The following is a 144179-nucleotide window of genomic DNA, read 5'->3' as shown; positions in this document are numbered from 1 at the left end:
TTCAGTGGTTTTCCATCTCCGGGCTTAGACGCTGTAGGGCATGATGGGCGGCCGTACACATCGGCCCTCCCCTTCTGCTCCTCAGCGCGTCATCACGCCCGCGCATGACGTTGGCGTCACCTCATGCCCCCGGCATTAAATGGCTGCCTCGGGCTAGGCATTCCATGGTCCCGCCACTCGTGTTTGGACATCTGGCTCGGCAAGGCACCAACCACACAGGTAACTTCTACACTATCTATCACTCAGACTCACCCACTACAGATATGATTTCTTTCTGTACACTCATCCTATCCCTCCTCTCACTTTCACGCCCGTTTTTTCCCCTGTTTTCCTTCACATACCCATGGCTATCCCACACCGCTTTCACCCATCCCACCACCATTTTTTTTTCACCATCCTACACCCTTCCTCACCATCATCCCCTTCTCTTTCCACAGCTAACTCTCACTCCTTGGCCCCGCCAGACGTCCCTGACTGCCGGCCTCCATGGGTGCCTTCGCCATTTCGGCTGCCTTGCCGGCAGTGTATTGGGGTGCACTCTCTGCCTCAACCCTGGGTGAGACTCTATGGACCCAGACCTACACCGTACTGTAACACACCATGATCATTTATCAATGCACAACTAGTGAGTACATGGAAAATCACACTTTTAGTGTATCTTCCTTACAAACATTTGTTCATACACTAATAGGTACTTCATTGTTTTTGATACAGTTACATGGCATCGGACTCCTGATGATTGGTTTCAAGCCAAGAAACGCGTTGAGTTTAGATCTATTGATGCACCCATTTATTGTACTATGTATATGTGTTGTTGCTATTGTATAATCAATTTATGAACTCTGCCTGTTTGTACATTGTTGTCAATACGGTTTTTACCATGGTCTCAAATGTGTTCTCCTTTGACTGTATTTGGCCCAAACCTCTATGCCATTAAAACTTTTATACCATGATTATGCTATATTTCCATTTATGCAACCTATACTGATCTTATTCTCCATATCACAACAGTTACCACTTAGCCCAACACACTCACCCACATGCCTCATACAAAGTCCCGCTTCTCTTCCCCCTATTTTTTCGCATATATTGGGATGGAGGCATGTTGGTGCTTGTTTGCTAAAATAATGTGGATTGGTCACAACCCCCCTTTACATAAATCAGCAATCATTCCGGTTCATACTAATAAAGTCTCAGATTTCTTAACCCATCTCAACTGGTAACTCTGTTGACCGATTTCTCAAACGGGAATTCATTCCATTAGATCTGGAGAAGATATAGAATCTATATATCACATATCGGATCATTACACTACCCTGCATCCACATCCTATAAAAATAGGTATAGATCATAGTCTCTATTCATACCCCCCCGGGTATAGAGACTGTAGTCTATTGAGCCACCAAACCTCACGTTTCCTCAATTTCAAAATCCTGCCCCCCCCTCTTTTGTCACGAGATATTTCCTCCAAAACCATGAATCGCAAATCGGTATCTCTGTGTCCCATCTCAGAGAAGTGACGTGACACAGGGAGGCCTGACTGTGGATGTCGGATCGTACTGCGATGTTGTGCAATACGATCCTTAATTTTCTGGGTAGTCTCACCTACATAGATGAGATTGCATGGGCATACGAGGATGTAAACCACATAGGATGTCTGACATGTATAGAAGCCATTAAGTATTACTTTGCTTTTAGTTATAGGATGAATGAAGTGATTTCCTTTCAGCATCAAATTGCATTGAATGCAATTAAGACACGGAAAACAACCCTTTCTTTTCCTGCCCAGAAATGTTGTTTTTATTTCATGGGTGTCGGATCTGAATTCAGATCGCACAAGGGAATCACGCAAAGTTTTATTGCGCCGTTAAGCTTTCATAGGAATTTGTTGAAATTCCTCTATCTGTGGATATGATCGCTTTAAAATTGGCCAATGTCTCCTCACTAGATTAAAGATCTTATCACTATAACTATGAAATTGGAAGGTGAATGGTATCCTAGACTTAGTAGATCTATACTTTTTATAATTGCAGATTTTAGTTGGCTTTAGGATCTTATTAAGCTCCTGTGTGATCAAACCATCTGGATAGCCCTGCTCTCTAAACTTACAGCACATCTCTTCTAATCTACTATCCCTCATTATAGTGTTTCTCACGATCCGTGTTACCCTAAGAAGCTGGCTTCTGATGATAGAGCCAAATACATGGGGGGATGATAGCTATCAAATCTCAGGAGTTGATTCCTATCGGTGGGCTTAGTATAAAGATCAGTCTCAATCCGTCCCTGTTCAATATATACTCGTATATCCAAAAACGGAACCGAACCATCACCCACTTGCATTTTGAATTGGATATTGGGAGAAAAACCATGAATCATTTCATCAAAGGCTTTCAGAGATTCAATGTTGCCCCGCCACACTGCAAAAATATCATCTATGTAGCGCCACCAGGTGGCGCAATACCTTTGAAAATTTTCATTGTTAAAGATGTATCTTTGCTCAAAATCATGCATGAATGAATATGCGTATGGCGGGGCAACATTGGAGCCCATCGCAACTCCAGTCAGCTGTACAAAATATTGATCTTTGAAAAGAAAATAATTATTATGTAGAATGACATTAAATAATTTTTCAAAAAGAGAAATCTGGGCTTCCGAGTATTCATGACAATCTCTGATTAAACTGATTGCTGCTTCAATGCCTGCCTTATGTGGAATCGATGTATAGAGACTTGTTACATCCCAAGTTACAAGGATCAAATCATCATGAATCTGTGGTAGCTCTCTGATTTTCAATAGAAAGTCACTAGAGGCCTTGATGTAAGATCTGGTGTTTTTCACTAGAGGTGACAATAACTTGTCCAGTAATTTAGCTGTGGGAACAAAAATTGACTCTCTTCCTGACACGATTGGGCGTCCTGGTGGGGAATGACTGTCTTTGTGGATCTTCGGTAATACATATAAGACAGGGATCCGTGTGTGTGATGGTAACAAAAATTCAAATAAATCCTGTGAGATTAACCCTTCTTTGACTGCTGGTTTCAAAATGCTCTCTAAGATCTTTCTAATGCTCCATGTGGGATCTGAATGTATGCGTTTGTACACAGTATGATCATCCAATTGACGCTTAATCTCATTCTCATATTCCTGGGGGTCCATAATCACAACTGAACCCCCTTTATCCGCCGGTTTACAAATAATGTCATCACGTTTAGTTAACTCACGCAGGGCTGATCTTTCTTGAGGGGATAGATTATTAGGTACATGATCTTTGTAATCAACTTGATGTATCACATTTTTCACATCACGGGTAACCTCCTGCACAAACATTTCAACCGGTACATAGGTGGTGGGGGGAACCGATTTAGATTTCATTATTAGCCCCAATGATTTACAGTTCAACCTCCCCTCAGTTGTTTCATCCTGGGTGAAAGGTTTGTGGAGAAAATGGACCTTCCATCTAATATTGCGGAACAAGCGATTTAGATCCTGATCCAATTGAAATGGATCTAGGTAACTTTTAGGACAAAATGATAAACCACGATTAAAAAGTCCTGCCTCCTCCGGTGACAAGACCCCTCTGGAAATGTTATGTACTAGATCTCCCTTAATCAACCACGATTGCCTCGTGTGCTGCGGTGTCTGTCTTGGCTTCCCATCTCGTCTCTGTTGTAGCGAGATCTGGTCTGCATCCGGGTGGTAGTCATCCCTCTCCGATCTGATTGTAAAAAATTAGATGAGGAATCAGTGTCGGTGTTAGCTGAGGAGTTGTCAGACATATCTCTCCTGTGGTTTCCATACTCCATACTACCGCGTTGGTTGTAAGGATGTGGCCACTTGACAATCTGGCCACAGGACGTGACTTTGACAATCTCATTCATACATAAAGAACTTGCTTCATTATCTGAGCAATTCCAATTCTAAAATGGAATTGGATTTGCGTACTGCAATGACTTCTGAAGATTTCATCAAATGTAAAGAGCTGGCCGATGAAAATATAAATAAATATCGATTGGATTTGGAGACCAGAAAGCGGAACAAGATTGATCGTGACATTGAGGACTATGAAAGGAATCAAGTGTACAGATGGCCATGTCCTTACAACCGATGCGGTCGTATGGAGTATGAAAACCACAGGTGAGATATGTCTGACAACTCCTCAGCTAACACCGATGGCGCTACATAGATGATATTTTTGCAGCGTGGCAGGGCAACATTGAATCTCTGAAAGCCTTTGATGAAATGATTAATGGTTTTTCTCCCAATATCCAATTCAAAATGCAAGTGGGTGATGGTTCGGTTCCGTTTTTGGATATACGAGTATATATTGAACAGGGACGGGGACGGATTGAGACTGATCTTTATACTAAGCCCACCGATCAGGAATCAACTCCTGAGATTTGATAGCTATCATCCCCCCATGTATTTGGCTCTATCATCAGAAGCCAGCTTCTTAGAGTAACACGGATCGTGAGCAACACTATAGTGAGGGATAGTAGATTAGAAGAGATGTGCTGTAAGTTTAGAGAGCAGGGCTATCCAGATGGTTTGATCACACAGGAGCTTAAAGCGGAGTTCCACACAAAAATGGAACTTCCGCTTTTCGGAACCCTCCCCCCCTCCGGTGTCACATTTGGCACCTTTCTGGGGGGAGGGGGGTGCAGATACCTGTCTAAGATAGGTATTTGCACCCACTTCCGGCATAGACTCCCATGGGAGTCTATGCCTCTTCCTGTCCCTTTGCGCTGTCTCCTGGGAAACACACAGCTCCCAGGAGATAGTGGGGACCAGTTACGATGCGCAGCGCGACTCGCGCATGCGCAGTAGGGAACCGGGAAGTGAAGCCGCAACGCTTCACTTCCTGATTCCCTCACCTAGGATGGCGGCGGCAGCTGCCGAGAACCGAGCGGGTTCTCGGCGTCGCCTGCCGACATCGCTGGACCCTGGGACAGGTAAGTGGCCATGTATTAAAAGTCAGCAGCTGCAGTATTTGTAGCTGCTGGCTTTTAATATTTTTTTTTTTTGGCGGTTTAGGTGGACCCCCTCTTTAATAAGATCCTAAAGCCAACTAAAATCTGCAATTATAAAAAGTATAGATCTACTAAGTCTAGGATACCATTCACCTTACAATTTCATAGTTATAGTGATAAGATCTTTAATCTAGTGAGGAGACATTGGCCAATCTTAAAGCGATCATATCCACAGATAGAGGAATTTCAACAAATTCCTATGAAAGCTTATCGGCGCAATAAATCTTTGTGTGATTCCCTTGTGCGAACTGAATTCAGATCCGACACCCATGAAATAAAAACAACATTTCTGGGCAGGAAAAGAAAGGGTTGTTTTCCGTGTCTTAATTGCATTCAATGCAATTTGATGCTGAAAGGAAATCACTTCATTCATCCTATAACTAAAAGCAAAGTAATACTTAATGGCTTCTATACATGTCAGACATCCTATGTGGTTTACATCCTCGTATGCCCGTGCAATCTCATCTATGTAGGTGAGACTACCCAGAAAATTAAGGATCGTATTGCACAACATCGCAGTACGATCCAACATCCACAGTCAGGCCTCCCTGTGTCACGTCACTTCTCTGAGATGGGAAGATGGGACACAGAGATACCGATTTGCAATTCATGGTTTTGGAGGAAATATCTTGTGACAAAAGAGGGGGGGGGCAGGATTTTGAAATTGAGGAAACGTGAGGTTTGGTGGATCAATAGACTACAGTCTCTATACCCGGGGGGGTATGAATAGAGACTATGATCTATACCTATTTTTATAGGATGTGGATGCAGGGTAGTGTAATGATCCGATATGTGATATATAGATTCTATATCTTCTCCAGATCTAATGGAATGAATTCCCGTTTGAGAAATTGGTCAACAGAGTTACCAGTTGAGATGGGTTAAGAAATCTGAGACTTTATTGGTATGAACCGGAATGATTGCTGATTTAGTAAGGCATAGAAAAAATATTTTGAGAATAAGAGATCTTGTCTTCTGGATAATGTTTGAAATTAAGATGATACTTTGTATGATACATGAATTTATCTTTTGTAAATATTTTTGGTTTAGGGAATTGTAATGTCATTTACTATCGTTCTTACACAGTGAGGGTTAAACTTTTAGGCTTTGTCAATCAGTAATGGTAATGGTTTGATTCGATACATGTGTGGTGATATGTTGGGTGGGGATAAGAGAGGAAGATGATGTCAGGTTCTCCACACACAGCCAGAGAAGCCTGATGAAGAGCGATTCACGCTCGATACTGTACAGTAGCTTGCAGGTCTGCACTTTCAAGTTTTGTATGATTGGAATTTTCAAGTAAAAGAAATATTTGCATCTAGCATCGGTCCATTTTTTCTTCTTGATATATATATATATATATATATATATATATATATATATATATATATATATATATATATATATATATATATATATGTATAATAGTGTAAATTTTTTGTCCCCTCAAAAAAACTCAACACACAGCCATTAATGTCTAAACTGCTGTCAACAAAAATGAGTACACTCCTAAGTAAAAATGTCCAAATTGGACCCAATTAGCCATTTTCCCTCCCCGGTGTCATATGACTGGTTAGTGTTACAAGGTCTCAGGTGTGAATGGGGAACAGGTGTGTAAAATTTGGTGTTATTGCTCTCACTTTCTCATATTGGTCACTGGAAGTTCAACATGGCACCTCATGGCAAAGAACTCTCTGAGGATCGGAAAAAAATAATTGTTGCTCTACATAAAGATGGCCTAGGCTATAAGAAGATTGCCAAGACCCTGAAAACTGAGCTGCAGCATGGTGGCTGAGACATACATCGATTTAACAGGACAGGTTCCACTCAGAACAGGCCTCACCATGGTCGAACCAAAGAAGTTGAGTGCACGTGCTCAGCATCATATCCAGAGGTTGTCTGTGGGAAATAGACGTATGAGTGCTGCCAGCATTGCTGCAGAGGTCGAAGAGGTGGGTGGTCAGCCTGTCAGTGCTCAGACCATACGCCGCACACTGCATCAAATTGGTCTGCATGGCTGTCTTCCTAGAAGGAAGCATCTTCTAAAGATGATGTACAAGAATTTGCAACAGTTTGCTTAAGATAAGCAGACTAAGGACATGGATTACTGGAACCATGTCATGTGGTCTGATGAGACCAAGATAAAATTATTTGGTTCAGATGGTGTCAAGCATGTGTGGTGGCAACCAGGTGAGGAGTACAAAGACAAGTGTGTCTTGCCTACAGTCAAGCATGGTGGTGGGAGTGTCACAATCTGGGGCTGCATGTGTGCTGCCAGCACTGGGGAGCTACAGTTCATTGAGGGAACCATGAATGCCAACATGTACTGTGACATACTGAAGCAGAGCATAACCCCCTCCCTTCAGAGACTGTGCAGTATTCCAACATAATATCGACCCCAAACACACCTCTAAGATGACCACTGCCTTGCTAAAGAAGCTGAGGGTAAAAGTGATGGACTGGCCAAGCATGTCTCCAGATCTAAACCCCATTGAGCATCTGTGGGGCATCCTCAAACAGAAGATGGAGGAGCGCAAGGTCTCTAACATCCACCAGCTCCATGATGTCATCATGGAGGAGTGGAAGAGGACTTCAGTGGCAACCTGTGAAGCTCTGGTGAACTCCATGCCCAAGAGGGTTAAGGCAGTGCTGGAAAATAATGCTGGCCACACAAAATATTGACACTTTGGGCCCAATTTGGACATTTTCACTTAGGGGTGTACTCGCTTTTGTTGCCAGTGGTTTAGACATTAATGGCTGTGTATTGAGTTTTTTTGAGGAAACAGCAAATTTACACTGTAAGAGCCCTTGCACACTGGGGCGGGGGCGGCGTTTTACCGTCGGTATTCGGCCACTAGCGGGGCGGTTTTACCCCCCGCTAGCGGCCGAGAAAGGGTTAAATACCACCTCAAAGCGCCTCTGTAGAGGCGCTTTGCCGGCGGTATAGCCGCGCCGTCCCATTGATTTCAATGGGCAGGAGCGGTATACACTCCGCTCCTTCACCGCTCCGAAGATGCTGCTGGCAGGACTTTTTTTATCGTCCTGCCAGCGCACTGCTCCAGTGTGAAAGCCCTCGGGACTTTCACACTGGATACACAGCAGCGGCACTTTCAGGTCGGTTTGCAGGCGCTATTATTAGCGCAATAGCACCTGCAAACCGCCCCAGTGTGCAAGGGCTCTTATACAAGCTGTACACTCACTACTTTACATTGCAGCAAAGTGTCATTTCTTCAGTGTTGTCACATGAAAATATATAAGATTTTGTGAGATACTGTGTATATATATATATATATATATATATATATATATATATATATATACATACACACACACAAGACTGTATATATATACAGTGGCGGCTAGTGCTCAAAATTTTGGGGGGGTGCAAACAAACTGAAAAATACTGAAACCCCCCCATCAATTGCAGCCTCACTGTGCCCATCAAATGCAGCCACTGTTTCCATCAAACACAGCCACTTGTGCCCATCAAATGCAGCCACCTGTCCCCAAATGCAGTCATTGTGACCATCAAACGCAGCCATTGTGCTCATCAAATGCAGCCACTTGTGCCCATCAAATGCAGCCACTTGTGCCCATCAAATGCAACCACCTGTGCCCATCAAATGCAGCCAACTGTGCCCATAAAATGCAACCACTTGTGCCCATAAAATGCAGCCAATTGTGCCCATAAAATGCAGCCAATTGTGCCCATCAAACGCAGCCATCTCTGCCCATCAAATAAAGCCACTTGTGCCCATCAAATGCAGCCACTTGCCCATCAAATGCAGCCACCTTTGCCCATCATATGCAGCCACCTGTGCCCATCAAATGCAGCCACTTGTGCCCATCAAACGCAGCCATTGTGCCCATCAATCGCAGCCACTCACTTGTGCCCATCAAATGCAGCCACCTATATTCACCAAACGCATCCATTGTGCCCATCAAATGCATCCATTGTGCCCATCAAATGCAGCCACTTGTGCCCATCAAACGCAACCACTTGTGCCCATAAAATGCAGCCACTTGCCCATCAAACGCAGCCATTGTGCCCATCAAATGCAGCCACTCACTTGTGCCTATCAAATGCAGCCACCTGTGCCCCTCAAACGCAGCCATTGTGCCCATCAAATGCATCCATTGTGCCCATCAAATGCAGCCACTTGTGCCCATGATATGCAGCCACTTGTGCCCATCAAATGCAGCCACTTGCCCATCAAATGCAGCCACTTGTGCCCATCAAATGCAGCCATTCTGCCCATCAAATGCAGCCACTTGCCCATCCAATGCAGCCACCTGTGCCCATCAAATGCAGCCACTTGCCCATCAAACGCAGCCATTGTGCCCATCAAACGCAGTCACCTATTTGTGCCCATCAAATGCAGCCACCCGTGCCCATCAAACGCAGCCATTGTGCCCATCAAACACATCCATTGTGCCACTTGTGCCCATCAAACGCAGCCACTTGTGCACATCATATGCAGCCACTTGTGCCCATCAAATGCAGCCACTTGCCCGTCAAACCCAGCCACTTGTGCCTATCATATGCAGTGACCTGTGCCCATCAAATGCAGCCACTTGTGCCCATCAAATGCAGCCACTTGCACATCAAACACAGCCATTGTGCCCATCAAACGCAGCCACTCACTTGTGGCCATCAAATGCAGCCACCTGTGCCCATCAAACGCATCCATTTTGCCCATCATATGCAGCCACCTGTGCTTATGAAATGCAGCCACTTGCCCATCAAACGCAGCCATTGTGCCCATCAAATGCAGCCACTGTGCCCACTGACCCCCCCACTGGCGGGTTTTGCGGCTCTGCACTCCCCCCGCACGCGGATCATGGCTCCAGCACCCTCCGCGGCTCTGACAGAGCCAAGGGGACTTACCGCAGCACTGTCAGCTGGAGATCCTCTCAGAGTGGCGGCTCCAGCGCGAGTCTCCTCCTCTGACGTCCTGCCTCCTGATTGGCGGGGAGGAGCAGCCATCTGTGCCCATCAAACACAACCACCTGTGCCCATCAAACAAAGCCACTTGTGCCCATCAAATGCAGCCACTTGCCCATCAAATGCAGCCACCTTTGCCCATCATATGCAGCCACTTGTGCCCATCAAACGCAGCCATTGTGCCCATCAATCGCAGCCACTCACTTGTGCCCATCAAATGCAGCCACCTATATTCACCAAACGCATCCATTGTGCCCATCAAATGCATCCATTGTGCCCATCAAATGCAGCCACTTGTGCCCATCAAACGCAACCACTTGTGTCCATAAAATGCAGCCACTTGCCATCAAACGCAGCCATTGTGCCCATCAAATGCAGCCACTCACTTGTGCCTATCAAATGCAGCCACCTGTGCCCCTCAAACGCAGCCATTGTGTCCATCAAATGCATCCATTGTGCCCATCAAATGCAGCCACTTGTGCCCATGATATGCAGCCACCTGTGCCCATCAAATGCAGCCACTTGCCCATCAAATGCAGCCACTTGTGCCCATCAAATGCAGCCATTCTGCCCATCAAATGCAGCCACTTGCCCATCCAATGCAGCCACCTGTGCCCATCAAATGCAGCCACTTGCCCATCAAACGCAGCCATTGTGCCCATCAAACGCAGTCACCTACTTGTGCCCATCAAATGCAGCCACCTGTGCCCATCAAACGCAGCCATTGTGCCCATCAAACACATCCATTGTGCCACTTGTGCCCATCAAACGCAGCCACTTGTGCCCATCATATGCAGCCACTTGTGCCCATCAAATGCAGCCACTTGCCCGTCAAACCCAGCCACTTGTGCCTATCATATGCAGCCACCTGTGCCCATCATATGCAGCCACTTGCACATCAAACACAGCCATTGTGCCCATCAAACGCAGCCACTCACTTGTGGCCATCAAATGCAGCCACCTGTGCCCATCAAACGCATCCATTTTGCCCATCAAACGCAGCCACTTGTGCCTATCATATGCAGCCACCTGTGCTTATGAAATGCAGCCACTTGCCCATCAAACGCAGCCATTGTGCCCATCAAATGCAGCCACTGTGCCCACTGACCCCCCCACTGGCGGGTTTTGGGGCTCTGCACTCCCCCCGCACGCAGATCGTGGCTCCAGCACCCTCCGCGGCTCTGACAGAGCCAAGGGGACTTACCGCAGCACTGTCAGCTGGAGATCCTCTCAGAGTGGCGGCTCCAGCGCGAGTCTCCTCCTCTGACATCCTGCCTCTTGATTGGCGGGGAGGAAGGTTAGTGTGAAAATATCGAAAATGAATTCGCTATTGTCACACAATTGGGTGGCATCAGGGCGCACGCTCTGCGCCCCGAGCCCACCTTATTTTGAAGCCTATTAGAGCCTCTGGCTCTAATCACGTGCTTCAAAAAAATACCAGGGCATCCTGAAAGGGGCCGGGCACATGGATGGGGGGCGGCACCCATGCGCCCTTAGTGAATGGACCGCCACTGTATATATATATTAATACACTGCCTGCACTGACTGAATATCGAGTAAACACTGAATATATAGTCTATGCTAAATGCAGAGTATATATGTATGTACACACTAGACTGACTGTATATATACAGTATCTCATAAAAGTGAGTACACCCCCCTGAGTACATTTTTGTAAATATTTTATTATATCTTTTCATGTGACAACACTTCTGAAATGACACTTTGCTACAATGTAAAGTAGTACGTGCACAGCTTGTATAACAGTGTAAATTTGATGCCCCCTCAAAATAACTCAACACACAGCCATTAATGTCTAAACTGCTGGCAACAAAAGTGAGTACACCCCTAAGTGAAAATGTCCAAATTGGGCCCTAAGTGTCAATGTTTTGTGTGGCCAGCATTATTATTTTGCAGCACTGCCTTAACCCTCTTGGGCACGGAGTTCACAAGAGCTTCACAGGTTGCCACTGAAGTTGCATGTTAGAGATCTTGCGCTCCTCCACCTTCCACTTGAGGATGCCCCACAGATGCTCAATAGGGTTTAAGTCTGGAGACATGCTTGGCCAGTCCATCACCTTTACCCTCAGCTTCTTTAGCAAGGCAGTGGTTGTCTTGGAGGTGTGTTTGGGGTCATTATCATGTTTGAATACAGCCCTGCGGCCCAGGCTCTGAAGGGAGGAGATCATGCTCTGCTTCAGTATGTCAAAGTTGCCATTCATGGTTCCCTCAATGAACTGCAGCTCCACAGTGCTGGCAGCACTCATGCAGCCCCAGACCATGACACTCCCACCACCATGCTTGACTGTAGGCAGGACACATTTGTCTTTGTACTCCTCACCTGTTTGTCCTTACACATGCTTGACACTATCTGAACCAAATAAGTTTAAAAGGTTCCAGTAATCCATGTCCGTTATCTGCTTGTCTTCAGAAAATTGTTTGCGGGCTTTCTTGTGCATGATCTTTAGAAGAGGCTTCCTTCTGGGACGACAGCCATGCAGACCAATTTGATGCAGTGTGCGGCGTATGGTCTGAGCACTGACAGGCTGACCCCCCACCCTTTCAACCTCTGCATCACTCATACGTCTATTTGACAAAGATGACCTCTGGATATGACGCTGAGCATGAGCAATCAACTTCTTTGGTCGACCATGGCGAGGCCTGTTCTAAGTGGAACCTGTCCTGTTTAACCGCTGTATGGTTTTCGCCACCGTGCTGCAGCTCAGTTTCAGGGTCTTGGTAATCTTCTTATAGCCTAGGCCATCTTTATGTAGAGACACACTTCTTTTTTTCAGATCCTCAGAGAGTTCTTTGCCATGAGGTGCCATGTTGAACTTCCAGTGACCAGTATGAGAGAGTGAGAGCGATAACGCCAAATCTAACACACCTGCTCCCCATTCACACCTGAGACCTTGTAACACTAACGAGTCACATGACACTGGGGAGGGAAAATGGCTAATTGGGCCCAATTTGGACATTTTCACTTAGGGGTGTACTCACGTTTCTTGCCAGCGGTTTAGACATTAATGGCTGTGTATTGAGTTTTTTTGAGGAGACAGCAAATTTACACTGTTATACAAGCTGTACACTCACTACTTTACATTGCAGCAAAGTGTCATTTCTTCAGTGTTGTCACATGAAAAGATATAGTCAGTATCTCACACTTTTGTGAGATACTGTATATCAAATACACTGCCACTAACTGAATAACCTTCCTGCTTAATCTAACTCAAGCTATCTCTCTGTCCACGCCAACAACACTACACACGGCCGCCGTGTAAGCAGCCTTATATAGTGTGGGGCGTGGACTTAGTCCCCCTGAGTCATGATTGGATAAAGGCATCCTGCCTTTGGCCAATTATGGCTCTCTTAGCAGAGCGCGCTGTGATTGGCCAAAGCATTCAGGTCAGATGCATGCTTTAGCCAGTCATCATACAGCAATGCACTGCGATCTCGCAATGCATTATGGGGCATTTCGCGGAGCTTGAATTTTCCGCAAACGCCCCATAATGTTCGCTGTTTGGCGAACAGACGAACACCCGATGTTCGAGTCGAACTTGTGTTCGACCCAAACATCAAGCTCTTCCCTATATATCACTATTATGTCTCCTCTCAAGCGTCTCTTCTCCAGGGAGTTTAATGCTTGTAGTCATTCCTCGGAACTGAGGTCCTCCAGTCCCCTTATTAGCTTTGTCACCCTTCTCTGGACACTCTCCAGTTCAAGGATATCTTTCCTGAACATTAAAAATAATAATAGGAATTATTTTGCGCTGTGGAGGGATCACTAGGGTAAAAGGCAGCTTTCACCTACAGTATGGGCAGTAGGGATGAGTTCGATGTTCGGGTCGAACATAAGTGTAACTTGAACATCAGGTGTTCGCCCGTTCGCTGAACAGTGGACATTATGGGACATTCGCAGAAAATTCAAGAGCTGCGGAATGCCCCATAGTGCACTGCGAGATCGCAGTGCATTGCTGTATGATGATTGGCCAAAGCATGCACCTGACCTGCATGCTTTGGCCAATCACAGCGCGCTCTGCTAAGAGAGCCATATTTGGCTAAAGGCAGGGTGCCGTTGGCCAATCATGGCTCAGTGGGACGCCCCACACTATATAAGGCTGCCGTGTGTAGTGTTATTGGCGTGGACAGAGAGATAGCTTGATTTAGATTAAACAAGCAGGTTTTTTCAGATAGTGGCAGTGTATATATATATATATATATATATATATATATACTACCGTTCAAAAGTTTGGGGTCACCCAAACAATTTTGTGTTTTCCATGAAAAGTCACACTTATTCACCACCATACGTTGTGAAATGAATAGAAAATAGGGTCAAGACATTGACAAGGTTAGAAATAATGATTTGTATTTGAAATAACATTGTTTTTACATCAAACTTTGCTTTCATCAAAGAATCCTCCTTTTGCAGCAATTACAGCATTGCACACCTTTGGCATCCGTCCACAACACTTTTTTCCAGTCTTCCTCTGTCCAATGTCTGTGTTCTTTTGCCCATCTTAATCTTTTTCTTTTATTGGCCAGTCTCAGATATGGCTTTTTCTTTGCCACTCTGCCCTGAAGCCCAAAATCCCGCAGCTGCCTCTTCACTGTAGATGTTGACACTGGTGTTTTGCGGGTACTATTTAATGAAGATGCCAGTTGGGGACCTGTGAGGCGTCTGTTTCTCAAACTAGAGACTCTAATGTGCTTATCTTCTTGCTTAGTTGTGCAACGCGGCCTCCCACTTCTTTTTCTACTCTGGTTAGAGCCTGTTTGTGCTGTCCTCTGAAGGGAGTAGTACACACCGTTGTAGGAAGTCTTCAATTTCTTTGCAATTTCTCGCATGGAATAGCCTTCATTTCTAAGAACAAGAATAGACTGTCGAGTTTCAGATGAAAGTTTTCTTTTTCTGGCCATTTTGAGCGTTTAATTGACCCCACAAATGTGATGCTCCAGAAACTCAATCTGCTCACAGGAAGGTCAGTTTTGTAGCTTCTGGAAGGAGCTAGACTGTTTTTAGATGTGTGAACATGATTGCACAAGGGTTTGCTAATCATCAATTAGCCTTCTGAGCCAATGAGCAAACACATTGTACCATTAGAACACTGGAGTGATAGTTGCTGGAAATGGGCCTCTATACACCTATGTAGATATTGCACCAAAAACTAGACATTTGCAGTTAGAATAGTCATTTACCACATTAGCAATGTATAGAGTATATTTGTTTAAAGTTAGGACTAGTTTAAAGTTAGCTTCATTTAAAAGTACAGTGCCTTTCCTTCAAAAATAAGGACATTTCAATGTGACCCCAAACTTTTGAACGGTAGTGTATATATATACAGTCAGTCTAATATATTTTATATATATATATATATATATATATATATATATATATATAAATATATATACTCTGCATCCAGTGTAGCCTTAGTTTAATACACTTCAGGAGGTGTACACAGTATCTAATACAGCGTGTGCAGTTTCTACTACACTTCTGGTAGTGTAGACAGTATAAAATACAGTACAACCATTGTACAGTTTCTAATACAGTGCAGGCAGTGTACACAGTATCTAATACAGTGTGTACAGTTTCTACTACTTTTCTGGTGGTGTACACAGTATCTAATACAGTGCGTACAGTTTCTACCACACTTCTGGTGGTGTACACAGTACACAATACAGTGCAGCCGTAGTACAGTTTCTAATACAGTGCAGATGGTGTACACAGTATCTAATACGGTGTGTACAGTTTCTACTACACTTCTGGTGTTGTACACAGTATCTAATACAATGTAGTGTGGTGTTGCAAAACAAAAAATACATCATGTCCGGAAGGACACCAAGGAGAGGCAGACTCTCACAGGCCACTAAAAGAAGGCAAGCAGCCTCTGTGTCTACAGTCAACAGTGGTGGTCATGGACATGGTGCATCCTCTGCAGGTGGCTGTGGGGCACGCTTGTCCTTTTTTTTCTGCTGCTAGCTGTGTTATTGAGCCACGACATGTAGAAGAGTTGGTGGAGTGGATAACAAAGTCGTCCTCATCCTCCATATCCTCTGTCACCCAAGCTCAGAGTAGTTTGCCTTCCAACGCAGCTGCCAAAGTGGCCTTTTCCACCGGCTCCTTGTCCACAGTCACTCCTTCCATAGCCCCACCATCATGCACGGAGGAGTCCCCAGAATTATTCGATCACAGTGTCAGGTACATGCTGCTGGAGGATGCGCAGCAATTTGAATGTTGGTTCCCAGGTTGAGGAAGGGAGTAACGTGAACCTATAGATAGGAGGTGCCACCGAAGGACAAGAAACTGGCAGTCATGTTCCCCCAGCTGCAGCCTGTAACGAGCCCCTTGCTCACTCAGTTCCACTCTCCCAACACTCCTCTGCTGCTATAGAATCAGACTGCAGATCACAACATCTGATTGTTCGGTCATCCGATGCTCCGGGACTAGAACTACAGCTCTGTGCCATTCTAGTCCAGTTGGCACCACATGCTTGACCAGACATATGAGGACCTGCCATGCAGTCCATTGGCAACAGCACTTGAAAGACCCACATCAAAGAAAAAGGCGGACTTCTCCTTGCTCCTCACCTGGGATCTCCAACCCTACTATACCTCCAGTCCTCTCAAAAACATGCACTGAGAGGAATGAAGGTGTAGCAACAGGTGTTCCAAGTACTTGCAGCCAATCTGCTAGCAGTACACCACCATCTGATTTTAGCAGGCAAATTTTCCTACCCCAGTTGCTGAACTGTAAAATGAAATTCGGTCTCAGCGTCTAAATGCTAACTTGGCCATATTGCTAGCACTGCAACTGCTGCATTTTCAGCTGGTAAACTCTGCCCCCTTTCGTGAATTTATGGAATGTGCTGACCTCAGTGGCAGGTTCCAAAATGCCATTTCTTTTTGCGGAAGGCCATTCCGGCTCTCTACCGGAATGTGGAAAGCAATGTTTTAGCCTCGTTGGACAGGGCGGTCGGCAGTAAGGTTCATATTACCACTGACTCATGGTCCAGCAGGCATGTGTTACCTTTCCTTCATGGCGCACTGGGTAACTCTGCTGGCAGCTGGGAAGGATGCAGGACAGGGTTCAGTGTTGTTGGAGCTTGTTCCACCACCACGCCTCCAAAATGCTAGTGGTGATTCTGCCACAGCTCTCTCCTCCACCCCCTCCTCTTCTTCTTCCTCTATGGCCTCTTCTGCAGTTTTGTCCTCTGAACCAGCGGTGCTTCGTAAGCGTTCAAGGGGTTATGCAAGCAGTCAGGATAAAAGATGCCATGCGATGCTTGAGCTGGTCTGCCTAGGGGACAGGAGCCACACTGGGGCAGAGATTCTGTCAGCTCTGCAGGTGTAGGCTCAGAGGTGGTTGATGCCACACCAGTTTCAGCTAGTAATGGTTGTATGCGACAATGGCACCAACCTTCTCTCCTCCCTCCAACAGAGACACTTGACCCATGTTTCATGTTTGGCACACATCCTGAATTTGGTGGTGCAGTGGTTCTTGAGCAGGTACCCAGGCTTACAGGATCTCATGAGGCAGACCAGAAAAGTCTGTGGTCATTGCTGCCAGTCGTACAATGCCAGTGCTCGACTGGCTGACATTCAAAGGGAATGCAACCTGCCCACCAACCGCCTCATTTGTGTCATGCCCACCAGGTGGAACTGAATGTTGGCAATGCTGTAGCAGCTGCACACACAGCAGAGGGCCATCAATGAGTACCCGTGCGACTATGGCAACAGGACAGGGTCAGGGGAGGTCACAAGGATGGTAAGCAGCGACAATGCATGCATCAGTGACACTGTCCCTCTAGTCTTCCTGTTGGAGCACAAGCTTCGTGGAATCATGGACAGGGCACTTGAGGCAGAACAGCGGGAGGAAGAGGAGGACTTCCTTACCTCTCAAGGCCCCCTTTATCCAGACAGCATTCCTGCAGGCCCACCAAATATACAGGAAGAGGAGGAGGATGAGGATTGTGTTAGCATGGATGTAGAGGATACCACTCAGCAGCAGTCTTCAAGGAATGGTTTTCAGTCCCTAGAAACCCAAGGAGTTGTACGTGGCTGGGAAGAGGTAGTTACGGATCATGTGATCCTTAGTGACCCAGAGGACTCAGAATCGAATGCCCCTGGAAACTTACGCTGCATGGCCTCCCTGATTCTGCAAAGCCTGCAAAAGGACCCTAGGATTCGTGGTATCAAAGAGAGGGTCATTACTGGCTAGCAACCCTTCTTGATCCACGTTATAAGGGTAAGGTTGCAGAACTCATCCTGCCTTCACAGAGGGAGCAGAGGATGAAACATCTTCAAGAGGCCTTGAAAAAAGGTTTGTGCAATGCATTTCCAGACTCTGGGAGGTTACAGTTTCCTGGTTCTGGACAACGTGTTGCTGAGGCTTCATTCAGTCAGAGGAAGAGCGGTGCAGAAGGTGGCCGGCTGACCGATGCCTTTAAACAATTTTTCAGTCCTCAGTGCCAGGTCTGATCAGTTCAAGCAACCATCTCCAGCGTCTGCATTACATGGTGCAGGAATATCTAGGGGCAAGAGCAGACTTGGAGACCTTTCCAACAGAGCATCCACTGGGTTACTGGATCTTGAGGATGGACCACATGCCAGAACTTGCTCAATATGAGCTACTGGCCTGTCCTGCATCCAGCGTGCTTTCTGAATGCACATTCAGTGCTGCTGGAGGGTTTGTAATGGATCAAGTGTGCACCTGTCCACAGACTCCGTTGATTCAAAATGAATCAGTCTTGGATCAGCAGCTATCAAGCACCTGATGCTGATGTAACTGATTGAATTTGCTATGGATGTGGGATCCCTTGAAGACTGCCTATGCTGACTATCCTATTCCTCCTCAATCTTGATGATGCTAGCTTCCAACAATATTTTTGTTTTAGGGCACCGCCACCCAAGGCCCAATTTTTCTTCCCCTGTTTAACAGGGGCATGTATTTACAATTTTTGATATAATATTTCACAGCAGGGCCTGTTCCTGTGCCCAACAAGAGTAAATGTGAGGGCTTACAGTGTTGTGGCACCATCACCCAAGGCCCAATTTTTCTGCCCCTGTTAAACAGGGGCATGCAATTACAATTCTTGATATAATATTTCACAACAGGGCCCGTTCCTGCACCCAACAAGAGTATCTGTGAGGGCTTACAGTGTTGTGGTACCACCACCACCACCCAAAGCCAAATTTTCTGCAGAGTATATAGGGCAGACTGTATAGTATATATACTGCTGTTCAGAGTATATAGTGCCTGGGGGCCTGCGGGACCCCCATGCCATTTTTTAAACAATTTGGGTGCGGGGTTCCCCTTAATATCCATACCAGACCTGAAGGGCCTGGTATGGATTTTGGGGGTGACATCCACGCCATTTTTTTTTGTTTTTTTTGGTATTTTTATCTATATTGCCAGGATCCGACAATACATTACAGTCGCGAGCAGTTTTAAATTACATTTTTTCCTTTAGAAATGTAATTTTGCAGTGGCAGTGTTATAAACATGGGAAATATGCGTCACTTTATAGGCTTACTAAGGACACCTCCCAGCCACGATATTTAAAGGAATATTTCATTTTTATTGTTTCACTTTAAGCATTATTAAAATCACTGCTCCCGAAAAACAGGTGCAGGGCGCTGCTGACTCCCCGCGGACTTTTAAAAGTTCCTTGGTGTGGGCCTTTTTTGACACGTCTGCAGCAGATCGGACCATTGCTGTTTTCAACCTATGTCTGAAGCGGATCAAGCGTTGCCAGAACAGCATCCACTTGGGCACCACATGCTTGACCAGACATATAACGACCTGCCATGCAGTCCATTGGCAACAGCACTTGAAAGACCCACATCAAAGAAAAAGGTGGACTTCTCCTTGCTTCTCATCTGGGATCTCCAACTCTACTATACCTCCTGTCATCTCAAAAACCTGCACTGAGAGGAATGAAGGTATCGCAACAGGTGTCCCAAGCTGGGCCGGCCCTACCATGGGACCCGATAGAGCAATGGCTCCAGACGGTACTTTCAGGGGGGCGGCAAATTGTAGCCCACCTGCCAGCTCCTCTGTGTCCAACTTTCTTCTCTCCCACCCTGTGCCTGCCGCCCCCCTCCTTCCCGCATTATCTACTTTGAAGTCATTGGCAGCTATGACCAGTGTCCTAGCAACCAACGACGCTTGCCGATACCCGGTATACCCCAGCTCTGCCCCCTAATTCTGGCTCCCTCAGCTCCTCTATCATGCAGAGCAAAGCAGCGTCTGCCCTGAGCCCCTCGCCCCTGTCAATGCAGCTCTTCTTGCAGGAGCCCAGAAGAAGGAGCAGCCAGTGTACAGGGAGCAAGTGTAACCCACAGCTTACAGAACGGAACAGCAGGAGAGAGCTATGTACAGTCCATAACTGAGCACCACTGTCCCCCTGTCCACCCTCTGTCCCTCTGTCTAGTGGTGATTCTGCCACAGCTCTCTCCTCCACCCCCTCCTCTTCTTCTTCCTCTATGGCCTCTTCTGCAGTTTTGTCCTCTGAACCAGCGGGGCTTCATAAGCGTTCAAGGGGCTATGCAAGCAGTCAGGCTAAAAGATGCCATGCGTTGCTTGAGTTGGTCTGCCTAGGGGACAGGAGCCACACTGGGGCAGAGATTCTGTCAGCTCTGTAGGGGTAGGCTCAGAGGTGGTTGATGCCACACCAGTTTCAGCTAGGAATGGTTGTATGCAACAATGGCACCAACCTTCTCTCTGCCCTTCAACAGGGACACTTGACCCATGTTTCATGTTTGGCACACATCCTGAATTTGGTGGTGCAGTGGTTCTTGAGCAGGTACCCAGGCTTACAGGATCTCAGGAGGCAGACCAGAAAAGTCTGTGGTCATTTCCGCCGGTCATACAATGCCAGTGCTCGGCTGGCTGACATTCAAAGGCAATGCAACCTGCCCACCAACCACCTCATTTGTGTCATGCCCACCAGGTGGAACTCAACATTGGCAATGCTGCACACACAGCAGAGGGCCATTAATGAGTACCCGTGCGAGTATGGCACCAGGACAGGGTCAGGGGAGGCCACAAGGATGGTAAGCAACGACAATGCATGCATCAGTGACACTGTCCCTCTAGTCTTCCTGCTGGAGTGCAAGCTTCATGGAATCATGGACAGGGCACTTGAGGCAGAACAGCGGGAGGAAGAGGAGGACTTCCTTACCTCTCAAGGCCCCCTTTATCCAGACAGCATTCCTGCAGGCCCCCCAAATATACAGGTAGAGGTGGAGGATGAGGATTGTGTCAGCATGGATGTAGAGGAGGATACCACTCAGCAGCAGTCTTCAAGGAATGGTTTTCAGTTCATAGAAACCCAAGGAGTTGTACGTGGCTGGGAGGAGGTAGTTACGGATCATGTGATCCTTAGTGACCCAGAGGACTCAGAATCGAATGCCTCTGGAAACTTATGCTGCATGGCCTCCCTGATTCTGCAAAGCCTGCAAAAGGACCCTAGGATTTGTGGTATCAAAGAGAGGTTCATTACTCGGTCAGAGGAAGAGCGGTGGAGAAGGTGGCCGGCCGATGCCTTTAAACAATTTTTCAGTCCTCAGTGCCAGGTCTGATCAGTCCAAGCAAGCATCTCCAGCGTCTGCATTACATGGTGCAGGAATATCTAGGGGCAAGAGCAGACTTGGAGACCTTTCCAACAGAGCATCCACTGGGTTACTGGGTCTTGAGGATGGACCACATGCCAGAACTTGCGCAATATGAGCTACTGGCCTGTCCTGCATTCAGCGTGCTTTCTGAACGCACATTCAGTGCTGCTGGAGGGTTTGTAATGGATCAAAGAGTGCGCCTGTCCACAGACTCCGTCGATAGGCTCACATTCATAAAAATGAATCAGTCTTGGATCAGCAGCTATCAAGCACCTGATGCTGATGTAACTGATTGAATTTGCTATGAATGTGGGATCCCTTGAAGATTGCCTATGCTGACTATCCTATTCCTCCTCAATCTTGATGATGCTAGCTTCCAACAATATTTTTGTTTTAGGGCACCACCACCCAAGGCCCAATTTTTCTTCCCCTGTTTAATAGCGGCATATAATTACAATTTTTGATATAATATTTCACAGCAGGGCCTGTTCCTGCACCCAACAAGAGTAACTGTGAGGGCTTACAGTGTTGTGGCACCACCACCCAAGGCCCAATTTTTCTGCCCCTGTTTAACAGGGGCATGCAATTACAATTCTTGATATAATATTTCACAGCAGGACCGTTCCTGCACCCAACAAGAGTATCTGTGAGGGCTTACAGTTTTGTGGTACCACCACCACCGCCCAAGGCCAAATTTTCTGCAGAGTATATAGGGCAGACTGTATAGTATATATACTGCTGTTCAGAGTATATAGTGCCTGGGGACCCCCATGCCATTTTTTAAACAATTTTGATGTAGGGTTCCCCTTAATAACCATACCAGACCTGAAGGGCCTGGTATGGATTTTGGGGATGACATCCACGCCATTTTTTTTTTGTATTTTTGGTATTTTTATCTATATTGCCAGGATCTGACAATACATTACAGCCGCGAGCAGTTTTAAATTACATTTTTTCCTTTCGAAATTTAATTTTGCTGTGGCAGTGTTATAAACATGGGAAAGATGCGCTACTTTACAGGCATACTAAGAACACCACCCAGGCACGATATTTAAAGGAATATTTCATTTTTATTGTTTCACTTGAAGCATTTTTAAAATTACTGCTCCCAAATAAATTTTTTGCATTGATACATGTCCACCGGGGCAGGACCTGGGTCCCCAAACTCTTTTTTCGCAATACCTTGCATGCATATAAGCCTTTAATATTAGCACTTTTGATTTTTCATGTTCGTGTCCCATAGACTTTAACGGTGTTTGCGTGTTCAAACAAATTTTGTGCCTGTTCGCATGTTCTGCTGTGAACTGAACTGGGGGGGGGGGGGGGGGGTTGTTCGGCTCATCCCTATTGAGCAGTATTGCTAACTCAAATAGTACATATATATAAAAGTGCAGTGCCACAACATTAGGTGAATAACCAGTGATATTTGAACAGTCATAAATGATAATAAAAAATGAAAAAAGTGTGATACAAAAATCCCATGTAAATGTTCTAACTTATGTTGCAAGTGTAATCATGCGAAATTTTCAGAATTCAAATCTGACATTTTGTGAGTAGACAATTGGGAAAGAGAGTCCAACACCTTCCTGGATGAACAAAAACAGTCCTTTGGAAAAGAGTTTTCAGCAGTCAGGCGCCACCGCCCCATGCAAACAGCACTCACAACCGCTGTTACAGCGGCATCTACGCCAAAAGATAACAGCCAAGCATCCACAGCAGATCTGGGAGCTTTTCCCAATGTTTGCCTCTAGGACTCCACTTAGTCTAGCCAAGCTGAAGCAAATAAATGGCACCAGGAGCCAAACAAGGTGCTCTGTGTAGTAGTTAATATAAACTATGGTATCATACATGCATATATGAAAACAGTCAAAATCTTGCATGAGAAGCCGCTGCCGACCCGGGATCAGATAGTGACGTGACATCAGCACTATTCTTTGGGGAGGAGTTACTAGTACTGGGTCGGCAATGACTTCTCATATAAGATTTTGACTGTTTTCATATATGCCTGTATGATACCATAGTTTATATCAAATACTACACTATCAGAGTACCTTGTTTGGCTCCTGGTGAGCTTTTTTGCTTCAGCTTGGCCAGACTAAGGAGAGTCAAGGCGAACATTGGGAGAAGCTCCCAGACCTGCTGTAGACACTTGTCTGTTATCTTTTGACGTAGATGCCGCTTTAATGGCGGTCATTCCTTCTTGTGAGTGTTGATTGCATGGGGAGGTGACGGCTAACCTCTGAACACTCTTTTTCAAAGAAGCTTGAATAAAAATCGATCGGCGCAATAATGTGAATGTACAAATATGTAATTGTAAGTAAGCTGCTGTCACTTTAAGTGATTCCACTTTCACCTCTAAAGCAATAATAATACAAAATACAGTGCTGTGCTACTAATCCTCAGAACAATATAATCAACAAATATTGTGTATATTCAAAATAAATGTGTATTATCCAAAAAACAGTATAAATATATGTCTCAAAGGTTCATGCATAAAGTGACTGAAGAAAATCCAGCTGTATTCCACCCCAAGTGCAGATAAAGGTAAGTGCTTTCCACCACCGGTATCACAAGCTGTTCACCTCATAGACAAGTAAAATCAGCAGTTGTCCCCTCTGGGGATAATCAAGACACCCGGCTCACTCTGGATACAAAGATCTTCCCAAGCAGAAAGACTCCTTAATGGGTTCCAAAGACCCCGATCATCTTACTCATCAGGGATATATATATGCAAAAAAAAGGCAACATATAGTGTTCTCTGTTTGATAAAACTAATTTAATGGTAAAAAGTAATGGATACACTCACAAGGAAAGCACAATAAGCTTTTGCAAGCTGCAAAGCATTGAAATCACAAGATGGCCACGGTGTGATGTCAGTCCGCAAGCTCCATCTTCTAGACGCGTGTCGTCAGGGCGTTGACTTCCTCAGTAAGGGGTGGAGCTAACACATCACTGCTAAAGCTTATATATGCCCCTTCATTAGTCAGCACGCGTGAGTAGCTAATTAGCTCATCTCACGCCGCCCATACGGACATATCGTGCACAGGAAGGGGTCATTCAGAATTCTGCTGGAGACACGACCAGATCAATTGACCTGATACATGTACCATAAATAATGTGCACAAATCGGAGCCTGCACACCACTCCCCCACACTGTAGTCATCTTAACCATGTTATACATTACTCCAACTATAATAAAACCAATATATTGAATGAATAAATCTCAAATTGTAAAAATAAAAAAAATAAAAATTTAAATAAAGAATTAATATTAAAAATAAAAATAAACAAAAGTAAAAATAAAATAAAATATAAAAAATAATTAAAATAAAACAAAAGTAAAAATAAAATAAAAATAACATTTAAAAATGTGAGAATTCCTTCCAACAATGTTATTTAAAATCAATTAATCTGCAATACCAGATATTTAACAGTACAAAAAATACATACATAAACAGACCACAAGGAGACATTATTAAATACATTTCATCTATCACTAATAAAAAAAATCAAATCAAATTCAACATTTAACCCCCTTGGAATAAGCACCTTGGCCTCAAATATCCATGCAAATTCTCTCCTACTATGTTGCCTAATATAATTATCTCCTCTCCAGTGTTTTTCTACTCTTTCAATCCCCCAAAATTTTAATGCACCAAGATTTTTATCATGAATGTGTTTAAAATGTTTAGGTACATTATGTGTGACCACTCCTTTTTTAATATTCCTCATATGTTCTTCCACTCTGATGTGTAATGCTCTAGATGTACAACCAAAGTACTAGAGCCCACATCCACACTCCAGCACATATATGACACCCATGGTCACACATGTAATGAAATCTCGGATAGGGTATTCCCTAGCCCTATTTAAACTCATTCATGATAAAAATCTTGGTTCATTAAAAATTTGGGGGATTGAAAGAGTAGAAAAACACTGGAGAGGAGGTAATTATATTAGGCAACTTAGTAGGAGAGAATCTGCATAAATATTTGAGGCCAAAGTACTTATTCAGAGGGGGTTAAATGTTGTTTTTGATTTGAATTGTTTTATTAGTGATGAAATGTATTTAATAATATCTCCTGTGGTCTGTTTATGTATTTTTTTTGTATAGTTAAATATCTGGTATTGCGGATTAATTGATTTTAAATAACATTGTTGGAAGGCATTTTCAATTTTTTTTAATTTAATATATTTTATTTTTTACTTTTGTTTTATTTTTATTTTTTATGTTTATTTTTTATTTGTATTATTAATTCTTTATTATATTTTATTTTTTAATTTTTTTAGATTATTTATTTATTCAATATATTGGTTTTATTATATTTGGAGTAATGTATAACATGGTTAAGATGGTTACAGTGTGGGGAAATGATGTGCAGGCTCCAATTTGTGCACATTATTTATGGTACATGAATCAGGTCAATTGATCTAGTTGTGTCCCCAGTAGTATTCTGAGCGACCCCTTCCTGTGCACGATATGTCCATATGAGTGGCGTGAGATTAGCTAATTAGCTACTCACACATGTTGAGTAATGAAGGGGTGTATATAAGCTTTAGCAGTGATGTGTTAGCTCCACCCTTTACTGAGAAAGTCAATGCCCTGATGACACGCGTCTAGGAGATGGAGCTTGCGGACTGACCTCACACTGTGGCCATCTTGTGATTTCAATGCTTATTGTGCTATCCTTATGAGTGTATCCATTACTTTTTACCATTAAATTTGTTTTATCAAACGGAGAGCACTATATGTTGCCTTTTTCTTGCATGTATATACCTGATAAGATGATCGGGGTCTTTGGAACCCATTAAGGAGTCTTTCTGCCTGAGGAGATCATTGTATCCAGAGTGTGCCGGGTGTTTTGATTATCCCCAGAGGGGACAACTGCTGATTTTACTTGTCTATGAGGTGAGCGGCTTGTGATATCAGTGGTGGTGAACACTTACCTTTATCTGCACTTGGGGTGGAATACGGCTGGATTTTCTTCAATCAGTCACTTTATGCATGAACTTTTGAGACATATATTTATACAGTTTTTTTGGATAATACACATTTATTTTGCATATACACAATATTTGTTGATTATATTGTTCTGAGGATTAGTAGCGCAGCACTGTATTTCGTATTATTACTCTTTTTCAAAGGACTGTTTTTGTTCATCCAGGAAGGTGTTGGGCTCTCTTTACACATTTTCTACTCACAAGATGTCAGATTTTGAATTCTGGACATTTTGCATGATTGTACGTGCAATATCAGTTTTATTATATGGGACATTTTCATTACACTTTTTTTCCCCTTTTTTTTCACTTTTGAATTTTTCAGCCAATATTATCATTTATGACTGTTCAAATATCACTGGTTATTGACTTAACTTTATTGGTGCTGCACTTTTATATATATTTCCTGAGGATTGGTAACCAGAACTGGACGGCATATGTGGCCTGACTAGAGTCTTGTAAAGTGGTAGAATTATAGTTTTCTCCCTTGAGTAAATCCACTTTTTAATGTATGCTAATATTCTGCATGCTGCTTGCATGTCCTTGCTGAGCCTGTGATCTACTAGGACCCCCAGATCTTTTTCCATCCTGGATTCCCCCAGAGGTTCTCTCCCTAGCGAGCAACTTGCATTCATGTTTTTGCACCCCAAATGCATTACTTTACATTTCTCAACATTAAACCGCATTTGCCATGTAGTTGCCCACCCCTTTATTGTATTGAGGTATTTTTGTAAGGTTTCTATATCTTGATGTGAAGTAATTGCCCCACATAGCTTTGTACACTGAGACTAAACTATACCAACCTCTACATCATGTATGAATAAATACAATTTTGATGCACCTGGATGTTTTTACCTGATATGAACTGACAGTTCAGTTGGGCTTCAACTGTTCCCACCAGCTGTATGCTGTATATGTGGTGGCTAGGGTTTACCTTGGAGCCATTGCACATATGAGTCTATGGCAAATGACTTTCTGTGCTGAGCGTATACTCACTGCACACTCTCAGCCCAATGACTAAACTATCACATACAACTCCGAATCATTGTATACTACAGGGAGCTTCAAACCATGTGACCACTATGACAACCAATCACAGCAGTCACATGATCGAGCCTCTGCCTCTCAGCATTCAGATCCTTTTAACCACTTCCTGTCCAGCAACGTACCGGTACTTCGCTGCACTTTCGGTGGTTATACCAAGATAAGGCCTGCATCATCCCCGTACCGTCTCTTAGAGCCAGCAGTTGGCTCAGCAGACGTGTCTGCCGATCTGATTTAATTGGCTGTTGGTTATAGTAAACCGGAAGCGATAACAAAACATCACTTCCGGTTTACTCTATTGGCACCAGTTTTTGAAAATCTAAAGCATTCAGAAACACCAAACTTGGTGTTTTGAATGCTTTTAAGTGCAGAGATGGGATTTGGGGTCAAAATTCTCCATAAAGAGGACCTATCACATGCCTATTGCTGTCACAAGAATGTTCACATTCCTTGTGACAGCAATAAAAGTGTTACAAATAAATACATTTAATGAAAGCAACAGTGTAACAATAAAATAAATTAAAAATGAAAAAAATTATTTTAAAGTGCCCCGTCCTCCGGCGCTTGTGCGCAAAGGCAAACGCACACTTTGGTCACGCACCCAAACAGCAATCGTCCCACACATGTGAGGTATCACCGCAAACATCAGATCATGGGCAGTAATTCTAGCCCCAGACCTCCTCTGTAAATCTAAAGTGGTAACCTGTAAAGGCTTTTAAAACGTCGATTATGAATAGTACAATTTACGTTGTTTGTCACCGTTGCACGGGCGTGCACAATTTTAAAATGTGACATGTTTGGTATCTATTTATTCTTACTAACTTCAACTTTTATATTTTACAAAAAAAATGGGTTATGTATTGTGTTTTTTTGCATTAAAATTCAAAAAAGTGTATTTTTTCCTAAACAAATTGTGTTTGAAAAACTGCTGCGCAAATACCGTGTGACATAAAAAATGGCAAAACCTACCAATTTATTCTTTAGGGCCTCTGCTTTAATGTTGAACAAAGGTTTTTATGAATCAAATGGTGCATACATGTTATGTTTGCTTTGCATATAACTCGGTAACTGTTAAATTGAATGTTATACATTTTGTAGGTAAGATAACAGGTACACTGTTTTTGCCATGTGGGTAGGTTTTATGAGTACACATATTACAAATAAAGACTACACAGTGAGATATGTGTCCGAGTATTCATTCCAAACTAATATGGCTTTGTTACACACATGTATCAGACTCTTGTAGCCAGCGGTCCCTTGCCTTATTATATTTGTTGGGACAACCTCTGTTAATATATATACATTTCTTGTATGGCAGGGTATTATTCACTTCTAGTTTCCATTCTACTATCTTGGGAGGTGTCTGTCTCATCCATTTTTTAGCTATAATTTTCCTGGCTGAAAACAGCGTCTCATGGAGAAATATTTTTGTATATTTATCAATTGTGTCTGGTAATATTCCAAGAAGGCATTGATTTGGGTCTAATGTTAGGGGTGAGCCCATTGTATCATGTAGAAACGCTACGATTTGCTTCCACAAGCCTTGTATCTTGGGGCATGTCCAGATCAGGTGGAAGAATGTGCCTGTCTCTTTTCCACACATCAGACATGTTGTAGATTGGGCGCGTTTGTATCTTGCCACTCTAAGGGGTGCGAGGTATGCCCTGTGTAGAATATAAAGTTGTGATAGTCGATCAGATAGTTTGGGGGATACAGTCTTACTGGACTCCAGTGCCTCCCCCCACTCCTCATCCTCAATTGGTCCCACCTCTCTCCCATCTGGGTTTCAGATCGTATGCTATTTTGGTAGAAATGGGGGTGGAGAACATATTGTAAAATACTGAGATTAGTTTATGGGGGTCCATGCTCTTAATTACTGCCATAATGACATTGGGTGTAGGGTGTGGGACGGAGTCAGGAAATTAAGGTTGTGTCACATGGCGGAGTTGTAAAAATCTAAAAAACATTTGGTTTTGAATTGTGAATTCTTCTCTAAGTGAATCGAAAGTTTTGAGGTGTCCGTCTTTTAGGAGGTGATGTAAATAAAATACTCCCTGTGTGGACCATATGCGTGTGTCATGTATTTTGGTGAATTCAGGGAGATTCTTGTTATGCCATATCGGTGTGTAGTTGTTGTATTGTGGAATTTCAAGTTTGGAAAAGGCCAAGTCCCTTATTCTCCTCCAATGATATAGTATGGTTTGTCTATTTTTCTCTGGCTCTGTTCCTCCTGAGCCCGATGCTATCGCGTATATTGGGTCCTTAGTGTGTTGTGCCCATTTTGGACATTGAGTGAGGAATCTTTCGGTATCTGTCTTATCTCAGTGGAATAGCTGTGACAACTGTGATGCAATGTAATATAGATTACAGTAAGGGAGAGCTGTGCCTCCAAGGTCAGTTGGGTTCTTGAGAGTTTGCCACGCTAGTTTGTGTCTGTTGGCTCCCCACACAAAGGGCCTAAGAAGGGCCTCCAGAGATTTGAAATATTTAGGGCCTCTGCTTTGAAAAAAATATATATAATGTTTGGGTTCTAGCAAAAATTGTTATATGTGAACTAAAAGTGCCAGAAAAGGCCTGGACAGGAAGTAATTAAAGAGTATCTAGTGGAATCTAGTGGTATCTAGTGGAAAGTGCTTAAGAGAACTCTGATGCAAGTGCTGAGGTGCCCAGAATGATGTTTACACTGAAAAGTAGGCAGGACATTTATGAATATGAAGGGGGGCTTTTATTAATTCTGTGACACAACAAGGCAATGCTAAACAGGAGCAGTGAGACAGATTTTGTAAAACATTGACTACAAGGTTACAGCTTGATTGATAATTTCCTCCCTCAGCTACCTTGAGATAGCACTGAAACTTTACAGGATATCAGAGTATAGTTAAGTTGTAGTTAAGTTGAGTTGTTAAGTTAAGTTGTTATAGTTGTGTGAATTATGGGCAAATCATTTTTGTTCTTACTGCTACTTTACTGCTACTTTAATGGCAATACCTCACATGTTTGGTGCAATCACCATTTACATATACATGCCAGACCTACCTGAATGCCTGCATTTGCGTTTTTGCATGGGGAGATGGGGTGCTTTTACCTTTTTTATCATCTTTATTTATTTTAAATTTTGCACTTTAAAAAAAAAAATTATAATAATTAATTTAACTTTGTTACTCTCACAAGGGGTTGAACAAGTCCCCATGTGATAGCTGTGGGCAGGTGACAGACACTCTTTATGGAAACATCAGGGGTCTGTTAGACCCCTGATATCTCCTCTGCCCTCCAAAGCAACTAATTAAACACTGATCATGCTTGGCTAGATTATTTTCTGGCTGCAACAGCCAGGAAATTATGTCTCAAAGCCAGAGATGATGAAATCCTCATTGCTTCCGGCATCATCCATTACAGAGGAGATGGGGGAACAGATCTTCCTCCATTTTCTCTGTGTGCAGCCGTCCTGACTGCTTACCAAGGTCCCTGAGAAATAGGAGAGCTAGGGAACCACTGTGGGCAGTGGCGGAAGGGGGGAACCTTCGGCGTAATGTAAAAGAGATCAGGCAGCTGTAAAGTTGCATGCATCATTTCTACAAGAAATCAGGTCGCTGGTTGAAAAAAAAATATACCAGAATCATGGCTGCAGATTCAGCCACGATCCTGGTATAACCACTTGCTGGCAGGACATTTTAATACATACGCCAGTAGGTTAAAGGACTTGGGATAGGACTGTTTGGTGCTTCAAGGGCACAACAGGTACACAATAAAAATGGTAAGGTAATAAGGTAAACATATGAGATCATCTCTCATCGCCGGCTCTCCCTCCTCACAGAGACAGCGTGTGAGGAGGGAGAGCGAACCGCTGCAGCGGTGAGTCAGAAAAAAAAAAAAAACTGAAAAAAAGTCAAGTCAGTGTCATCTGTCCCCACTGATTTACCCCGCTACTGTCATCTGTCCCCAGTGCCATCCCTCCCCACTGTCATCTGTCCCCAGTGCCATCCCTCCCCAGTGCCATCTGTCCCCAGTGCCATCTGTCCCCAGTGCCACATATTAGTGCCATCTGTCATCAGTGCCACATATTAGTGCCATCTGTCATCAGTGCCACCTGTCAGTGTCACGTGTCATCAGTGCCACGTATCAGTGGCATGTCATCAGTGTCATGTGTCATCAGTGCCACGTATCAGTGGCATGTCATCAGTATCATGTGTCATCAGTGTCACGTGTCATCAGTGCCACGTATTAGTGTCATCTGTCAGTGCCACGTATTAGTGCCATCTGTCATCAGTGCCATGTATTAGTGCCATCTGTCATCAGTGTCTCGTGTCATCAGTGCCACGTATTAGTGCCATCTGTCAGTGTCACGTATTAGTGCCAAATGTCATCAGTGCCATGTATTAGTGGCATGTGTCATCAGTGCCACATATTTGTGCCATCTGTCATCAGTGCCATGTCAGTGTCATCAGTGCCACGTATCAGTGCCATCTGAGTGTCATCAGTGCCACGTACCAGTGCCATCTGTCATCAGTGCCATGTCAGTGCCACGTGTCATTGTCCTGGTGCTCCAGGGCCTTCAAAAGTGTTATAGGTAGTCAACAAGTTAGATGTGTAATTTATGTCCCTAGAACGCCTGATGGTGCTCCCTGCATGTTGGGCCTCTGTATGTGGCCAGGTTGTGAAAAAGTCCCACACATGTGGTATCGTAATACTCAGGAGGAGTAGCAGAATGTATTTTGGGGCGTTATTTATGGTATACACATGCCATGTGAGAGAAATAACCTATTACAATGACAATTTTGTGGGGAAATAAAAATAAAAAATAAATCTTAATTTTGCAAAGAATTGTGGGAAAAAATGACAACATCAAAAACCTCACCATGCATCTTACTAAATACCTTGGAATGTCTACTTTCAAAAAAGGGGTCATTTGGGGGTATTTGTACTTTTCTGGCTTGTTCGGGTCGCAAGAAATGAGATAGGCCACCAGTGCATCAGGTGTGATCAATTTTTTATGATTTGCATCACAGCTTGTAGACTCTCTAACTTTCACAAAGACCAAATAATATCCACTAATTTGGGCTATTTTTACCAAAGATATGTAGCAGTATAAATTGTGGCCAAAATTTATGAAGAAAAATTAATAATTTGCAAAATTTTATCACAGAAACTAAGAAAAATGCTTTTTTTTTCAAAATTTTCAGTCTTTTTTCATTTATAGCGCAAAAAATAAAAAACCCAGGAGGTGATCAAATACCACCAAAAGAAAGCTCTATTTGTATGAAAAAAAGGACAAAAATTTCATTTGGGTACAGTATTACATGACTGAGTAATTGTCATTCAAAGTGTGAGAGGGCCGAAAGCTGAAAATTGGTCTGGGCAGGAGGAGGGTTTAAGTGCCCAGTAGGCAAGTGGTTAAGATACACATTATTTACTTAGGTGGAATAAATACATTGAAACTAAATTTTGGCAGTTAATTTACAGTATTAATAGTGCAACTGAGCCTTACATTAAATATCTAAAGCCAAAACGTGTTTAAGCTTGGGATAGAGTAGGATATGGTTAAACCTTTTTTTTATATCTGTGCTCCAATACCCTCACTTACTGTCCTCTAGATACATTAGAAAGTTCAAGGAAAACTCTCTAAAGTGAAATAAATCAGTGATTAAACAGTTGTCACAAGAACAAGAGTCCTCATTGGAAAACTCACCCTCTATTCCTGTTCCAGTGAAACCTCAAAATTTCAGATTCACCTTTAATTCCAGCTCTTGAGACAATGGTCACCAGGTCAAATATTGGGGTGAATCTTTCAAACGGGGAATAGACATCAAAGAAACAACCCGGGATTGTTCATAACTCTTCCTTATTCTTACTGAAAAAAATGGGTTTACTCTAATGGCTTACTCAAACAGATAAATCTTTACATTTTGTCAATTATTGAAATAATCACCATTTCTTGTATTACCTTTGTTATTTCCTTATTACAGCAATTGTCTATGTCTAGATTTTGGTAATAAATATATCATGTTCTGCATTGCAAAGACAAAAAGATAACACAAGCAAGAAAAAGTCAGAATCCGGTGATAGAGTTCACAAAGGTTACCTGATAACATAAATTATATATAGGTTACAAAAATACTTACTTGAGCAGTAGCTGTGAGTATCTGTTGGAGATGACACTCTGCAGGGTTTTATTTCTTCTTTTACTATCTCAGACGCTTTCCTTCGGAAGTGGCTCCATAGTAAAACTTACCAATGGAGGCTATGAAGATATAGTCTTTGCAATTAATCCTGGAATCCGTGAAGATGTAAAAATTATTGACAATATACAGGTAACCTATCTTTCAAAATAGAGTAACTTTGTAGTATGGGCATCTACCGTATATGTCTATCTATCTCTTATTCTGCTATGTATAACTTTTTTTTATTGGTTATTAACATATATTCAGTATTAGTGATTTGTTTTTCAATCTCTTTCCATCCACATCATTACTTAGATTTGATAATGGAAAATCACGTGCAAATATGGAAAACAATTTCAAACAATGCTTAACTATATCTCATATTATAAAAAAATATTAGTACCAACCGGTAGAGTTGGGTGGGCCAATAGTTTTTATGTCTGTTAACAGCTTGAAAATCAATTGAGCTTATAATCTTGGTTTAATGCATAAGTGGGTTTTGGGAGGAGACTTATTGGTGAGACTGTAAGGTGTAACAGGTTCAGATCTTTAAAAAAAATGAACTTAAATATTAAGACTTGCCTTTAAAGAAAGATGAAGATTTCATTATTTAATGAGCAAAGTAAAGTATAGGCAACTAAAGTATAAGGCTTTTGAGGGGACACCCTCATTTGTCTGTGTCCAAATATTGTATTTCTCTATGACTATATTTACCATTGGTGGAGAGGTTTTGAGAATTGACTTTATTTAGAATTTTTTTTTACATTCTGTATTAGGTAATACAGAAAACAAAGACTCATTTAGAAATGACCTAGTGTTTCTGGGGACATTCAGGCAAGAAAGGATTCAAGTTTAAATAGAGCTGTCTCACTTATAAATTAGGCTTTCTCTAGAAATAAATGTTGATTCTAATTTCTAACAAATGTTTTATGCATTTAAAAGAAATTGAAATAATCGACAGATTGTTACAAACACAATTCACATTTTCAACACACAAGCCTAGTGCTGGACAGTTATGCCCTGTACACACGGTCGGATTTTCCGATGGAAAAAGTGTGATTGGATTGTGTTGTCGGAAATTCCGATCGTGTGTGGGCTCCATCGGACTTTTTCCGTCGGAATTTCCGACACACAAAGTTTGAGAGCAGGCTATAAAATTTTACGCCAACAAAATCCGATCGGTTAAATTCCGATCATGTGTACACAAATCCGACGCACAAAGTGCCACGCATGCTCAGAATAAATTAAGAGACGAAAGCTATTGGCTACTGCCCCGTTTATAGTCCCGGCATACGTGTTTTACGTCACCGCGTTCAGAACAATCGGATTTTACGACAACTTTGCGTGACCGTGTGTATGCAAGACAAGTTTGAGCCAACATCCGTCGGAAAAAATCCATGGATTTTGTTGTTGGAATGTTCGATCAATGTCTAACCGTGTGTACAGGGCATTAGAGTTTGCCCCATGTTATGAAAAATGTAGTGTTTGTTACAAACCATTCATGTATTTGCCAGAATAAAATGCAAAATACAGTCTCTGAAATGTGGTAGACTGGAGAATTTACGAAGTATGGTGTTTTAACTGATGTCAAGACTCACTGCCAAGGTGCCAAGGGGGAGTTGGGAGTGATGAGGAGAATCTTTAACATGCACAGAATAATGGTTATGTATATGAGGTGGGAAACAGATTTGATATCACATGTTCTTCAACCAGATTTGGAAGTTTCTATCAATTAGTTAATGAACTGTTATGCCCCGTACATACGGTCGGATTTCCTGATGGAAAATGTCCGATCGGAGTGTGTTGTCGGAAATTCCGACCGTGTGTGGGCTCCATCGGACATTTTCCATTGGATTTTCCGACACACAAAGTTTGAGAGCAGGAGATAAAATTTTCCGACAACAAAATCCGATCGCGTCAATTCCGACCGTGTGTGGCCTGTTTCGACGCACGAAGTGCCATGCATGCTCAGAAGAAATTTCGACACGGAAAAGCTCGGTCTGGTAAAATTAGCGTTTGCAATGGATACAGCACTTTCGTCACGGTGCAATGTTAAAAATGGTTTAATACAGCGCACTCTCTTCTTCTTTATAATGTGACATTAAGTAGTTTTGCTGCTCATATTCACACACACTTCTCGCAAACTTATTTTTTTGTTTTTTTCTTGGGATTCCCTTAATATATTGTAATTTGTCACATCTGACAGAATTTTTTTTTTTTTTTTTGGCTTTAAAGCCATTTTTGGTTTAGATTTTATGTTTGTATTTTTTCCAAGGCTGATCTTTGTTTAATGTTATTTTTATTTTTACTCCAGACTATTTTTGTGTGTGTTTTGTGTGTCAAGTTACCACAACACCATTGATATCTTTTATTATTTAATCTCAAGGAGATTGTTTGTTGTTGGTGTTCCTTGTTAATTTCACATTGTATTTTTGATATGTACCTGAATCCTCACAAACCAACTGTCCTTTTTCAAGTCAAACACACATAGGCAAGTATAATTCCAAACAAAAATCCTTTATTAAGGGCTCAGAACCAAACAAAGAGGGAGGCAACACTGGATCAGCAGGAGAAATTAGCGAAGCCTGGGACCCCCAGGGCAGACAACAATTCTTGAACATCAAAATTGGTGGCCTGAGGAGTCCATATGTAAGGGAGGGCAGTCTGGTCCAGAAGTCGCAGAGATCCGGAAAGCAGCAGATGACATCTGTGTCCCCAGGCTGTGGTACCACAAGAGGCTGCATCTTTTGGCCGACCAGACTGGATCCAGGGTCTTCACTTTCTGGTCTTCCTTCCACGCTTCATTCCGGGCTGTGGCTGTGCTGTTGGAGATGTGGCAGGAGGAGGAGTAGGACCTGGAGGAGGAGGAGGACTGGGAGGACCTGGAGGAGGAGGAGGACCTGCAGGAGGAGGAGGAGGACCATCTGTGAGTTCGCAAAGGTGTGTCTGAGATGTAATTTGGCCCCTCATACCTTTATTAAGAGCCTCCAATATGAGCGACTCACACATGAGTTGTTGTCCCTCCTCCATCCTCTGCATTTTTGAGGCAATGATGGCAGCAATGTCCTCCTCCACGGTGTGTGGTGCTCCCAGGGCCTCTGTAGCCCTCCAAAAGAGGCCTATGGCAGCCTCCTCTAGGGCACTCCTCCTCCTGCCACTTTCTCTTTCCAGGTGTAGGGGAGGGACCGGCATATCAGGCAGCCGACTCGGCCCGGCCACCTCCTGGCTGCGACTTCCCTGTGTTTGAAAAAGGGACATGGTTTTAGTTTTTGCATCATCAATCACAATCATAAATTAGTACTCCAAACTAACATCTAGTTAACATCATTGATTGGACAACCTGAACTATTTAGAGGAATGCTATACCTGGCTCAAGCTGGGCTCCTCCACATGTTGTTGCCTGGAAGGCCCAGGTTGGGCGTCAGAAGCCTCAGCTGGGGGGGAAGGAAGCGTGGAAGGAAGACTGGAGAGGGATGACCTGGGTTCAGTCTGGCCTGCCAGAAAATGCAGCCTGTCATAGTACCACATCCTGGGGAGATAGATGTCATCTGCTGCTCCGGATCTCTGCGAATCCTGGACTTTCTGGGACTCCCTTACATAAGTGCTCCTCAGGCCACCAATTAAGATCTTCAAAAATGTGATGTCTGCCATGGGGATCACCTGCTTCACAATTTCCAACAATTTATCCAGTGCTGCCTTCCTCTTTGTTTGGTTCTTGTAATGTGGGTTGTTGATCTCCCACAGACATGGCAGCTCCCTTAACATATCAATAAATAGTGACATGAAGTCATTATCTTTTAATAAGATGTTCACTGCAAGACACAACACAAGACAAAGCCTAATGTCAGACAAAACTCTCCAAATCTTGTTACAATATAGGCCTCAATCTAGAAGCAGTATAGGCACAAGTTTGGCTCTTACCTTCGTTCTTACTATCGGCGCGTCCAGTGCTCCTTCGTCCGCTCACAGATCGTACGTACTACGCACGCGTGTTACGCTTTATACACACTGCGCATGCGTGTAACTCCGCCAACCCCTGACGTTCTTTCTAGTCTATTCCCCGCCCCTTTTCGTTCAGCGCAGTGGGTGAAGAGCACATGGCGGAGTCAGAGCAGGTGCGTGCTAATTATAGCAACGAGGAGGAGGAAAGCCCGGATCCGGACACGTCCCGATCCAGAAGGAGACGATTTAAGGCCACAAATATGTCCTTTGGGGAGATGTTGGAGATGGTGGACATCCTGAAGAAGGCCGACTATGACGGGAAGTATGGGCCTTACCCCAACCTCAATATCAGAAAGGCCAAGATCATGGCGAAAGTGGTCAAAAGTCTGCACAGGAATTTCGGGGTACGACGATCGAAAGATCAGCTCAGGAAGCGGTGGTCAGACCTCAAATTAAGAGAGCCCGAGCAGTACCGAAAGATCCGGAGAGTGCTGCAAAAAAGTAAGTAGTTGTGCTGTGTTCCTATTCTTTTTGTGTTTATTACGTTCGTGCTGCTCCATATGCTTTTCTTAATTGTACAGTTTAAAATGTCAATTTTAATGTTCATGGGCCCATTATTCGTTCGTATCAAACATTTTTTTTTCGCCCTCTAAAACACCATTGTTTAGGCCATATGCATTTGCCAACATTTTTTAGGGCCTACTTGGATGCAAAATATTTGGTTGTGTAGATGGGTTTGTTACTAGAATGAAATGCAAACTAGATTCTGTGTAAGGAGAGGACACTCAGCAGCTGTTTTCACATCCGGACACTGGAGCACTAGTGTGGGACACAAGAACACAATTTTTATTAGGGGGGGCACACAGGTGCTCCAGTGTATACTATAGGGGGGTCTCCATCTGTGAAGCTTGTACTAAACAGGTAAGTATTGCAGGTTGACAAAGGACAATAAAAAAGCGACATCTTGGAACTCTGCTAAAATTGACAATTGTACCCCACTTCCAAGCAATGTTTCCTATTTATAGTTCTGCCATCAAATCACTGTGTGCTAATTATACAATTTTTGTTTTACATAGGGGAGAAAAGACTCGGAGGACACCCCTCATCCGAGGAGACCAGAGACCCCCCACCTGTGGACGAAGGTGAAATACCCCCAACCCAAGTGGAGCAGGAGGAGGAAGAAGATGTGGTTGAAATTGGCACCACAACAGATGAGTGTCTGCGACCACAGACTCAGGTAAGAGATGGATGCTGGCAGATTTTTGATACCTGTTTTTTTTTTATTTCTCTCTTTTTAGGTGATCGTGATGTTAGGGATCGAGATCCTTTCACATCAGAAAGTGCCCAGATCCTGATCGGGGAGATCATGGGGTGTAATTTAGAATTGGAAAACATCAAGACAAAAATCAATGATGTGATTAAAAAAATAATAACATCATTGATGTTTTGGGGCGAATTTAATACCCCACAAAATCACTTTTGTTTTTGTGTGGTACAATGTTTAAAATTTTTTTGCAATGTTTCGAAAAGCCAAATTTGGAGGATGCACAAAGTGTGCCAACATGTGCTATCTGCCATCACGGGAGATCAATGGATGCGTTTTGGGGGTGCAACCCCTTCCTCAATAATAAAGTAGCTGTGAGGAAGGGGTTGCTCCCCCAAAACGTCCCTTGATCCCCCGTGATGGCAGCTAGCACATGTTGACATTCGTAAATTCGTGTGCATCTTCCAAATTTGGCTTTTCAAGGGGTGATTTGACCCCATCTGAACGCAATATCAAACACAGTTCCTAAATACTCATGTCTGATATTGCCTTCAAGTTTTACCATATGTGAACTTTGTAAGTTCAAGTTTTTTGTCTTTCTTGTTGGTTTTACACAGGCCTGTTTTATCGTAAATGGACATTTCTATTTTTGATAATGCCACCCCAAAAATTGTTATACAACAAACATGTTGGTTTGTTTTAAAAACCTTTTCTAAATGCACATGTGATTGTGCAGGTATTAAAAAGTTTGTTAATCAAGAATGTGTGGTTTATTGTCTCAACGCTACAACACTTTTGTGGTGATGTAATTGCTGTTTTTGGATAAAATGGTGGTTATTTCCTAATGGCAAATCCTCTTTGCACTACAAGAGCATTTTCATTGCAGTTTCAAGAGCACTTGTAGTATAAAAAGTGTATACGCCTTTAGTAAATAACAGCCAACAGTGCTTTGTATAAGGTTACACAATCACGCCATTTTCAGGACTCCCCACATTGCTGTCAGGCTCAGCTAAAACAAACACAAGCAGTAAATGTCCACAATGAATTTCTTTTTTTGGCTTTTTTATTTGAAAAAGGCTTCACAAATTTGCAGGCATATTGATGGCCCCCCTACCCGCAAAGAACTCCAGGTATCGTAACCGGACATCACGGCACTCAGGGAGGGCAAGCCAGCTTTCAAGCGCCCTCAGTGTTGTTTCAGGGATCACTCCGGCCTCAGGCCCAACTGAGCCAGCATAGTTGGCCGAATATTTCCGTAAAAAGTTATGGAGAATACAGCATGCCATGATTATATGATTAAGTTTGTACTCCGCCATATGGATAGGTGTCAGAAATAGGCGGAACCGGCTGGCCAGGATTCCAAATGTGTTCTCCACCACTCTTCGGGCTCTGGCCAGCCGGTAATTAAAAACCCTCTGTTCCGGGGTGAGGGTCCTCATCGGGAATGGCCGCATAAGATGGTCCCCCAGCGCAAACGCTTCATCAGCAACGAACAAAATGGGAGTCCTTCCACATTGTCCTCTGGAGCTGGCAAGTCCAAGCTGCCATTCTGGAGACGCCTGTAGAACTCCGTCTGGGTGATGACTCCACCATCGGACATCCGGCCATTCTTCCCCACGTCCACATACAAGAAGTCGTAATTAGCCGACACCACCGCCAACATCACAATACTATTGAACCACTTATAGCTGAAATAGTAAGACCCCGAGCTGGGTGGTGGGATGATGTGGACGTGTTTCCCATCAATTGCCCCTCCGCAGTTAGGAAAGTCCCACCGCTGGGCAAAGTGGGAGGCCACAGTTTGCCATTCCTGTGGCGTGGAAGGAAACTGTTGAGGAAAAAAAATAAATATTAATATTTTTGCTTAGAAACATGGCAAGCAGATTAGGCACAAACATTCTGGGGCAACCTCCAGATAGCATTTATTAAGGGGAATTTAACAACACCAAAGTATAAGGTACACCTCATATTCCCCCCCCTCTCATGGGCCATTTCTAACATTATAGGGGGGGGGGAATCGTGGACAGGTAACCCTCTTCACTTCATTGAGAGATGAATGCCTAAATACAGGGTATTACTTGGAACAGCCCCTCCTTAGTTACACTATTGGCAGCCCACTGGACAGGTAAGAAGTGTCATAATACAAAGATATAAATACACACTGTACACATTTGAGCACATTTGGACATTCTGCTATTACCTATCAAGATAATAATAGGATCTAAAAAGTTTAAACACTACCATTGGAAAGTATACAGGCAGGCCCTTGCACTACATGCTTTGGGGAATTCATCCATAAATCTGACCACAAAAGAGATGGGTATAGTGTGTATGGGTTTGGCAAAGTCAGCAGATAGATGATTGAGTATAGATAGAGAATTGGGATCAGCTGACTTAGCAGTTGGGGGAGGGAGGGTTACTAAAAATGATTTGGGGACACCACAAAAAAAAAGCCTCTGCCACTCTGCCTGAATTTAAAGCGAAAATAACATTTCAAAACATTTTAGGGGGTGTTTGGGGTAAAGCACTACTATGGAGCTGATAAAATACTTTGTTTTAAGTGACTACATGAGGTGAATATAGGACCCGTAGACCATGCTGGGAAAGTTAGTGAAGGACAATCTGTATGAAGGACCAAAAAAATTAATTACATAAAAATCCAGCATGCATGAGGACAAAGGGGACATTCACAGCATATTCCAATCATGGTAATTAGGGAATGAGGAAAGAAATACAATACATTATCAAACATTAAATACAATAAAATGTGACATTAAAGGATAAAAATCTTACCTTCATATACTCCTTCTGCAGGACCTGTATGATGGCAGAACAGGTCTCTGGGATGATGATACCCAGAGCCTGGGGGGAGATGCCTATCGAGAACTTCAAGTCCTGCAGACTTCTCCCTGTCGCCAAATACCGCAGGGTAGCGACGAGCCTCTGCTCCGGAGTGATGGCTTGCCTCATGCAGGTATCCTGCCTGCTAATATAAGGGGTCAGCAAAGCCAACAGACGGTGAAATACGGGGTCCGTCATCCTGAGAAAGTTCCTGAAATCATCAGGATTATTCTCACAGATCTCACGGAGCAAAGGCATATGAGAGAACTGGTCACGCTGAAGCAACCAATTCTTGGTCCATGAACTCCTCCCCACCCTGTTCATGGACTGGACTTGTGTCAAGGTCAGGACCCCAACACCAAGCCCCCGCACAGCACGAACTCTACGAGGAGTACACATACGCAACATGGCTAGAAAACGGTTGGCTGCTCAGAACGAAGTAACAGAATGCACTGAAGAACAGCAAGGCCTGTGAAGAGCGACCTGAAAAACAGTAACGAACGCACAAGAACACAATGACTAAGTCACGCGGAACTTGCTTGCACGCACTGAAGAGCAGATACAAACCCACAAGCACAAACTGAACGGCAGAAAACGATCTGAAAACCACGAGTCTGAAAAAGCGCGAATCGTCTCTCACCAAACTTTTACTAACACGAGATTAGCAAAAGGAGCCCAAAGGGTGCCGCGCTTGGTTCTGAACTGGCCTTTTCTAGTCTCGTCGTACGTGCTTGACGTCACCGCGTTGTTGGCGATCGTAAATTCCCACAACTTTGTGCGACCGTGTGTACGCAAAACAAGTTTGAGCCAACATCCGTTGGAAAAAATCCTAGGATTTTGTTGTCGGAATGTCCGAACAAAGTCCGACTGTGTGTACGGGGCATAACAGAAGACCACACAAGGGCTATTCTTACTGTCATAAATCAATAGTTTCTAGTTTATAAGAGTATATACATGTGTCAGAAGAACACAGGATTATTAAGTATCCAAACTGTTTGGTATCACCCAATCAAATTGCCTCATTATGGTGAGTCATTTCTAAACTTATCAGCCTTGACATTACAGGTGAACTTTTTATCTAGAATTCCAATGCTATCACATTTTATAGATAAATAAATAGACACTCAGGCCAGATTCATATGTACCACTGTTCAAAAGGTTAGCAGTACATTTTATTGTAATAAACATAGGGCTCCATTCACAGAATGAACTCGCATGAGATATTTAGGTGTCAGACTCAGGACACATTTTGCCTAAATATCGCACACGATCCTGCGGTATTTACCGAGAAGTGAAAAAGCTTGGTAAGTACTGCATGAAAAGGCGTTAAAATCCATTCACAGAACAAAATACAAAATTAAATGTATGCAAAAATTAAGTAGTGCTCAAGGAGCAATATGTGGTATTTGTGGAATGTGTTCTAGTTGTTAGGGGAGTTCCCCGCTGACAGCTAAAAGTAAAAAAAAACTATTTCAGGCAATTCCAAATTGGAAGAAAATGGAATGAAACAACCACGCCAACATTTTTAAAGAAAATAGTGTGGGGTCACCCCCAAAATCCATACCAGACCCTTATCTGAGCATGCAGCCTGGTAGGTCAAGAAAGGGAGTGGACAAGCGAGCACAACCCCCCCCCCCCCCCCCCACGAACCATACCAGGCCTCATTCCCTCAAGAAAGAAGGCCTCTTCCTATAAGCCCTCGCCGGTTGACGCCCGCTCCTTATTAATGTTAATAAATATGCCAGCTAGTGCCAGGCATTAAATTATTGCATGTTTCCACTACTAAAATACAGCAAGACTTCATAAAAAAACTCATACAGTATTTTAGTAGTGGTTTTACCAAAAGCAATTATGAAAACCGCTGAGGAGTATTTTACCACATTTTTTAAGGGGACACATACCACTTTTTGAATGGAGCCCATAATACTCTATGACCCTTACACATTATATTTTTTATAACAACCATGACTGACTGAACTTAACATCAGGCAATCGGCATGTTTTGTTTTATTGGTGGTAATGTTTTATCATTGCCTCTATATTTTGGTTGGATAGTCCTTAAATAAGTAAGACACCTGTCCATAGTACAGTTCTAATTGACAGTGTCATCACAGATCTAGTGTATTAATAACAAAGTATTCCAAAGAAGATCAGTGAAATAGTGGCGCTGTAAAGAAAATATATACTGTACGTGAATCGTGAAAATAAGTGTTACTAACCATTATTGTAAACACATGACCTAAAGTGCAAGTAATAAACCCAAAACAATTATCATAAAAATATATAATGATGACTGAGTGAGTAAATAATCTGATGATGACAAACAAGTGATTATGAATATCACAGTGAGTAGTTCATGTACTATTGCTTCAACTAAGCAAAATGTCCAGACCAAAAAAAAATATATATTGAACGTCCAATCCAAATAAAAATGAAGGTGCCACAAAGGGGTGCAACACAACAGGTGAATATGCAATAAAGATCTTCCTTTGATGTAAACACTCTCCTCCACCACACCGATTGTGATTGTGAATCACTCTAACGGAGCCGCACTCACCAGATATGCTCCCCCTGTTGACGGAATGCATCTGTCTGTCTGTCTATCTATCTAGGTGTTTGAGAGATCAAATTAGGACACTGGGCTGCAGCTGCTCTCTATGCCTTCACTGAAATGACATGCTATACCTGGTAACACTGTCTGCCTTCCGTCAGCAGGGGGAGCTCCGTAGACTTGTATGCTGGCCGCACTGTACTGTGGGAGTCAAAGTCCTGAAGGGGAGCCATGCTGTGGAATCCTATGGAATACTGAACTACAATAACCATAAGGGCCATTTCTAATGCAAGCAAAGACCCAGAGAAGTGGGACGGAGGATTCGTGAGAATAGGCAGCTGGAGGCATTTTCTCAGTGACAGACTGACCAGGAGCGTCACCTATTAAGGAGTTCCATCTGTGTGGGCCCACCTTTATCCAGCTCGTGTAATCCCTTGGGGGGATCTTTATAAAGCTTACACACCGTGCATGAGAATGCAAGGCATGCATATCTGGTGAGTGCGGCTCCGTTAGAGTGATTCACAATCACAATCGGTGTGGTGGAGGAGAGTGTTTACATCAAAGGAAGATCTTTATTGCATATTCACCTGTTGTGTTGCACCCCTTTGTGGCACCTTAATTTTTATTTGGATTGGACTTTCAATATATATATTTTTTTGGTCTGGACATTTTGCTTATTTGAAGCAATAGTGCATGAACTATTCACTGTGATATTCATAATCACTTATTTGTCATCATCAGATTATTTACTCACTCAGTCATCATTATATATTTTTATGATAATTGTTTTGGGTTTATTACTTGCACTTTAGGTCATGTGTTTACAATAATGGTTAGTAACACTTATTTTCACGATTCACATACAGTATATATTTTCTTTACAGTGCCACTATTTCACTGATCTTCTTTGGAATACTTTGTTATTATTTTCTTTTTTAAAGTTGGCAGCTGCGGTCTATGTTTATTTTATACCTGAGCGCAGTGGAGGGTCACCAACTGTTTTTGCGCATTACTTGATCACTCTTTATAAGATCTAGTGTATTAATCAAATATATTCGGAAAATTAGAGCAACCAACCAGCACAAGCTGCATTTCAAAATATTAAGAAACCCATTCCTCATTCGGATATAAACTGCATAGGAATATTATTCTTTTACTAGTTTTCACTGTGTGAATGTATTTACAAAAATAATTTGACAATAATATATGCATACTTTTTTTGTTTTTTCAAGAGTATGGTTAAAGAAGCATCAACTTATTTATTCAAAGCAACACAAAACAGGCTGTTCATACGAAGTGTAAAAATTCTAATACCATTTACCTGGCCAAAGAAAACGTATGAAAAAGTAAGGACAGAAACATATGATAAGGTAAGAGATTGCACTTTTTGGGGATTTAACACAGATGGTATTATAATGCATATATTTATGATTTAATAAGCCTGTAAGGGGGGCTTTATGTACAGTATTTTTTGCTGACTGTACTCATTGGCATTACTGCTTTATAAGAAGGGATCCAAAACATGTAATGTCCTCTGTAAAATCACTGCTCAAACAAGAGAGCATATTAAGTACCAAAGGGAACTGCTGCTCATAGCCCACAATTCACCCATCTCTGTGGTTTCAGGTGCCTGCTGAAGGAGCTCGTCAATACTCTCCACATGGAATGAACAAACAAGTCGTCCGCACTCCAATGACATCAGCCTTCACACAGTTTTATTATTCCAGGGCAAGATCACAGAAGAGTCCACCCAGACCAAGCCCCACTCTGACAGGTTTGACCCAAAAAGAGGCTTAATCAAAGACAGGTCAATAGATCTCTATGATTAAGCTCCTTCTTGGTGAAACGTGTCAGCTGGGGCTTGGTCTGGGCAGCCTCTTCTGTGATCTAACCCTGGAAAAATAAAACTGTGCGAAGGCAAGGGTGCAGCTGACTTGTTTGTCCTTTCCAAGAAAGTACACTGCTTTTTGTAAGGATAACACCTAAGAATATATTTTCCTAATTGGGTCAGTAATGTGGCAGGGGTGGAAAGGAGCCCATATTCTGTCAATGAGAAACCTACATTCTAGGCACATTGCACATTGTAAACTAAAAATTAGCCTCTGTGCTGGGTTACTATAAGTTCACTTATATGCCATTATTGAATAGAGAATGTGTCTGCTGGAGCAAGTAATTGACTCAATCTCAGAGGATGACCAGCAGAGCGAATTTTTCTATGGCTGGATCCTTTCTACAACTGACCCAAGAGGGTTAGGTATCTGATTTGAACACATTTAGTCTGCAAAAGCACACATGCTGTTGTAAATCACTCTTTCTACTACTTTATAGCAAAGCTTTTTAAATAGCTATTCTGATTAACCACTTCCAGTTTTCTGACCCGAAATGTACTACGGAAAGGCAGCCCACACAGGCAAAGTGACGTACTTGTGCTTCGCTGCCTGCTTTCAAGTTTAGGGCCCCCCTGCCAACACCTGCTTTGATTGTACAAAGCAGGAGCCTGTCAGCAGGTCCCAGGCCAAAGATTCACGGCCAGGACCTGCTGATCGGCTGTGTACAATCACAGCCCAGAGCTCTATGTTGACAAACAACACACAGCTCTGTACAGAGAGAACAATCTCTTTGCAGGGATGAGAAACTTAGGGATCTATAAGTAAAAGCAGCACACTTTACACACATTTAACCCCTTGATCACCCTAGATGTTAACCCTTTCATAGCCAGTGTCATTAGTATAGTGACGGTGTGTAGTATTATCACTGATCACTGTATTCATGTCACTGGTGAAGTCAATGGCAGTTAGTCAGTTCCCCCCAGCGTTAGTCAGTGTCAGATTTCCTGCCAAACTATCGCAGTCCCATTATAAGTTGCTGATAACTGCCATTAGTAGTATAAAAAAAATATAAACATATATATACACAGACATATACACACATACACACTGTTTGTTTATTTGTTATGTTTTTTACTTTATTTCAGAGCATATATATATAGAGATATATATCTATATATATATATTCTGCTTTGAAGTAAACAAAATTTACAAGTGTATATGCTGATATCTCACCAAAGCCCCCCCCCCAAAAAAATATAAAAAAAATTCTAAAAAAATTCTAAAAAATTAAAAAGTGTAAAAAAATAAAATAAACTACTGACACCACTCTCCCCTGCCCTACCAATACTGTCCACTGCCCCAACCCCCTCCCCCAAAAAGCATTGTGAAACAAAAAAAAGAAACAAATTAAATTGTAAAAAAATCAATTATTAAAAAAAAAAAAAACTACTGACACTGTCCACTGCCACATGCCACCCACCCCCTTCCCCAGAGCACTGTGGAAAAATATTAAAAAGGTGATTTAAAAAATATTTTGCCGGGGGTGGGTCTTGCGGGCGCGAAGCGCAACCTCCCTGAAATGAGTTTACCACCTCCCTGAAATGAATTTTTGCAGGTTGGGATGTCTGATTTTTGGCCAAAATTTATGAAGAAATTTGATCTTTAATTTTTTTTTATTGGATATGTTTTGCATCAGAAAGTAAAAAAAATCTGTTTTAATTTATAAGGCAAATCATTAAAAACCCATTGGTGATCAAATACCACCAAAACAAAAGCTCTATTTTTGTGAAAAAAAAATTATATAACTTTTGTTTGGGTACAGCATTGCATGGCTGTGCAACTTACAGTTAAAGTAGTGCAGTGCTAAATAGCAAAAAATGTCCTGGTCATGAAAGGGGTAACAACTTCTGGAGGTCAAGTGGTTCAAGACATTTCATTCAAGGAGTATGTGCTTTGTAATTGTCATAAATAGCTCTACCATGTTCATCACTCTAAAGGCTCTGCATGAGCATCTTGCTGTGTTCTAAAAAAGATAAATATATATATTTTTTAAGCCTGTCAATCCAGTCCACTACTTTTTATCCTGCATGTGCTTCCCTGCTGCTCCTTTCCCCTGTGTAAGTGCCATTTCAGATGATTCACCCTGTTGATAATGTCATCACCTCCCTCATGTGACGGTGCTCAGGCCTGATTATTGGCCTCTCGGGCCCCAGCACTACATTACGGGAGGAAGTCACATGCCCTCCTTTACCTGGAAGCACCAGGTAGAGGTATTTTGCAGTTGCCCTGCTGGAGCAACCAAGTGGCAGGGAATTTTAGGGAGGATGGCTATAAATGGGTCAGGGGTAGGTTTTAAATAGGACAGAGCCTCCTCACATTTAACTTTTGCAGTTATGTAGAATATAACAATTGTCTTTTTTTCATTAGGCAGATATTGTCATTGCATCATCGCATGTTAAGTATGGAAATGACCCATACACATTACAGTATGGACAATGTGGTGAAAAAGGACGATACATTCATTTCACTCCTGAGTTCTTGGTAGATGACAAAATGATCTCTGTATATGGACCACGAGGTAACAATACAATATTAATTTATCTATCACATTTACTTGCTGTGCAAGAAACTTTAAAGTGGTATTAAACTCAAAACCAAAAATGTAATATATTGCAGCTCACCAATCATTAGATGGGGTGGCTGCATTAATTTTCTTTTTTCCCTCTGTTTTAACCTGATGATCCAGCCAGTAACATGCACCTTATATAAGAGTGCCTACACTCTGGGTGAAGGTGAGGAAACAACAGAGACACTTTTGAATAGTAGCATGGTTAAGCAGGGGAGGGGGAATGTTAGTTGTACTAGCAGCTAACACTATAAGCAGTTACAACAGCAGTTTTTTTTAAATCTTTTGGGACAAGGGTCTTTCAGTTGAAACTCTCTTCCATTCTTCCAGTATGCCAGGATAAGTACAACTAATGCCTGACACACACTAATAGCTGGGTTGAACGAAAAAAAACCTGACGTCTCTAATCAGAGAGGCTGTACTAACAATCCGATGTTAGTGCAGCGAACTCCCCCCACTGAGCTGTTGTGTTCAGACAGGGGGATGCCCCCCCTTCCCCTCGCCAGAACACTCCAGTCAGTGCTCTCAGCCATTGGCCATTGGTTTTCCAGCATGCTTGCCCGACAGAAGTCAGCTTCTGTCAGACCAGCTGCCATACACAGGGGCCGAATGTCGGACGGTTTTTACTAAACTGGCAGATGTTGCCCAACATTCGGCCTGTGTTTACTAGGCTTAAGGGGCTGTCACCTATCCTCCATTCAGAGATACCTTTATTTTCAAAGAAGCTGTAGAAGGGTAAGCATAGTTGGGCTCTCTTGATAAGAGCCTGTGAAAGCCCCTTGGTTGTATTAACCACCAGAAGACTACGTGGGCGGGGTGGGGGTGGCAAGGATGGAGGAGGATTTCAGCTGAAAGAAGAGGAATTAGCACAAGCAACTCATCCTACTGTTTGTAAGTTATGTCCCTTGTGCTCTTGTGTTCCCTTGCCCTTTCTCTTCTTGATTTTAACTACATTTAGGCTTTCAAGTGTAAATAACCTTATTTTTTGTTTTGGATAGATCGAAGAGGAATTTGAAAATCCGTCAGTTTTTATTGTTGTCTATGTCCCCATTAGGTAGATTCACCCTCTCTATTTGGTATGTTTACTATTATTAATGAGAGGGAAAATGAAAGAAAATCCCAAATGTTGGGTTGTTGCCAGAACCGGAGTAAAGTGGAAATCTTCCAATAGGGGCACTAGTTCTGGTGACCCTGGTGACAACCAGGGATTCCTTCACTTGTGAGATATTTTTTCCCACTTCCTGTTTTGGTTAAGGGACATGAAGTTAAGGAAAATCTCCCCAATGGGACACGTAGACAAAGAAAAAAAACATCAGACAGTGGTTATAACTCTCCCTTACGCTTCCCAAATAAAAAAAGTTTTGCCTTTTTGGCCTTGGCCTTCCTACTTTATCTAGTTGCCGACCACGCACTTTAGCTTTACTGCTACAGTGCGAGGTAGCTGTGCGGAATCACGTATGTATACACGATTCTGCTCTTCCGGGGAGGGGGCGCACACACGTCACCCGCTTGTGTTGTGATTTTTGACAGAACAAGCTGATCAGCGGGTGTCGGCCAATGGTTGTTCAATGGCACCCACTGATCAGCGAGGAGGGAGACAGGACAGAGCTCTGCCTGCCAGTGGGGATGTGCTGGATTTTGTTTCTCTGCAAATCAGGAAATAAAACCCATCACATCCCTTAGTAAAAGCACCACACAGTACACACAAAAACACTAGTTAGGCACACATTTAATCCTTTGTTCGCCCTAGATGTTTAACCCCTTCCCAGCAGTGTCATTAGTACTGTGAGAGAGTGTATATTTTTAGCACTGATCACTGTATTAGTGTCACTGGTTCCCACAAAGTGTCAGAGACGGATTGTCTGCTGCAATATCGCAGTCCCAAAAATAAAAATTCCGGTGTATATACCATAGTTTGTAGACACCATAACTTTTGTGCAAACTAATCAATATACACTTATTGGGATTTTGTTTACCAAAAATATGTAGCAGAATACATATTGGCCTAGATTTACAAAGAAATTCGATTTTTTTATTATTATTGGATATGTTTTCTAGCAGAAAATACAGAAAGTAAAAAATATATATTTTTTTTCAAAATTGATGGTATTTTTTTGTTTATAGTGCAAAAAAAACCCCAAAAAACAGTGGTGATCAAATACCACCAAAAGGAAGCTCTATTTGTGCGGAAAAATGACAAATTTTATTTGGGTAGAGCGTTGCATGACTGCACAATTGTCAGTTAAAGTAATGCAGTACCGTATAGCAAAAAATGGCCTGGTGATAGACAGGGGTAAATCTTCCGGAGGTCAAGTGGTTGAAGAATATGTTACCCCTACATTTCATATTCCTGATATGTGGATATTGTGCCATGAACTTGTGTTAAAAAGTATCCTGTTCTCTTTGTATTGCTTCCTTTGTGTGAAATACCTGGTTTTCCTGACAGGGTCCCTGCTATTTCAAGCTGACTATGCTAAGCATGAGAGCACATCCATTCTAGTGTGGTTAGTTTTCTTGCCATTTACTGGGAAGATCAGTAATGTGATCACTCATAAAAAAAGAGAAAAAATGATATTTATAATTATATATGTGTGTGTGTGTGTGTTTGTGTTTCATTCCTATTTTAAACGGAATGGGTTGTTGTACAAGGCAAGGGTTAACATATACTTTAAGGCTGTAATCTAAGGTCCAATGTACAATGTTTCCAAACTTTAGTCTTTAGCTACATTTAGTATGGAGCCTGTATATCACAGTCAGATTACTTGTTAGGCATTACTGGGTTTAACCACTTGCTGTCCATGGCAATTTTTAAATGTTTCACACACATGTTAAAATCAGCATTTTTTGCTAGAAAATTACTTAGAACCCCCAAACATATATTTTCTGAAAGCAGAGGCCCTGGAGAATAAAATGGTAGCTGTTGAAATTTTTTGTCACCTGATATCTATGCAGCCATTTAGCAAGTGCAAATTTTCCTGAAAAAATACAATCAAATAATTTTTAGTGCACACAAGCACAATATCTCACTTGTGTGGTGCAATCACTGTTCACAATTGCATGTGTGCATTGGGGGATAGGGGAGTTTTAAATTTTTTTTATTTATTTTGTAAATATTATTTTTTATAATCTTAAGGATTTTTTTCATTTAAGTTTATTTATTTATTAAGTTTATCAAGCTTATTATATGATAACTTTGGGATAGGAACCCTTGATGGAGACATCAGGGGGTCTAGTAGACCCCCAATGTCTCCCCTGCCTATAAAGCAGCTAATCAAAAAATGACAGCTCTGATACCGGAAGGTACTAAATTATCATCACTTCTGGCCTCATTCATTATAGGGTATATCAGGTCCTGGGCTCCCCCTGGCAGCGGGAGAGGGAACAGCCGTTTCCAGTGCTGTAAAAGGATCGGGTGGCTGTAAAAAATGAAACCACTTGCTGATAGGACGTATATATACATTTGGTCAGCAAGACTTTGAGACTTGTTTTGAGATGCAATAGATCGTTCCCTTACTGGCACACTACAAACCATGCAAGTAAACAGTCCTTCACTGAGGTCTGTACCCACAGTGTCCCTTGAACTTGGAAACCTCCCCCCAGAACTCAGGCAGTCAGTCTCCTTAGTGAATCTTCCAGACCGGATCCCCAGTAAACCCCTCTCTTAGCTTCAAAAGAGTTTGTAGCAGGATAGGCCCCCCCAGCTTTGCACCGTTGGGATCTTGATGAGACAAGCAGACTCTTCAGTTGAACTGCCTAGAAGGGCAGAAACCCCTCTGGCTGGGAACCTCTCCTCCTGGGGAAGAACCCTGCTCTCTCAGGCTCCAAACTATTTATTCACTCCCCAAGCCACCATCTGGGCATCCTCCTCCAGGGATTGGCTGGATCTACATAAATATTCAGACGGCTTATTTGACTCTCCTACCCACTATATCCTGGAAATCTCTAGGAGACAGGGGGAATCAATCAAACCTGTAGCCTGCAGTGCTCAGAGCAGCCTGAAGTAATCACAAGCTACTGATTTCAGGAGAGCCACAAAAACTAAATTTGTCTAACCTAACTAGCCGCCTATCAGAAAGGGTGCTGCATAACAAGGCACATTACCTTTTCTATAGAAAAGGGATGTAATTGTTCATTAAAGGATAAGTTCACCTTTGTACAAAAAATAATAAATGCACATCTTTTTGCAGGTAAAAAAATGTGCATGTATTATTTTTTGTAGTAGGACCCTTTAAAATTGCTGATGCCATGCAGGTTTCCTGTACTCTGTCAGTTTATCTTTCTTGTGCATACATCCCGTGTGGGGAAGCCGATACTTGCTGACAGGAAGACTCAATGAATTACCACTGCGCTCAACAGCACGTTGGTAGTTCATTGAGAACTACAAGCTGACAGCCGCTAAAGATGTCGTTTGACAATTCTTTTGCTTTCCCCATGACTCAGAATCCATAAACATCAGTGCAGCACTGGATGAAAGATGCAAGGGTCTGTCAGGAGTCCAGAAACTCATTGATCTTTTATACACACACACTAATTACAATCAAACAGAGCAAAGGTGAGGATGGTTAGCTTTAATAGCCATTCAAACCCCTTTGTGTCAACTTGTGTGCATGTTATCAGGCCAAAATCACCAGGGTATGTAAACTTTTGATCAGGGTCATTTGGGTAGTTTGTGTTGTCATTAGGATTTAAAAAGAGTAAACATAGTTGACTGATAATAAATGGCTTCAGCCAAATACTAACCATGAGTGAAAGAAAAGTTTTTGTGTTATCATTCATATTCTCTGAAAAATGGCCAAGAAATCATAAATTCTGCCAGGGTATGTAAACTTATGAGCACAACTGTATATCTTAATTTCAAGGCTTGCATCTGTAGAAAAAAAAGTCCTTAGCCCACTAGTACTTTTTTTTTTCCCATAAATTCTAAAGTGTGTTAATATGGTATCTCCCTTTTATCTCTGAGAACATATTATTAACAGGTAATGTTTTAGATTTTTAGGAGTCCCTATAACTGGCCTGATCTGGCAAAATATCAACAATTTAAGTTATACAGAGCCAGTTAGCAATCCAAAAAAACATCAAAATAATGATTAAAAAAAATCAACGTGCATCAAAGTGCAGTGCTGGCAGTGTGCTGTTAAAATTTCTGGGCAACAAGTGACCATGATTACCGCCAGTTGCCCCTACAACACCACAGAGCTGCGCTCTTCCCTTCTCTGTCAGGAGCTGCCACGGAGTAATCTCCGCCCAACAGGCGCTCAGCGAGACGTGACATGATGTCACTGAGGGACCGGCCGGGAGGCGGGAGGAGGAACCAACCAGGCTGTCAATGACAAAGTAAGCAGATGGGCATCTATGAATGAATTAATCGGCTAACTCTGGTGCTGGTGGGGGGGAGAGGTGAGATTAATAATTAATGGTTTTCCAATGGTATTTGCAATATGCAGCATGAGGGGGTTCATGTATTACCACTGGTCACTAATGCATTAATGATCAGTGTCAGTTAATTTGTGCTGCATTATTGGCACCAGTATCAGTGTTCATTAACCCCTTCATGCTGCAGCATAACACTGACACCACTGCCAGTAATGCAGCACAAAAGGGTTGATTAACTGACACTGATACCAATGGCAATACATGAACCCCCTCATGCTGCATATTACAAATACCATTTGTAACTAAAGGGTAAGTTCACCTTTACAGAAAAATCTGTAAGGTGAACTTACACAGGACGCCCTCCGCACCCCCCCCCCCCCGCGGTCAATTGACCTGGAGGAGCGTGGCAATCACATCGGGTCGCCGCCTCAATGCTCTGGGGCTTACAAATCCCCGCAGCTTAATCTCCAAAACACACCTCCTCAGCAGGTACATTTAGGAGCATTCTAATTGGTTGGTGCCGTCACATGGGAGGCGCTGACCCATCAGAACCCGCGTAGAGATTCCTGTCGCCGCAGGTGAAGAGGAGAGAAAGCCGTGGGGATTTCAAATCCCTGGGCCGGTACAGCAGCGATACGGGGGGCGGAAGGGGAGGGGGTCCAGCGTAAATTCACCTTACAGATTTTCTGTAAGGTGACCTTACACTTTAACCATTTGCCGACAATACTGTAGCTGCAGCCCCGTCGCAGTATATGTACTGCGGGGGGGCTGAAGCTACAGTATTGTATTGTTGTATTGTAGTGTTGTATTGTTTTAAAAGGACACTGACTCTTTCTTTATACCCGGGGGGGGCTCAGTTTACCATCTTCGCCCTGGGCACCAGATGGCCTTGTGCCTCCAGGTCAGATCCTCTGTGGACTTCCTTCAACTGCTTTCAGGAACTCTGTACGTGGGTCCCTAGCTCTATCTGGAGCTGGGCACCAGATGGCCTCTTCTAAATGTCAGCTATGTGCCCCAGAGGGCCACAACCCTCAGTCTGGGTCTTCTTCCACAGGACAAGGACCCTGCTGTTCCAGGCCCTGGTCTATTTATACACACCTCAGCCCCCTACATGCCATTCTTCCTGCCAGGAATTAGTTGAGGCTGTTTGAATATGCAAGTGATGGTCTGCCTCTTCTACCCACTAAATTCTGGAACCTACCAGAAATTAGGGTAAAGCAGTCAAGCCTGCAACCAGCAGAAACCAGAACAGCCAAAAACTAAATTTGCTTCATACTGTTAGCAACCTACCTAGGAGGGTGCTACATAGGAATAGTCAATTGGAAAAATACTGCATTATGTCCACCAGTTGGAAGTAATGATCATAGGAGATAAAATAATTTTTGTAAACAAAAAATACCTATTTGGCAGTATCCAAAAATACAACAAATAACATTACACTTTGAGAAAAATATATTACAAGTATTTATTTAGTGCCAACAATGTACACAGCACTTTAGATACAGTATATGTTGGACATTCACATATTGAACCCTAAGGACTAAGACTTGGATGCCATTAAAGTTCATATGCGTGTAAGGGCAGGCATTCCAATCATTTTGGCAATATAGTGTATGATGCAGTCTGGCACTAACATAGTAGTTATTTTTTTGCCCCCGTTTTATTAGGGAAAAGGGGGGGGGCTTTGTTAATACTCTTGCCTTCAGAGGAAGGCGGGGTTGCCCATTTACGTCACTGAGTGGCCCCGTCCTCAGCTATATAACAGCTGTTATTGAGAAGAAGCGTCACTCGACGGGAGCCTCCCATGGAGGCAGAGCTGTTGAAGCTTTTTTTTTTTCTTTTTTCGGCTCGTCGGGTGGTGTGAGATGGATCTACATCGTGGGACATTTTTATCTTTTTATTTTTTAATAAAGGACTTGTCCCAAAGTGTCTCCTGTCTTTTTTACTATTTTTGACACTTTTTTGTGAAATGGTAGGAGTACAATGTACCCGTTACCAATTCACATAGGTGGGGAGGCCACAATCTGGGGTCCCCTTGTTAAAAGGGGCTTCCAGATCCTGATTAGCCCCCCGCCCGCAGACCCCCACAACCAAGGATTGTGGGGATAAGACCCCAAAGCATCCTCCCTATGTTGAGGGCATGTGGCCTGGTACGGTTCAGGAGGGGGGGTGCTCTCTTCCAACCTCTTCCAGGTTGTGTGCTCGGATAAGGGTCTGGTATTGATTTGGGGGGACCCCCATGCAATTTGTTTTTTAATTTTTGGTTTGGAGTTCCCCTTAATATTCATATCAGACCTAAAGGGTCTGGTAATGGACTGGGGCGGAACCCATGTCGTTTTTTTCAATAAGTTTTATCTATATTGCCGAGACCCGACAATTCATTACAGCCGCAATCAGTTTTAAATTACTTTTTTTTCCTTTAGAAATGTCATTTTGCAGTAGTACTGTTCTAAACATGGGAAAACTGTGCCACTTTCCAGGCATACTATAGACACATTATTTAAAGGAATATTTTATTCTTTCACTTCAAGCATTATTAAAATCACTGCTCCCAAAAAAACAGACGTTTTTAAAACTCCTCAAACACTTTTTATGACAACAACTTGCATATAAGCCTTTAAAATGAGCACTTTTGGTTTTACATGTTAGTGTCCCATAGACTTTAACGGGGTTCCGCAGCTTTGGAATTTGCCCCGAACACCGCATAATGTTAGTTGTTCGCTGAACATCCGAACAACCAAAGTTCGACCCGAACTCGGGCCAAATCGTTCGCCCATCCCTAGAAACCATTACTGAGTTGATGACCTTCTTTTGTAAAAAGTAGTTTTCTGGCTGCTTATGGCTTCTATGCAATTAGATTGACAGACTCGGAACAAGCAGGCAGCCAGTGAGGTCGGAAGTTTACGTGCAGGTCAGAGACCACGTGAAGATATGGAAATCTCTCAATCAGTATGATGGCCAAGGAAATAGTTGTTTTAGCAGAAAGGTCAGGAAATGCAAACCAATATATAATCACTACAGGTTTCCTTTAACCTGAAAGGATGAATGTAACATCTTTGCAAACTATTTTCATTTAATTTAATTTCCTCATACATTCAGGGGCATTGCTAACTTTAAGTGAGTGGAAATGTCACCTCAGATAGCAGACTCTGGGAGTGGTATCAGACCAGTCCCATATATCACCTTCTGCCTCCAGCTGACTCCTACTCTGAAGCTCACTGGGGCAAGAGTGGGCTTATAGAAATAGTTTGGAGTAAAGGGTAAGGTTTACCACCTGGTACACAAAGATAGACATGGCCATGCACTGTAAAAAATATTGTGCTGGGTCTACTCAAAAAAATTGAGGCAACTATTTGCATCAGCTTTTTAAGTACTGTCAACTAAACTTATTTTTGTCTGACTCATTAGACTTTTCATGTTTTCTACTTTGTTGTTTTAAGTAAAGCCAACTAAATTTTTTTCATTTTATAGACCATAGTGTTTTAAGTTAGGAATATATAACTTAACTTGTCTTGAACTTCAGTTTTAAGTAAAGCCAACTAAATTTTTCCAGTTTATAGACATTAGGTTCAAGTAAAGCCAACTCAATTTTTCCAGTTTCTAGAAAAGTTTAAGCTAGGAACACATACATTAACTTATTTATTTCAAGTACTTATATAGCACCATCAATTTACGGAGCGCATTCAGTACAGTCCCTGCCCTCAAGGAGCTCTCAATCGAAGATCCCTAACTCACATTCATAAATACACATACTAGGGCCAATTTACACAGGAGCCAATTACCCTACCAGCATGTCTTTGGAGTGTGGGAGGAAACCTAAACAGGCACAGGATAGAACAAGTAGTGTCGTGCTCAAGGATTCAAACCAGTGACCCTTTTGCTGCTATGCGAAAGCCCTACACCACTGTGCTGCCCTATTAGTTACTTAGTCAATTACTTAGTTTTGAGTGATATTAACTCGTAACTTACTCAATTTTTTTAAGTTCATAAAACTTATTTTCCAAATGTATTTGATAAATGTTTAAAGGTTTTTATATAAATATAACACAATAATATGTTTTTTAAAAAAAGGAATAGTCTCATGAAACAGGCTTTTAAAACTAATTAACATTTATTTTTTATAAAGTGTTACAAATGTAATATTATTAAAGCAGGATCAAATGTAAATGTAAACATTTAAAAAAAAAAGAAAAGAAGAAAAAAATGCATTTTTCTCAGCTAACAAATCAAATTGAAACACACACATGTATATACAGTATATCTGTAAAGAATATAGAATACAGAATGTATTAACTTTTTTTTAAAGCCTTTTAGGAAAATAATTTGCACTTTAACCACTTCAGCCCCGGAAGGATTTGCCCCCTTAATAACCAGGCCATTTTTTGCGATACAGCACTGCACCGCTTTAACTGACAATTGTGTGGTCGTGCGACGCTGTACCCAAACAAATTTAACGTCCTTTTTTTCCCCCACAAATAGAGCTTTCTTTTGGTGGTATTTGATCACCTCTGCAGTTTTTATTTTTTGCGCTATAAACAAAACAAGACTGATAATTTTGAAAAAAAAAATAAATTTTTTTTTTTACTTTCAGCTATAATACATATCCAAAAAATATATATAAAAACAAATGTATTCATCAGTTTAGGCCGATATATATTCTACATATTTTTGGTAAAAAAAAAATTGTAATAGGCGTATATTGATTGGTTTGCACAAAACTTATCAAACTATGGGATAGATTTAGAGACTTTTATATATATTTTTTTATTGTTTTTTCTGGTAATGGCAGCGATCTGTGATTTTTAGTGGGACTGCGACATTGCGGCGGACAAATATGACCCCAAATGACACTTTTTGGGGACCAGTGACATTATTATACTATTATACATATTATAGTATTACTATAAAAAAGCACTGATCAATGTATAAATTACACTAGCAGGGAAGGGGTTAACACTAGAGGCGATCAAGGGGTTGTGTTCCCTGGGTGTGTTCTAACTGTAGGGGGGAAGGGCTACCAGGGACATGACAGAGATAGCTGGGAACAGAAGATCTCTGACATGTCATCTGGCAGAACAGGGAATCGCCTTGTTACATAGGCAGATCCCCGTTCTGCCTCTGTATACCGCGATCGTGGGTCACCGGTGGACATCGAGTTCGCCAGACCCGTGAGCATGCTCCTGCGGCACGTGGCACATGCGCCCGCTATCTCCTGTGTAAAGAACAGACCTGCCGCAGTATAATGACGGTGGCTGGTCGGCAAGCGGTTAATGTGTGAACTTTTGAAGATAGATTCCCCACATCTAGTTCTAAAAAGATCTTCTGAAAAACTTCAAAGGTATATTTTAAGTTTTCAGGGTAGCTCAGGCTAAAAGCATAAATGAGTCCCATAATGATTCTTTCTGATACAAAATAAGAATGCTATATGAAAAAAATACACTATACCAATATGCTTGTTTTTCCTGCCAATGCAGCATAAATATGGAATATTTGTTTTAGGTTACATAATCTAACGTTGAATGTCTAATATCTCAAAAACCGAACAGAAAGTTTGTTTTTGTGGTACAAATCAGCACAAACAAATTGGTAATTTTTTAAAAAAATATAATAACGTGGTGCAAAGTGGGAGAAGTTTCATCAATTATAATGCGCAATATCTCTGAAACCAAACCAGCACATGCGTTCGTTTTTGCAGCACAAATCAGCACAGATACAGTGCAAACGAATGCTATCTTTGTTTTTAAATTTTAATAACATTGGGTGCAAAGTGGGCGGGGCTTGATGTTACATGGTCTGAATTTGAATTCCAATATCTCAAAAACCAAACGGCTGAAACATTCATTTTTGTGGCACAAAACCATTTTTAAGCTTAACAGCTGGTGGTCCCTCACCCTGCATCTTGGTTGCGTTCTGCAGAATGCAGTAAGTGCAAACTTTGCGTGCGCACAAGTGAGTTGTCGTCTCAATAGGTGTGTACAATGGACGTATGTCCATTTATTATAAAAATATTAATCTGCTAAAAAAAAATAAACATTTTAGATGGTATGTTAAGCAACATTTAAAGCATGTGAACGATAATTTGTTCAATGTTCACTCTTACCTTTCAATGGCATTGCATGTCTTTGTAGTGATTTGGAGAAATTCACTGGTGGCGCTCTCTTGTCCTGATGGGCCTCAAATGTATGGGACCTGCCTTGTGCAGGCTTTCAAAGTTCCAAAATACGTCAAACTCTTTAAAATATACAGCATCAAAACTCGTGTAGTTGCACGTTTGGCAAACATATGCGTTCCGCAGTTTCAGTCAAATTAAAAGATCATTTTTTTTAAGTAAATGTAACTCAATTAGAATATGGAAATGCACATACCTTAAAAGTTTTGTCTAGATTACTCAAAATTATACATTCTTTTTGTAAATGTAAAAGTTGTGTTTTAAGAACTAATGAAAATTAAGTAAGGTACTTAAAATATCAAAGTAAATGAATTAACATTTATTTTTATGTTGAAAATTATAAATTTTTTAAGTTAAAAATACAAGCCAACAGAATTATTTTTATCAGTGTGGGCACCTTGAAATAGTGGTTCCCATGTTTTTCTGTAAATTTTAAATAATGACGTTACCTTAACACTATTCTCTTGTGTTTGCAGGAAGAGTGTTTGTCCATGAATGGGCTCATTTTAGATGGGGTGTCTTTGATGAATACAATAATGATGTTCCCTTCTACATTTCAAGTGGTCTTACAATAGAAGCTACAAGGTAAATGTATGATATCTAATACATATAAATATATCATCACCATATATTTCTCTGAATGCTCACACACTGCATATTTTTAAGATAAACCCAGTTTGATATCCTTAGCAGCAATTTTCTATTTTGGGGGATTTTGTGTAGCATTAATAATTTAAAGCTGCCTTAAAAAAAACTGTAGCAAAGTCTCTAGCCTCCTCCAGTCTAATGAGAACCTTCAGGGCCAAAGATCCTTCTGTATGACATCCTTCTGTATGTGGTGGGTTGGGAGGCATAGTGGGTGCAAGGTGGATAAAGTTATTGGATGCCAGACACTTCTTGGATGTAAAAGAGGTTTTATTTCTCTTAACAGTCCTTTTTGTATTTTGAGGGGGGAAAGAGGGTTAGGGCCAGGACACCCTTAGCAGTTGCAATTTCAATTGGCAGACTCCGAGACTTAAATAGGAGGACAGTCGTACAGGGAAAGGCCCCCATCAAGGTGCCACATCTGCACGTGCAGGATTGCTGTCTCTTATGGCAACAGTCTTTAAGAGTTCCTAACACAAATCGTTACAGTCCTCTTTGCTTCACTACAGCTTCTACTTGTAGTTCTTCACCCCCGTGAGCCCTTGGTCTCTCACTGGACCCTCTGATTCACTGACTCTGAATCCCTGGAGCTCCTCGAAGCTTTGCAATGGTATCTCCCTCAAGCATCACCCACGCTTCCCTCTGGGTCCCTAGCTTTGCACTCCAGATACTTCTCAAGCTTCACCTCTGCTAACCGGCTCGGTCCCTGGCTTGACTCACAAAGCTGCACTGCAAGTGTCACCTCTGTTAGTTGGGTCCCTGACTTGATCACCGCCTTAAGTTTCCTGATTCTCCACCATGCCCGTTCGGTGAGAATGCTGCTCTGATACTTGCTTCAGTTACTCACTTTGGTCCCTGGTAAAGGTGATTGGTCCCTTAGTCCCTTAGTTGTGACAGCTTCCCTTCTACCTCCGACCAAGACAGGTTCTCTGGCTTGAGAAACCGTCACTTCTGGTTGGACTGCAAGCCTCAATCCCAACCCTGCGCTGCCCTCTTACTTCTGGATAGGCCCTCACACAGCCTGGCAGCCAGATGCCCCCAGAATAGGCTCAATCTCCGGCCCAGCAGCCTGAGAGGTACGACACACGTCCACCCAGACAGCTGCCCAGGTGACACAGAACATAGATCACAGGCCTCACCCAAATATATAGGTTCTACCAGCAGGCCAAGGGATTCAAGAAAACCCCTGCCCATTGGCTGAGACACCCCATATACCCAATGACCTTGGGTTGCCCTTCTTGTATCTAGTACCTCCAAGTACCCGGCCACCCAGCGGTAGAAGAGAAAAGTGCAATTGACCAGGGTAACTGCTCCTGGCAAGTAAATTTGTGAGAAGCTCCCTGACTAAACCCCAGGGCCCTACAAAACTACTAAAATTTACTTTAACGCCCAACTGGGAAACTTTAAAATTCTCCCTTGCACTGGGGCTGCACCCATACTGCATAAGTTAATTGCTCATTAACCCCCCTGGCGGTATTCCCGAGTCTGGCTCGGGGTGGATTTTCAGTACCAAAAGCGGTATCCCCGAGCCAGACTCGGGATTGCATCGCAGGGTCCATGCAGAGGATACTTACCTTGTCCCCTGGATCCTGCGATGTCTCCCCGCTGTGATCAGTGAGCTGCCATGTCTCGCTCGATTCACAGTGCCAAGCTCCGTTCCCTGCGAGCGTTGCGACGCACGGGGACGGAGTTCGGTGGCAAATTCAAAAAGTAAAACACACAGTACAGATACAGTATACTGTAATCTTACAGATTACAGTACTGTATCAAATAATTTCACATCCCCTTTGTCCCTAGTGGTCTGCCCAGTGTCCTGCATGCAGTTCTATATTATAAATACTGTACTTTCTGCCTGGAAACTGGAGATTGTCCATAGCAACCAAACTGTCCCTTTACATCAAAAGTGGCTTTAGACCAGCTAGAAAACAGCGATAATAAATTAGAATCACTTGCAGAATTGAGCAATAGTGATTTGTGGGGAAATCCGTCACCAAACACTAAAAGTAACGAAAGCGACAATTCTGCAACTGAGCAAATTTCAGTGTTTTTGATTTGATTACATTATTGAATAATTTTTATTATTATTATATTATTATTTGTTATAATTATTTATAGGTATTTATTATATTATCATTTTTTATTTCATTTTTCAAACTTTATCATACCCGAGATGTCTACTAGACTCTTGTTTGGACAGATTTAAGTGAATTATTCCTAAGAATTACAGGTCTACAATATAAAACGCCAAATTTCTGTGCAAAATAATGGTACCGCTTTCAGCACCCAAAATCTGAAATAATTATACCGCCAGGGAGGTTAAGGGACTCAGAAAAGAAGATGTATTTACCCATTACTTCATTGGTGTTGCTACACTGGCCCCTGAAGCGTCTTCTCCCCCACAATCCGGTGGCTCTGATGTCATCTAGACCAGGGTAGGGTCTATAGCCCTGCATTGGATGTCATGACTAGGGATGAGCCGAACACCCCCCTGTTCGGTTCGCACCAGAACATGCGAACAGGAAAAAAGTTTGTTCGAACATGCGAACACCGTTAAAGTCTATGGGACACGAACATGAATAATCAAAAGTGCTAATTTTAAAGGCTTATATGCAAGTTATTGTCATAAAAAGTGTTTGGGGACCTGGGTCCTGCCCCAGGGGACATGGATCAATGCAAAAAAAAGTTTTAAAAACGGCCGTTTTTTCAGGAGCAGTGATTTTAATAATGCTTAAAGTCAAACAATAAAAGTGTAATATCCCTTTAAATTTCGTACCTGGGGGGTGTCTATAGTATGCCTGTAAAGGGGCGCATGTTTCCTGTGTTTAGAACAGTCTGACAGCAAAATGACATTTTGAAGGAAAAAACTCATTTAAAACTACCCGCGGCTATTGCATTGCCGACAATACACATAGAAGTTCATTGATAAAAACGGCATGGGAATTCCCCAAAGGGGAACCCCGAACCAAAATTAAAAAAAAAAAATGACGTGGGAGTCCTCCTAAATTCCATACCAGGCCCTTCAGGTCTGGTATGGATATTAAGGGGAACCCCGGCCAAAATTAAAAAAAAAAAATGACGTGGGGTTCCCCCTAAATTCCATACCAGACCCTTCAGGTCTGGTATGGATTTTAAGGGGAACCCCGCGCCAAAAAAAAAAAAAAAAACGGCGTGGGGTCCCCCCAAAAATCGATACCAGACCCTTATCCGAGCACGCAACCTGGCAGGCCGCAGGAAAAGAGGGGGGGACGAGAGTGCGGCCCCCCCTCCCTCCTGAACCGTACCAGGCCACATGCCCTCAACATTGGGAGGGTGCTTTGGGGTAGCCCCCCAAAACACCTTGTCCCCATGTTGATGAGGACAAGGGCCTCATCCCCACAACCCTGGCCGGTGGTTGTGGGGGTCTGCGGGCGGGGGGCTTATCGGAATCTGGAAGCCCCCTTTAACAAGGTGACCCCCAGATCCCGGCCCCCCCCCTGTGTGAAATGGTAAGGGGGTACATAAGTACCCCTACCATTTCACGAAAAAAGTGTCAAAAATGTTAAAAATGACAAGAGACAGTTTTTGACAATTCCTTTATTTAAATGCTTCTTCTTTCTTCTATCTTCCTTCATCTTCTGGTTTTTCTGGCTCTTCTGGTTCTTCTGGTTCTTCCTCCGGCGTTCTCGTCCAGCATCTCCTCCGCGGCGTCTTCTGTCTTCTTCTCCTCGGGCCGCTCCGCACCCATGGCATGGGGGGGAGGCTCCCGCTTTTCTCTTCTTCTCTTCTTCTCTTCTTCTTTTCTTCTTTTCTTCTCTTCTTCTCTTCTTCTCTTCTTCATTTTCTTCTCCGGGCCGCTCCGCAATCCATGCTGGCATGGAGGGAGGCTCCCGCTGTGTGACGGCGCTCCTCGTCTGACAGTTCTTAAATAACGGGGGGCGGGGCCACCCGGTGACCCCGCCCCCCTCTGACGCACGGTGACTTGACGGGACTTCCCTGTGGCATTCCCCGTGACGTCACAGGGAAGTCCCGTCAAGTCACCGTGCGTCAGAGGGGGGCGGGGTCACCGGGTGGCCCCGCCCCCCCGTTATTTAAGAACTGTCAGACGAGGAGCGCCGTCACACAGCGGGAGCCTCCCTCCATGCCAGCATGGATTGCGGAGCGGCCCGGAGAAGAAAATGAAGAAGAGAAGAAGAGAAGAGCGGGAGCCTCCCCCCCATGCCATGGGTGCGGAGCGGCCCGAGGAGAAGAAGATAGAAGACGCCGCGGAGGAGATGCTGGACGAGAACGCCGGAGGAAGAACCAGAAGAGCCAGAAGAGCCAGAAGAACCAGAAGATGAAGGAAGATAGAAGAAGCATTTAAATAAAGGAATTGTCAAAAACTGTCTCTTGTCATTTTTAACATTTTTGACACTTTTTTCGTGAAATGGTAGGGGTACTTATGTACCCCCTTACCATTTCACACAGGGGGGGGGCCGGGATCTGGGGGTCACCTTGTTAAAGGGGGCTTCCAGATTCCGATAAGCCCCCCGCCCGCAGACCCCCACAACCACCGGCCAGGGTTGTGGGGATGAGGCCCTTGTCCTCATCAACATGGGGACAAGGTGTTTTGGGGGGCTACCCCAAAGCACCCTCCCAATGTTGAGGGCATGTGGCCTGGTACGGTTCAGGAGGGAGGGGGGGCCGCACTCTCGTCCCCCCCTCTTTTCCTGCGGCCTGCCAGGTTGCGTGCTCGGATAAGGGTCTGGTATGGATTTTTGGGGGGACCCCACGCCGTTTTTTTTTTTTTTTTTTGGCGCGGGGTTCCCCTTAAAATCCATACCAGACCTGAAGGGTCTGGTATGGAATTTAGGGGGAACCCCACGTCATTTTTTTTTTTTAATTTTGGCCGGGGTTCCCCTTAATATCCATACCAGACCTGAAGGGCCTGGTATGGAATTTAGGGGGACCCCCACGTCATTTTTTTTTTTTAATTTTGGTTCGGGGTTCCCCTTTGGGGAATTCCCATGCCGTTTTTATCAATGAACTTCTATGTGTATTGTCGGCAATGCAATAGCCGCGGGTAGTTTTAAATGAGTTTTTTCCTTCAAAATGTAATTTTGCTGTCAGACTGTTCTAAACACAGGAAACATGCGCCCCTTTACAGGCACACTATAGACACCCCCAGGTACGAAATTTAAAGGGATATTACACTTTTATTGATTGACTTTAAGCATTATTAAAATCACTGCTCCTGAAAAAACGGCCGTTTTTAAAACTTTTTTTTGCATTGATCCATGTCCCCTGGGGCAGGACCCAGGTCCCCAAACACTTTTTATGACAATAACTTGCATATTAGCCTTTAAAATTAGCACTTTTGATTTCTCCCATAGACTTTTAAAGGGTGTTCCGCGGCATTCGAATTTGCCACGAACACCCCAAATTGTTTGCTGTTCGGTGAACTTGCGAACAGCCAATGTTCGAGTCGAACATGAGTTCGACTCGAACTCGAAGCTCATCCCTAGTCATGACACTGAGGGACAGTCCACAGCTGGAGTATGAGGAGAACCGCCTGCCTTGGGAGCAGACAGTTGGGTAGGTAAACATGCTTTTCTTCTTTCCTAGACAAAACATGCAGTTAACTCTTGTAGTGTGCAGTGGGGGATGCAGCCCCATGGCAATGTATAATTTTAAAGTTTCCCAGAGTTGGACTTTAACCAGTTCCCGCCAAGCCTATTACAATATGACGGCTGGGTGGGCCTCTCGTTGATCTGCAGTGCAGCAGCATGATCTGTCACCAGCTGCGTCCACCAGACACAGCCGAGGACTGGTCAGAGTACCAGATCACTGACAGTATCATGCGACCGCTGTGACCAATTACAGCAGTTCACATGACAGTTGTACACAATGGATGGCTTCTTTTCATGCCATCCAATGTGTACAATTGTGTTGCTAGCTGTGACTGGTCAGTGTGATCACATGGTACAGACAGGGCCAATCACACCCCATCTGTACCATGTGATTAGCTCTGGTCAATCACAGCTAATTAAAACACAACAAACTGAATGAATCAGTTTCATTCAGTAAAATGATTACTTATTGCAATGTAATGCACTGCTATAAGCAATCATAATGTGTAAAAAATTTAAAAAAAATATTGATCACCTACCTATATTACTAAGGTAACATTATATTGCTCTGGTCACAGTGTGTAATAAAAAAACAAAAGAAAAACAAAAACATTTTTTTCATACTGTTACCAGTCAGTGTCCCTGATCACTGCCACACCAGTTATATGACAATGCTGTACTGAAATGGTGTCCATATGTAAAAAAAAAAAAAAAAAAAAAAAATTTTTTTTTTTTATTTCTTTATTTTCCAAAAAATTATGACAAAAAATTAACTTAAAAAACTTGCCATGCCTCTTAATAAATACTTTGGACTGTTTATTTAAAAAAAAAACGGGTCATTTGGTGGATATTTGTACTGTCCTGGTGTTTTTGAGCCTCAAGAAATGAGAGTCAGTACATCAGGATTGATCAATTTTCAGAAATTGACCATTTTTTGAAGACACTAATAATATACACTGATTTGGGTTATTTTCACCAAAGAAATGTAGCGGAATACATGTTGACCTAAATTCATGAAGAACAAATATTGATTTGTAAAATTTTATAACAGTTTTTATTTTCAACATTTTCAGTCTTTTTTTCGTTTATTTAGCAAAAAAGCTCTAGTTGTGTAAACAAAAGGATACAAATTCCGTTTGTGTACAGCGTTGTATGACTGCGCAATTGTAATTTAAATTGTGACAGCGCTGAAAGCTGAAAATTGACCTGGGCAGGAAGGGGGGTAAAAGTCACATGGTTCTGTGAACAGGATATAGGGAAAAAAAGTGTATCACTAACATAAGTCAAAAAGAAAGACTCATCTACTAATTTATCCAAAGGTTATTGCTCACCAGTGCGAGAGGCCATTGAGGTGTGATCCCCTCCCTGGGGTTCCCATAAACAAATGTGTCCTATCTAGCCACGCCAGCTGTCCATATACATATATATATATATATATATATATATATATATATATATATATATATATATATATATACATCCAATGCTGTCACCGAAGTGGTAGCTGTGGTCACTGTGTCTTAAAAATTGCTTACTGTTGGAATGAGCTGCCATTCTTCTCAAACATGGCTCCATCTGAGTTCACTTACACTAGAACTTATTATTTTTTTAACAGGTGTTCATTTGAACTTAAAGGTGTTTACAGGGAAGATACATGCACCAATCCTGGCTGTAAATGCATCCCTCACAGAGATACTGGACTGTATGATGATAACTGTGTTTTTCTACCTGATATAAGCCAAACTTCCCAAGGCTCTATAATGTATTTACAGGCATTAAATGATGTAAGTATATCACGACAACATTAAAAAAAAATTGAATAATCAGTGGTGCCGTATATTAGTAGCTCTTCCTTGTAATTTGTTATATACTATGACGTTTTTAGAAATAAGGTGGACAGACAGGAGAAGATAGCCTAGGCTTTCCTCTATGGAATATAATGGAAAACATAGGAACAAGAGATTCTACCAACTGTATTATTGTTGTAAACACTTTGTTAAAAAGAACAAATTTGGCACTCACATTAAGCAGTAGGAAAGGGTGACATGTTGATGGACTTGCTGACAGTGAGTCCATTGGAGCGAGCAATACCATGGACAGTGGTATTGCTCTGCTGTCCTGGACTCCCTTTGTCACAGTCCTAGGTGGATGATAATAGTGCCCCATGTACTGAACTCTGCAGCTTAGCTAACCAACAGAACCACTGATAATCACCGCCTTTCTGTGTATGTAGGTTACTAGACAACTAATTTTTGAGCGTGCAACCCTTTTGTCATAAAGCCCAAGTATCTCCTCTGTAGGATGTAGGTTCATGTTATGTTATGCTGGAAGAAGGCCTTATACACAAATACTCATTATAATACTTGTTTTAAATGATAAGTTATACATTGACAGCAATGAAGGTGTTATTAATGTATACATTGTTAAAATATCACGTTTAGTAAATAATTTTCTATTTGCTTGCTCACCTTCAGAAGGCTGATGTCATGTCAATTGGCTGCTTTGTGACTTCTCATATGCAAACACATATAATATGTCTATTATGCCTATTCAAGTAGGAGGACTTTCATTATAAAAAACAAAGATTATTTTTAGTTTTGGACAGAATGGAGAAGAGTTAAAAATCCCCCCAATTCCTTTTCTGTCTGACACCATTAACCACTTGAAGACCAGGCCTTTCTGGAATTTTTTTTTTACAAGTTAGATTTTGTATTTTTTGCTAGAAAATTACTTAGAACCCCCAAACATTATATATTTTTATTAGCAGAGATCATAGAGAATAAAATGGTGATTGTTGCAATATGTTATTTCACACGTCATTTGCGCAGCGGTCTTTTAAACTTAATTTTTTTTGTGAAAAAAAACTCTTTAATGAATTAAAAAAAAAAAAAAAAAACACTTCATTAACCCTATTTTTATGGTATAATGTGAAAAATGATGTCACGCCGAGTAAATAAATACCTAACATATCATGCTTTAAAATTGCGCACACTTGTGGAATAGAAAAAAAAACTACGGTACTTAGAAATTTCCATAGGTGACGCTTGAAATTTGTTTCTAGGTTACCTGCTTAGAGTTACAGAGGAGGTCTAGTGCTAGAGTTATTGCTCTTGCTCTAACGATTGCTGTGATACCTTACATGGGCGGTTTAAACAGCGTTTAAATATGCAGGCGTGACTCACATATTGCGTTGCTTCTGCCTGTGAGGGATGGGGTGCTTTAAATTGTTTTTTATATTTATTTTACTTTTTATTTTTTTTAATTTTACACTGTCACTTTTTTTTAGCATGACAGGTCCTCTTTATTGAGAGATTTGGGTTCAAAAAGATCCCAGATCTCTTTTACCTTTAAGCCTGGGTTCACACATGTGCGGTGCGAATTGAAGCTCAGGTTTCACTGGGAAGATAAAAATCTCCTGTTCAAAGGTTCATTTGCGTTTTAGCTCAGGATCAGTGAGCAGGGAGAGGGGGGGTGAGAGGGGGCGGAGAGGGGGAGTGAGAGGGGGCGGAGAGGGGGGTGTAGTGAGGAGAAGGAGAAAATCCATGTTCAGAACGCAATGCATCTGCGAAACAGATGCGTTCCCATAGAAGATAAGGGGCTCGTAATTCGCACCGCAATGCCCAGAAAACACACACGTTTTTTGTGCAATGCGCAGTGCGAATGCAACGCACATATGTGAACCAGATGCATTCATATGAATGTATTTTAAAATGTCCTGCGAATTAGATGCGGTGTAAGCCGCATCTAATTCACATAGGTGTGAACGGGGGCTTAAAAGCAAATGAAAAAAAAAAATGACACTGACTTTGACGTTAAAAAAAAAAAACTATTTCTTTATGCCGGAGAACTGGAAGTGACTTCAGAGGTCACTTGAGTCCTCGAAGAGCATAGAGCCAAGTGGGGGTCATCTTGCCCTCATTTGACTTCCTGCCTAGCCATCAGCGGTATGGGGTCACTTCCCGGAAAAGATCAGGAAGCTACCGGGATCACTTTTAGTAGATGTCGACGAATCGCCCACAGAAAAAAATGATACCGGGCTTATGGCAGCTATCTGCTGCCATAACCCCGGTATTAAACATCAAATGAATGACTTATATATACTGTGAGTGGTCAGCAAGTGGACAGGAAATTAAATGAAATCACCCCATTTAGATAGAGAAAACAATAAAAACCTAAAAGAATTTCAAGCCATTCCTAACTCTACAAGAAAAATTGTACGGCTGTTAAACCTTATTGTATGTCAAAATGAGTGGCAACGATGCTGTCTTTCACCTGAGTTTCATACAACCTTTACCCAAGATTCACATAATTTTAGGCTGAGTTTCAAGCAGAAAACGTGTGGCTCATGGATGAAAGTTAAAAGCATTGATAAACACACCCCCAAGAGTCTGGATCTGTTACTGTGTTACAATATTGCAACAATCAATAACAACTAGTACGGAACAAAACATACCCAGGTTCGGCTCAGGCTAGGTTTGCCAAACCTGACTGCAGTTTGGGTGCTTAATCCAAACCATATTAAAAATCAATGGGAGACAATTCTTTGAATCAGTTTTGGCCATTTTTCAGACTAATAGACAAGACATTCTGAAACAACTGTCATGGGAGACTGGGCAGCACCATGTGGGGGGACATGAACCAAAGCAAAAACATTTAAAAAAAAATTAAGTTGGTGGGGAGCAGCGATTTTATTAAAAAACTGTGCATTAAAAATACACAATTCCTACAAATAACATGGGGGGGGGGAAAGCTGGGGAAGCGGTTTGTGAAGTGACACATCTGTATGATATATACAACTTACTTCAGCAACACCAACATTTACAAAAGAAAAAATGTTGTTTAAATTGACAGTAAATGACAAGGGATTCACCTCTATACCAGATGTTCTAGATGAGGGTGTGCTATAAATGTTAATGGGGGACCATACACAAACAAACGGTGTAAAGTTCCCCCTAAAAGTACATACCCGAGCCTTGTCCACGATGGGGGTTTGGTATGGATGAAAAAGAAAAAAAAGAAATTGTGTGGGGTTTCCCCCAAATTCCATGGGTTTTAAGGGGGGGGGGGAGTGTGCAGCTCCTTCCCTACTGAACCATAACAGGCCACTACAAAGTACCCCTACTCAAAGTCCTTAATTAAAAAATGTAAAAAACAAAACAAAATGTCCCATGATGTAAATTGATCTATCATCAATCATATCATCACACAATGCATATCCTTGTCAATCAAGAGGAACGACACCTGACACGCAGAAGGAAAAAACTTGCCACCATGTCTGATCCCATCATGAAAGCTCTTGATCTCTGCAGCAGAATGTAAACAAAGGGGGTTCTAGGGTGACTTCAATGATCAAATATAGACATGAATATATTTGGTTAATGACATCACAGTGCATCCCTAGAACCGCATTTAGTTTGGCCATTCGTGGAATCTCCCAACCAGCAAAATTCAGTGGGTTTGGACTGAACCCGGAGCTGCTCATCCGATTGATAACCACTCATGACAGTTAAAAACTCCTGGGGAACTCTTATTTGTTAAAAACCACATCAAATATTTTCTTTAGTTGCAAAAATGTTATAATAAGGTTCCAGTATTAATACTAATATATTATCATTAATATCATTTTTTTTTTTTTTAGGTAACTGCATTCTGTGATGCTACTAACCATAATGTGGAGGCACCAAATTTACAGAACAGGATGTGCAACTATCGCAGTACATGGGATGTGATCAAGGACTCCAGTGATATACGTTCCACCCCACAAACAACTGCCCCAATTCCTGAACCCACCTTCTCATTGCTGCAGGCTTCAGACAGAGTGGTCACTTTAGTACTTGATGTCTCAGGAAGCATGGGAGCTGTAAGCAGTTTTTATTTAAATTAGGATAATCTGTGTACATTTAGATTTGTGTTTTAAAATTTTTAAAGTGTTGACATAAAATCAATATAGAATGTAGAAAGTGAACATAGTTTGGAATGACTTCTCCAGAGCCTCTCCCATCCTCTGGAACTCTCTACCTCAATCTGTTTAGCTATTTCCTACTCTGGCTGCCTTTAGATGATCCCTAAAAACTCACCTCTTCAGGGAAGCCTATCACGCCTCCAACTAATCTTTTATCACTTCCATTACCTCATCCCCCACAGTTATAACCTTTTGTACCACTTGTCCCACCCGCATTGATTGCAAGCTCTCATGAGCAGGGCCTTCGTAACCCTCTTGTATTTTATTGTAATGTAACTTTATTGTCTCCCTTTTATATTGTAAAGCAATGTGTAAACTGTTGGCGCAATATAAATCCTGTATAATAATAATGATTTTGCTTTACATTACTGGAGCCTTATGCCCCGTACACAAGGTCGGATTTTCCGATGGAAAATGTGTGACAGGACCTTGTTGTCGGAAATTCCGACCGTGTGTAGGCTCCATCACACATTTTCCATCGGATTTTCCAGCACACAAAGTTTGAGAGCAGGCTATAAAATTTTACGACAACAAAATCCGTTGTCGGAATTTCCGATCGTGTGTACACAAATCCGACGCACAAAGTGCCACGCATGCTCATAATAAATAAAGAGATGAAAGCTATTGGCTACTGCCCTGTTTATAGTCCCGACGTACGTGTTTTACGTCACCGCATTCAGAATGATCGGATTTTCCGACAACTTTGTTTGACCGTGTGTATGCAAGACAAGTTTGAGCCAACATCCGTCGGAAAAAATCCTAGGATTTTGTTGTCAGAATGTCCGATCAATGTCCGACCGTGTGTACGGGGCATTAGGGTTGATTTCCCTCACAAAGCTATCTGTAATAGGTTTGTACAGTATGTTGGAGAGATAGTTAACATGGCCGCAGTGTATGCATGTGTGCTTCTGTGCCAAAGGTAGGAAGAAACATGGATATTGGATTAACGCTAATTTATCAATTACAGTACAATCGCATTCAGAGGCTGTACCAGGCTGCAGGAGTATTTCTCATTCAGATCGTAGAAGATGGAACACATGTTGGAATTGTTTCGTTTTCGAGCTCCGCTACAACACTTTCTTCATTAGTTCATGTTTTCAGCGATCAGCATCGACAACAACTTAAAGCACTTCTTCCTCAAACAGCAGGTGGAGGAAAAAATATTTGTGCTGGACTTATGAGGGGAATTGATGTAAGTTATTGTTAAAAAAGTTGTCAAGTCCTTGTAAAGTTTTAATAGTCAGGCACATATGTAAAACATTCAAATCCTTGCAAGCCCATACATACAGTATCTCACAAAAGTGAGTACACCCCTCACATTTTTGTAAATATTTTATTATATCTTTTTATGTGAATGAATGAATGAATGATTTGTAGAGCGCTGCAAATGCGAACTGAATCGCCTCAAGGCGCTAGAATGCGTTCTCTGTTGCCAGCTTCTTAGAAAAGGAAGGTCTTTAGTTTTTTCCTGAAGGCCTGATGGTTTTCTTCCATGCGGATGTGGGTCGGAAGAGCGTTCCATAGTCGAGGTCCTTGGACTCCGAATCTTCTTTCTCCCTTTGCTTTGTAGCGATATTTGGGAATGATGAGGAGGTTTTGGTTAGCTGATCGAAGGCTGCGATTGGGTGTGTAGTGTTTTATTTTCTCCTGGAGATATAGCGGAGCGTTTCCTTGTATGCATTTGTGGATGAGGCAGAGGGTCTTGAATTTGATCCGATTCTTTACGGTTAGCCAGTGTAGGCATTTTAGGGATGGTGAAATAGATTCCCAGGGTTTTTTTTCCTGTTAACAGTCTTGCCGCCGTGTTTTGAATGAGTTGTAAGCGCGCAAGCTGATATTGGGGTAGTCCTATATAGAGCGAATTTGCGTAGTCGAGTCGGGAATTGATGATTGTTCCCACAACTGCCGCTTTGTCTTCTTCTGGGTTGAAGGGGATGAGTCTACGTAGGAGGCAGAGGAGATGGTGGGATCCGCTCACCACTGATCCTATTTCTTTACGGTTAGCCAGTGTAGGCATTTTAGGGATGGTGAAATAGATTCCCAGGTTTTTTTTCCTGTTAACAGTCTTGCCGCCGTGTTTTGAATGAGTTGTAAGCGCGCAAGCTGATATTGGGGTAGTCCTATGTAGAGCGAATTCGCGTAGTTGAGTCGGGAATTGATGATTGTTCCCACAACTGCCACTTTGTCTTCTTCTGGGATGAAGGGGATGAGTCTACGTAGGAGGCGGTGGAGATGGTGGGATCCGCTCACCACTGATCCTATTTGTGCATCCATTGTCATTCCTGAGTCAAAGATGACCCTGAGACTCTTGGCTTTGATGCTTGGAACGATGGTCTGTCCGAGGATGGTAGGAGGTGTCCACGGGGTCTTAATTTTGGAATTTTTGTTGGCCTGTAGGAGAAGAAGTTCTGTTTTTGAACTGTTAAGTTTGAGGGAGCTGATGGTCATCCAGTCATCAATTAAACTGAGGCATTCCTCTAATTGTTGATGATGGTTTTTTTGTCCGGTGATGCGAAAGTAGAGTTGGGTGTCATCAGCGTATGAGTGGAAACAGAGGTCCGTTTTCCTGATGATATTGAGAAGTGGGCACATGTAGATGTTAAATAGCACTGGTGACAGGGGTGAGCCCTGAGGAACTCCGCAGGAGATTGCCCGGGTTTCCGAGGTGAATGTTCCTAGTTTCACTATCTGAGAGTGATTCTCTAGGAAGGATGCAAGCCATTTTAGAGCAGGACCTGTGGCTCCTGCCACTTCTGAGAGGCGGACAAGTAAAGTATTGTGGTCCACTGTATCAAATGCTGCGCTGAGGTCCAACAGTACCAGGAGACTTGATTCTCCGTCATCTGCTGCTTCAAGGGCGTCGTCCCATATTTTGAGGAGTGCTGTTTCTGTGCCATGGCTCGGGCGGAAGCCTGATTGCAGCGGGTCCAGGAGTTGGTGTGTGTCCAGGTGGTGTTGTAGCTGCAGTACTACTGCTTTCTCCATAATCTTGGAGATGGTGTTGAGGCTTGTTATCGGTCTGCGGCAGTTAGGGTCCTTAGGGTCGAGATTGGGTTTCTTCAGCAGGGTTTTGACGATGCCTTGCTTGAGGGAGGTTGGTACAGTCCCTTCTTTGAATGATTGATTTATGAGGTGTGTAAAAGTAGGGGCCAGGATGTCGGAACATTCTTTCAGGAGTTTTGTGGGAATGATGTTGTTTGGTGATGTGCTGTCTCGAAGGCTTCTGATGATGTTTATAGTCGTGTCAGAGGTGATAGGGACAAAGAGAAATTCGGTGGTTGTGTGATGTTCGTGTTAATATCCTCTTTTTGCTTTGGTTGAATGAGGTTGGTTGTTCTTTTCTGATGAATTGATTTCCGGATGTTGTCGATTTTGTCGATGAAGTAATCTGATAATTCATTGCAGAATTCTTGAGTAATGAAAATGTTCTTTTTTGGCTTTGAAGATTGCCTTGTGGTATTTCACAGTAAGTTCTTTGTAGTTGGTACGATTTTCCTTGGTGGGATTTCTTCTCCATGCTCTTTCAGCTCTTCTACGTTCCTGCTTGAGTAGGGTGAGCGTGGCATTAAACCATCTTGAGTTTTTATTGCGGATAGGTGTTCTGCGTTTGGGCGCCACTGAGTCTGCTGTTTGTAGTAATACCTTGTTTAGGGAGTTGAGTGTTTGTTCCGTTGAGAGGTTTGAGTTTAGCAGAAGTATTTTGTTCGATAATGTGGTTTTGAAGAGTTCGGAGTGTAGTTTCTTCTGGGATCTATTCCAGTTTGTTGTTGTTGCCCGTTTCTGTTTTTGGGAGGTGGTGTTGATGGTGATTTTAAATTTGATAGCGTGGTGGTCCGTCCACGGTAGTGGAGTGTTGTCCAGTATGTTGATGTCCATATTCTGTTTGAAGATGATGTCTAGAGTGTGTCCTGAACCGTGTGTGGGAGCATTTATCAGCTGTTGAAGGCCTAGTTCTTCCATTTGGTTGACGCAGGCGGTTGCGATACAGTCTTGGGCAGAGTTTGCCCAGAGGTTAAAATCCCCAAGTACCAGTAGGTTTTTGGTTTTCAGGGTGTGTATTGAGAAGAATTCGGTGAGTGGAGTAAGGAGATTGGTCTTTGGTCCTGGTGGTCTGTAGCATAGTAGTATGTGAATGGTGTCTTGAGGTGTTGTTTGAAGATGCAGTGAGAGAGTTTCCATGAAAGGCACTGAGTTCTGTAAAGTTGGTTTGGTAAACCCAAGGTGCGATTTGAAAATCACTGCTAGGCCTCCTCCTTTTTTTTCCTATTCTATGCTCAGTTAGGATACTGTAGTTCTTGGGCACCAATTCAGTTAGGATGGTGTTGCAGTCAGGTGTTAGCCAGATTTCTGTAATGAAGAGGCAGTCAATGTTGTTTTCGATGATAAAGTCGTGAATTTCCAGCCTGTGCTTGACTGCAGATCTGGTGTTGATCATGGCGCATGCTAGTTGTTGTGGTTGGATCGATGTCTCCCTGTTTCTGATGGTTGATTGTGGCTTGGTCCTTAGTAATTGTTCTTTTTTCAGTCTTTTTTGAGTGGTGGTTGGCAAAATTGAGGCAGCGTTTCTTAGCCTGTGAAGGGCGTCTGCTGTGTATTTGAAGTTGCACATGATGAGGAGACAGAGTTGTTGAAGGAAGGTTAATCTAATGATGATGATGATACTGATGTAGCGATAACGAGCTTGCTGGAGGATGTAGGGATCAGATGGTCACCACTGCTTCTGGAGTGGTGTTGGTGATGGGTTAATGTGGTGCGGAGGTCCTGGCGGAGGTGGTGTGCCTACCACCCTCTTGTTGATCCAGAGGAAGGCGAAAAACCTCCAGCTGCGATAGCCAATTGCGCATCGGAGGAAAAAAATTCCTTCCTGACCCCCCGAGGGGCGATTGGGCTCGGCCCCTGGATCAACTGCTAGTGACCTTCAGTGCTTACCTGTAGGATGGTGGGTTGTGCGGTGGCTGCGTCTAGGGCGATCTGCGGTGGATTGGCCTCAGGTGAATAACCAGTGCCCCCTGCGGTGAGGTCCAGTAGCGGGGGGGTGTTTCCAGGTGTGGAGGGGCAGGGGCTCTGTTAGACGAGAGTGGGAGGGGGGAGTGTGGCTGCCGGAGCTAGGCCGCAGCCGTGGTCTGTCCCACCAATCTAGTGGCTAGAGCGGGGTGGCTAGAGCGGGGTGGCTAGACCGCGGCTGCGGTGGTGTCTGGGGGGGGGTACAACTAGGGGGGCTGTGGGAGGAGGGTCCAGTCAGGAGGTGATGCGGCCGGAGTGCTTGCGGTCTCAAGAGGGAGGCCCAGAAGCTGTACCATTCAGCCTAGAGGTGTAGCAAGATGGCCGCCGGCTAGGCCCGAGCCGTGGACTGGCCGGCAATAGGGGTACCAAGATGGCCGCCGGCTAGGCCAGAGCCGCGGGCTGTCCTAGCGTAGTTACCCGGGCCCTTCTGCTGTTAGTAGGCGGATAGATCCGGTGTGGAAAAGGCTGGCAGGAGGGGGGTCGCGGTCCGCCGAACGAGCTACCTGACGGTTGGTGTGATGAGCGGCGGTAATGTGCTGCCGGGCAGTCAGCTGGAGCTAGGCTGGAGCCGCGGAGTGTCCTGAGCGGCCGGCCGGCTAGCTGAATGCAGCGCCCGGATGTAGGTCAGTGAGGGGGGGTCCCGGTGTACCGCTGGAGGGGGAGACGGGCTGAATCCGGATCCGAGGATGGGTGGCTGGATGGCCGGAGCTGAGAGGCTGGGTGACCGAGGCTGAAGTGTGGGGTGGCAGTGATGTCCTGCCGAGCTAGCAGCCGGAGCTAGGCCGGGCCGCAGAGGATCCTGAGCGGCCGGCCTGCTGGCTGAGCGCGGCACCCGGAGAAGGTCAGTAGGGGAGGAGGGAGGGGGGATTCCGGAGTGATGCTGCAGAGAGCTAGGCCGGGGCCGCGGAGTGTCCCAAGCGGCCGGCCGGCTGGCTGGATGTGGCCCTCGGATGTAGGTCAGTGGGGGGGGTCCCGGTGACCGCTGCAAAGAGGTCAGGATGGATCCAAGGGTCCAAGATGGATGGCCGGAGCTGGGTGGCCGGATGGCCGGAGCTGGGTGGCCGGATGGCCGGAGCTGCTGCAGGGAGCTGCTTACAGAGGTCTGCTCTCCACAGAGTCAGCACACAGAGTGGAGATGTGACTACACTGAAGAAATGACACTTTGCTACAATGTAAAGTGGTGAGTGTACAGCTTCTATAACAGTGTAAATTTGCTGTCTCCTCAAAATAACTCAACACACAGCAATTCATGTCTAAACCACTGGCAACAAAAGTGAGTACACCCTAAGTGAAAATGTCCAAATTGGGCCCAATTAGCCATTTTCCCTCCCCGGTGTCATGTGACTCATTAGTGTTACAAGGTCTTAGGTGCGAATGGGGAGCAGAGGTGTTAAATTTGGTGTTATCACTCTCACTCTCTCATATTGGTCACTGGAAGTTTAACAAGGCACCTCATGGCAAAAAACTCTCTGAGGATCTGAAAAGAATAATTCTTGCTCTACAGAAAGATGGCCTAGGCTATAAGAAGATTGCCAAGACCCTGAAACTGAGCTGCAGCACGGTGGCCAAGACCATACAGTGGTTTAACAGGACAGGTTCCACTCAGAACAGGCATCACCATGGTCGACCAAAGAAGTTGAGTGCACATGCTCAGCGTCATATCCAGAGGTTGTCTGGGAAATAGACGTATGAGTGCTGCCAGTATAGCTGCAGAGGTTGAAGGGGTGGGGGGTAAGCCTATCAGTGCTCAGACCATATGCCGCACACTGCATCAAATTGGTCTGCATGGCTGTTGTCCCAGAAGGAAGCCTCTTCTAAAGATGATGTACAAGAAAGCCCGCAAACAGTTTGCTGAAGACAAGCAGACTAAGGACATGGATTACTGGAACCATGTCCTGTGGTCTGACGAGACCAAGATAAACTTATTTGGTTCAGATGGTGTCAAACGTGTGTGGCGGCAACCAGATGAGGAGTACAAAGACAAGTGTGTCTTGTCTACAGTCAAGCATGGTGGTGGGAGTTTCATGGTCTGGGGCTGCATGAGTGTGGCCGGCACTGGGGAGCTACAGTTCATTGAGGGAACTATGAATGCCAACATGTATTGTGACATACTGAAGCAGAGCATGCTCCCCTCCCTTCGGAGATTGGGCCACAGGGCAGCATTCCAACATGATAATGATCCCAACACACAGCTCCAAGATGACCACTGCCTTGCTAAAGAAGCTGAGGGTTAAGGTGATGGACTGGCCAAGCATGTCTCCATACCTAAACTTTATTGAGCATCTGTGGGGCATCCTCAAATGGAAGGTGGAGGAGTGCAAGGTCTCTAACATCAACCAGCTCCGTAATGTCGTCATGGAGGAGTGGAAGAGGACTCCAGTGGCAACCTGTGAAGCTCTGGTGAACTCCATGCCCAAGAGGGTTAAGGCAGTTCTGGAAAATAATGGTGGCCACACAAAATATTGACACTTTGGGCCCAATTTGGCCATTATTACATAGGGGTGTACTCACTTTTGTTGCCAGCGGTTTAAACATTAATGACTGTGTGTTGAGTTATTTTGAGGGGACAGCAAATTTACACTGTTATACAAGCTGTACACTTATTAATTTACATTGTAGCAAAGTGTCATTTCTTCAGTGTTGTCACATGAAAAGCTATAATAAAATATTTACAAAAATGTGAGGGGTGTACTCACTTTTGTGAGATACTGTATACCCAGTGAATTGACTAGCCTCAGGTGATGTACAGAGATCTTCGCTTCTCAATCTCTACATCTATTCAAAGTGCATAAATTATACAGCTTGTCTGACCTTCCAGAAAGAAGGGGGCAGAGAGCTGAAATTACACTCTGCAGAGCTCGGTGAGGAGAGCTGAGAACTGATTGGAAGGAAGGGAATCACCCCCCTTCTCTTGGTCTAAGGAAAACTTGTCAGAAGTGACTCAGATTCAGACAGTAGATGAATGCAGTAGCAGACAGAAATGACACTTAGTGCTCTGGAGTGAGGCAAGTACACATTATAGAGGAATGTGTGGTTCATATTTCCTGTCAGAGGTTTATAATCACTTAATAAAAGCACTATAGTCTTGACTGGCTAAAGTGCTGTTATTATTGATGGCTGGGTTGTTAGCATTCCCAAACCACAGCATAGGAACTAGTTGCATGGATTTTGTATGTCCTCTCTCTGTGTGGGTTTCTGTTTGGTGTTCTGGTTAGTACATACAGTATTTGTAGTTCATAAGACTCAACTTTTTGAAATTGGAACGAGGGACACCAATAAGCAAAAGTATGTAGGCATAGGGGCCATGCCCCCTTAAAGGAGAATTATACAAAAAAAGAAGATTAGTTAAACCTACGAGTGTTGTTTTTTACCACTACTATTCCTTTATACTGGCTTTTAAAATTTACAAATGCAGCAATTTAGAAACGGAATGTAAGATTTAGCACTGGGAAACACGTTTTGAAAGATAAACAGTGCAGTTTTATATACATATATAAATCAGATCAAATGAGGGACAAATGAGGAGGAAAGAGGGACAGAGGGACTTTGTTCCAAATCAGGGACAGTCCCTCGTAATCAGGGACAGTTGGGAGCTATGGTAGTTAGTTGTCATTTGACTAAACTGACTCTAGAGAGCATGGCTACTAGACTGTAATCTGCTTTGGGGGGGGGGGGGGTAAAATGTTTCTATGCCCTCTGTAAATCACTATATTAAATATTGGTGCCATATAAATTCAATGTAAAATGCATATACAAGCTTCTTGACAGGAAACATGTGTAAATAGATTAATTTTGTAAAGCTCGATCTTTAATCTAAAAACAATACCCAGTCCACTCACATTTAAAACATCTTGTATCAAACATTGTATAGCTCATGACATAATTGAAAGCGGGGGTCCACCTATCTATCATTTTTTTTTTTTTTTAGTTCATTCACAAACTTTTCTTCTCAGCATTACATACTCACATATTGTGTGTAATATGTCTCTCTGTGTCAGATTTCGTTGGAAAGAATAACTTATATTATTCACTGCAGGCGGTTTCCATCTTCATTGTGGGCATTTGAAGCCCACAAGCATTTATTTCCTGGATGTGGTGAATGCTGTGCTCCCAGCATTCACCGCTTGTTCCCGCACATGCTCAGTGGCATCCTGGGAAGCCTGAGACTAGCTCCCAGGAGTCTGGGAGAGGCTAGAAACATGCCTACTCCCACGGGAGGAGAACCAGGAAGTGCAAGGAAGAATATAAAAATAAAAGGTAATTACGGCGATTTAAATTTTTTTAAACAGCATGTCAGCATCTAGGCAAGGAAGAGAATACATACAGATATTGTTCAAAATTTGGGTGGAACCCCGCTTGAATGATCCTCTTCAGTCGCACCACCTCCACGCTGGCTGACGACTATCCAGGGAAACACCAAACTCTCTCATAATGTTAATGCAATGATTCCGGTTGCCATCCAGTCACACCCTTACATACATTTAGTTCCTTCCGACTTCGTCACAGTGTAGCTTTTCCCTGGATAGTCGTCAGCCAGCATGGAGGTGGTGAAACTGAAGGGGATCATTCGATCATGTCATGATACATCATTTCCACCTGATGGGAGCAGGTCTGATGTGACACTACAGTGGTAGATACTTTACAGTGTTTTTTCTTAATTAGGACATCACTGGGAATATCATCAAATTTAATTTTTTTGTTGTATAAAGAGGACTGTTATTGGACTCTTGTTTTTTTCTTTTTATGACATTTTAATTTTATTATCTTTTATTTGTTATATATTTTCTTTGCACGTGGAATATTATATATATTCGATCATTACATTTTTGTATTGAACACTGAATTAATTAGGTGTTATTGTTGCGCTACTGTCTATTTTGCACTATATATGCACTTTGGTATATATATTTAATTTTCACTGGTTTTGATGTTTATTATTTTAATTAAAAATGTAAAGCTTTTTAATCACTTTAAATAGTTGTAGCTTGAGAAAGTCTAGCCTGTCTGTTAACAGCCCTCTACTGTTCTAAATCTGTTAATTAAAGGCACAGCTATACTCACCTCCCCTCTAGTGATGTACAAGCTCCCTCATTGGCACCAACATTTTCGGGTTCAGGATCTTTGGCCATCTTGATTGACCTAGCTGGAATGATATAACTCACACATGTGCAGTGTAAAGTTTAGGAAATTTGTGAGGTGGAAGGTAAGAATTATTTTTTTTTTTTTTGCAGAAGAGGCATGGGCATTGATTTACTAAAACTGGTACAAAACCTGGTGCAGCTCTGCAATGAAACCAATCAGCTTCCATTTTGTCAAAGATTAATTCAACAGGCTGAAGTTGGAAATTGATTGGCTAGTATAGACATGTGCGCCATCAATAAATTTGTTTTGTTTCGTTCCGTTTCGTACGAAAATTAATTCGTATTTCGTAATTCGTGTCCGAAATTCAATTCGGATTCGTACGAAATACGAATTTTCGTTAGCATCGAAAACTTTTCGCAAAATAATGAAAGTTCGTTATGATGAATTTATCATTATGAGGGGCTCCCACCATCCCTGTGCTGTGCTGACTTCCTGGGTTTTTAACCTTTAGATTCGTTAACTTTTCGTAAAAATAACGAATGTTGGTTATGATGAATTTATCATTATGAGGGGTTCCCACTATCCATGTGCTGACTTCCTCTGATTGGTGAACAAAACACCAGTCACGTTTCTGTTGTAACGGAATTTGGATTGGAAATTCCGAAGTTCCTTAATGAAATTCCGTATTTCGTATAAAATTCGTAAGCACAGAAATTCCCATAGGGTTTCCACCATCCCTGTGCTGAGTTCCCAGGTCTGTACACCTGCTGTGTCCATTATGAGGGGTTCCCACCATCCCTGACTTCCTGGGGTTTTAACTTTTAGGTTTGTTAACTTTTCGTAACAATTACGAATTTTCGTTATGATGAATTTATCATTATGAGGGGTTCCCACCATCCCTGTGCTGTGCTGACTTCCTGGGTTCTTAACTTTTAGGTTTGTTAACTTTTCATAACAATTGCGAATGTTCGTTATAAATTTGGATCTGAAATTCGTAAACAAAATTTCGTATTTCGTACAAAATTCGTATGCATAAAAATTCGTATTTCGGATTCATACGAATATACGAATTTCCGGAAATTCGTACGAATTTTCGATTCGTACGAAACTAATTGCACATGTCTATTGGCTACCATACACAGCTGCACCAGCGTTTGCACTCTCCAGTTTTAGTAAACCAGCCCCATGGTTTGTCTGCTCTGCAGAGGGGAAATTTCTATCTCACAAATTTTTGTTAACTAAATTTTTGCTATAATGCCACGTACACACGGTCGGACTTTTCGTCTACAAAAGTCCGACGGACGCTGACGGACTAAAGCTGGCTGACAATCTGATCGTGTGTGGGCTTCCCCGGACCTTCAGCGGACTTTCAGCGGACTTTTGCAGCCTCAAATCTGACGGACTTTGAATTTGAAACATGCTTCAAATCTTTATGTCGTAACTACGCCGGACCCAGAAATCCGCTCGTCTGTATGCTAGTCTGACGGACAAAAAAACGACGCATGCTCCTAAGCAAAAACTAAACGGAAGCACTCGGTCTAGTAAAACTAGTGTTCGTATTGTAGGTAGCACATTCCTCACGCTGCAAAATCTGTGATCATTGAATGCAGCGCATTAATGTCTTCTTTAATAATACTATAAGAACGAAGATGTTTTCCTGTTCATATTCAAACAGAGTTCTCCCAAACTGATTTCTGGATTCTTTTTCTCTTTGATCTCATGAATGATATAGTATTCTTTTTAAAAACAATGTCTCCATACTAATAATAATTTTTACACTTTTTTTTTGGTGGAGTCATCTTTTATTTTAGATTTTCTCCAGATGTTTATTTTATGATTGTTGTCGAACTTATTTTATCTTTATCTAGCTTTTTTTTTTTTTTTTTTTGTGTGTTTGTAAAGTTACCACAAAGAACCATTTTTTTGTTTTTTTTTTTGTGTTTGTAAAGTTACCACAAAGAACCATTTTTTTGTTTTTTTTTAGTTTTTTTTCGTTTTTTATTTCTTAAATTGAACACAAATACATTTTGATTTCATTTTTGTTTGTTTTTAATGTTGTTTGTTTTAACTTACCACAAAGAACCATTTTTTTGTTTATTGTGTTTTTTTTTTTCTTTTGTATATAAAGTTAACACAAAGAACCATTTTTGGTTATGTATCATTTTTTTTTTAAGTTACCACTAGAACATTATTAATGTATTTTTTGTGTGTTTTTGCAACCTCAAGGAGATTGTTGTCCCTTGTTAATTTGACATTGTGTCTAAATCAATGATTTAAAATAAAACACATAGTCTTTTCATAAACTCAAATATCCATTTATTCATGGTCTAAATAAAATAAAGAGGAAGTCAACGCTGGAAAAAGTCTGTGGACAAGAAAATTGGGATCTTGAGGAGTCCATATAAGAGGGAGCACAATCTGGTCCAGGAATCCCAGAGATCAACAGCAGCAGCAGATGATATAGATGTCCCCAGACTGTGGTACTACAACAGCCTGCGTCTTCTGTCAGACCAGACTGAACCCAGGTCATCACTTTCTTCTCTTCCCTGCAGCCTTTCCTCCACGCTGCCCTGCACCCTTCCCTGCACCCTTCCGTGCAGCCTTCCCTGCAGCCTTCTTTGGAGGCTGTGGCTCTGGTGTTTGAGTTGTGGCAGGAGGAGAAGGAGGAGGAGGAGGAGGAGGGGGGGGATGCCTCATGTAATTGTGTGTTGCTGGTTAGCGCGCCCTGCAGCCCCTTGTGTATTGTTTCCCCAAACAGTCTCTCACAAATGAGGCGTTGGCCCCACTCCATTTTAAACAGCCTGCTGGCTAAGTAGCACCCATAGGCCTCTTCAGCTTCGAGGGGGCTCCTTCAAAAATTGCTGGCCTCTTTTATGAGGCGCAGGGATGCCTCCTGTGTCACCGTCCCCTTCCTGGCCCTTTTTTTTGGAAGGCGGAGGGGAGGCACTTGTGATTGTGTCAGGCTCCTACTGGGCCCAGCCACCTCCTGCCTGACACTGGGTCCGGCCTCCTCCTGCCTGACACTGGGTCCGGCCTCCTCCAGGATGACACTGGGTCCGGCCTCCTCCAGGATGATGCTGTATCCGGCCTCCTCCAGGCTGTCCATGGGTCCGGTCTCCTCCTGCCTGCCACTTTCCCCACATTCCTCCTGGCTGCCCTCATCCTGTGTATAAAAAAGGGACATAGTTTTTTTTTTTGGGTTCATCAATGACACACAATTTGCTTCTCATGACTTGCAAATTCAATGTGAATACATCTCTTAATAAAAGAGTCTAGAAATCAGACACCCTAATTTTTTGAAGCAGGTGACAAACATATTTCGCCACTACTGTCAATTGATATGTATACATCATTTTTTGGTGAAAATTATTTGAATCAATTATAACATCCAGTTAACCTCATTAATATTAGGACAGTAAATATTTGTGAAATTAATTGACCTGACTCCAGATAGTCACATCCGGTTCATCCAGGATGGAAGACCCAGCTTGGTCCTCATCAGTCTCTTCTGGGGTGGAGGGAAGGGTGCATGGAAGAGTGCATGGAAGGGTGGAGGGAAGGGTTGAAAGTGATGCCCTGGCTTCAGTCTGGTCATCAGGAAACCGTAGTTTATTGTAGTACCACAGCCTGGGTACATATACATCATCTGCTGATGCTCCTGATCTCATGGATTCCTGGATCTTGTTATGCTCCCTCTTATACATGTTCCTCAAGATCCCAATTTTCTTTAACAACATCTCCATTGTTGCTTCCGGGATGGTCGTCTGGACAAATGTCAGAAGTCTCTCCAGCGTTGACTTCCTGACATGCTTTAAATAATATTGAGGGTGTTTCACCTCCCACAGATTCCTCATCTCTCTATATTTGTCTATGAAAGCCGACAAAAATTCAGTCTCCTTAAATTTGGCATTCATAATGTCTGTAAAACATAAAGACACAAGACAAAAAACACTTATTATGAGGCCTGTTTGTTAAAATCAAAATAAAAAAAAAATTATATTTTAAATTATAAAAAAATATAACTAATTATATTTTTCAAAATTTGTCAATATATTGATATATTTTTTACTATGAACATTTTATACATGCACACTATTTGGATTGAGTTTGGGGGGGGGGGGGGGGGGGGTAGAAATCTAGTTTAGGACACGCACACTATTTGGATTGAGTTTGGGGAGGGGTGGGGTGGAAATCTAGTTTATGACATGCACACTATTTGGATGGAGTTTAGGGGAAACAAAATACAATGCAGCTGACTAAATACATTCAAACTGAGTAGACTAGGTGGATATGTGCCCAGCATTGTATGCTGGGGAGGTTAGTGAAGGCAAATATACATGCATGACAAAAAAGAACAGGAAAAAATTCCAGCATGCGTGAGGAGAAAAAGGAGACATTCACACTATATTGCAATGATGGTAAGTAGTGTTTTTTGAGTTAAGAAATACATTACATTATCATAGATTAAAGAAAAGAACATGTGATGCTAATAAAAGAAAAAATTCTTACCTTAATATAGTCCTTCTGCAGGACCTGGATGATGGCAGAACAGGTCTCTGGGATAATGATCCCCAGAGCCTGGGGGGAGATGCCTGTCGAGAACTTGAGGTCCTGCAGGCTTCTCCCTGTCGCCAAGTACCTCAACGTGGCAACTAGCCTTTGCTCCGGAGTGATGGCTTGCCTCATGCAGGTATCCTGCCTTCTAATATAGGGGGTCAGCAAAGCCAACAAACGGTCAAAAACAGGGTCCGTCATCTGGAGAAAGTTCCTGAAATCCTCAGGATTATTCTCGCGGATCTCACGGAGCAATGGCATGTGACAGAACTGGTCACGCTGAAGCAACCAATTCTTGGTCCATGAACTCCTCCTCGCCCTGTTCATGGACTGGTCTTGGGCTGAAGAATGAACTACAGCACCAAGCACATACAATGCACGAGCTCGACGACGAGTACGTACAGGTAACATGGCTTCAAAACGGTCGGCTGGTCAGAACGCACTTAACAGAACGCACTGAAGAACAGCAAGGCCTGTGAAGAGCGACCTGAAAATCAGGAACGAGCGGACAATAAAACAAAGATTTCTCAATGCCAACTGACCAAACGCACTGAAAAGCAGATACAAACCTCACAAGCACAGACTGAACAACAGTTAAAACGAACTGAAAAATACGAGTCTCACAAGCGCAAATCGTCTCTCACCAAACTTCTACTAACACGAGATAAACACGAGCTTAGCAGAAGGAGCCCAAAGGGTGTCGTACGGGCTATTGAACTTCCGTTTTATAGTCTCGTCGGACTTGGTGTACGTCACCGCGTACTAGGCTGTCGAACTTTTGTGTGATCGTGTGTAGGCAAGTCCGTTCGTTAGAAAGTCTGCCGCAAGTCCGCCGAAAGTCCGCCGAAAGTCTGTCGGACGGGCTGTCGGACTTTTGTAGACGAAAAGTCCGACCGTGTGTACGCGGCATAAGGCTGAACTTCAGCTCTAGTTTATCTTTGGTGGTAAATGCTGCCTTGAGATCCCGGAGCACTAGCACACATCATGCAGCTAAATGTTTACATGTATATAACAAATGCAAAAAGGGGGTGTATTTCTCATTTAAAATGAATCTGTGATCTTGAAAATACAGGAGATTCCATATCTGAATTGTTTGATCTGTTTTTGAATGTGCACGACTGTAACAATGGTTCTAGCATGCTACTGGGCTATTCTCACTGTCCTCCCAAAGTTTCATTCCTGCCTATTGCCACTGGATGACTTTCAGTTTGGATGAGATCCAGTATTATCCATTTTGTTCATCAGCAGCCTGGCTGTTGTAGACACCCCCCCTATAGTCCTTCTTGTTATCATGCAGATGTGATAAGTTAAAGGCAATGTGCATACTAATGCAGATAACCTAGTACCACTCATTCCCTTTAACAGACACATGTATACTTGCAGAACACAGACACTTTGACAACTGCTATGATAGGTAAATTTTACAGTGTGCCCTGTGCCCTCTGCGCAAAGGGTGTAAACTAAAGCAATTAAAATACTATCACTTTGATACAACTGCAATTGTGGTATTATCAAAGCCTCAGAGAAGGATAAGGTAAAAGCCACCTTACCACCACCCGTACTATTGTCCACAAGCCTGCCTAGATAATTTTAAGGAATACACCTGAGCTTCATGGTAATTCTTGAGTTATTATGAATTTGTCTAATATTTTGCTTTTATAACTTCCAGGTAAATAAAGGAACCAGTGATAAGTCATCTTATGGTACAGAACTTGTTTTGCTAACAGATGGAGAAGATTCATCCTTCCCTGCTGCCTGTTATTCTAATGTAATAAACAGCGGGGCAATAATACATACTATAGCTCTTGGACCAGATGCTGCAAAGGAGCTTGAACAACTTACACAACAAACTGGCAAGTTTTCTTTTCTTCTCCACTCATTAAAGTGATACTAAAGTCTCAGATTTTTTTTTGTTTAAAAATAACAAACATGTTATACTTACCTGCTCTGTGCAGTGGTTTGGCACAGAGCAGCCCAGATCCTCCTCTTCTCGTGTCCCTCATCGGCACTCCTGGCCCCTCGCTCCTGCTGAGTGTCCCCACAGCAAGCAGCTTGCTATGGGGGCACCGGAGCTGAGCCTCTGCTCTGCGTGTCTATTCAGACAGGTAGCAGAGGCCCGGCCCACCCCGACCCCTTTCTCTCTCTTTATTGGCTTATTGACTTTGATTGACAGCAGTGGAAGCCAATGGCACCCACTGCTGTCACAGCTAATGAGGAGGGAGAGTCCCGGACAGCCGAACCTCTTGTGCAATATTGCTGGATCGAGATGGGGTCACGTAAGCATTAGGGGGGCTGAGGGGTGCTGCTGCACACAGAAGGTTTTTTTATCTTAATGCATAGAATGCATTAAGATAAAAAACACTTCTACCTTTAGAACCACTTTAATACACATTCATTTTAATGAAAGTATCATAACAGTCAATGCAAACCAAAGCACAAAAGCAGGCATTTGGATAAAAACACACATTTATAAGCAATAACAGCAACAAATGAAGATATGCTTCCTTTTTATACAGTGGAGCAAAAAAGAATTTAGTCAGCCACCAATTGTGCAAGTTCTCCCACTTAAAAAGATGAGAGAGGCCTGTAATTGTCATCATAGGTATACCTCAACTATGAGAGACAAAATGTGGAAACAAATTCAGACAATCACATTGTCTGATTTTGGAAGAATTTATTTGCAAATTATGGGGTAAAATAAGTATTTGGTCACCTACAAACAAGCAAGATTTCTGGCTCTCACATACCTGTATCTTCTTCTTTAAGAGGATCCTCTGTCCTCCACTCATTAGCTGTATTAATGGCACCTGTTTGAACTTGCTATCAGTATAAAAGACACCTGTCCACAACCTCAGACAGTCACACTCCAAACTCCACTATGGTGAAGACCAAAGAGCTGTCGAAGGACACCAGAAACAAAATTGTAGACCTGCACCAGGCTGGGAAGACTGAATCTGCAATAGACAAGCAGCTTGGTGTGAAGAAATCAACTGTGGAAGCAATAATTAGAAAATGGAAGACACACAAGACCACTGATAATCTCCCTCGATCTGGGGCTCCATGCAAGCTCTCACCCTGTGGGGTCAAAATGATCACAAGAACGGTGAGCAAAAATCCCAGAACCACATGGGGGGACCTAGTGAATGACCTGCAGAGAGCTGGGACCAACGTAACAAAAGCTACCATCAATAACACACTACGCCGCCAGGGACTCAGATCCTGCAGTGCCAGACATGTCCCCCTGCTTAAGTCAGTACATGTCTGGGCCCATCTGCCCATTGCTAGAGAGCATTTGGATGATCCAGAAGAGGATTGGGAGAATGACATATGGTCAGATGAAACCAAAGTAGAACTGTTTGGTAGAAACACAACTCATCGTGTTTGGAGGAGAGAGAATGCTGATTTGCAACCAAAGAACACCATACCTACTGTGAAGCATGGGGGTGGCAACATCATGCTTTGGGGTTTGTTTCTCTGCAAAGGGAACAGGACGACTGATCCGTGTACATGAAAGAATGAATGGGGCCATGTATCGTGAGATTTTGAGTGCAAACCTCCTCCCATCAGCAAGGGCAATGAAGATGAAACATGGCTGGGTCTTTCAGCATGACAATGATCCCAAACACCCCCCCGGGCAACGAAGGAGTGACTTCGTAATTAGCATTTCAAGGTCCTGGAGTGGCCCAGCCAGTCTCCAGATCTCAACCCCATAGAAAACCTTTGGAGGGAGTTGAAAGTCCGTGTTGCCCAGCGACAGCCCAAAAACATCACTGCTCTAGAGGAGATCTGCATGGAGGAATGGGCCAACATACCAGCAACAGTGTGTGACAACCTTGTGAAGACTTACAGAAAACGTTTGACCTCTGTCATTGCCAACAAAGGATATATAACAAAGTATTTAGATGAACTTTTGATACTGACCAAATACTTATTTTCCACCATAATTTACAAATAAATTATTTCAAAAATCAGACAATGTGATTGTCTGGATTTGTTTCCAAATTTTTTCTCTCATAGTTGAGGTATACCTATGATGACAATTACAGGCCTCTCTCATCTTTTTAAGTGGGAGAACTTGCACAATTGGTGGCTGACTAAATACTTTTTTTGCCCCACTGTAAATGTTTTCCTACAACAATCTGAGCTTGAATTATAAGGCACGTGAGAAAGCAACACTGCAGAAGATGGTGAGTGTTCTATATTGGTGATCCTGTTGCTGAAGTGTTGCCAGCTGTAACAGGGTCAGTAGCCTGACATGGGCCTAATATGTTTAGGAGAGTGCTTTCCTAAGCACAGAAACTTTTCTGGTATATTAGGGCACACAGAGAACCAATGATTCATTAAATCTTTAGCACATTTCATCCATAAATCAGGTTCTAACGTTAGACTTTTATGCCCCGTACACACGGTCGGACTTTGTTCGGACATTCCGACAACAAAATCCTAGGATTTTTTCCGACGGATGTTGGCTCAAACTTGTCTTGCATACACACGGTCACACAAAGTTGTCGGAAAATCCGATCGTTCTGAACGCGGTGACGTAAAATACGTACGTCGGGACTATAAACGGGGCAGTGGCCAATAGCTTTCATCTCTTTATTTATTCTGAGCATGCCTGGCACTTTGTCCGTCGGATTTGTGTACACACGATCGGAATTTCCGACAACGGATTTTGTTGTCGGAAAATTTTATCTCCTGCTCTCCAACTTTGTGTGTCGGAAAATCCGATGGAAAATGTCCGATGGAGCCCACACACTGTCGGAATTTCCGACAACACGCTCCGATCGGACATTTTCCATCGGAAAATCCGACCATGTGTACGGAGCATTAGACTTGTAAGTGTAGCACAATGAAGGAAAACTTCAAACAAGCTCCAAAGCTCTAGTGAAACAGTTTCCACACAGCAAAGGCTTCCTCAATGTGCACCAAACAATAGCTCAAACCATAGAAATACAGAAAAGAACAGAAAGGTACATCAGACATAAAATGGATAAAAGAGTCCAAGATGATATAACCGTAATTGTTGGTAAAAAGATCATATAAAAACAACCAACATATTTTGGGGACAACACCACTCCCCCTTCATCAAGGCTCAACATACTGTAGAATGATGTCTTGATGTTGGTAAGCTGTGCCCTTTTTGCTCCATGTATATTCATGAATATTATTCCTGAATAATTCATCCTTTGTTGCATCAGTCCACAAAAATTTTCCCAGTAGCGTTGCGGTGCTCTCTGGCAAACTTCAGGTATGCAGCATTTTTTTTTGGAGTACAGCAGATTCCTCTGTGGTGTTCTGCCATAGACATCCTGCGTGTTCAAAGACTTACATATGGTAGATTCATGAACAGGGATGTTTTTTGCCAACTCTGGTCAATAAACATAAAAAATGGGCAGTGTTTTGGAATTATATATGTACTCCCAAAAAAGTCCTTCTGTATTAATCAGAAAAACCACACAAATTATCCAGTGAGCCAATTTGATATATGTGAAAAAGTTCAATCAGCATAGGGATTGAAGGCTTACCGGAACTACTGGCTGGACAATCAAGTACAGCAAATACGTCTGGGTTATGCCAATCCTTTGGAGATGGTGTATCCTTTCCTCTCTCCTTATGTGGAACTCCAAAATGTATCAAGCGAAAAAGAAAATAAACTTGTATTGTGTAATTGTGTAGTATGCATTAGCATTAAACATTACATTACAAAATGCAAGTACAGTCAGGCATGCTACATTAGTGTAAAGCATTAGCTAACAGAAATTAGGCCTAGCTAAAGGAACTCCCTGGCAGAAATTACCACCAAATACACATAAAAATGCAGTAATTAATAGAACACATACTACTTAATTGAGTACCAATGACAGCCTACTTACAGACTGATGCTTCCAAGGCCAGTTTTAAGAAATTGTGGAGCTATTCCCATGCTTTCCTTACTGCAGTATAAGCAAAATGTCTGCTGAACAGGAAGTGGGCGTAATATACTACAGTTCCTACCAGTAATGGATGCCAATTTAAAGCAACAGTAAGACATGTAAATATATGCTGTATGGTGATCAGAACAAAAATAATTGTGCAAACGCCAATCACCAGCCTCCACTGACCTTCTCCTCCATGTAGTGCACGCTCACCAAATTAATGATTTTCTAAGGCAACAAGGGTGCAGTCAGAAATAACCGCAGGCTTTAATACATGAGATTCTTCCCAATCTTTCTCACTTCACAGGGTAGAGCTCAATTCATAGATCATTCATTTGGTGAAGGCTGGGGATTGGCATCTGCACAATTATTTTGCATGGAGTGATATTCACTTAGGTGTAAATATCGATATTGCAACAATATTACACTATACAAGTTTATTTTATTTTCCGTTTGTTACATTTTGGAGTTCCACATAAGGAGAGAGGACAGGATACACCATCTCAAAGGATTGGCATAACCCAGGCGTATTTGCTGTACTTGATTGTGCAGCCAGTAGTTCCGGTAAGCCTTCAATCCCTATATTGGTTGAACTACTTCACATTTATCAAGTTCGATCACTGGATAATTTTCATGTTTTTTCTGATTAATAGAGAAGGACTTTTTTGTGACTACACATATAATTCCACAGCGCTGCACATTTTTTATGTTTATTGATTTGAAGGATTTGGTATAGTGCCTTTTTGCCAGCAGCTGTAGATTTTTGATTTAGCGCTCACTTTCACCATTTTTTTTTCAGTTTGCCAATTCTAGTGATGTCTTCAAATCTTTACCTGTTATTCATGAGTTCTTCTTTACCTTATTGAGGATTCTGCGTTGTGCCTTGGGAGTCATTTTGGATGAGCACCCACTTCTAGGAAGAGTAGCCACGTTAACTGGGGTTGATTTACTAAAACTGGAGAGTGTAAAATCTGGTGCATAGAAACCAATCAGCTCCCCTTTTTTTTTATTGTCAAAGCTTCATTGAACAAGCTGAAGTTAGAAGCTAATTGGCTACCAAGCACAGCTGCACAATATTTTGCTTTTTTCCAATTTTAGTAAATCAACCCCACTGTCTGCATTTAAATACAATTTGTCTAACTGTCAACTAATAGATGCCTAAACACTGAGATTGCTTTCCAGCCTTATGCAGATCAACTACTTTTGATTGTATGTATTCAGAGAGCTCCTTTTTGCTCCTTTTTGTGAGACATGGTTCACATCAGCTGATGCTCCTTATGAACAGCAATGCTAAAATGTTTGAGTATTTAATCAATCAAGCAGCTCTAAACCCCACCTTCAAACTCATTTCATTAATTGGACTCCAGGTGTGCAAACTACTGATTCTCTGCAGAATCCCCCTCCTCTTCTCTCCACAGTTCTTGCTCACCTTCTTACAGAAGCTTCACATCAAAGCAACACAGGCAGTGTCTGATTAACAGACCTGTAGCACAGCCGGAACACTTCACTCGGCTCTGTGCTACACAGGTCTGACAGGCAGGGGTGGGGCGAGATGAACACAGAGCGCCGCTCTGCCTCCTTCCCTGTCACAGACACAGCCATTCCAGGCCTGCAGCTCCTGACAGGGGAGAAGTGGGCGAGCAGACTATAGCACATGCAGCCCGCAGCTGTGCTTCTCCACAGTCATAGAGTGGCCGCTTGGGAGAGCAAGGGGGTGGTCAGCTGCACCCTCTACTCCGGGAAATCTGCGGGCAACACGGGGCTCAACAGGTAGCTCTGCTTTGGGCCCCCCAACAATGATTGGGCCCTGAGCAGCTGCCTCTTTTGCCCCTCATTAAAGACGGCCCTGTGGGAGTGTTCAACAAAGATATGAGGAATTAGAATTGCCTGTGTGTTATCAGCTTAAGCATATTGTGCTTGTCTATTGTTGTGACTTAGATGAAGATAAAATCCTGCCACTGTATACATGATACAGTCTGTGTAAAGAGCCATACACATGGGCTGAATATCCGGCGGCATATGCCGGTTCAATAGAAACCAGCAGACATTCGGCCTGTGTGTACGGCAGCTGGTCCAACTATCAATGCGGCATGACCAAAAAAGGTCTGCCAATCGACACCCGATCAGCACTCTCAGCCAATGGCTGAGAGCTCTGGCGGAGGCCATCCCCCTGTCAGAACATAATAGCTTAGCGGGGGAGATCACTGTACTAACATCACATAGTTAGTGCGGTGGCTCCTCCTGAGCTCTTCAGTTTTTTTTTCATTCAGCCCATTGGGTTGAACAAAAAAAAAAAAAACTAGTAGCGTGTACTAGGCTTAAATCTACCAGAAAATAGGTGGTGCAAGGGCCCATGGGATTGAATATGAATTGAAATGACTGCTTAGAGACACTTTTTAACACAAAATAAAAAAGGCACATAATGTTTTTCTGACTAATTTAGGTAATAGTAAAAATCTTTCTTTGCTAAATAAATGAATTGTTTCTGTTGCCCCAACCCCCCTAAACTTATGCAACAAATAAATAAATCAGCATCCAATACATAAACGTGAATTATATCTATCCATTCAGTGCTCCAAATAAACACAAATCTCTTTATGTGTCACTATTCTTTATATGGTATATTAGCTGAAGTTGCTCTATATATTTAAAATGGTGAATACTCTTTAGTAAATCAAGCCCACTATCTCGCATGCTATTGTCCTGCACAGTAATTGTATTTGAATCAGAATAAAGGGGTTGTTTACTGCTTTTATGCATTGCTATTTTAGGATTAATATTTTTTTGTTTGTTGGGGTAATGTTCTTATTTATCTATTTTTACTATTTTTAGGTGGATTAAATTTTTATGCCTCCGATAGTGTTGACGCCAATGGTTTGCTTAATGCATTCATCGCAATGATGTCTGGAAGTGGATATGAAATTGATCAAACTATTCAGGTGATGCATTTTTTCTTGTACTAATGTCACATGGGGTCTCCTAGTGTCTGGAAATCCTCATTGCACTGATGATGGCTATACTATCTCACTATGAAAGTTGGAAGAACATTTTCAATACTGGCAGATGAGAGGATCTTGTCTGAAAATGTTACTATTGATGTGCATAGACTTGACAAGCTCTGCTTTGACTCTGTGAATAAGGCAGGTTATTTAATCAAAATGTCTGAATACTTTCTCCATGCTGTGCTGACGGATACAACACCAAATAAGAGTGATACAGAATGGAATTTTGTTTCAATCATGCACATATTTGTTACAATTCCTTTCTTTAGGCCTCATGCACACGGACGTTTTTTACAGCTGCTTTTTTGAGCTTTTTTTTCAGCTTAAAAAGGCCTGTCTATGTTAGTCTATGGCTTCATGCCCACCTAGGCGTTTTTGAGCTGCAAATGGCATAGGCGTTTTTAAGCTGTAAAAAAAACCCAGGACCAGTGGGATCTGAGAGACGTTTTTCAGCTGTAAAAACGCTCTAACGCTGATAAACGCTCAAAAACGCTCAAAAGCGTCATTCACCAAAGTTTTTTGACGTTTTTGGTCCATTGAAAAAAAAAATTTTGAAAAAAAAAAACGCTAAAAAACGCTAAAAACCGCTAACGTGGAAAAACGCTAAATAATGCTAAAAAACGCTATTGCAACAACTTTGAAAAAAGATGCAAATAGTTAAAAAAAAAATCACTGCAAAGATACTGGCGTTTTCATAACGTTATTTTAACAGCCTGTGTGCATGAGGCCTTACTTATTTTAAACAGAATATGTAATCCGCTGAATGATCAGAGAGGAAGTAACTGTAAAATGTAGTTTACCAAACAGGTTCAAAGTTAGAAGTATAGTAATGAACAGGTTTAGGATGGCACAAACAAGGACTCTATAGAGTAATGTCTCTGTGACTCAGCCAGGGTAAAATGTGGTTGTATAGCATAGTCTCTCTATAACAACAGAGAGTCAAACTGAGAATTACTGCTTCAGTAAAACGGTTCAGAATAGAAACAGCTACTTGCACTTATCCTCATAAACAGTGTCCCTCAAAGTAAAATCCAAGGTAGCACTTGTAACACAGGTGAACAGTTGGAGGGGCCAACAAAAGGATACCACATTGGAACTGGAGTACTCTTGATAGCAATTAGGAAGGGGCACTGCACCATAGCTGGATCTTCCGAAGAAGCTACATGCTACTTGGCTCCAGCCTACTTGCCCACACAATGGTTCAAACAGTAGAGGCCCTCTAAGCCGACTGCAGATCACTTGCCCAGCTACCTCTGCCTTATCAAGTGGCCTCCCTGAGCTGTTGAGGGATTGAAACAGAGAACAGTATACTTCTTGGGCATGTTCAAGAAGTACATGCCCAAGTGGGTTTGTTACTACTGTGGTTCTTATGAAGTTTACGAATTGTGAGTTTTTGGTGGAAACCTTTGCAGGTTCGAAATAAGGAACAAGCTATAATGCAGTGCATAGTCTTTGCCCCAGGTCATCTGAGTCAAAAGAGCTAAAAATTTGGAGCAATGGAAAGCCTAGCCTCCTCTATACTAAAGGGTGGGCTACAGCAGCCATATTGTCAGTGTGTGTTGGAGCTGTTTTAGATGACAAGTCTGTTTACAGAGAGACACAGTTTTATTTTATTTTTATTTTTTTTTCATTTTGCTATATGTTCTCCATGACAATCCTGGACTCTGCATGTTTTGTTTGACAATAGTTTCCTTATTAGCCCAACAAGTGGGCTGAAGTTAATAATAAGATTTGCCACTCGTAAATCCCATGCTCTTAACGTCACTCTGTCCACCTCAATTGTTTCACAATGTCAGCAGAACTTCCCTTTTACTATCACCTACTAGGGCATTTAACTCCCTACCCATCTGTCTAATCTCTACTCCAAAAAAGTCCTACCTGTCTTACACACAGTAACAGAGCATCTCCGTAGGTGGGACAAGCCTATTTTCTCGTGGTTTGGACAAGCAGCTTCTTGATGATGAATGTTCTATCCCGCTTGCTCTATCTCTTACAGGTGATCCCGTTACGACTACTTTTTTTGTTCTTCAGGTCCTATAAAAGACACTGTGTGACCTTCTTATGGCAGCACAAACAGCCCAGAATCAGTTACTATCAACTCACCCTCTTGAAACAGAAAGGATGAATAGGTCTCCCAGATATATGCAATTACTACAGGGCCTGCTACCTCTCATGGATAGTGGACTGGAATGTTCACAGCTGAGTAAAGGACTGGGTAACCCTTGAAGACTCCTTCTCGACTCTTTCTATAGAGTTTACCCCTTGGCAGTTACCACGCCACCTCTTCTCTTCTCTTAAGGATCACCCACTCATTGGTCCTTCAATGACGTGTTTCCTAGAGGCCAAATTGAAATATGGCCTTTCCTCGGTTGGGTGACCCATGACACCTGTGCGCTTCAACCCAGACTTCCCGCCTGGGACGTCCAACAAGGTACTATTAGGGTTGACTCCCAACCCATTTTTCTGTGCCCATTTCTTCTGCAATGGTAATGTTTTGGACAGAACAGACCTTATCTCACAATTGTCAAATACTCCTCTACCACTTTGGTCCTACCCGCAGGTGCACCATTTTCTTTGCTCTTTGGCCAATTCATACAGTTTCTCGATCCCTTACTAACTACGAGAGCTTGTGTTCCAAGAACACCCCAACAACACGTTATCTCCTCAATTCATGCTCTTTTCTTTCTGAATAGACCTTCTACTACAGGAAAGTCCTGTGCGGCCTGAGAACAAGATATTGACATAGCCCTTTGCCCTGAAGATTGGAATCACATTTATATTCATGCACATAAATGATCTGTTAATGTAACAACACAGGAAAATTGTTACAAAATTATATAGAGATGTACCGGACTCCTGCTCTGCTACATAAAATCAACTTGAACCTCCCTAAACATTGCTGGTGGTGCAACCAAGACAACGGTATGTTATTATCTGGTAGGCTTGCCCTCGCATACAAACCTTTTGGTCCAGAGTACATTCTGTGATTACACATGTTACGACCTACACTTTAGACTATTTCCCTGCGCAATTTCTTCACCACACGTCCCTCCCCCATAGAGTTCATTATAAATCACTTGTCATGAATATGGTGAATGCAGCGAAACTGTGTATACTGATACATTGGGACACGACTCACACTCCTTCTCTCTCAGAATGGTTTATACGCCTGTAGAAAATGACAGATATGGAAGAACTTATCAGTCTGGTGAAAGATTCCCCATCCAAATTCACAGCTACCTGGGCCATTTGCCGCCAGTATCGCACAACCGTCTATCACAAGCACCTTGTAGTTTCCTAGGTTTAACCTCTAATTAGGCAAATTACATCCATTCTTAATACTACACCTCCTCCTCCCTATTCCCGGGAACAAGCATTATGTAATACCTCTCCCTCCCCAGTGAGGGGAGAGGATTGAGGGGACCCCCTAATTTTCTGATCTATTCTCCTTGCTTACCCTTAACACATTCTTTATCCTCTGCTTTCTCCCCCCCCACTACTAGACTCTATTAACTCCCTCCCCTCGCCCCCCCCCCCCTTTTTCTTTTACCCGTCTTTCTTCTGTCCCCGCTGCAGTTATCGATTTAGCCTTTGCCAGGAGGGACCCATTGGTCATTGTATATTATCTCCGTTTTGCACTTGCTACACCCTTGACAAACCCTCCTTCCCTAGACAGATATGTCTTGCACTTATTTACCCCCCCCCCCTCCGCTCCCATTTTCTTTTCCTTTTGGAATTCTTCAGATACCCTCCTTATTATATGTTTGGGACTTACCCAGTTACATTTGTTATTATTGTCAGACAATCAATATATGCTGTCTTCCTTGTCTTCGCACGACGATCTGCAATATTTCCTATGCTGATTTCTACAACACATCAGTTGTATGATTGTATGACTATATGCTTGTTATATTCTTACACTGTATGTACCCAACATTTTTGCCACTCCATAGACTTCAAAGGGGCTTGCCGCAAAGTTCACAACCTTTGAACCTTGAGCAAGATTTGTGAAACTGTCCACAAATAGAACCCAGACATATTTGCTCATCCCTAGTTATATGTTTTTCAGCTCCAAACTTGTATCAAACTTCAGTAAAGCACACCTGACTTTTTCCTTAAAGTGGTTGTTAACCCGCTTCTATAAAATCATCTTATCCCCTCTGTACCTTAATAGCATGTGTCCCTGTGCCTTTGTTCTGTAAAACATCTGCCGATCTGTACTGATATAAGCTCCATCCGGGCGCACACAGCTGATTTCCCTCCTCCTTCTCTCTCTGGCTCACAGCTGCAGTTGACAGGGCCAAGCCGTCCCGCTGACGTCAGCCGGGGAGGAGGGGGAGAAAAAAGACAGAGATCCGACAATGAGCCACGCTCATACAATATACAGATCGGCAGATTTTTTACATTAAACAGGCACAGGAATACATATTATTAAGGTACGAGCGGGGAGGGGAGGGGGGAGGAGGACAGAGGACACAGACACAGGGAGAGCTGCAGACAGGAGAGCTGTGGCTGACGGAATCACGCAAACAGACCACGGTATCAGGGGATTAGCAGCCATGATTATCATGGTCTGTTTGCAGGGGAGAGGGTATAGCCAGGCAGGATCAGTCAGGTTTTTTAGGGTATACAGGGGGCCAAATGACACAGCACAAGCACTGTGCTGTATAATAGGCTTTAAAGGAACAGTATGGGGGGGGGGTGTTTGGGTTAACAAACTCTTTAATTACTAAAATAATTTGTTTTTAGAACTGAATTTCAGGTATGGATTTTAAAGCATAGTTGCATTAGACTTTCTTGGACCAAAGTAAGTATGCATATGCTACAACTGTGGGATCCCTCTGAAGGCTGGAAATGAGTTACTGCTATTACAGTGATCGCTGCTGTCTTTTGGGCCCTGTGCCAAGCAGCTGTCCTGCGGCATAGTAACCAAAGTGGGTTGCCTGTTTGGCATTCGTGCCATTCACAGAATGCAATAGGAAAAAATTCCCCCTTAATAGGACTTTAATGACCCAACCAGTAAATGGTATAATAGCAGCATAGCAAACACAAAAAAGAAAAATATATAAAAATAATACAAATTTTATTTAACACAGAGTTAAAAAAAGAGCAACAGTGGTGGCTGGTGAACATGGCGGTCAACATAATACCTAACATAGGAGGTATAGTACTGATATGTCCCAGGACTGCCGTGATGAGAACACCAAGGCGGATGTCCACGGACGACACCCAATGGTACTATACCTTCTAAGTTATGTATTATGTTGACCGCCATGTTCACCAGCCACCACTGTTGCTCTTTTTTAACTCTGTTAAATAAAATTTGTATTATTTTTACATATTTTTATATATTTCTTTTTTGTGTTTTCTATGCTGCCATTATACCATTTACTGGTTGGCCCATTATCAGTCCCGTTAAGGGGGAATTTTTTCCTATTCTCTTCACCATTTGGGATGTAGGCCCACCACATTGCTCAACCTTATCTCAACACTCTCCTTTTTATTCACAGAATGTATTGCATTTTTTCTCAAGGAATGCAAGATGTTCTCTGATTGGACAAGGTGGAGACAAGCAAAGAAAATATTTCCACCGCTCAGACTGACACTGACCCAGGTGTAAGTAGAAGTTTCAGAGCAGAAGAGCTCCAGGTGCTGGCTGAATGCTAGGCAAAGCAGGCTTGAATGGAGGAGAAGATTCGGATGTCACAAACTCTACCAAGTTCAATCAGAGAAGCATTCTGTGAATGGCCACACATCTAAATGTGCGATTTAAAGCGGTAGTAAACTGTTTAAAAAAATAAACTGATCCTCCTGTAGGTTTAAAATGGAGTTTCATTCAAAAGTGAAACTTCTGCTTATACGTCTCCTCCCCCCCTCCGGTGCCACATTTGGCACCTTTCAAGGGGAGAGGGGGGAACAGGTACCTGTCCCGGAAGCCCTCTTCTCCTTCCTCCACCGCTGGACCAATTAAAAGTTGCAGCATGCTTCGCGCATGCGCAGTAGGGAACCTGATGTGAAGCCGAAAGGCTTCACTGCCAGGTTCCCTTACCAGAAATAGCAGCAGCTGCACCCAACAGCCGATCTGAAGATCGGCTGGGGTGTTGAGATGGCAGGCTCCCTAGACAGGTAAGTGTCCTTATATTAAAAGTCAGCAGCTGCAGTATTTGTAGCTGCTGACTTTTAATTTTTCGTAAGGGGCTGAACCTCCTCTTTAAGCCATAATGTGCTAGTATGTACCACATACTAGCACATTGTGTCTGATCTATAAAATGGATCCCTCCAGCGGCGAGCTGTCACTGCTGACAGGTATTCTATCTTTACCCAGTCTTTCTTCCAGGTTTGAGAGCCCTGGCCATTTGAATGGGTGAGCAGTGATGATGTCACTCCCACGCATGCGCACGGGAACCATGATCACGGCACAGCACTCTTAATGGATGGCATACTTGAGTTTGCCATCCATTGAGAGCCCAGTGTGCATGTGTCGGTGATGTCACTGGCTGCTACACTTTGGAATGTCTCCTAAAAGGTGCACTTTTAGGAGATATAAGTAAGGCTTATTATAGGCCAGGGGGTGTCCAAACTTTTTTCAAAGAGGGCCAGATTTGATAAAGTGAACATGTGTGAGGGCCGACCATTTTGCCTGACATTCTTTGAACCATTAAAATCAAATGCAAATGAACTAATACACTGCCCAACAAGAATTCTCTTGCCTTTGTGGTAGTGTGTGGTGAAGAGTCTAAGGATGATATCGGGCTGGCTATTTGGATATATATATATCTTTTGTGGCCCCCAGCGAATCCCCGGGCGCCACTCAGGACTAAGGATGAGCTTGGGCGTGTTATTTGGATATATCATATTTATCGGCGTATAACACGCACAGTTGTAAAACACGCATCTTCACGTTAAGAGGGAAGTTTCAGGAAAAATTTTTTACATAAAGAACTATGACGCAAACTAAGGGTCAGTGCCCATCAATGCAGCCTAATCAGTGCCCATCTGCAGCCTCACCATTGCCATGAATGCAGCCAAACCATTGCCATGAATGCAGCCTCACCATTGCCATGAATGCAGCCTCACCATTGCCATGAATGCAGCCTCACCATTGACATGAATGCAGCCTCACCATTGCCATGAATGCAGCCTCACCATTGCCATGAATGCGGCCTCACAAGTGCCATGAATGCAGCCTCACCATTGCCATGAATGCAGCCCCACTATTGCCATGAATGCAGCCTCTAAATGCAGCCTCACCATTGCCATGAATGCAGCCTCACCATTGCAATGAATGCATCCTCTGAATGCAGACTCACTATTGCCACCAGTGCAGCCTGATCCATGCCCATCTGTAGCCTCGCAAGGGACAGGGAGAGGGCGGGACAAGCGCCAACAGATTACATACAGGAGAATCTCCTGTTTACTCGGGGGCCTCTTTAATACAAAGTCCCACCTCCTTTGATAGACAGAACCAGGGGTGTTGCTAGGTCTACAAAAGATCTGGGGCTAGAGCCCATAGCAGGGTAGTAAAGAAAGTCATACGCTTGGGCAGGCATACACATGTATATACAGTAATATACGTGTGAGTGTATATATCTCCCCAGAGAGCCCACCGCTTACATCAGGGTCCCCAGAGAGCCCCACCTTATATCACCTTACATCAGGGTCCCCAGAGAGCCTCCTCCTTACATCAGAGTCCTCAGAGAGCCTCCCCCTTCCATCAGGATACCCAGAGGGCCCCCCCACTTACATCAGGGTTCCCAGAGAGGCCCCCTTACATTAGGGTCCCCAGAGAGCCTCCCTCTTAAATCTGGGTCCCTAGAGAGCCTAGGCCTTAAAATCAGGGTCCCCAGAGAGCCTCCCCCTTACATCAGGGTCCCCAGAGAGCCCCCCCACTTACATAAAGGTCCCCAGAGAGCCTCCCCTACCCTTGGGGACCCCTTCAGAGACTCGGGGCTATTGGCCTCAGATTCGGGGCTATAGCCCCAAAAGCCACCCCCTAGCAACGCCCCTGGACAGAACAGTCATCCAATGGCAGCCCAGGAGATGGGACTTCCTATTACAGAGGCCGCCGTGTAAACAGGAGATTCTCCTGTATGTAATCTGATGGCACTCATCCCGCCCCCACCCAGGAACGATAAATACAGTATATATCTTTTGTGGCCCTGAGGAATTCATTGGGGGCCACAAAAGATATATATATCCAAAGTACCAGTGGGGCCGCATGAAACTGGAACATGGGCCGCAATTCGCCTGTGGGCCGGACTTTGGTCATGCCTGTTATAGACTTAGCTGTAGGTACAAGATAAAAATCAGAGTTTACCACTGCTTTAATAAGCTGGTGACAGGATCTAAAATTGGATCGGAAAATTTGTTACTAACTATATATTCTAACCATCTCTTTTGCACAGCTGGAGAGCACTGGGGCGTCACTCCCACGATCAGACTGTCTAAAGGGCACAGTTTTTATTGACAAAACAGTGGGAAATGAAACCTTTTTCTTGGTAACCTATCAGACTGCAGTGCCCAGTATTGACTTGGAGAATCCAAAGGGAGTATTATACACTGGAAATAACTTCAAAGATGATAAAGTCACTAAATCTTCCAGGCTTCATATTCCAGGATTTGCTGAGGTAAATCATCTGTTAATTAATTTATCAAGATTGCTAAAAAAAATGAAATGCTAGTGTAAAATAGGGTCCTATTTCATTAAGAAACACATTTATAAATAGCCTAGTTCCTAAAACTGCTAATCTTTACCTTGCCTAAGTTAAAACTCTAACTATACCGTGGCAGCCACTGTTGTCAAGGTCAAAGGAATACAATCTAATTATATTTATCTTGCTATTCACTCCAGTGCAGAAGTGTTCCCCTTTCTGTCCACTCATACTTACCTCACATTCCTCGCCCCCTTGTAGTGCTCCAGGATGGCAGCAGATGACACCCCCTCCCCCCACCTGCTATAATTAGCTGGAGTCATTTAGTCATTTCCCTTCCTACTTGCCTGGAACTCTGTTTTTGACATACAGTTAAAGAAGAACTCCAGTATAATAAAATAGGGATTGATTTACTAAAACCGGAGAGTGCAAAATCTGGTGCAGCTTCCAGGTTTTTTTTGTCAAAGCTTAATTAACCGGTTCAATACAGGGCATTTTCACCCCCTTCCATTCCAGACCAATTTTTAGTTTTCAGCACTGTCGCACTTTAAACGACAATTGCGCGGTCGTGCGACATTGTACCCAAACAAAATTGACATCCTTTTTTTCGCCCACAAATAGAGCTTTCTTTTGGTGGTATTTGATCACCTCTGCGGCTTTTATTTTTTGCGCTATAAACAAAAGAAGAGCGACAATTTTGAAAAAAACACAATATTTTTTACTTTTTGCTATAATAAATATCCCAATTTTTAAAAAAAAAAACTAATTTTTTCCTCGGTTTCGGCCGATACGTATTCTTCTACATATTTTTGGTAAAAAAAATCACAATAAGCGTATATTGATTGGTTTGCGCAAAAGTTATAGCATCTATAAAATACGGGATAGATTTATGGCATTTTTAAAAAAAAATTATTTATATATTTTTACTAGTAATAGCGGCGATCGCAATTTTTTTTCGTGACTGCGACATTATGGCGGACACATCGGACACTTTTGACACATTTTTGGGACCATTCACATTTATACAGCGATCAATGTTATAAAATTGCATTGATTACTGTGTAAATGTGACAGGCAGTGAAGGGGTTAACCACTAGGGGGCGGGGAGGGGTTAAATGTGTTTCCTAGGGAATGCTTCTAACTGTAGGGGGAGGGGACGCTCAAGGGGAGGAGACCGATCAGTGTTCCTCCGTTCTGGGAACACAGATCGCTCTCCTCTGAGCTGACAGGACGTGGATCTCTCACAGAGATCCACGGTCCGGCCCGGTTAACGGGCAATCGCGGGTGCCTGGCGGACATCGCGGCCGCCGGGCACACGCACCGGGACCCGAGCAATGCCGCTTGCGCGTGCCCCCTAGGCGGCCGGGAACCCGAGGCCGTCATATGACGTCCACCCAGGATGGGAGAATCCCATCTGTGGACGTCATATGTACATACGCGGGTAGGGAAGTGGTTAAACAAGCTGACATTAGAAGCATATTGGCTACCATGCACAGCTGCACCAGATTTTGCACTCTCCAGTTTTAGTAAATCCACCCCATAATGTCTAAATACAAGAGGCATGTGTATTATTACTTGAATCATGTTGTTCTTTGTGTATTTCTACCTGATTTTTGCCGTAATTCTGTTTAAAACTTTGAGGCTGTGTAGGAACTTCCTGTAATAAAGAATAGCTATGTGATAATGGTGTGCTAATAACAACCTTTTATAATGCATAGTGTATACACATATAAAAATATAAAAATATGCCAATAGATTGTGACAAAAATATTACGTGAAAATATAAATTAAATTTTTTTTTTTGAAAATATAAATTAAAACATCACAATAAAACCAAATCCTCCATATATGAATGATTAGAAAAGTAGTGGTTGGATGTTCACCACCACCTATATCGTGTCTGCTCACCTTCCAAGCTAGGCATATAATGTCACTAGAATGTCCACATACATGTAACGATCAGATTCCAAAGTGTGGTATTTTAGAGTGGAATTAAATTGCCATGAAAACTTTTCTCCCTTAATCCTTGGTAAAAAGCCTTTTACTTCTCCATGGATGTAAACTCTCAAAGAAAAGGGATAAATAACATTGTGCAATATTGTTTGAACAACTATCCTCAGTGTAACTAGAAATAAATACACCTACATATGCACAAATGTATCAAGCGTGTCGTAACAGTCAGGCTCGTTGGCTTACTCCTCCTCACTGCACCTCCCGTGTGAATGAACACTGGAGAGACGTCACTGGCTCCTCCTGATGCATTGCGTCACTGGTCACGTGACTGTGACCTGTGACACAACGCGTCAGAAGGAGCCAGTGACGTGATTTACAAGTCACCACCACAGGACACAGACTGACCATTGTTATTATGGATTGATATTCTGTAGACCCAGGGAATAACCACTGAAATAATAAGGGTTTAACAACAGCTTGACCTGGGGATTATCAACTATTACAGGCAGGGAGCAATCACTATCACTACTGCAAGCAGAGAATCACCATTACAATACTTGCACTATAGCCAATGAATGATCCACACATTATCTCTAATAGCCAGGAAATTACCCTAAAATGAATATCACTACGGCAAGATAGTGATGACCACAATAATCACTGCTCGATCCAGGAATGACCACCAGCCATATTTTCTCAAGTATATGAGCTAGCTAAATCTGCATGGGGTTGATTTACTAAAGGCAATAGGCTTCACTTGTCTTAGTGAATGTGGTGAAAGTTCATGTTCCAAAGTATAACCAATCATGTGTAAGGAAAATGAAAAAAAATGATATTGTTCTTGCACATGATTGGATGATAGAAGTCTGCAGAGTTTAAGCTTGTTCATTAAGCTAAGGGAAAATTCCTTTGAAAGATGTACAGCCTATTTGCCTTTAGTAAATCAATCCCAATTTGTCTGATATTTATGTCAATTGTTAAGTTAGGACAGAGACAAAATAATTGCACTGAACCACAGTGAACTCCCTTTAGTGGCTAATCTACAATAACAAAATTATATAAGAGTGAGTTTGTTAAAAGAAAAACAACAACCGTAAGCTAATAATATCTCAAAATAAGTGCTCACTAAAAATGCAATGTATGTTCCCTCTAAAGTGTGCACATTCCCTTTGAAGTGTAAACTAACCACAGCCTGTTGAGAAGAGCATTTATACTTACCTTTCCAGGTGTGTGGAATACCTGTTCTGTCCACCGAATGCTGTTGTTCCTCCCACTGCCTCATTAGTAATATAGTGATATATGAACTGGTGAAAAGAAAACAGTGTTTGGAAGACATGGACTACTGGAGAGGTAAACATACAGTAGATGTTCCTCCATTAGAGGGTGCTTAGCTTACAAATGACCCAGTGAGACAGAGACACAATAATAATAAAAAATTCACTCTCTTATCTTTTGTCTTTGTAATCTAAACGTTTTTTTTGTTTGTTTGTTTTTTTAAAGTGTTTTTTCAAATATCAAAGACAAATCTGCACGTTTGAAGCTTTCTGGTGTGGTATCAGGAGCATTAATGCAAAAAGTAAAAGCTACTAATGTGTTTTACTGTTATACATCCTTGTTAAAGTATTACTTTTTTTCTACTTGCAGATAGGACCCTGGCACTATACTCTTTGCAATACTCTTACAACGACTCAAGCTATAGGCATCACTGTGACTTCCAAAGCAGTAGACGAAAATGTGCCCCCAGTTACTGTAAATGCACATATGGATAAACACGCTAATAACTACCCCAACCCCATGGTTGTCTATGCTTCTGTTAATCAAGGGTTTTTGCCTGTAATATATGCAAAGGTCACAGCAATCATTGAACCAACAACCGGAGCTCCAATTACTTTAGAACTTCTAGATAATGGATCAGGTGAGTTGGAAAGATGTTATACCTGAAAAAAAGAATACTTTATCAGACTAAAGCTATTGTTATAAAACATTCATGATTACCATATGTCATTACACAGTAGTGCGAAAAATAGGCCTATTTGTTAGGCCCCTTTCCCCCATCCAAGATGATTCCACCTGCTCAGCGGGGGATCTCTCTGCTCATCCCCGCAGAGTAGGCGAATGACAGGTCCATGTCTGCTCCACTATGCAGAGTGGACAGGGACACAGCCCGCTACTATCCATGGGGGGTTCTGATAGAAATGTCTGTTTTCATCTGACTGTTTGCCATCCGTCCAGCTGATTGGATAACATATTCCCATCTGTCTGTTTTTAGCAGACCAGATCAGATCGGATTCTGGCGCCAGTGACAGTGGATTTCAGCAGTTTGGTTAAATGTTTTACATCCCAAAGCAATAGAGTGATAATAGAGATCTTGTAACCAAATATGTTCCTTTTATAAATCTGAAAGGAAACCTATTGTGGAGAAAAAAGGTGGTCTGCCATTGCTGATTTCTGAAAATATTAGTTGTTTATATCTTATGGTTTGTTTCAGTACTTTCTGAGTTGCAGTGCATTTTCTCTATTTGGGTTTAAAATTATTAAACCCAAAAACAAATATGTAATACAATGCTGTGAAAAAGTATTTGCCCCCTTTCTGATTTTTTATTTGTTTGCATATTTGTCACACGTACTGTAAATGACTGAGATCATCAAAAAATGTAATTATTACACAAAGATAACCCGAGTAAATACAAAATGCATTTTTTAAAAGATGGTTTTTATTTATTAAGGCAAAAAAGCTATCCAAACCTGCCTGGCTTTATGTGAAAAAGTAATTGCCTCTAAACTTAATCAAGCTTTGTGATAAATGGTAATGAGTCTGTCACATTGATGTGGAGCAATTTTATCCCACTCTTCTTTGCAGAATTGTTTAATTCAGCCATATCCAAGGGTTTTCCAGCATGAACAGCCTGTGTAAGGTCTTAATACAGCATCTCAATTGGATTTAAGTCCGGGCTTTGACTAGGCCACTCAAAAACTTAAATTTAGCTTTGTTTGAACCATTTGGAGGTGGACTTGCTGTTGTGTTTCGGATCATTGTCCTGCTGCATAACCCAAGTTCACTTGAGCTTGAGGTCACAAACTGATGGCCGGAAATTCTCCTTTAAGATTTTCTGGTAGAGCTCAGAATTCATGGTTCCAACAATTATGGTAAGTCATCCAGGTCCTGAAGCTGCAAAGCAGCCCCAGACCATCACACTACCACCACCATGTCTGACTGTTGGTATGAAGTTCTTGTTATGAAATGCTGTATTCATTTTATGCCAGATGTAACGGGACGCACACCTTCCAAAAGTAAAATTTTTGTCTCATCAGTTCACAGAATATTTGCCTAAAAGTCTTGGGGATAATCGAGATGTTTTTTGGTAAATGTGAGATGAGCCTTTGTGTTCTTTTTGGTCAGCAGTGGCTTTGGTCTTGGAACTCTCCCATGGATGCCATTTTTGCCCAGTCTCTTTCTTATTGTTGAATCATGAACACTGATCTTACCTGAGGCAAGTGAGGCCTGCAGTTCTTTAGATGTTGTTCTGGGTTCTTTAATGACCTCCTGGATGGGTCGTCATCATGCTCTTGGAGTAATTTTTGTTGGCCGGCCACTCCTGGGAAGGTTCACCACTGTTCCAAGTTATCTCCATTTGTGGATAATGGCTCTCCCCATGGTTCACTGGAGTTCCAAAGCCTTAGAAATGGCTTTGAAACCCTTCCTAGACCGATACATGAACATTACTTTGTTTCTAATATGTTCTTGAATTTTTTTAGATTGTGACATGATGTGTGGCTTTTTGTGATCTTTTAGCGTGCTTAACTTTGTCATACAGCTTCTATTTATGGGATTTCTTGATTCAACAGGTCTGGCAGTAATCAGGCCTGGGTGTGGCAAGTGAAATTTAACTAAAAAATTGTGGTTAATCACAGTTCATTCATGATTCAGCATGGGAGGGGGCAATTACTTTTTCACATAGGGCCAGCCAGGTTTAAACAGCTTAATAAAGGAAATAATAATTTAAAAATTGCATCTTGGGTATACTCGGGTTATCTTTGTGTAATATTAAAATTTGTATGATGATCTGAATCATTTAGGTGTGAGAAATATGCAAAAGTAAAAATAAGGAAGGGGCAAATACTTTTTCACAGCACTGTATATTGCAGCACCAGTGCTTAGATGTGGTGACTAAATTAGTTTTCTTTTTTTCATGCCTTTTTCTTTTATTTTCACCTGGTAGTGTTTTAAATAGCACACTTCCTTTTCCTGGGTTGCAACAATTGTCCATCTATTGTATCTATTGAAGGAGCCACCCAGGCTGGATGACTAATATGTCTGCAAATAAAAATTAAAATAAGTCTTTGTTCATCTCTATTACATTATAGCTGAAAGGGCTGTTAATTTAGTTATGATAGATAACAAGTGACAAGGACAGTGCATTGCTGGCAATATCAACAGATATTTCTGTACTTACTGAAAATGTTCTTAAGCTGGGTACACACTATCAGAAAATTGGAAGAAAAATTCTGTAAAAGGAACAATCGTCAATTTTTGTATAGTGTATACACAACTTTTGACATCCGATTCACACTTTCCAAACATAAATTTCCAATGGGACAAACTTCAAAATTTTTCAATAACAGAACTAATGATTTTCTTTTAATGCATACGGTTTTTGTAAGAGAAAAATTGGATACAAAAGACTGCGTATGATCAGAAACAATGAAAGCAAACAAAGAAAAAAAAGTCTTTGTCGTAAGAGAGTTTTGAAAACTCAGAATTGGTACAGTCACCACAATTAAGAACTGGTAAGCTGTAATATATTACATCTTTGTTTTTGGGTTTAGCTTTGCTTTAAGTAAAGCAGGTCACCGTATTCATCTATGTTAAATGTGCAGTATGTAATCCCTAACAATGAACTTCTCTTATTTGCTCCCGTTTAGTCTACTGAGCGGAACTAAACCCTCCTATCCTTTTCAACCAAGGAAGCTGCCATCTTAACTTCTGTTAGATCTGCAACTGCCATGTTACTGTACATGTGATCAATTTTGACACCAGCCATTTGAGGGTTTGATAATTTTGTTAATAGCACAAGCAAATGTGACATATTTCATTCCCGGAATGTATTAAATGTAACTGTTTTCTGAAACTGTTAAATCAATGGCTTTAGTTCCACCTTAAATATTCAATTGAAAGTGTTTTGTTATATCTAAAGTTGTGCCGAAAAAATATCTCTTGATTTTGTCAAAAATCAATAGCTGTCTTGTCTTGTGCACTTTGCCTGTGATATTTCAAGGATAATAATTACTCCTCCTAGTTCTTCCCTTGAAGTACAAATCAGCTTTCCCTATGTTGTGAAGATGAGGAGAAGAGGGGGTATTTTGTAGTTCGGCACAAGAAAACTGTGCAGGGTTGACTCCATTCCTTCTGATTTTAGTCCAGCTAAGTCACTGTGTTGCCTTTGATACCAAGAAATTAGAAGCTGAGTGTATTTCTGCCAAATCCACAGCATTTTTTTTGTAGTAGCAGGGCCTTTAAAGAGGAAAAACATGGGAAAATGTGTCATTCTTTGGTATATTATGAATAGAGATAAACACTGCTCAAACAAAGCCAAAGGCAGTTCGGCTCATTGTCAATTATGAAATTAATATTAAACTTCTTCAAATTCTTTAAAGGTTTTAGTATCTTTTAGGATTCTGTGCACTAAAGGTGTCCTGGTTTATTGCAGGTCCTGACATTGTTAAGAATGATGGTATCTACTCTAGATATTTAACAACTTTCACAGTTAATGGAAGATATGGTTTAAAAGTCCGCGTTGAAAGTACTAACAATAGAACCAGATTGGCACTGCCTCGAAATCGTGCTCTGTATGTCCCTGGCTATGCGGATAATGGTAAGACCATTGTATGCAAATAATAAGTTGACTTTACCTAACTGAAGCATGAAAGTGTTGCCTATATTAACTAACCCAGTACTTTCATTGACACACCTGTTGAACTACTTAGTAAAGCAAAACCAAATTCTCCTTTCTGCTAAGGATAGTGAGATCTAAGCCTCTATTTAAATCTGCAGTTGCCATGGTGCTACACACATGACCAACTATGACACCAGCCTGGGGGCTTGACAGAGCGGACATAAGCACACTGGCAACTGTAACAGTTATCACCAAAGGCATGCCTTAAATGATAAGTTCACCTTTTGTAACATGTTACATGTTACACCCTGAATATGGGTGTAACATGTAACATGTTATGAACAGACTGGCCCCTGCATCCTCCTCCCGCCCCTCGGCACCCCAATCTGACAGCTAGCGGAGATCTTCTCTCTCCCGTTAGCTGTCACAATTTAAAAAATCATGGCCAAGCTCACTTATTCACAGTATTCTGTGAATGGAAAACTACAAGGTCTTGCAGCCTTTGCGACTGTCAGCTTGTAGCTTGTGGGGCACTGTGGTAGTTCATTCTCTCTAACTGTCAGATTGTATCTGCTTGCCCATATGTACGGGCACACAGATACACTGACAGTCTGCAGGAGACCTGTATGGCACCAGCGATCTGCTGATTGCTGGTGCAATGCTTAGGAGGCTCCAGAAACAAAAAATAATAAATGCACATTTTTTTACCTGCAAAAAAAAGTGCATTTATTATTTTTTGTTGAAATGTGAACTTATCCTTTACCTGTTGCCGACCAGCCACCGTCATTATACGTAGGTGTATGTCGCCCGCTTTAGAGCTGTGGGAGGCGCATGCCCGTGCCGGAGCCGATGCACATGACTGGCAGCCGTGATGTCTGCCGGCCACCCGCGATTGCACCACAGAGAGCCAGAACAGAGATCTGTCAATGTAAACAGACAGATCCCCATTTTGACAGGGGAGGAGAGAGAGATCTGCTGTTCCTAGGGAACAGCGATCTCTCTCCTCCTCCAGTCAGTCCCATCCCCCACAGTTAGAAACACTTCCCATGGGACACATATAACTCCTTGATCACCCCCTAGTGTTAAACCCTTCCCTGCTATTGAAATTTACACAGTAATCAGTGCATTTTTATAGCACTGATCACTGTATAAATGTCAATGGTCCCAAAAAAGAGTCAAAAGTGTCCGATCTGCCCGCCGCAATGTCGCAGTCCTGCTAAAAATTGCTGATCACCGCCATTACTAGTAAAAAATAAATTAATAATAAAAATGCCATAAATCTATCCCCTATTTTGTAGACGCTATAACTTTCCCCTTTCGTCTTTCAGGACAGCCACCATGAGAGATAGTCTCCTCCTCTTCCTCTAGGAAACACTGTGCCAGCCCATAAATTCTTACTTCCCCCTGCCAGACCTCAGTATTAGTGTTTCCTCCGGTGGGGAGACACTGTGCAAGGAGCCAGGCCATTCAGTCAGGGTGACTGCGGCTGTTTATATTTTTTGGAGCCTGTAATGGGAGCAGGGGTTTCCTAGGGCATAGGGGGGACTTACCCCTAGTTCTGTTGCCACCACTTCCTAGCCGAGTGCGGCTTCAGGTTGGGGGGACTCCCTATCGCAGCTACAGGGCTGCAGCAGGCAGGCGCTCACCTTCCCTGTATTCCATACAGACCGCTCTCTTTTTTTCTTGTTTTTGGAACTAGGCGGGCCGGACGACGGGCGACGTCATTTCCGGCGGAAGGGCGAGTGCTTGCCTTTGACCCACGACTTCCGGTTCCGGGTCGCGGCGCTGATAGGGAAGCCAGGCACAGGCTGGAGACGAGTCTGGGACGCGCACAGGCAGCGTGGGACTCGGTAGTAGCAACCACCTGCAAGTCATGTCGGAAGCAGATGCTCAGCCAACGGACACTACCTCCAGCCTTCCTAAGGTAAGAGTGCCCTGGGGAAGAGTACTCTTTATCTAGGATTGTCCCTCCATGTATAGTTCCTGTCATGGGGGGGCAGACACCCTGGGTGGTCAGGGGAGGGAGGCTCAGATCCCCACATATTAAGGAGGGTCTTGTGTACTCCCAGGGTTGTATCCTTGTTTTTTTTTGGAAAAAAAAAAAAAAAAAAAGTGACAAAATGTTTTTTTCTTTTCATGTATTTCAGAAAGCTACAGAGAAGTCTAGGTCTGCACATAGCTCTAGGAAGAGGTGTGCCTCTTGCAGGGACACTTTAGGGGAAACATGGACAAAGGTCTTGTGTAGGGAGTGCATAGACTCCCTTGTTAAGGAGAGGGACTCTGAACAGGAGTCAGCCTCGGTTAAAGAGCTTTCGTCCACCTTCTCTTCATTTAAAGCCTTATTTGAAAGGTTTCAGCCTCCCTTTAGTCCAGTCCCCCAGGATACAACCTCGCCTCAGGCTCAGGGCTCTGCTCCTGCCCAACCTGCAACTTCAGTTAGGGCAGTGGAAGCTCCAGGGCCCTCCGGAGTGGAACAAAGACAACCAGACAGTTCCTCCTCCGATTCCCAGGATGGTTCAGAGGGAGAGGACCTGGACGGGGAGTCCAGGAAATCCTCCAGATATAAATTATCCCTGGAAGAGGTAGAGGACCTCTTAGGGGCTATTTATACAACCCTCGGTATTCAGGAAGACAGGAAACCCCTGACCCTTCATGACCAAATGTACAAGGGTTTAGGGGAACAAAGGAAGAAAGTTTTTCCAGTACATGAGGTACTGGTTGAAACTATTAAAAAGGAGTGGCAGGATCCCGAAAGGAAACCCTTTTTTTCTAGATCCTTAAAAAGGAGATTTCCATTCTCGGATGATCCTACATCTATCTGGAATAAAAGTCCCAAGTTAGATGCTGCCTTCTCCCAGGTTTCCAGACACACAGACCTGGCTTTTGAGGACATGGGGGCCCTGGTGGATGTCATGGATAAGAGAATAGACTCTCTTCTCAAAAAGACTTGGGATTCAACAATTGGTAATTTAAAACCTGAGTTGGCTGTCACAGTAGTGGCTCGCAATCTGGAGCACTGGCTCTCTAAGATTCAGGAGCATATTGAAGCTGGAACGGCAAAAGAAACCATTCTATCTTCTTTCCCTACGATTCTGCGGGGTATCGCCTACATAGCTGATGCCTCGGCAGAATCAGTCCGTATGTCGGCCAGATCAGCGGCTCTGGCCAATTCGGCCAGGAGAGCCCTCTGGCTAAAAACTTGGCCGGGCGATAGCGCCTCTAAGGCCAAGTTGTGCGGCATACCGTTAACGGGAGACCTTCTCTTCGGCCCAGGGTTAGAGACCGTCTTGGACCGCACAGCAGACAGGAAGAAATCCTTCCCAGTTAAGCGGAAAACCCCTACACAGACAAAGAAGGGGTTTTGTCCGCAAAAGCGTAAAGAAATTCCAAAGCCGGAAGGGCAAAAGAAATTCTGGGGTCAGAAGAAGGGCAGGGGAGGGGCGATTTTTCACCCTCCTGAACAGCCCCGTAAAAACCAATGACTCCCCAACCAGGGTGGGGGGAAGACTGGGGGCCTTCCTCCCACAGTGGGAAGCAATATCCCCCAATCGCTTTATCCTAGGGATTATAAGAAGGGGGTATCATATCGAATTCACAAATCCTCCTCCACGGAGATTTCTTGTCACGCACCTACCCAGGTGTACGGCAAAAGCCGAGGCTCTGTTGGAAGCATTAAGAGATCTGGTAGATCAAAATGTGGTTCTCAGAGTTCCAAAGACCGAGGAGGGAGAGGGTTTCTATTCACACATCTTCGTAGTGAAGAAACCCACAGGGAAATTCAGATTGATTCTGAATTTAAAGCCCCTGAACAGGTCAGTGACGTACAGGAGATTCCGTATGGAAACAATTTTCACAGTCAGAGCCCTGTTACCCCGCAACTGCTTTATGGTATCTCTGGATCTAAGGGACGAGTATCTACACGTTCCTATTACAGAGGCCTCGCAGAGGTTTCTTCGGCTAGCAGTAAATGTAGGTGGAACAACGGTACATCTACAGTTTCAGGCGCTGCCTTTCGGGCTATCCTCCTCGCCCCGAATTTTCACCAAGGTCTTGGCGGAGGTGATGGCCTTTCTTCGACTCCAGGGAATATCAGTGATAGCATACCTGGACGACCTGCTCCTGTTTGCACCGTGTCCACTGCAGTTAGTCAGAGATCTAGAACTAACAAAGAGAGTTCTTACAGGTCTAGGGTGGCTAATGAACTTGGAGAAATCCAGTTTGATTCCCTCTCAGCGCATCACGTACCTAGGCTATCTGTTGGACTCAACGCTACTGAGAGTGTTTCTTCCAGCAGAAAAAGTACAAAAACTGGACAGGGCATTGGCTGTTCTCCAGTGCAGCAGTCAGGTCTCCATAAGAGTTCTGATGTCGGTCCTGGGACTATTAACCGCTACCCTCCCAGCAGTGCAATGGGCAGGTCTGCACTTTCGTTCCTTGCAGTCCTTTGTCTTAAGGGTGTGGGATCACAGTCAGAAAGGTCTGGACACCTTGGTACAGGTTCCACCCCAAGTAAAGAGATCCCTCTGGTGGTGGAGGAGGGTCTCAAACTTGTCGCAGGGTCGTCTGTGGTTCATCCTAGTTTCTCAGGTGGTAACCACAGACGCAAGCGGCAAGGGTTGGGGGGCGCATCTGGGTTCCCTTTTAGCACAGGGCACCTGGGAGGGCGACAAACTAAGAAGGTCGTCCAATTGGAAGGAGCTGAGGGCAATCGGGCTAGCACTCAGGTTCTTCAAGGAGGAGCTACGGGGCCACCATGTTCAGGTGCGGTCGGACAACTCGTCCGCCGTGGCCTATGTAAACAAACAGGGCGGCACGAGAAGCGGAGTCCTGTCGGCCTTAGCATCAGACATTCTGAACTGGGCCGAGACTCACACTCTCTCACTCTCAGCAGTCTTTCTGAGAGGAGAAAAGAATGTGATAGCAGATTTTCTCAGCCGAACCAAACTGAGAGAGGGCGATTGGATCCTCAACCAGGAGGTTTTCAATCTCATTTCAGAGAAATGGGGTCCTCCAGAAGTAGATCTGTTCGCGTCAAGAAGCAACGCGAAAGCCCCTTGTTTTTTCTCCCTTAACAGAGGGGAAGGAGCGCGAGGGGTCGACGCATTGATCCAGAACTGGCATTTCAGAATCTGCTATGCCTTCCCGCCCCCAGCATTATTACCGGCAGTTCTCAGGAAGTTCCAGATGGAAAACACGTCCCTGATTCTAGTAGCACCACATTGGCCAAAGAGGGCTTGGTTCTCAGTACTCAAGCAACTAGCGGTTGAACCTCCCTTATTCCTGCCACCTCGAGAGGATCTCCTCTCACAGGGCCCAGTCCTCTGTCCACAGGTTCACCAATGGCAGTTAGCGGCCTGGCTACTGAGGAGGGTATGCTAAGAGCTAGGGGTTTTTTCTGAGAAATTAATCTCCACCCTCCTCAACAGCAGGAAGAAGGAAACACGCCAGATTTATAAAAAGGTCTGGGTACGTTTCAATGAATGGTGTGCAGAAGGCTCCTTTGCGGTACACAGTCCCACAACGGTGTTGGAATTCCTTCAGTGCGGGGCAGATAGGGGTTTATCCATAAGTACCCTTAAAGGTCAGGTATCAGCACTCAGTGCTTATTTAGAAAAGCATCTGGCCACCAACCCTTGGGTGGTCAGATTCTTTAAGGCTCTGTCTAGACAAAGACCGGTCCAGGGCCCTCCCTTTCACAAGTGGGACCTATCTTTAGTTTTACAGGGCCTGATGGGAACCCCCTTTGAACCTTTAGAGGAATGTCAACTAAAGGATCTTACGTTAAAAACAGTTTTTTTGGTAGCAGTGACAACTGCCAGGAGAGTCAGCGAGATTGAGGCCTTATCTGTTAGACCTCCTTTTTGCGTTATTTTTCCAGATCGGATCATCTTCAAGACTGATCCAGCATTTTTACCTAAGGTTGCTTCTGGTTTTCACAGAAGTCAGGAGGTAGTTCTACCCTCATTTTGTCCCAACCCCTCGGGGGAAAGGGAATTAAAATTTCATTCGTTGGACGTAAGGAGATGTATCCTTCAGTACCTAGAGCTGACCAAGAGGTTTAGAAAGTCAGACTCTTTATTTATTTTGTTTTCTGGGGCCAGAAGAGGATGCAAAGCGTCTCGACGCACTATTGCCAGATGGCTCAGAGTAGCCATTGGCCAGGCCTATACATTAGCAGGGAAAGAAATCCCAATGGGTATAAGGGCACACTCTACTAGAGCTATGGCAGCTTCTCAGGCAGAGAAGGCTGGAGCGACACCAGAGCAGATATGCAGGGCTGCAACATGGTCCAGTTATTCCACTTTCGTTAAGCACTACAGAGTGGACCTGGTGTCGGCTAGTGAGCAAGCCTTTGGGCGAAAGGTGTTGCAAGCTGTAGTCCCACCCTAACTGGTAAGTGCTCGTTCATCCTCTCATGGTGGCTGTCCTGAAAGACGAAAGGGGAAAATTAAAGTTACGTACCGGTAACGTCTTTTCCAGTAGTCTTTCAGGACAGCCCTAGTTACCCACCTGAAATTTTGGGGTGTCTTATAAAAGACCAGAACGCAGCATGATAATGATATGGAATAGTATGTTATTAATGTGTTCTTGTGTCTCCCCAGCTGACCGGAGGTAATCTTGGAATATACTGAGGTCTGGCAGGGGGAAGTAAGAATTTATGGGCTGGCGCAGTGTTTCCTAGAGGAAGAGGAGGAGACTATCTCTCATGGTGGCTGTCCTGAAAGACTACTGGAAAAGACGTTACCGGTACGTAACTTTAATTTTTGCACAAATCAAGCCATATACGCTTTTTTTTTTACCCAAAATATGTAGAAGAACACATATTGGCCTAAACTGATGAAGACATTTTTTTGGGGGGGATATTTATTATACCGTTTCAGGTCTGATTTCAGCCAGAATTTTTGCCTGAATTCGGACCTGAAACGGACCAAAAGACTCACAGGACCCCTGTGCAAATTCACACTGGAGCCGCAGCAGAGATATGTGAACTGGCTCCATAGAGAGCTAGTCACAATCTCCTGCTATTGCGAATTGGATGGGGGGAATTCGCACTAGTGTGAACCCAGCCTCAATAAACTATGAGAGTGGTCATCAGTTCCCTTGAAGTTTATTGAGAACTACAAGCCACCTGCTGCGGTGGGGGATGGGACTTGTAGTACATTCATTCACAGATGCGTGTGAATGAATGACGCAGTTGTGTGAGCAGAGCCTCACACAGCTGCATTATTTTTAAAAGATCCCCCGGAGCCTCCTGACTCTTGTCACAATGGGGGATCGGGGGGTGAGCGGGGCAGCTGCATTAGTAACACATTACATGTTACACCCTAATTACGGGTATAACATGTAACATGTTACAAAAGGTGAATCTATCCTTTAATTGATATTTCCAAGACATCCTGTTTCCTTTCCTCTTTGCTGTCCACCTTATGACTTTTTGTAGCATATAGGTTACCCTTGAAATGAGTGCGTTTGTGTGCATGTTCATGCATCTGTGTATATTTCATTATCATGCCACACAAACTGTAACTTACCTGGTAAGGCATAAAGACTTATTTTTCTTTTTTAAGGTCAAGTTATTACAAATCCTTCAATAGCTGAAATCAATGAAGAGGATCTCAGTGTGGGATCATTCTCTAGAACTGCATCAGGTGGTTCATTTGTGGTATCTAAGGTGCCTACAGGTCCCCAACCAGACATCTACAAACCTGAGAAAATAACTGACTTAGTAGCAAAGATAGAAGAAGAAACAATTGTGTTATTCTGGACAGCAACGGGTGATGATCTGGACCAGGGTAATGGTAAGTAGTCCTTGTACAGTGTCATTCCTGCCCCTTATGGAAGCTGAACTTTACCCATAAAAATTTGATAACAAATAATGTTCTTTAGTAAGGAACATACATTCCACATTAATAATTATGCTACTGAAATTAGTGTGCTGTAAATTGTCTCTAGCATTGCTCCTGTCTCTTCTTGCCGGAGGCTGCCATTTTGCAAAAGCCCTGAGCAGTAGTGAATCTTCAGGCTGCCAGCATATTGGCCTCTAGTGCCTCTGATTTTCGGCAAAGTGCCAAAAAATAGGGAGCAAGTGAGCATGTGCGGAGCAGTGTATTCCTAGATTTTAAACAGTATAGGCACTTATTTTTATTGTTTTACATAGCTATACCTGCAAAAGGGCCCAGCCTGAAGTGATCTAACAGGAATTCATTCTCTGACAAAAGTTCCACTTTAATAAGGTAAATTGCAGGGGCATGGGTTGTCAGCTTCTTCAGGAAGTTTGTAGATTTTCACAAGTTTGTAGATTTTCACAGGTTTCAGAACACTAGCAATTAGTGTGAGACATGCAAATACCATCTGTTTTAACAACAAAAAAAACTCTACTGTGTATCATCACTGTCCAAATTTTATAAAAATATGAAACATAGTGCTAATCCCTCAGTAGATTTATAAGAAATTATAAAAAAAAATTGAAAAGCATAAATAAAACTAGTATACAGCAAACTAATATCACTAATATCGATTATATCAAATTATGCTAATAATCACCAAAATGCATAATTATAAGCATAAAGTCAAAAATTCCTTAATATAAATGATCAGTGCAAAGTCCAGTAATATAAGTGAAAAACAGTCCAAGCTCCCTCCTCCAAACACCACTGTTATTTTCCCATGAGCACCTGGTTGGTGGTAAACTCACTTCCAACTTTGGACTACATTAACTAATAAGATGTTGACATCACAAGGTTCCACCTCCACCCTTGTAACAACAACACACATGGGTATATAACAGTGGTGTTTGGGGGATTGGGAGATTGGGCACAGGGATTAAAACTTGTAACACTTTATTTGTAAACAATAGCTTCACTTACAGTGAGGTAGATAGTAGTAGATCCACTGTGCAGAAAGATCATGTGTCAACATAGCAAGATAGAAAAAAAGGATTGCTATGATCAGTATGCCCAAGACTAAGCACAAGACCCGCAAGATGATGGTGATATGCGTGGTGTCTGTGGCTGTTCTCTATGCACATCCACACAGTACAACTCCACTCGAGGTGTGAGAGGGGGTGGGCGGCAACATGTTTTGAGGACTTTGCTCCCTTTGTCAAGCCTTGCACAGTGCACCTACTACAGTCTACCACCCTGTAAGTGATACTATTGTTTAGAAATAAAGTGTTACAAGTAGCACCCTGCTACTTTGTTCCCATTTGCTGGAGGAGCTGCGGGATTGTTTTTTACTCCTAAAGTTTTGTTCCCTTGCTGACTCAAGGATATATCATGAGCTATAAAATGAAGTGAGCTGTTGTACTGAGAACCTGATCCCATCTTTTATTGCTGGAATGGGAGTTTGCACTGTTTTACTGGAAGATGTACCCCAAACAATGCAGGCAGGGGGCAAAGGACTAGTCACCGGTATTACCTATGGATTCCTTCAGCTGACCTTTCTCCATTATTTACTTACTATGCTGTATTGCACCGGGTCTCTATTAGAAAGCAAACATCTTGGTAGCGGCATGACTTTGCTTCTTCATATCAGAACTTCCATCAAGGAGAACAGTGGGTAGCACTCCAAATAGCCTGAGGTTAGCAGCCAGTGGTAGCCTTAATTCACACAGCAGTAATACAGCTAAAGGACGTTAGGTACTGGAGTACATAGGCACTCTAGGAAGTGCACTGCTTTTATTCAAGAGGAATTCCAGACAAAAGGTTCAGTTTTTAGGGTTCTTCTTAGGCACAATTAACGGAGTACATAGGCACTCTAGGAAGTGCACTGCTTTTATTCAAGAGGAATTCCAGACAAAAGGTTCAGTTTTTAGGGTTCTTCTTAGGCACAATTAACACTTCTAGATATTAGCAAATCTTTACATTTTGAGTTCATTTCCACTTTACAGACAGGTTTTTGATGCATACGTTTGAGAAAGTAAAACTCAGAAAGTTTAGTAAGGTGGTATTTAGGGACCAAAAAACCCTCAACTGAAGCAGAGCATAGCATAATAGGGTCTAGACATGTGCAGAACGGAAACATTTGTTTAGTTTTGTTTCAGATAGGTTCAATATGTTACTAATTTATATGAATAAGGTGCTTAAAGTCCAAAGAAAAATAAGCACTAGCAGCGCTAAAGCGATAAATAACTCAGTCCATGAATTGGAACAACTCATATCCATCATGAATCCTTCATAGCAGAGCTGACACACTGTTAGTAATTCTCATTAGGTTGATTAATTGCATTCTCACCCTGTGGATAATGAACTCACCAGAAGTTTGAAGGGAATACGCCTTTAGAATATTATGGTAATGATATAAGCGGGCCTCCTCCCGTCAGTAGATCCACAGCTGGACTACTCCTTCAGGATACAACCTCCTCTTCAGTAAGTGCTGGCAGAACTCGTCAAGGAAGGAGTAGTATTTGCGTAACTAGTTTGGTCAGCGAGACAGAATGACATCGAAGCAGATGAAGACCAAGCATTTTGCCATCAGCAACAGGATCGCTAGTGTGACATGGTCCTAAATGCTTGAATATATTTTTCTTTATTGGTAGAAGTTGACTGGAGTGACTGGAGTATAATTTAAAATAATTCTCCTTTAACCTTGGTCAAGATGTTTTCAATTCTTCTGCAAGTTCAGATCTGAACTTGCAGAAGAATTGAAAATATTCTCAGCAGTGCCTTAAGAATTACTGCAGTAAACCTTTCATCTTTGGGGATAACTTGACCAAGGTTAAAGGAGAATTATATTAAATTATACTCCCAGTCAACTTCTGCCAATAAAGAAAAATATATTCAAGCATTTGGGACCATGTCACACTAGCGATCCTGTTGCTGAAGGCAAAAGAACATTCATCTGCTCCTTCAATGTCATTCTGGCTTGCTGACCAAACTAGTTGCACAAACACTACTCCGTCGTTGCCAGGTTTCGATCAGCAAATGATTAATGCTATAGAAGCAGACACCACCATTAGGGAGACTGCCATCCCCAGTAATAGCACTTACTGAAGAGGCGGTTATATCCTGAAGGAGTAGTCTGGCTGTGGATCTACTGACGGAAGGAGGCCCGCTTATATCATTACGATAATATTCTGAAGGCGTATTCCCTTCCAACTTCTGGTGAGTTCATTATACACGGGGTGAGAAGCCCCATGTGGTGTGGTAATGCAATTAATCAATCTGATGAGAATTACTAGCAGTGTGTCAGCTCTGTTATGAAGGATTCATGAGTGATATGAGTTGTTCCAATTCATGGACTGAGTTGTTTATTGCTTTAGCGCTGCTAGTGCTTACTTTTCTTTGGACTTTAAGCACCTTATTCATAAGACATTTGTTCTTATAATAGCAGCCTTTCAATTTACTGGAATATTTTTATTCATTGTAAAATCAGATCATTCTGAAGCGCTGAGGGTGTCACGATCAGGCGTCAGGCTTGAAGACCAGTTGCTTTAGCAGTTGCAGGACTACTGCCAACCAGCAAGATAGGTACACAGGCAGTCACCCTGGCAGATGACACAGGCTCACCTGAGGTGCGGAGTCTAAGTACTAACCGGTGTTAACCAGAGCTCCTGATGGTGGAGATGGATTTAGCTGCATGTTAGTACCAGGTCGCAGTCCTCGTGTTTGCCCCACAAGGGTGTGAGTAAGCTGGGGTCTAGTAACGGATGAGCAGATAAGGATCAAACAGCAGCGTGGTCAGTAAACAAGCCAAAAGGTCAGTAACAAGTAGTTGCAGGTTGGGATAAGGCAGTAGAGTAGTGAAGGAACAAGCCAAGGGTCGATCACGAGTGGTAGCAAAATACAGACGGCAGCAGGGAAGACAAACACAAGCCACTGGCTGAGAAGGCACAATAACCTGGCAAAGAGGAAGTGCTGAGACAAGGCTTATATAGGAAGTTCATGGGAGGAGCAAGGAGTTCAAAGGTTCAACAGCAATCAAGACAAAAGGCAGGGTTGTCCAATGGATCAGGTAGGATTGTCCAATAGATCAGGGAAGGAGCTGTCCAGCATCCCAGGTAGCTTAGTGGGAAGAGTCAACGCTGGACACAGAAGAGGTCCTAGGCTCGAGCCCAGGTCTTGACAGAGGGGAAGTTGACTATTGCTTTTTGTGATTGTATACTTTCTTGGCTTAAATGTTACTAATTTCGTTTTGTTAATTTCAGAATTTGTTTAGTTTTGTTTCATTTAATTTCCTTATGTTTATTAATTTTCTAATGAATTGCAAACTTTCGCAACGATTTGAATTCAGATCGGTTGAAAAATGATTGTCCAATTCAAATTCTGTGTGAAGAATAGCTGGTTGTTAAGGAGCGGGCCGGGAAGCCAGCAGCTGCGTCCTTAACAACCGATGACTCATCAGCTGTCAGCAGACTTCCCTGCTGAGAGCTGAAATGTAAACAAAAGAATGCTGGCTATAGAAAAGTCGGAACAAAAACAACGTGGGGTCCCCCCCCCAATCCATACCAGGCATTTCGGGTTTGGTATGGACCCCAATAGGAACCCCACGCCGATATGTAAAAAACGGCGTGCCCCCCCCCCGAATTCCATACCAGACCCGGAAGAGCGAGCACCCCCCCTCCTGAACCATACCCGGGCACATACCCTCAACCTGGGGGGGTGTTTTGGGGCAGGAGTCTATGTCCTCCCACACCCCAAAGCACCTTGTCCCTATGTTGATGGGGACAAGAGCCTCTTCCTCACAACCCTGGGCTGTGGTTGTGGGGGTCTGTGGGTGGGGGGCTTATCAGAATTTGGAAACCCCCTTTAACAAGGGGGCCCCTAGATCCTGCCCCCCCATGTGAATGAGTATGGGGTACACAGCACCTCTACCCATTCACCAAAAAAGTGTAAACAGTGAATAAAGTATAAAATAAAAAACAATGTCACCCGATGTAGATCCATCGTCAATCACGCTGCCCGCCACACCACCGGACCTAAAAAAAAAAAAACTAAAAAACCTCTGGCCTTGTTGAAGGCTCCCCACCGACTGCCTGCTCCTCAGTCTGACATTTCTTAAATAGCTAAGGGAGGAGTCATCTGATTACATCAGCGGACCACTCCGCCCCTTGGATCATCACTGATCGGGGCATGCTGGGTCGATGACATCACAAGGGGGTAGGGTCACCTGACGTCATCAGGTGACTCTGCCATTTACCTATTTAAGAAAGAGGAACAGGCAGCCGGTAGGGGGCCTTTGACGAGGCCAGAGGTTTTCTTCTTTTTTCAGGTCCGGCAGTGCAGCGGGTGGCAGAATTGATGATGGATCTACACCGGGGGACATTATTTTTGATTTCTGAATAAAGGAATTATCAAAACACTCGTGTACTGTCTTTGTACCCCATACTCATTCACATAGAGGGGGGGCAGGATCTGGGGGGCTTCCAGATTATGATAAGCGCATTAGCCATTCCGCTGTATTGTGCCCAGGGATGCGTCGGAGTGCCGCTCTACCGCGCATGTGCGAAGGAAGGCAGCAATATTGGCGAGACTGGTACTTGCTTCTTTGCTGACAGATATATATTTATTTTAATTTGCCTTATGTGTATTGTAAATACTACTAATAATTTTTTTTTTCAGCTAATGCATATGATTTAAGAATAAGTGTCAACCCCAGGGATCTCAGAGAGAACTTTGACAATGCAACCCAAGTGAACATCACTAGTGTTACACCTCTTCCAGCTGGGTCCACTGAAACCTTCACATTTGTACCAGAAAATGTAGCTATCAAGAATGGTACTATCCTTTACTTCGCCATAATTGCTTTTGATAAAGTTGGTCAGAAATCTGATGTGTCCAATACAGCCCAAGCAACTCTCTTCATTCCTCCAACACCTGAACCTACAACACCTGAACCTCTTACAACACCTGAACCTCCTACAACACCTGAACCTCCTACAACACCTGAACCTCCTACAACACCTGAATCTCCTTCAAATGACAATTCAGATCATCCGAATGGAGCAATAGTGCTGACACTGATAATATGTTCAACAGTTATTGTCATATGCATTATTTTAAGTATAACTATATGTTGTGTGAGCTGTCATAAGAAGAAAAGACAGCCACAAATGAGAATCTGAAACAAATTTAGAACAATTCTGTAATTGGGCTGATTGTACAAATATGAACCTGGTGATCTTATGCCAATTCCTTTATTCTATGCATGAACAGGAAATGCTTTAGGCCACGTTAATCAAAGTGAAAAAAAAACTCTCTGCTCTCCATCATAGGCAGTCAAATGCAGTCTTCTTTCATTTCCTTTCCTAAACTGGAGGAACGAAATGAAGAATCAGAATGAAGTCCGTTAAGAAACTTTCTCTTTGGAGTTGCATCCTCACATTTCTTAAGTCTTTATCTCTCAGTAATGGAAATAGTCATTCAGTAGCAAGTACTATTAGCAGATAGGAAAAGCTAGACTTATACTGTACTCTGAGGGCTGCAACACATTTTATATTACTGCAATGTATGTAATGTAAATGAAAGTGATAAGTGTGATGCCAACAAAAAATTCTTATTAAATAAAATAAAAACCCACTTTAAATGCAATAGAATAATAAAAGTTAGGGCGCTACTGTGTTAATAAAAATGACATAATCATTAATCCATAACTTAAAAGTACAAAATCTTATGAAAGTCCCATCAGTGTTATCAAGATCCTCTTGAAAGCCACCAATCTCTGTGATAAAAGATGTGCAATGCTCACAATCTCCTTGATATACTGTAGTGCTCCACCAAACGTGTGTATAAAATGCACACTCACCAACCATGAATACAAAGCAAGCCTTCATCAGTTTTAAGTATTTCTAGCTTCTAGTTATCCGACCATGATCTAGATCCCGATATTCATGTAGTGGCATAGAGGGTTCATCAACCCCAGGCCCTCCAGGTATCTCTCATACAGTATAAGAAGAACCCAAAAAGAGTGTATAGAATATCATGTTGTAGTAATTTAATACAATTTTCATATATAAAAAGTAGCAATGCACACTTACATTTAGTAGTGGAAAATTGTGTGGTCAAAGTTCAGTATCAAACATTTCAATATGTATGGTACCAACATCCCTTGTATATATACATGTATATATTAAATATAGTAATTTAATACAATTTTCATATATATAAATATATAAAAAGTAGCAAATGTACACTTACATTTAGTGGTGCTAGCGTTAGCACCAACATACACAGCCTCAATGTGTAAATAAGCTGCATGCACAGAGTCATCGTGCGTCCCAACAGCCGGAAATGATGCCCAAGGTTTAGCCAGAAGTGACATCAATGATGGCGGACGCTCAACCTCAATGCATTTTGCAACTCATGCGTCATCAGGAAGCTCAGTGCGAATGGCTTGTTTATACACTGAGGCTGTATATGTTGGTGTTAATCCTAGCGCCACTAAATGTAAGTGTGCATTTGCTACGTTATATATATATATATATATATATAAATTGTATTCAATTACTACAACATGATACACATATTACACTCTTTTTGAGTTCTTCTTCTAATACTGTATGGGAGAGAGATATGTGGAGGGCCTGGGGTTGGTGAATCCTCTATGCCAGTGGTTCTCAACCTCTGTACTCAAGTAATCCCAAAAGGCCATGTTTTCAGGTTTTCCTTTATCTTGCACAGGTGCTTTAAATCAGAGTCAATGGCTTGGTATTTTGGGCAGATATTTTATCTAAGAGAAATTCCCAAAACATGGTCTGTTGGGGGTACTTGAGGACCGAGGTTGAGAACCACTGCTCTATGCCACTACATAAGTATTGGGATCTAGATCATGGTCGGATAACTAGAAGCTGGAAATACTAAAAAACTGTTGAAGGCTTGCTTTGTTATGATGGTTGGTGAGTGCATTTTATTCACACGTTTGGTGGAGCACTATATTAAGGGGATTGTGAGCATTGCACATATTTTATCCCGATGTTTGGAGTTTTTCAAGAGGATCTTGATAACACTGATTGGACTTTCATAAGATTTTGTACTTTTAAGTTATGGATTAATGATTATGTCATTATTATTAACGTAGTAGCACCTTACTTTTGTTACTATATTGAATGTACGTGATGTGCAATAGCATTTTGCAGTGCCATTCATTTCGAATGGCACTCCAACACATTAAGGCAAAGCAGTTTCAATGCTCACTTGCTGTTGTGCTACACAATACATATTCATGCACTACTTTGCCTTGTGGTGTGCTGCATTAGAACAAAAATGCTGCATGTTTGTTATCCATTCTTGTGCGTTGGCATCCCCTTCAAAATGAATGGGTTTCCTTAATGCAACACATGTTAACGTGTGAGATAACTTGTGTTGATGCAAACCATAGGGATGGAAAGGTGTGAATGGGCCCCTATTCTTTTTGACTGCATTTATACATTGCCAGCTATAATCAGTTAGTTCAGCACTTAGAAAGACCTGGTCACATAATTAAAACTTTGATTAAAAGGCGTGTACCTCTAAAAAAGAAACAAAAAAATGTACCTTTCCTGCTGCCTGTGCCACTGAATGCTGCTCATTGGCTGAGAAATCAGCCCTGAAAGTCCACTGGGAAACTGACTCCATTCCAGGAGTGTTGATATAAAAACACTAATTAATGCAGTTACTGTAGGTATTAAAACAATCATTAAATGTATTTATAAATGCAAACAATGTAAGTATCTAAATTAGACTTGGTGTCAGCCTCTATCCCCTGCACAGCAAACCCAGGCAGGGAGAGAGAGGGTCCATTAACCACTTGAGCCCCGGACCATTATGCTGCCTAAGGACCAGAGGTCTTTTTCCAATTTGGCACTGCGTCGCTTTAACTGCTAATTGCGCGGTCATGCAATGCTGTACCCAAACGAAATTTGCGTCCTTTTCTTCCCACAAATAGAGCTTTCTTTTGATGGTATTTGATCACCTCTGCGGTTTTTATTTTTTGCGCTATAAACGGAAAAAGACCGAAAATTTTGAAAAAAAATGATATTTTCTACTTTTTGTTATAAAAAAAATCCAATAAACTAAATTTTAGTCATACATTTAGGCCAAAATGTATTCGGCCACATGTCTTTGGTAAAAAAAATGTCAATAAGCGTATATTTATTGGTTTGCGCAAAAGTTATCGCGTCTACAAACTAGGGTACATTTTCTGTAATTTACACAGCTTTTAGTTTATGACTGCCTATGTCATTTCTTGAGGTGCTAAAATGGCAGGGCAGTACAAAACCCCCCCAAATGACCCCATTTTGGAAAGTAGACACCCCAAGGAAATTGCTGAGAGGCATGTTGAACCCATTGAATATTTATTTTTTTTGTCCCAAGTGATTGAATAATGACAAAAAAAAAAAAAAAAAATATTTACAAAAAGTTGTCACTAAATGATATATTGCTCACACAGGCCATGGGCCTATGTGGAATTGCACCCCAAAATACATTCAGCTGCTTCTCCTGGGTATGGGGATACCACATGTGTGGGACTTTTTGGGAGCCTAGCCGCGTACGGGGCCCCGAAAACCAATCACCGCCTTCAGGATTTCTAAGGGTGTAAATTTTTGATTTCACTCTTCACTGCCTATCACAGTTTCGGAGGCCATGGAATGCCCAGGTGGCACAAAACCCCCCAAAATGACCCCATTTTGGAAAGTAGACACCCCAAGCTATTTGCTGAGAGGCATATTGAGTCCATGGAATATTTTATATTTTGACACAAGTTCCGGGAAAGTGACACTTTTTTTTTTTTGCATAAAGTTGTCACTAAATGATATATTGCTCACACAGGCCATGGGCATATGTGGAATTGCACCCCAAAATACATTTAGCTGCTTCTCCTGAGTATGGGGATACCACATGTGTGGGACTTTTTGGGAGCCTAGCCGGGTACGGGGCCCCGAAATCCAATCACCGCCTTCAGGATTTCTAAGGGTGAAAATTTTTGATTTCACTCTTCACTGCCTATCACAGTTTCGGAGGCCATGGAATGCCCAGGTGGCACAAAAAGCCCCCAAATGACCCCATTTTGGAAAGTAGACACCCCAAGCTATTTGCTGAGAGGCATGGTGAGTATTTTGCAGCTCTCATTTGTTTTTGAAAATGAAGAAAGACAAGAAAAAACATTTTTTTTTTCTTTTTTAAATTTTCAAAACTTTGTGACAAAAAGTGAGGTCTGCAAAATACTCACTATACCTCTCAGCAAATAGCTTTGGGTGTCTACTTTCCAAAATGGGGTCATTTGGGGGGGTTTTGTGCCACCTGGGCATTCCATGGCCTCCGAAACTGTGATAGGCAGTGAAGAGTGAAATCAAAAATTCACGCCCTTAGAAAGCCTGAAGGTGGTGCTTGGTTTTCGGGGTCCCGTACGCGGCTAGGCTCCCAAAAAGTCTCACACATGTGGTATCCCCGTACTCAGGAGAAGCAGCAGAATGTATTTTGGGGTGTAATTTCACATATTCACATGGCATGTTTGAGCAATATATCATTTAGTGACAACTTTGTGCAAAAAAAAAAAAATTTGTCTCTTTCCCGCAACTTGTGTCGCAATATAAAATATTCCATGGACTCGACATGCCTCTCAGCAGATAGCTTGGGGTGTCTACTTTCCAAAATGGGGTCATTTAGGGGGGTTTTGAACTTTCCTGGCATTTTATGCACAACATTTAGAAACTTATGTCACACATCACCCACTCTTCTAACCACTTGAAGACAAAGCCCTTTCTGACACTTTTTGTTTACATGAAAAAGTTATTTTTTTTTTTGGAAAAAATTACTTTGAACCCCCAAACATTATATATTTTTTTAAAGCAAATGCCCTACAGATTAAAATGGTGGGTGTTTCATTTTTTTTTTTTCACACAGTATTTGCGCAGCGATTTTTCAAACGCATTTTTTGGGGAAAAAACACACTTTTTTTAATCTTAATGCACTAAAACACACTATATTGCCCAAATGTTTGATGAAATAAAAAAGATGATCTTAGGCTGAGTACATGGATACCAAACATGACATGCTTTAAAATTGCGCACAAACGTGCAGTGGCAACAAAATAAATACATTTTTAAAAGCCTTTACAGGTTACCACTTTAGATTTACAGAGGAGGTCTACTGCAAAAATTACTGCCCTCGATCTGACCTTCACGGTGATACCTCACATGCATGGTGCAATTGCTGTTTATGTTTGACGACAGACCGCCGCTTGCGTTCGCCTTAGCGCGAGAGCAGGGGGCGACAGGGGTGCTTTTTTTTTTTTTTTTTTTCTTTATTATTTTTTTTGCTTTTTTTATCTTATTTTTAAACTGTTCCTTTCATATTTTTTTTTTTTTTTTAAATCATTTTTATTGTTATCTCGGGGAATGTAAATATCCCCTATGATAGCAATAGGTAGTGACAGGTACTCTTTTTTGAAAAAATTGGGGTCTATTAGACCCTAGATCTCTCCTCTGCCCTCAAAGCATCTGACCACACCAAGATCGGTGTGATAAAATGCTTCCCCAATTTCCCAATGGCGCTATTTACATCCGGCGAAATCGAAGTCATAAAATGCTCATAGCTTCCGGTTTCTTAGGCCATAGAGATGTTTGGAGCCACTCTGGTCTCTGATCAGCTCTATGGTCAGCTGGCTGAATCACCGGCTGCATTCTCAGGGTCCCTGTTGAGACAGGAGAGCCAGAGAAAAACACGGAAGACGGTGGGGGGGGGGCATTCCCTCCTACGGCTTGTAAAAGCAGTCTAGAGGCTAATTAGCTGCTAGGATTGCTTTTACATGAAAGCCGACCGCTGGCTGAAAAGAATGATACCAAGATGATACCTAAACCTGCAGGCATCATTCTGGTATAACCACTCAAAGTCGTGAATGGCGTACCTGAAGACAAAAAAATGGTTAACAATAAAGCACAGTAAACGGTAAAGTATAAAAAATTGCATACCTGAAAAGCAAACATGATAAAACATAATAACAATAAAACATTGCAGAATAGAATACAGTAAAAAAGAGCAGAACAATAGAGAGAGAGAATAGAGAGAGAGAACAATAAAACGACAACTATTTTTTTTTATTTTATATATTTATTTTTTTTTGACACTTTTTTTGTAACTAACTTTTGTAACTGTAACCGGTTCCAGGTTCGGGTCTCTCAAAATGCGATGGCATCTTGGGAGACCCTGTGAAAGTGTGCCTAGTCTGTGCAATGCTGTACCCTACGCTAATACTCAACTAGTGAATGGTAGCGTTCAAAACATTCACCAATGCAAAGACCAGGATTGTCAGGACAGGAGGGACAATAATAGTGGGTGTCACGCCTATATACGCAATTGCTGCAGACACAACATCTTTTTTGGGGGGGGTTCGTTGGGTAGGGGTACTCGGGAGGACATAAAAATGCCTCTCATGCAGCCGACTGCATTTGGTTGGGGATGTGAATGGGGGAAGTACGGGCGCTGCAGAAGTAGTGGGTTCCCAATTAGAATTGGTGAATGCAGCAGGAAGGGCATTATGGGCACGACGGGCCTGTGTTTGTCTTTTTGGTGGCAGCGGGACACTACTTGTGCTTGCCACCTCACCAGCTTGAACTGCACTTATGGGACTCGCCACGTCACCAAGTGTTACTGCAGTGCTGGTTTGACTACGACCGGGGTGTACTACGTCGCTGGTGCTTGCCAGTTCAATAAAAAGCTACCAAAAAAACTGTTAGCGATCGCAGGGATCAGGCCTGACTCTGCGAACGCTGCAGTTATGCGTTAAGTGTTTTGTAAGTGACAGTGATCGATCGATACTGCACTTGGGTGGGCTGGGCTGGGCTGGGCCGGGCGGAGGGGCAGAATGCAGGTGCTAGTAGGTATCTGGGCTGATCCCGCTAACACTGCGTTTTTGGGAACCCTAAACTGCTGGGGACGCTAGTATAGATCTGATCGGATCAGATATTGATCCGTTCAGATACTGTACCACTAAGGGAGGTGTATGCTGCGTGCGTGGGTGTTAGCGGTACTGGCGCTAACCTGATGCTGCCTGGGGCCGGTGCTTGCCAGTTCACCAAAATACTACCAAAAAAACTGTTAGCGATCGCAGGGATCAGGCCTGACTCTGCGAACGCTGCAGTTATGCGTTTAGAGTTTTGTAAGGGACAGTGATCGATCGATACTGCACTTGGGTGGGCTGGGCGGAGGGGCAAAACGCAGGTGCTAGCAGGTATCTGGGCTGATCCCGCTAACACTGCGTTTTTGGGAACCCTAAACTGCTGGGGACGCTAGTATAGATCTGATCGGATCAGATATTGATCCGTTCAGATACTATACCACTAAGGGAGGCGCATGCTGCGTGCGTGGGTGTTAGCGGTACTGGCGCTAATCTGACGCTGCCTGGGGCAACGCATATCACCGCCGGGCGATTAGGGGGCTAAACCTTTATTCGGTAATAAACGGCGGGTGCCCTGACACTATAAAAAATAAACAAACTAAAACATTTATTAGATAGTATATGGGGGTCCCTGACGCTATAAACTGCTGACGGCGAACCTAAATATTTACCTCACTAACTAGCATCACCAGCGACACTAATACAGCGATCAGAAAAATGATCGCTTAGCGACACTGGTGAAGGGGTGATCAAGGGGTTAAAACTTTATTAGGGGGGGTTAGGGGGGTACCCTAGAGCTACAGGGGGGTAACAGTAACTGTGCTAACACTGTAACTGTCACAAACTGACACCATGCAGTAATCAGAAAAAAAAAAAACCTGCTTGGTGTCAGTTTGTGACGGGGGGGTGATTGGGGGGGGATCGGGGGGCGATCGGGGGGGGGATCGGGGTGTTTTGTATGCCTGGTATGTTCTACTGTGTGTGTGTGTGTTGTGCACTCACATTGATGTCTTCTCCCCTCGGCGCTGGAACGGAAACTACCGAGCCGAGGGGAGATGACATCATTTCCTTTGCTGCTGTTTAGCATACAGCAGCAAAGGAATGTTCCCATTGGCCGGCGGCGATCGCGAGGGGGGGGCCACGAACGGATGGCCTCCCCCTCCACTCCGATCGCCGGGGAACAAAACGGGACCGCCTCGGGCACCGGGGGGGGTCCGATCGGACCCCCCACCCGCGGGAGGCAAATCACGTACATGTACGTGATTTTGCCTGCCCGTGCCACCTTGCTGACGTACATCGGCGTGAGGCGGTTCTTAAGTGGTTAAGGCTCTACTGCATGTATATGTGCTGACACACAACATGCTTACAGGAAGGAAGAGCAGTATGAGCAGAAGGATGAGCTAATCTGTCTGCCACCACTCCTTCAGTGTGCAGTCAAAGACTGGGGCAATGAGGTGAGTAAGCTGTATTTTTAACAGCAGTAGATCAAAGTCAAACTTGCCTTCGGTGTTTAGCAAGGTTGCTAAAATAAATGTGAATTTATAGTGCATATTTATTTCTTGGCCTGGAGTTCATCCTAAACCGCCAACCAAAAATGAGCCTTTAGAAGCAACGTGTCAACATACTGAGGCTAGTGTTAGATGGACTAGTAGATGGACTTTACATAATTAAACAAATTAAAGGATAAGTTCACCTTTTGTAACATGTTACATGTTACACCCATGCTACGAACGGACCAGCGCCCGTACACCCCCCCCCCCCCCCCCCCGGCTCCCTGATCTGACAGCTAATGGGGATCTTCTTCTTTTCCCCGCTAGCTGTCACAATTCTAAAAAAAAAATGGCCAAGCTGGGCTCTGCCCACCTGCCTGTGTCACACATTCACAGTGTTCTGTGAATGGAAAACTACAAGGTCTGGCAGTCTTTGCGGCTGTCAGCTTGTAATTTTCAATGAACTTCCATGGTGCTGTGGAGCACTGTGGTAGTTTATTCTCTCTTCCTGTTAAATTGTGTCTGCTTGCCTGTACGGGATGTACGGACACACAGATACACTGACAGTCTGCAGGAGACCTACATGGCACCAGTGATCTGCCGATCACTGGTGCAATGCTTTAGAGGCTCCAACAACAAAAAATAATAAATGCACATTTTTTTATGTGCATTTATTATTTTTTGTTAAAAGATGAACTTATCTTTTAAAGTTGAACCCAAGCTAAAACTTTTTAAGCAGTTAAGGAAACAGTTTTTATTAACTAGATTAACTAGATTATTAAAAGCTGACCATTGAAAGCACCCCTGTCAGTGTCAAATAATTTGTCTCAACCCTCAAACTGCCACTTTAATTGGACAGCTTGCTCTGTAAAGGTAGCTGGAAAAAAAAGACATACTGGCAGGAAGAACAGGTTATCAAACTATATTCAAAAAATTTTTGGGACTTTAAATGAGGCTAGCACCAAAAGGATGCTCGCCTCCATCCCGGTCATTGGTTAAAATGAAGAAAAGAGAGAGAAGTGGGACTTTAAATGAAGCACACAGCAGCACAACGCAGGTCAAGTGACCAACATTCATTTATTTGGTATAATCCATGGTATGTAAAAAACATTTTGGGCATCCAACCTCTAAAATGCTGTGGGTATCAAGCCTCTATATAATAAACCATGGATTGATTATACATAAAATACACATAAATTACACAATAAGTCATGATCCATTGTCACACAGAGAGCACAGATAACAATCAATATGCATGTGTACATTTGTTACTATGATTGGACCCAAAAAGAGCCATGAAAATTAGAACAAATAATTATAATAATAAAAGAGATTTAATGCCATGACAGATACTTATGGAGGTAAGTGGAATCATTGAAATCTTGGTATTCCATGATATGTGAAGATTGGTAATAATCAAAGCTCTACGCGTTTTGCGGTATAGCAACCGCTCATCAGGAGCATACGTCATGGAATGATTCTAAAAAATATTTTTATTTAAAAAAAAAAAAAAATGTTTTTTAGTAAACAGGAAGTGAAAAAAGGTTTTGTATACAAATATTTTACTTGTATAGAATGAATTAAAGGTTGTGCGTCCAAACTCACGTCTGCATCAGCGATCGAGTGAAACAGCATCCAGAATCGCAGAGAGCTGCAAAGCAAAGCCGCCCGACGCCAGGGTGATCTGCGGGAATAGGAACAACGGCCGTAGGCAAAACCATTGCTGGTGGGTGCAATGAGTGTGGGATGCGGACCTCCATGTGAGAAACCTATATGAAACAAATCATAGTGATATGTGTTGATGTGTAAGTATGAGAAAATGTGAAAAGAGTGATGTGGTGACAGCATGGAAATGAGGAGAGAGGGTGGGATAGGAAGGAGTGGAGAACAAAAAAACAAAGAGAAAAATGAGACCAAGAAAGAACATGAACATTAAGACGAAAGATACCTGGTGTGCACAGAGTGGACAATTCCAAGCATGTGCATTTATTATTTTTTGTTAAAAGAACTTATCTTTTAAAGTTGAACCCAAGCTAACACTTTTTAAGCAGTTAAGGAAACAGTTTTTTTAACTAAATTATTAAAAGCTGACCATTGTAATCACCACTGTCAGTGTCAAATAATTTGTCTCAACCCTCAAACTGCCACTTTATTTGGACAGCTTGCTCTGTAAAGGTAGCTGGAAAAAAAAGACATACTGGCAGGAAGAACAGGTTATCAAACTATGTTACAGGGAGACTCAGAAAAGCTACAACTTCTGCAGTTATTATTTTGCCCATAGTTCCACTTTAAAGCTGACCAAAAATTGGCAGAATGTTCTAGAAAGCTTATTTGTTTTTCAGATCATTAGTGGGTCAAATCATCGTTCATTTTGGACCGCAGTGTTGAGAAAATTCAAAGAAGCTGGATAGAATTTTTTTCTCAAACGAACACCTTTCTAACAGTGTTTATGGTTTTCATTTGGTAAAGTCCATTCATTCTAAAATCAAATGTTAAAAGCAAACAAAATCTTTCAAACGACGTTTGGATGTTCTGAGAATTTTTGTATACGTTTTCTTACCACTTTTCCTAAGAATTTTCATTTAAAATGTGATCCATCTATGGCCAGCTTAAAGTGCATGTAAACCCTCTCCTATACCCAGGGAAGTGAACAGCCTCAGATGATACACAGGGATGAATCTCCCTACATAAGTTTTACTTGTATATCTACTGTCATTCCCTTTCTACATTCTTCAGAAAGTGCACATCGTGTTACAAATCTTATTTCCTCATTCAGCAGTGGGAGGGAAGTCTGGGCTTACACTGTGTGTGAGAGCTGATTGGAGGAAAGGCACACACCCCCCTCCACATAGGCAGAGGAACGAAGAAACGTACAGAGCTGCAGTCTGAATAGACCAGCTCTCTGCTAATCTATCTCTATGTACCCTCCCTGACACAAATTTCCAGCTTGTGTGTCGGAGAGCTTATCAGAAGTTATCATGCTAATAACAGAGGAATGGAGCAGAAGAAAGACACGGCAGTGCTTTGGAGAGAGATAAGTAAACACTACAGATATATGTGTCCAGGTCAGATTTAATCAGTCGGGTTTACAACCACTTTAAGACCTTCTTAGAGATGGCTATCCATACAATAGTACTCAGAATTCTATTATATGTCACTGTATGGTGAATGTGAACACCAATGGGCTCTTTTGGGACATGGGACATTTTCTCATGACCTAGAAAATCCCTTTACAGCTTTTCAGTGGTATGTTTACAATGTGTGTAGTAAAGGTGAACTTTTAGATGCTGAATATTGCAGAGGCACTTTATGAAATTTTTTTACCTGTAATGCATTACCAATATCCAATACAATGTGACATACAGTTTGTGTCTTTGAATCAAATTGTGCATAATACAATAAGATAAATTGTCATGTTAATAGTTTATATATATATTTTTAATCACTAAGTTCTTATTAATTTTAGCACAAATAAAAATGTTCAACAATAACAAACAAAAACAATTTATAACATTGTTGCCACGTTTACGTATTCTATCATACAAACTATACAAAAAATTCCTCTAATGGGACTTTAAAGGGCAGTAACTCCTGCAAACATAGTTATAAAGATATTGTATTTTTATTAGAAAAGTTAAAAAACACAGATAGGAGAAATATGATAAAAAATCACAATGGATGCATATACAGATATAAACGTGAATTCACATGACATACAAATGACCACTGAACTCTGTCGGGTATTGTATACGACAGAGGGTGACCAACGCGTTTCAAGTTTAAAACCTTGATCCTCTTCTTCAGGGAAAAGTGGTTCGAAACAAAATGTTTTTATGTCTATAATTGATAAAAAAAGCAAAAAATAATGAATACATATTCATCTTACATGAATTATACAGTAGAAAAAAACATATATTCAAACAACAATTTACATATACAATAACCATGTGGTTTGGGTGGAGTATCGTTAGTATTGCATCCTATTAAAACCAGAAAAGACTTGCTGCCATAAACCATTCAGGATGGGAACACTCGGTAAGGGTGCACGACAGGCCCAGACATAGCCACCCACAGAGGGCACCCTGCGTCCGCCCCAAATAGAGAAGCGCCACAACAGGGATCGAAACAACCAGGGTCTCTAAAGGAGAGAGTGTTACTAATTATTAAAGGTAAGTAAAATAAGGCATGGATAAGTCCACTGAACTACATGGTAAGTGGTCACTCAACTACTATGCTGACCTTTTTTTTTTTTACAGTTGACATGGTGTTTTTTATTGAAAATGGTAGATTACGGGGGCAGGAGGCGGAGCCTAGCGGAGCAGACATGCATTGTTAAAGCTCCACACCGCTGAGGAGAGAAGAGAAGGACAAAGCGGAGCCTGCAGGCTAAAAAGGTATCCATTTGAACCTTTTTGCCCCAGGGAACAAACTGTGAAAGTTTGGGCAGGAAATATGGTACTGGGAGGAAACCGTGGCAGAAATAAAAATCACCTCACAAAGAGCTCACAGGCACTCACTGCAGCTGAAGCAGCTCCAGTCACCTCACAAGATACAGCATCAGGGCGCTCTCACAGACAGAAAATGTCACAGCAAGACTCTCCATTTGAGTCAGATACAGAACAAATCCTCTCACAAACTTCTCCACAAGCCTCCTCAGTATCCCCAGTAATATTATTACAATTTGAAAAGATGCTTCATAAGGCTTTAAAACAAACCTCAGACCAAATAACAAAAAGCCTAACCAAAGAAATAAGAGAGCTGGGAAACCGCACCGCAGCCTTAGAAATAAAAATGGATGAAATTGAAATTACAACCCAAGAAAATATAACAGAATTGGAACAATTAAAAAAAGAGAATTTAATACTTCAAACTAAGCTCGAAGATTACGAAAATAGAGCCAGACGTTCAAACTTGCGCATAAGGGGAATACCTGAAACTGTGACAGACCTGCAATCTACTATTACTGCTCTATTACAAGAACTAAAGCCAGATATCCCTATTGAACGTTTAGAACTGGACAGAGTACACAGAGCCCTCACAGCCAAAAAGAAAGATGGACCCCCACGTGATATAATCACAAAATTTCATTATTACAGAACGAAAGAACAAATACTAATTGCTGCAAAAGAAAAAAAGGAACTTAATTTTCAAGGACACAATTATCAAATTTTTGCTGACCTATCCCAACTTACTATTACTAAAAGACGATCCATGAAACCCCAACTAATGGAACTGCAACGCCACAACATTATGTATCAATGGGGCTTCCCCTTTTCAGTCAGATTTAACTACCAAGGTACAATTTACAGAAGCAGATCAGCAGATGAACTACAACAAACCCTTTTAAAATTAAATCTGACAGAACCCACAAGCAGCAACACTCCCACACGCAGAAGAATGGCATCATCTTCACCTTCAGGCAGCACCCAGAAAATTTCAGAACAAAATGGGAATCATCATTCTCACAAAAGAGGCCGTTATGCCACATCATCCATGGACCAAGAAGATTCAATGGACTGACATCCTAATTCCTGATATCTCTTTATTTATTATACTAAGAGATGGTTCTCTATAAAAAACCTATATTTATAACTGAATGTAACTGCATTCTGATAGTCACACACTGTGTGGTATCATGTTACATTCCAGTTATATTTCTTATTACTTCTGATTCATATAGCCTTAGAATATATAAGTGAAATAAGGAAATTCTTGTTCAGTTATATATTATCAGGTAATAACAATAGATTTATTACTTTTTAGGACAAATATGTTCAATAATCCAGAAGTAATGGAAGCTTTTTCTTTCTTTTCTTAAAACAAATATATTATTACCTAACTAGTTCCTAGAATTATGTTTTTGTTTATTCTAATCTGAAGCAATACAACTTCAATTTTATGAGTTAACATATCTAAACAGTTACATATGAATAAAATATGTAATTGTTTACTCTAAAAGGGTTAAAATCCCAAAATAATTCAAACTATCTTCATCAATACCAAAGATATTAACAGTACCTTTCTAACTGAATTATTTAGCCTAGGGCAAAACTAACCATATACAACCACCCTGGAATAAATAATTTCAACAAAAACTATATTCTGCACTCCAATTAATGAAACATCATTTTGATGTCTTTTGACATAGTACTTTTCTCCTGTAAGCGGAAGCTCCGTGTACCCCCATTAGCCCTCCTCATTCTCCCAACCATATTATGTGGGAGTGTGACGAAGGCACTTATTCCCCTGAGAGAGATATTTATTCTCTTTCACGGGTAAATTGTGATTACTTGCAAAAAATAATTTATACAATGTATCATCTAATCTCATATGTTTTTTGTTTACTCTTTACTCCAGAATTCACTGGTTTCTTTTCTATCTATTCATCTCTTCAGTCCACACAGGTTGATCTGCGCAGTCAGCTCTGCATAACAAAAAGTAAGTCAAAACTATTTGATCTATTGCCATGGCACCACTGAATATACTTTCCCTGAATGTTCAGGGAATAAATGTCCCTCAAAAAAGGACCAAAGCCTTCCGTACTTTCCATAACAAGAAGGCTCACATAGTATGCCTCCAAGAAACACACTTCACCAAAGATTCTACTCCAAAATATATTTCTCCTTTTTATCAACAAATTTACACGGCTTCTGCCTGTACCAAGCAAAGGGGAACTCTAATTGCATTTCACCGATCCACACCATTCACCTTATCATCAGAAATTAAAGACCCAGAAGGTAGATACCTGATACTCATGGGTTATATAATGGATACAGCAATCACGGTGATTTCCTACTACGCTCCTAACAAACAACCTACACCATTCCTCTCACATATATTACAAGTGAATAATACACACAAAATAGGAACAGTGATAATGTGTGGGGATTCAAACCAGGTCCTCCTCCCATTTCTAGATAAATCACCTTTTACACCATCCAAAATAACCTCTAGATTACCTTTTTCTCAACTTCTTTCCAAATACAATCTGGTAGATTCATGGAGAGAAAGTAACCCAATGAAAAAGAAATTCACTTATTTCTCGCACCCTCATCAAACCTTCACCAGAATAGATCATATTTTTCTAACAATAGGAATGATACCAGAAATTATTGCATCAGATATAATTCCAATTCCGTGGTCTGACCATAATGCAGTATACACTACTATAGCCTCAGCCATACCAAAAGCGCATGACCCAACGTGGTACTTACCGGACATAATGCTCAAACACCCACTACATCAGATGGTCATTGAACAAGCTTTAAAGGAATACATATCAATTAATAATACAACAGACATTTCCCCAATAACACTGTGGGAAGCTCATAAGCCTGTCTTGCGTGGTACAATACAAAGACAAATGGCACTATTTAAACGGGAACGCAAAAATCTAGCAAAAAAACTAGAACTCAATTTTAATGCAGCCTACATATCATTTCAAGATAATCCATCTCAGAGTACAAAATCTCATCTGGAAAAATTTAGATTGGAATACGATCTATTTCTCACTGAGTCAGTTGATAAATCCCTCAAACGTTCCAAACACAATTTCTACATGAATACAAACAAACCAGGTACATATTTGGCTCGGGCATTAAATTCAACTAACAAATCTTTCAAACCAATACGTTTGAAATTATCAAAAAATGTTTACACTTGTAATCCAGTTAAAATAGTCCATAAATTTCACTCACATCTCGCAACTTTATACAAGACAAACAATGAATTTAATCCTACAGAGGCTGAATCCTTCTTCTTAAAAATAACCTTACCTGAGTTATCTCAGAATCAAAAAAACAGTTTGGATGAGCCTATAACTATAGATGAAGTTGCTAACACCATAAAAGACCTAAAACTTAACAAAAGACCAGGCCCAGACGGCTACTCGGCTTTATACTATAAAACATTCTCAGAAATACTCTCTCCCATTCTCACTGAAACTTTTAACAAACTTCTAGATGGACATTCTTTTTGGCAAGAAACACTAATGGCAATTGTTTGTATGATCCCAAAACCCCTTTCTGATGATACTTCCTGTGTGAATTATCGGCCTATCTCTCTGTTAAACCTCGATATTAAATTATTAGCAAAAATAATAGCAAAACGCCTCAATAGCATTATAGGAAAATTAATACATAGAGATCAAGTAGGCTTCATGCCAAATAGACAGGCAGGCGATAATATACGCAGGGCAGTGTTATTGGCACATATTGCTAAAAAACGGAAAATCCCTTTATGTTTTCTATCTCTCGATATTAAGAGGGCATTTGACACAGTATCCTGGCAATATATGCAATATTCATTACAAAAATGGGGTTTTGGACCCCACTTTTTAACATGGATCAAAGCATTATATAATAAACCCAAAGCCTATATAAAATATGCTGGATACAAATCTGAAGCCTTTAATATCGAAAGAGGTACCCGACAGGGTTGCCCATTATCTCCCTTATTATTTGCCCTTATACTCGAACCCATGGCCCAATACATCAGAACAAACCAAACTATAACTGGCATTGAAGTAGGAGGTATTACACACAAATTATGTATATTTGCAGACGATATATTACTTTTTCTATCATCACCACAGGTCTCTGGTCCTAACTTAATACCAGCTCTTGATGGATTTGCAGCCCTATCCGGCCTTATGATTAATCCTAAGAAATGCCTAGTGCTTAATATTTCACTCACAAACATGGAATTGATCCCGGCTAGGGCTGCACTCCCATTCACATGGGCAGAAAAATCAATCCCATATCTTGGAATTCATTTAACAGCATCTCATTCTGACTTATTATCAACCAATTATCCTCCTGTATTAAGACAGATCACAAATCTAATAAAACAATGGTCGCAACTTCCTTTATCCTGGATAGGGAAGATTAATGCAATCAAAATGACTATTCTACCCAAATTGCTTTATCTATTCAGAGTCCTCCCTATTCCAATTCCTTCCTATTTTTTGAGAATAGTACAAAAAAGAGCAACTTCGTTTATATGGGGCTCTTCTAAACCACGTATACCTATACACACACTACATCTTCCCAAAAATAAAGGAGGCCTGGGATACCCTAATTTTACTAACTACTACAGAGCAGCACATTTGGCCAGTCTGTCCAAATACCATGCAAAACAGGAAATCCCATTATGGGTATTTATAGAGGCTTCAGAAAATGACCCTCTATTAATATCAAATTTATTATGGCTTGATCCTAAAGACCGCTTTAAAATTCATAATCCCA

General features: G+C 42.3%; 1 protein-coding gene across 1 annotated transcript; it reads left to right on the top strand.

The window, feature by feature from the left end:
• The first annotated feature begins 33782 nt into the window (after positions 1-33782).
• On the top strand, positions 33783-127111 carry LOC141103525 (calcium-activated chloride channel regulator 1-like). The gene is made up of 14 exons (XM_073593202.1): positions 33783-33941; positions 45622-45759; positions 48646-48796; positions 60863-60971; positions 68232-68400; positions 72255-72476; positions 73546-73770; positions 88888-89071; positions 95966-96072; positions 104541-104762; positions 108384-108654; positions 112448-112612; positions 120202-120432; positions 126193-127111. The coding sequence occupies exons 1-14, from the start codon at positions 33783-33785 to the stop codon at positions 126693-126695; spliced, it is 2856 nt and encodes a 951-aa protein (XP_073449303.1). The 3' UTR covers positions 126696-127111.
• Positions 127112-144179: the final 17068 nt, after the last annotated feature.

The sequence above is a fragment of the Aquarana catesbeiana genome, linkage group LG07 (genome assembly GCF_042186555.1).
Source record: "Aquarana catesbeiana isolate 2022-GZ linkage group LG07, ASM4218655v1, whole genome shotgun sequence".
Taxonomy (NCBI): Eukaryota; Metazoa; Chordata; class Amphibia; order Anura; family Ranidae; genus Aquarana; species Aquarana catesbeiana.
The sequence above is the reverse complement of the archived record's forward strand: the minus strand, read 5'-3'. Positions and strand labels throughout refer to the sequence as shown.

What these genes read in the sequence shown, in the direction of transcription:
- LOC141103525 (XM_073593202.1), top strand. Translation starts at nt 33,783, where the DNA reads ATGACACTCTGCAGGGTTTTATTTCTTCTTTTACTATCTCAGACGCTT. An exon ending in ACTTCTAGATAATGGATCAG is followed by an intron (nt 108,655 to 112,447) that starts GTGAGTTGGAAA and finishes GGTTTATTGCAG; the next exon opens with GTCCTGACATTGTTAAGAAT. An exon ending in CCCTGGCTATGCGGATAATG is followed by an intron (nt 112,613 to 120,201) that starts GTAAGACCATTG and finishes TTCTTTTTTAAG; the next exon opens with GTCAAGTTATTACAAATCCT.